This window comes from Arachis stenosperma, chromosome 1, assembly GCF_014773155.1.
Source record: "Arachis stenosperma cultivar V10309 chromosome 1, arast.V10309.gnm1.PFL2, whole genome shotgun sequence".
Classification (NCBI taxonomy): domain Eukaryota; kingdom Viridiplantae; phylum Streptophyta; class Magnoliopsida; order Fabales; family Fabaceae; genus Arachis; species Arachis stenosperma.
The window spans coordinates 122,433,655-122,576,960 of NC_080377.1; the positions used below are offsets into that span (position 1 = coordinate 122,433,655).

At 33.9% G+C, this 143,306-nt stretch overlaps 16 protein-coding genes, 1 long non-coding RNA gene and 2 other non-coding genes across 28 annotated transcripts; 12 read left to right on the top strand and 7 right to left on the bottom strand.

Moving 5' to 3' along the window:
* Window positions 1-4,052: 4,052 nt before the first annotated feature.
* On the bottom strand, window positions 4,053-4,886 carry LOC130943842 (leucine-rich repeat extensin-like protein 6). The gene has a single exon (XM_057871885.1). It carries the CDS (start codon window positions 4,784-4,786, stop codon window positions 4,289-4,291), a length of 498 nt encoding a protein of 165 aa, XP_057727868.1. The 5' UTR covers window positions 4,787-4,886; the 3' UTR covers window positions 4,053-4,288.
* A 2,975-nt stretch (window positions 4,887-7,861) lies between these two features.
* Window positions 7,862-8,399, bottom strand: LOC130969782 (uncharacterized). The gene is made up of 3 exons (XR_009081919.1): window positions 8,367-8,399; window positions 8,164-8,232; window positions 7,862-8,083 (listed from the first exon to the last, which is right to left on the bottom strand). It is a non-coding gene; the product is annotated as an uncharacterized LOC130969782 (long non-coding RNA).
* LOC130969719 (ADP,ATP carrier protein ER-ANT1-like) lies at window positions 8,315-15,963 on the top strand. 10 transcript variants are annotated; one of them, XM_057895586.1, is made up of 7 exons: window positions 8,315-8,706; window positions 8,781-9,076; window positions 9,214-9,609; window positions 10,808-11,718; window positions 13,758-14,043; window positions 14,753-15,124; window positions 15,463-15,963. In XM_057895586.1, exons 5-7 carry the CDS (start codon window positions 13,780-13,782, stop codon window positions 15,736-15,738), a joined length of 912 nt encoding a protein of 303 aa, XP_057751569.1. In that variant the 5' UTR covers window positions 8,315-8,706; window positions 8,781-9,076; window positions 9,214-9,609; window positions 10,808-11,718; window positions 13,758-13,779; the 3' UTR covers window positions 15,739-15,963. The 10 variants fall into 10 exon arrangements, with proteins under 10 accessions (XP_057751569.1, XP_057751608.1, XP_057751634.1 ...); XM_057895625.1 differs by having other exon boundaries at window positions 13,763-14,043; XM_057895651.1 differs by lacking the exon at window positions 10,808-11,718 and adding an exon at window positions 15,308-15,361 and having other exon boundaries at window positions 13,763-14,043; window positions 15,463-15,701.
* A 176-nt stretch (window positions 15,964-16,139) lies between these two features.
* On the top strand, window positions 16,140-17,011 carry LOC130969774 (uncharacterized). The gene is given in 1 exon segment (XM_057895662.1): window positions 16,140-17,011. A coding segment is annotated over 1 exon segment (318 nt). The 5' UTR covers window positions 16,140-16,259; the 3' UTR covers window positions 16,578-17,011.
* A 7,411-nt stretch (window positions 17,012-24,422) lies between these two features.
* Window positions 24,423-25,591, top strand: LOC130933282 (uncharacterized). Its single transcript, XM_057862861.1, has 7 exons — window positions 24,423-24,552; window positions 24,753-24,830; window positions 24,918-24,983; window positions 25,063-25,131; window positions 25,207-25,281; window positions 25,355-25,408; window positions 25,552-25,591. Exons 2-7 carry the CDS (start codon window positions 24,754-24,756, stop codon window positions 25,589-25,591), a joined length of 381 nt encoding a protein of 126 aa, XP_057718844.1. The 5' UTR covers window positions 24,423-24,552; window position 24,753.
* A 3,727-nt stretch (window positions 25,592-29,318) lies between these two features.
* Window positions 29,319-31,766, top strand: LOC130945849 (COBRA-like protein 7). Its single transcript, XM_057874548.1, has 2 exons — window positions 29,319-29,915; window positions 30,079-31,766. Exons 1-2 carry the CDS (start codon window positions 29,381-29,383, stop codon window positions 31,494-31,496), a joined length of 1,953 nt encoding a protein of 650 aa, XP_057730531.1. The 5' UTR covers window positions 29,319-29,380; the 3' UTR covers window positions 31,497-31,766.
* A 645-nt stretch (window positions 31,767-32,411) lies between these two features.
* On the bottom strand, window positions 32,412-36,794 carry LOC130969831 (two-component response regulator ARR1-like). Its single transcript, XM_057895729.1, has 6 exons — window positions 36,268-36,794; window positions 35,661-35,813; window positions 35,183-35,563; window positions 34,572-34,648; window positions 33,241-34,422; window positions 32,412-33,138 (listed from the first exon to the last, which is right to left on the bottom strand). The coding sequence occupies exons 1-6, from the start codon at window positions 36,440-36,442 to the stop codon at window positions 33,067-33,069; spliced, it is 2,040 nt and encodes a 679-aa protein (XP_057751712.1). The 5' UTR covers window positions 36,443-36,794; the 3' UTR covers window positions 32,412-33,066.
* Window positions 36,795-61,730: 24,936 nt separating this feature from the next.
* TRNAT-AGU (transfer RNA threonine (anticodon AGU)) lies at window positions 61,731-61,804 on the bottom strand. Its single transcript has one exon. It is a non-coding gene; the product is annotated as a tRNA-Thr (tRNA).
* Window positions 61,805-61,973: 169 nt separating this feature from the next.
* Window positions 61,974-63,744, top strand: LOC130977012 (protein DEHYDRATION-INDUCED 19-like). Its single transcript, XM_057902041.1, has 5 exons — window positions 61,974-62,116; window positions 62,205-62,359; window positions 62,906-62,983; window positions 63,201-63,442; window positions 63,571-63,744. The coding sequence occupies exons 1-5, from the start codon at window positions 62,056-62,058 to the stop codon at window positions 63,689-63,691; spliced, it is 657 nt and encodes a 218-aa protein (XP_057758024.1). The 5' UTR covers window positions 61,974-62,055; the 3' UTR covers window positions 63,692-63,744.
* A 357-nt stretch (window positions 63,745-64,101) lies between these two features.
* Window positions 64,102-68,070, bottom strand: LOC130976939 (uncharacterized). The gene is made up of 6 exons (XM_057901934.1): window positions 67,658-68,070; window positions 67,046-67,257; window positions 65,204-65,483; window positions 65,036-65,121; window positions 64,841-64,932; window positions 64,102-64,753 (listed from the first exon to the last, which is right to left on the bottom strand). Exons 1-6 carry the CDS (start codon window positions 67,961-67,963, stop codon window positions 64,509-64,511), a joined length of 1,221 nt encoding a protein of 406 aa, XP_057757917.1. The 5' UTR covers window positions 67,964-68,070; the 3' UTR covers window positions 64,102-64,508.
* A 6,132-nt stretch (window positions 68,071-74,202) lies between these two features.
* Window positions 74,203-74,945, top strand: LOC130948760 (pathogenesis-related protein 2-like). The gene is made up of 2 exons (XM_057877649.1): window positions 74,203-74,439; window positions 74,510-74,945. Exons 1-2 carry the CDS (start codon window positions 74,262-74,264, stop codon window positions 74,803-74,805), a joined length of 474 nt encoding a protein of 157 aa, XP_057733632.1. The 5' UTR covers window positions 74,203-74,261; the 3' UTR covers window positions 74,806-74,945.
* A 21,089-nt stretch (window positions 74,946-96,034) lies between these two features.
* On the top strand, window positions 96,035-96,142 carry LOC130954889 (small nucleolar RNA R71). Its single transcript, XR_009076471.1, has one exon. It is a non-coding gene; the product is annotated as a small nucleolar RNA R71 (small nucleolar RNA).
* Window positions 96,143-101,766: 5,624 nt separating this feature from the next.
* Window positions 101,767-102,553, top strand: LOC130935916 (pathogenesis-related protein 2-like). The gene is made up of 2 exons (XM_057865846.1): window positions 101,767-102,024; window positions 102,099-102,553. Exons 1-2 carry the CDS (start codon window positions 101,847-101,849, stop codon window positions 102,392-102,394), a joined length of 474 nt encoding a protein of 157 aa, XP_057721829.1. The 5' UTR covers window positions 101,767-101,846; the 3' UTR covers window positions 102,395-102,553.
* Window positions 102,554-111,508: 8,955 nt separating this feature from the next.
* Window positions 111,509-112,357, top strand: LOC130940751 (pathogenesis-related protein 2-like). The gene is made up of 2 exons (XM_057868984.1): window positions 111,509-111,769; window positions 111,849-112,357. The coding sequence occupies exons 1-2, from the start codon at window positions 111,592-111,594 to the stop codon at window positions 112,142-112,144; spliced, it is 474 nt and encodes a 157-aa protein (XP_057724967.1). The 5' UTR covers window positions 111,509-111,591; the 3' UTR covers window positions 112,145-112,357.
* A 6,257-nt stretch (window positions 112,358-118,614) lies between these two features.
* On the top strand, window positions 118,615-119,877 carry LOC130969839 (pathogenesis-related protein 2-like). Its single transcript, XM_057895739.1, has 2 exons — window positions 118,615-118,892; window positions 119,282-119,877. The coding sequence occupies exons 1-2, from the start codon at window positions 118,715-118,717 to the stop codon at window positions 119,575-119,577; spliced, it is 474 nt and encodes a 157-aa protein (XP_057751722.1). The 5' UTR covers window positions 118,615-118,714; the 3' UTR covers window positions 119,578-119,877.
* A 3,905-nt stretch (window positions 119,878-123,782) lies between these two features.
* On the top strand, window positions 123,783-124,948 carry LOC130969855 (pathogenesis-related protein STH-2-like). Its single transcript, XM_057895761.1, has 2 exons — window positions 123,783-124,075; window positions 124,415-124,948. The coding sequence occupies exons 1-2, from the start codon at window positions 123,892-123,894 to the stop codon at window positions 124,711-124,713; spliced, it is 483 nt and encodes a 160-aa protein (XP_057751744.1). The 5' UTR covers window positions 123,783-123,891; the 3' UTR covers window positions 124,714-124,948.
* Window positions 124,949-125,468: 520 nt separating this feature from the next.
* LOC130933300 (heavy metal-associated isoprenylated plant protein 9-like) lies at window positions 125,469-126,116 on the top strand. Its single transcript, XM_057862883.1, has one exon. The coding sequence runs from the start codon at window positions 125,469-125,471 to the stop codon at window positions 126,114-126,116; it is 648 nt and encodes a 215-aa protein (XP_057718866.1).
* Window positions 126,117-126,502: 386 nt separating this feature from the next.
* Window positions 126,503-131,769, bottom strand: LOC130969850 (uncharacterized). The gene is made up of 13 exons (XM_057895750.1): window positions 131,583-131,769; window positions 130,935-131,078; window positions 130,726-130,841; window positions 130,363-130,517; window positions 129,787-129,875; window positions 129,078-129,624; window positions 128,664-128,822; window positions 128,368-128,525; window positions 128,119-128,198; window positions 127,857-127,968; window positions 127,454-127,528; window positions 127,210-127,368; window positions 126,503-126,886 (listed from the first exon to the last, which is right to left on the bottom strand). Exons 1-12 carry the CDS (start codon window positions 131,670-131,672, stop codon window positions 127,228-127,230), a joined length of 1,866 nt encoding a protein of 621 aa, XP_057751733.1. The 5' UTR covers window positions 131,673-131,769; the 3' UTR covers window positions 126,503-126,886; window positions 127,210-127,227.
* A 1,110-nt stretch (window positions 131,770-132,879) lies between these two features.
* Window positions 132,880-135,518, bottom strand: LOC130936252 (probable polygalacturonase). Its single transcript, XM_057866302.1, has 6 exons — window positions 135,249-135,518; window positions 134,468-134,785; window positions 134,255-134,375; window positions 133,991-134,165; window positions 133,810-133,880; window positions 132,880-133,727 (listed from the first exon to the last, which is right to left on the bottom strand). Exons 1-6 carry the CDS (start codon window positions 135,252-135,254, stop codon window positions 133,039-133,041), a joined length of 1,380 nt encoding a protein of 459 aa, XP_057722285.1. The 5' UTR covers window positions 135,255-135,518; the 3' UTR covers window positions 132,880-133,038.
* Between the last annotated feature and the right edge of the window lie 7,788 nt (window positions 135,519-143,306).

Genomic DNA, 143,306 nt, shown 5'->3' on the forward strand with positions numbered 1-143,306 from the left:
TGCATATACTAGTTTCAGACTTCATTTTTACAGTATATTATTGTCAAAAGTATTAAGTCCACAGTATTCCTGTATACTATGTACGGCTGATAAGTATGTTTTGAAGGAAGTGGATAAGGCTTCTGAGCTGATCCAAATAGAAATACGTTTTCAATTTTTTTATTTTTTGTCAAGGACCTTTTCAATTTTCAATTTTGTGTAATGTTGGCCAATATGGGCCATAGGTGGCCATTAAATACCCAATTCTGTTGGGCCTCAGCTAACCTGTAACTGATACTCAATTTTTTTATAACTCACTCTTGAAATGGAGAAGAATGCCGCCCCATAGATGTAAGTTCACCAATTAATGTAGTTTCCAATCTATTTATTATTTATAGGTTGAAGTAGGAGTGTGCATGGCCCAGCCCGAAGACCCGGTCCAGCCCCAAACACTTTAGGGGCTATTTTGGTGTGATTTCACTAGGTCTAGGGCCAGGTAAGGGTCTCAAAAATAGACCCGGTCATTATTTTGGGTCGGGTCCGGCCATGGCTCAGATCATCCGAACTCGGTTCGGTGGCCCGGTCATCATACACAATTAATATTTTGTGTTATTAGTGATGAATGATGGTTATTCTTATGTGGACTTTAAGTATTGTAAACCTTAATATTTTATGTTATTAGTTATTATAAGAATATAAGTTAATATTTTATGTTTAAAATGCTTAAGATTTTAGACTAATGCATAATATTGTTTTATTTGTATTGATTCAAATATTTGGTGTTATTAGACAATATTAGTATTGATTATGGTTATGCTTTAATTTTAGAGAAGAGTTGATTCTTGTTATATTTTTTAAGTAAATTTTACCATGTAAAATAATGGTTAGAGTCTTGGGAATTTGGATATTTTCACATGCTAGCTTATAAGAAGGCATCAAGGTAATGTAATATTAACGGCCCGATTTTTACCCGGTATATTTGTGGCCCGAAGGTGTATAGATTTCATCGGGTCTAGGGACGGGTTCGGGTCTAATAAATAGGCCCTGTATATATTTCGGGTCGGATTTGGGTCACATCAAATCCAGTTTCACCCGATCTATGCACACCCCTAGGTTGAAGGTGAACAAAGACACAGCTTTCTAAAGGGATTCAAGCATGGTAGAGGTAGCAGCTATAGTCAGAGACTTGCAAAGAAAAGACATCATTGGGACAACAGCAACATTCAGGACAACATCAGCATTAGCAGCAGAAGCTCAAGCATACAGAGAGACACTCATACTCATTAAAAATCTACAAATTACCAATTGCATAATTGAAACATATTGCTTACCTCTGGTTCAAGCAATTAAGGCAAAAATGCCTATAGCGGAAGCAGATACAATCATCCAAGACATTCTCCAACTGCTGGATGAGGCTCCGGATGTGGGAGCTACCTAGACTCCAAGAGAAGGCAACAAATTAGCTCACCAACTGGCGGCGATGGCAGCGAGGAATCAACTACGGAGACAGTGGACAATTAATCCACCTATTCAAGTCATGAATACAATCAGAACAGAAGTGGGATTCACAATACTTCAACATAATCAGGGTATACAGAATCAAGTCAATGATGTTTCAGTTTCAACCAGCCATCAATGATTTCAAATAGAATAGGAGTTACTTGGGAGGGTGGAAATTGAAACCTGAGACAGGCAAGAAATTGAAGGGGAGGAGCGATTTCGACCCACAACAATGCACCAACCTACCAATGATACCCACAAAGAAATAATTGACATAGAAAATAGGGGCCGAGGTGGGGGCGTCGAGGGACTTACTGCTTTGTGGAAGGTGCGGAGGCAGAGAAGTGGCAGGGACCATCACAATACATAAACACTGGGAGCTTCAGGGCAGACCCAATTGCAGACTAAGGAAAGCGGAGTGGTTCGCAGTCTGGCGTATGGTGGGAGGAAGCGGGTTGCAGGTATAGGAGTTGACCTTGATAGCAATGAGTATGATTCGCATTTTTCGATAGGTGCATCTTCAGCGCGGTGCAGCGGTGGCCGAATTCTAAAGGAAAACCTTCAGTTTCGGGTGGTCAGCGGCTTCGAGGAAGGTGGCTCTCGGCTTCAGGTCCATGCACCAAGCCTCAGGCATTTTAAAGGAAGCTCTGGTAACAATGGGAGATCCCTGAGAGAATGAGGACGAAAAAGATAAGACTAAGTTCCAGTAGGGTTAGGCTTCTAGTGGGTTGGGTTGCGGGGCGAATAGGTTCTGTTTGTTTGGCCGGGTCAGTTTTCTGGCCCAAGGCCACGTCCAAATAAAAAAATCTATTTATTATTTAAGTTGGCTTTGGTTCGGATCGTTTTTTCTGAATCGGTCACATCCAAAAAAAAAGAAAAAAAATTGAAAATTCACAGTGATGTAAAGTTAATAGTTTAAGGTTCAAATTTTGTCTTATGTATGTAATAATTTATTGACAGCAAATCATTAACTGAAATTTTGATCTGTCATAAACTGATAGCAGAAAGACAAAAAAAATTAATAATTAAAAATTATTAAATAATAATTTAATTAAATATGTTAAATTATTTAACAATTTTTAACTATTAATTTTATATGAAGTTATTTTATAGAAAGATTTTTAAAAATGAATTCTCTCCAATTTTTTCAACACTTAAAAAAATACGTGAAATCAAAATTAAATATAAAAAAAAATAATAAAGGATAAAAAATTATAATTGACACAATCCAGTTTTTTTTGTTTATGAGAGATGATCCACTCTCATAACTTGATCTCCACCAACAAATATATTTTGGAGCAAAATAAAAAGAAGTAAAGAGAAGAGAAAAGGACAACCCGACAAGTGTTGGATTATAAATCTTGAAATGTCAAAGGAAAAAAAAGAACTCGAAATCCAATGAAACTATATATTAAAATTCACGAAACATTTTAACTGCAAGTGTCTTAATGTAGTTTGATTCAATTTATTTATTGAAGATCACATATACAGCGTGAGCTTGTGAGTAACATTTATGTTTGGTCTCCGTTGATGAATTACAAGTTCGAGGACAATAATGTCCATGCATGAGATGGGAAGAGTGAACACCTATTCTATATAAGGGACCACCGACCAAGCTTTAGCTTATTTGGAAGTAGTGTCAATAAGAAATTTGGATCGCAAGGCAGGGTTGGGGACCCATGTTCTGCGTCACAATTTATATGTATACCTTGTATGCCTTCCAGCTAATTAATTCCTACCAACGTTTATCCACAATTTTTTTTTATTTCTTTCTTATAATCAAACAAGAAGTAGAAGAGTGCAACGTTTTTTCTGAATAATTTAAATAATAAATTAAAAAAAAAGTTAATTTTAATTTTAAATTAATTAAATTTATTTATATTTAATAAATCTAAAATATAATTTATTATTCACGTTATTCATAATCTCTGTTAGTAGACTTGATAATCAAAAGTAGGAATTTTTGTGATGGTGATCATATTACCCTTACCGTGCAATAATTAAGAGCCAATAAACAACTGTTGAATGCTTCATCTTTTTTTTTTGTGAAGGCAAAAACGAAGATAGTACAGCAAGTGCAAGCGTGACTGCACAGTGGAGAAACGAGAAACGGTTGGAATTTGGAAGGAAGCAATATTAAAAGTGCAATACGAATAATGTTCATGATGTGTAGAATGTTATTTTGCATATGGATAGTTATTATTTGAAGAGAAAGGAGTTGGTGAAGCTACTTATGCACGCATTTACTCAAAGTCTGCATCTTCAAAGGTATTGACTCAAAAATAGCAAAATATAATTGGAACGTTAAGGAATAGTATAGTAGGGTCTATTATGTGCGCCTACTTAAAACGGTTTAACGGTTCAAGTGTTCAACATCCACCTTATTTCAGAGTAGCATGCATAAGGCATATCGTTATAGAATCATAGAGAATAGGTTGCGCAATGCCCATTTAGCAGAATTGGAATCAAATCGCTATCCTCTTGTCTGATTTATTATCATTAATTACTTGAGACTAGAGACATCAAAGACATGTGATACATACTATTACTAATTCACTAAGTCATAGATAATATAATTGTGAACAAATTGCAGCTCAATCATATTGTACATACTACATACATAATATTGCAATTAGAAAGAAAGAAGCATGATTACAGCGAGGAGCATCTGATGATGTCATGGGTTCAGAGAAGGGCAAATTGGGAATTTCAGCTGCTTCCAACTTGCAATTTTCAACTCCGATCCCTCATTTTTATGCCAACTTTCATAAGCCTGCAAATATCTGCATTATTATTTCCACCATTTTTATCAGAGCAATAACATCACCGCACCCGCCAATACCGACCACGATCCCCTCCGAGGTGCCGCCGTAGAAGTTGACGCCGGCGGAGGGTTGTAGTAGTAGAAAGGAAAATACGGTACAATTGGATTCGGCGGCGGGGGCATCGGGTAGTTTCTGTTGCTGGGCGGAGGATAGTAGTAGATTCCGCCGCCTCCGCCTCCGCCTCCACCTCCAGAAGACGCCGGAGGAGGCGGTGATGAGTACACATACTGAGCAGGTGGCGGAGGAGAGTAGTAGTAATAAGTACCGGCGGAGGAAGGAGGGGGAGGGCAGTTGTTGGTGGAGGCAGGTGGCGGCGGCGAGGGTGGAGGCGGTGAATGAGGTTGGTTGCATGGGTTGTTGCAGGTGGAGCACTGCATACACTGGATCTGCTCGCGAGACGTAGCTTTTAGGTGTTGATCTGACATTGCGACACGCAAGAGAAGTGCGTTAAGGAGGAACACTGCCACTAGACTCCACCTCATTGCTGAAGAAGAAGAAGGAGAAGAAGAAGAGAAAGAGACAAGTAAAGTGGAGTGGAGTAGTACTAATAAGAAGAAAAAGCCTAAAAGTGTGGCTACTCAATTCAAATACTGTTTCTTCTAATGTGCTGGACCTCCCCCTTATCTTTTAAGCTAACACATCACATCCTTTTTTTTTTGTTTTTAATTAAGGTGACTGTTAACACAGTATTCAATTAAATTATTTAATATACATAGTATAGGTTAATATTTTGAGATGAACAATATGTAATTTTTTATTAATGATGCAACCCTTTGCTCCATACTTTGGTTATGTAAACTTGCTTGTTCCCCTTAGTACTTAAAATGTAGAATGCGTAATGGCATTGACATAAGGAAGAGAGTAGAGAGACGCGTGGTCCACGTGGTTCTTTTGCCGTTGGATGACCTTCACTAAACTCTAATCATGTGTCGTATAGTGTAAAATACATTTTCATTTTGAATTTCCTGTAACTTGACAAAATAACCTCTCTTTAATTTGTTTCAAGTTAACCAACAACAAAAACTTGCTGCTGCTCCCATCTGTCAAAATAATTCCACTTGCTATGAGATCTTCCATTCGATACAATGAAATATACAATACTCAGTGGCCGATATTAAAATCATCACACTATTGGAAATCCTTGTGTGACAAACAGTCAAACGATAAGAAACTATTAATAATAATTAATAAGCAAAGCCACTGAACTACCTTTTACGGTTCTAATCAAAATATATAAACAGGGCATGCACGCATACTGCTTAAACAGCTATCAAATCATCTTCAGTTCTTTCAGATTTGGGATATTAATCACTCGAGTTCAACGGACACCATATTTGGGTTTGGACAACCTAGAACAGAAGACGGTTTTAGAATAAAGAAGGGGAAAGCAAGACAGAGATAATGATGGTAGAATTTCACAGGAAAATGGTACCATCATTCAGACAGTGAAGATAGGCTCGAGAGAAAAGTTAGTGAGAGAAGACAGAAAATAAAAGGTGGTTGCAATAATAGTTCAAGGTCAATTAGGGCCATAGCATAAACGTAACGTTTTTTTTTTTGCATGCTTAGCTAGAAGGCCCAGATAAAGCCACTCAACTACTTCCCATCATTTTGGGCCTCAATCTATTCCATTCCCGTAAAAAAAAAGAATGGTGTTTGTAGCCCATGAATCCATGATAACGTAGGCGCTGCCTTAGGTCACACTTCCATAATTGGAATTCGATTCAAGACGTTCGTGCCCAGTGAAATGATACTTTTGGAAGTGATATAATCATATAAAGACGTGCCCGCATCATAAGCCGCGGATTTTTAATCTATGTATGACATGGTTTTCTTGGGTTGTCTACTTCTCTTGGTGGAGTTGGCATAATCATACATTCATACCATTTGATCATTTGTATTATGACAAGAGTGAACATAATAAAATGGCCATGGATTTCTTACTCCTACTTTTTTGTAGGAGTATAATAAACCATCATTAAAAAATATAAAATATACCTTTTTTTTTTAAATAACTAATTAGATTTTGATCCTTTAAATTTTTTATGTTTTAACTTTTTTTTTTCTTTTTAATTTCAGATTAGAAGTATTCAGAGAAGAGAAGCATGTCTGTTAAGTTTTTCATCCAATTTCAATTTCTGCCATTCTTTCATCCTCTTCTTCTGCTAATCTAGTTCACATATCCTCGCCGCCGCAACACGCCTCCGCCGCCGCCGTAACCTGCTGCCGCCGCCGCGCAAGACACTTCCGTTGCCGCCACGCAAGACTCTGCCTCAATGCTTGGAGGTTAGTTAATCATTATGCATTTTCAATTCATCATTTCGTATGCTTTTTTCTTTGTTCTTTCAACTGTTACTTCTTCAATCTCTTTGACCCCCTCTCTGACTTTGACATCCACACACACACACTTTCTATGTTATAAATGGTTAACACATGTTGTGGTTGTTGTTGGTGGTGGTAATGGTGGTGTTTCTCATGTCAACTCTCTCTACTTGCTACTATATTTATTAGTTTTCGGTGTTTTTATTGGCTTATTCATATGGTAGTTGTAACCTCGGCAGAGTAACACGGAACAAAAATCATGTTTCATTCGGCGAGTGTTCAACAAGAACATGGTCTTGTCCATGATTTTATATCCCATATTGATCGATTTGTCTTTGCTTCCAGGTTCTTCTCCTTTGGCTCTGATAATTATACTTTAGCTTTATCAAATTACTTGCACTTCAATGTCACAAAGCAAAGTGTGTGTTCTGCTTCTTCTCTTAGCTTGAAACTTGGAGACAGAGGGAATTCGAATTTGAATTTCAGGAGGTCTTTTAATGATTTCAACACAGCTATTAGGTTCCACACTCAGAAATTGCCAATTGAATTTGATTCTCCCAACCTTGATTCTGGGGATAACAGTGATGATATTGCTATACTACTCAGTACTATACTACTCAGTAGTTAAGAGGAATGTTATTACCATGAAAATGAAACAAAATTGAGTGTAAAGGCCAATCAAATCTGAACTTTGCTAGTTGAGGTTTGTACTATTGTTATGGCTTGATGCTAGTTTATGGCGAATCATTTCATGGTTCTTTTGCCTTCAGGTAGTGATTGCCAAGAAGAGTTCACACAGCTAGTAAAGAGTCGAAATTCATCCCAAAAGGACATCGGGTGGAGTGAGGGGCTCATTCGGTAGTGGTAGTGATTGCTAATTCATAGTAGGGTAAATCGAATTAGGGACTTTGCTTTGCATTCTCTTTGGTGTATCATTGAATTGACTCTGAGCTGGACCAAAATCCATGTCATTGACACCCATTTTTAAGATAATATTTGCGGCATTACACTTTTTTGGTGGATCCAAAATGTTCTAGAAGTTTAATTCTGTTGTCCATTGAATAGAATCATGTATATTGCATTATCTGGTTTGCATATATTGGGAGCTGCAGCATTCTTTGGCTATAGCTAGTCTGTCGGTTTGTGGCAGTCAAAGCCTCTATTTGCAGTTCTTTGTTATCCAATTCTCTTATGCTATAGTTACATTAGGTTAACCTTTAACCTTTAGTCACCTCCTTCACAATCAACAAACACCGTTTTGCACAATGGATTGCCATCCTTTGTGTTAACACTTTCCTCATTCCCTTGTGTTTCAGACCTTTTGGCTCAGCCTAGTGTGCTCCGTGCATCACCCGAAATTGTTATAATGTGAAGCATTTGCTTTTTTATTGAAAAAAATCAGGGCGAAATTCCAGTTGCCCTCCCTACATGAACTAATGAAAAAAATCAGCAAAAAGCTATCATGTCAAAGTTAGTTTAGTCATTAACTTCCAAACAATTTCATTGAAAATTAAAAATAAAACAGAAAGTACTCTACCAGCCCATGAATGCTTTGTTGAGTTCCAAAAAACCCATCATGGCTAGGAGCCATAGAATTCAAGGGACCCTACAAGGATATAGATGTCAACTTATAATTGTATATTCCAATCTATTTAAATAATTGTATATTCCAAGGGTTACCAGATGAATTCAGTTACCAAATGCCAAAGCTAATCAATCGGTGGGCAAAGCAGCTCTTACCTTCGACTCACAAGCACGGCGGATGACGAGCACGACGAGGGACGGCGGGCAGAGCGCTACTGAACATAGTAATCACGATGACGGGTCGAGGCACCACCACTACGCGACTACGACGAAGAATGGCGATTGGCCAATGGGGAGATGACCTTGACCACGACGAACAGTCACAGATCTCGAGTGCCACTGACAGCCACAGTGACAAGACTAGAGGCGGCGGTTGCGTTGGAGGAAGCTCGAGTTTGCTTTCACGAGAGGAGAATAGTGACTTGAAGACTCGACCTGCATCTGTTTCAACCATTTCTTTTTTGGAACGACCAATGGGTCGCACTATTGTACAGATGTAAGCTCATACAGATTTACAGATATTCCATTTCCGTGCATTTGCTGTTGACGCGTGTTGTCTTCCTTTTGCAGAATGGAGCAGGTTGTCAGCAAGTTGCAGGCGCTCATGGAATGGTCGGCCGAGCCGAGTTGGTAGCGTGAATTGGCACGGGATCTCATTGTGCTGGGTTCCGTAGGCGCCTGCTTCACAAGTTGGGCCTTATTAGATAGGATTTTTATGGTGTGGAGCCTGGAGGAACGCACGATAATTGTTATTTTCTGAGACAGAAATAGAAAAAGAGAGAGAAAGGAGAAGGATATTCGATTTCCAACTTGTCCATCTCCGTTTGTCACACAACAACCGCACTTTCTTTTGTTCCGCCCGAACTGTAATTCGTTCTTCTTCTTTTTCTTTTTCTCTCTTCCTTTTCTCTAAATTTTGAACTTATTGATTCTACAATCGAACTTTTCCTTTACAAATTACCCAATTTGCCACCCGTTGTTCTAATCGATCGCTTTGTATCAGACGTTGCCAAGCATACTTGGGGATTAAAGGGCTCCACTTTCCCAATTGGCTCGTTCAGTCACTCTTCTATCACTCTCACTCTCTCAATGTTCTGACCTCTGCCGTCCGCCATTCGCTGCCGGTCGTCTGCATCTCCTTCGTCTGCTCGGCTACGCGCATAGCCGCACGTCGCTCTCTACTTTCTGCTCTGCTTCTCCGTACTCTCACAGTCTCGCTCTCTGTTCTGCTTTGATGCACGTCGAGTCTCTGCCACCGTTCGTCGTGTCCTCTACCGTCGTTCGTTCGCGCACAGCCGGACACGTCTGGACATCCCTGCACGACTGCGCCGCTTCTCTGCCTGCACGACTATGTCGCTTCTCTACCTGCATGATTGCGCCGCTTCTCTGCTCAATTCAGGTATGTTTTATAAGAAAAATTTTATTGTTGTTACTTGAGTTTGTTACTGACTTACTGCATTCTTTAGTTGTTAGTTGTTACTGACTTCAATTTTTTAGTTGAATGTCTAAATTCTGATCATTGTTAATTCATTTTTCATAATTGTAATCTGTAAAGGGAAAATGGTTGAATTTATTTTAGTTTTGTTGGAGAATGATGTTGATTTATGTCATTGAAAGCTATTGCAGTTGCAAATTTAGTAAATTACAGTGTTATTGTGCGTGTTAACAAGGTTCTGAAAACCGGACTGGACTGGCCGGTTCGATCGGGTTAACCGGGAACCGGTCATCTGGCTGGTCCGATTGACTCCAAAAACCGTTTGGCAAAAAAATCGGTTAAAAAATTGGTCAAACCGACGGTTAACCGGCTGAACCGGACAGGTTTTCTAAAGCCCCAGTTCTCCCCCTTCAGCATCAAAACACTGTCGTTTTGATGAAGGAAAAATGAAAAAAAATAAAACCCACCCCCCAAACAGCGTAACACCCTGCCCCTCTCTCTTCTCTCTTACTCTCACACCAAAACGAATCCGTAATTTCACCTAACTACGCTACCGTCATCCCCCAGCCACCGCCACTCTTCTCTTCATCACCGTCTCTGTGCTTGTCGTGAAGCCCCACCAGCAACCGTCATCCCAGCCCGCCTTTGTGATCGTCGTCGTCGACAGTGACAGAGGGTTCCATCATCATCGCCGTCCTCGATCCTCTTCTCCTCTACATCACGCGAACGGTTACTCAATCCTCTTCAAGCGCGTCCTCTCCTCCGTTAATCTCTGCTCGGAGACTCGCCTGGAATCTCTGCTCGGGGCCTCACCGTCGCAAACTGATCCTCTTTTGAGCTCACTGTTACCGCCGTTCCTCCCTCTGTGTCTCTAGTAAGCCGCTGCTTCTTCAGTTTCGATTTTTAAGATTCTGGCTTCTGACTTGATTTTTTTACTAGATTCTGAGTTGGGATTGTGTTCTGAGTTAGGTTGTTGCTTAATGTGATTCTGAATTTAGTTTGGATTGTTTCACTTAGTTTTTCTGTTTCTGGATTTTTTTTGATTTGGAGGTTGAGTTGTCTGTATTCTGAGTTTTTGTTGTTGAAAAGCATTGATTTTGTTGAACCTAGTTAGGATTTGGTTAGTTATAAGAGGCTTGTTGCATTCTAATGGCGATTTCAGGTAGCTGCCAAGTGTCGAGATTTAGGAGCACGCAGTGGTCTTCCATATCGTGTTGATGACCTACGCATGGTTCCTTCCTGCAGTAGATTTTCTTAGAGTTATGCTTTTTTCCACAATCAGAGATTTCATCAATATGTTTTTTAATTGAATTGTATATTAGCAACCCAAAAAGGATAATTGAATTGTATATTAAGTAAGGTTCTGAAAATGGGATCGGACCGACCGATTCGATCGGATTAACTGGGAACCGGTCATCTAACTAGTCCGGCTGATCTCTAAAACTGTTCTACAAAAAACCGGTTAAAAACCGACGGCTGAACCGGTGGTTAACCGGCAAACCGGCCGGATTTTTCCAAGTACCGGTTCACTGATCCAACAATCAAAACGGCGCCGTTTTGATTACAGAGGAAAAAACAAAAATCCAATGCTGAGTTATCCCCTTTCTTTCTCTTAACAAACACACCCCTCACCAGATTCTCCTAAACGGCGAAACCCTATCAGAGCCACCATCACCATCTCCCCTTTCATTCTGCTCTTCTCCTCGCGTCGCCAGAAGCTAAGGTCGGTTTGGGGCTGTTGTTGGCATCGCCGTTTTCTGTCCGAGCTCTCTTTGTCGCTGCTTCTTTGCTCTTCACCGTTGGTCGTCGCCGCTTCTCCACTACTCGCCGTGGGTCGTCACTGCTTCTCCCCTCCTTGCCGTGCGTCGTTTCTGCTTCTCACCTCCTCGTCGTTTTTGTCTGTGGCCCCTTCTAGTCTCCCCGCCAGTCTTGTCGTTGCTACCTCTCTGCTCCGCACCGTGTCTCACCGTCGTTGCTTCTCTGTTTCACGTTACCAAAATTCCCAATTTGAATTTCTCTGTCTCGTTGTCTCTATGCTGTCTTTTCCTCTCCTTCGCTGGCAATCCAGATAACGTAAAACCTCCCCTTTATCCTCTTCAATAATGTTCGATTTGTTGTAATTGTATTACATTGTTTTCTTCTTTATTTTGTTCTGAATATACATAAAATATATTATTGATGATTCTGCTGAGTTTTGAGATATTCATTTCTGAAGTTTTATTTGATTTCAGTCAGTTGATGTTGAATTAATTCTGCTGAGATTGAGTTATAAATTTATTTATTTTTAAGTTTAATTTATTAATTATGCTGAGATTATATTTCTTGAGATTGATATTGAATTAATTCTACTGAATTGAGTTATAAATCCAATCTGTTTTACTTGTTATTTTGGTAAATTGTTATTTTGTTGTCATTGATTCAAAAGAGAAACATTGCTACAATTCTGCATTGGATTTACCATATGGCTTTAAAATAAGGGTTGGATGAAGTTCAGCCAAGGAGATAGTTTACTCATAGGAAAAAAGAATGAAGTTAAGAAGTAAAGAACAACAAGATTACCTAATTTATGAAAATGGAAAATTCAGGAATGGAAACCTAATTTATAAAGGTTATTCATGCTTTTATATTGTGTTTTTTTGTTTAGTTAACGTAATTGTTCAGCTTTTGTGTATTCTGAGCTTCTTACTGTGCTGTAGAATTGCTTCTTCTTGTTCAAATTGAAAACTATACTGATTTCTTTTTCTCCCTGCACCATACTAAAATTTTGGGCCTCAAATTTAGGTAGCCTATAATGGATGATTATCTTCTGTTATATCTGGAACTGATATTGTTTGACCAAGCTTAGAAGTTGCTAATGTATTATATATACATGAAGATTGAGAAACTTAGATGAAAGAACCAAGCTTCCACCAATTTTAATTCATACAATGCTTTAATTGCTCTGCACCTTATCTCGCAATATATGCCACTTTGAATTTTTAATAATTTTATGTTATATTTAACTAAACCGGTTCAACCACAGTTCGACCTCGGTTGAATTATTGAACCATTAAACCAGTTACTTGACCGGTTCATTGACCGGTCCGGTTCTTGCAACCTTGATATTAAGAGAATTGACGTTGAATAATTAGCCTCGACTTGACAATGTTGCCTACAAGATCTTTAATTTCTAGCGGTTTGAGTGGAAATTCTTTGTCTCGTTTAGTTGTTTTAAAGTCATCAATAAATTTAGTGAAAATTAAGCCATTTAATTTTCAATTTAACTCGATCAGAATACTATCAATGAATTTTTCATCTTCAATTTTATTATATCTTAAATTTTTATATACTAATGGATATTTTATAGTAATATGTATTACTCTCTAATGGTCATAATCATAATAATATATTCTTTGAAGAACAATATTTAAAATTGTGAAATTGTGAACCTTTAATACTAAATTATGAATAATTTATTATGTAAAATTGTAAAAATTTGAATTTTATTAAGTTAGAAATGATTGAATTTATATATTTAAAGTTTTATATATAGGTTTTTTATTAATTTTATTTAATATTTAATTAAACCAGTTGAACTCCGGTTGAACCCCGGTTGAACCTTTGAACCAGTGAATCAGTCACTCTACCGGTCCATTGACCGGTCCGGTTCTCGTAACCTTGGTTCTAAAGTACTTGTTATAATTGTAGTACTATTTTAATTTATTATGTGTTTTGAGGTTGAAATTGTTAATTTTGAATGCGTATATTTGAGTAAATATATATATTATATATGATATATACATATTTTTTTAAAAAAAATTGTAATAGGTAAACTCTTACAAGTCTATGAGTCGAGTCTAGGTCAGTTTCACGAGTTTATTTAGACTCGCGAGTTTGACAATCTTGAGTGCAAGATATTAAAGGCTTCATTCCACTTTGGTGTGCTTGATGAATGCAACTTCCATGTTATTGGTAATCCTAAATTTTTCAACCATTTTGCTTTCCATTCTACTTGCTCATTCTTCTCTCGTGAAATTCATCCTGTTTTTGCTCTAGGAATGTATGTAATAGTTTAATGCTTTGAGATTTTATCTTTCTTGTTATTCTGTTTTTATTTTCTTTACACCTTTCAGATCAGACAGAAGAGGGGGAAAAATGGTGAAATCATCACAATATGAAAGATTTTCAAAGGATTTTGTAATGGGAGGGGTAGCAGCAATCATATCGAAGAGTGCCGCGGCACCAATCGAGAGAGTGAAGCTTCTATTGCAAAACCAAGCTGAAATGATTAAAAGAGGGCAACTCAAGAAACCATACATGGGTGTGTGTGATGGATTTAAGAGGGTGTTTGCAGAAGAGGGTGTCATTGCCTTTTGGAGAGGTAACCAGGCCAATGTCATCCGATACTTCCCTACACAGGTGAGTTATTCACTTCATTGACATCTTGATTGGTATTAGACAACTCTAGACCCTTCTCAAGTTTGTGAAGTAAATAGGTCATGGCTCATTGTAATCTTTTACAGTTTTTATTGCTTTTCCATGTATCTCTTAGTAATATAGATAAAATAAGGAAGTGGAAATAGAAAACATAGCATGGATCTGGCATGTGCTGCATTTGTATCCATCCTGTATTGAGTTCGGTCTGCACAAGCATCTCGCATTAATGCAGGGACCGGGAAAGGGCCACATCCAAAGGGTGTAATGTACGCAGTTTAACATGATAATTACATTAGTAGCTGTTTCCACGCTTGAACCCGTGACCTTAAGATCACACGGAGACAACTCTATCATTGCTCTAAGAGGAAATATGTTATTCTATTGCATTTTGGTGGGATGATGCAAATATGTGTTGTAATAGCCAATCTCATTTTTCTGAAATGTGTCCAGTTTGTTTGCAATTAACATTGGAAGCCTTCTATCTTCTATGTGCTTTTATTGTCAATGCATGTCTAATAGCATCAGCAAGGTATTGGCACTAAAATAAAATAATGGTCAATACATATGGAAGACTATTTGTTTTTACTGTTGTATATTCCCATCAAAAATGTGATTGTGTATCAACTTTCAAATAATGGTTTTCTGTGTTTGTTTGAAATAATGTTTGAGCAAACAGTTGATTGGTCTATAGGCTTTCAATTTTGCATTCAAAGGTTACTTCAAAAGCATTTTTGGGCAATCCAAAGAGAGAGATGGGTACATTAAGTGGTTTGCTGGAAATGTGGCTTCAGGAAGTGCCGCGGGAGCAACTACTTCACTGCTTCTTTATCATTTAGATTATGCACGAACCCGATTGGGCACTGATGCATTGGAGTGCCGTGCTACCGGTCAGCGCCAGTTTAAGGGGCTAGTTGATGTGTACCGTAAAACCTTGTTAAGTGATGGAGTTGTTGGCTTGTACAGGGGATTTGGGGTGTCAATAGTGGGAATCACAATGTACCGAGGGATGTACTTCGGGATCTATGACACCGTGAAGCCTATCATTTTAGTTGGGCCTTTCGAGGTAAGAAGTACTTATATTTTTGAAGGAGGGCTCAATGTTTCACAATGAATAGGAAAAGTTGTAGTTGGTACTTGATGCTTTAACTGAAAATTCTTATGGTATCTTGACAAGTAGTCTGTTTAGTCTGTTTCAGTTTCACAATAATATGTGGGCCCAACGTTGAAGTGACCCTTGATTATGCAGGTTTCCATGATCAAACCCTTGAGTTTGAGTATTCATCTTCAGGACATTTAGCAAGTCAGATAACAGTATTTCAGATGACTAGTCACTTAGCACTAGTTCAGTTCTTTGATGATCCTTCTTTCTAATCTGAGCCTTTCTCATTTATTTCTCCACAGGGAAATTTTTTTGCTAGTTTCTTCTTAGGTTGGAGCATTACAACATCAGCAGGGGTTTGTGCATATCCGTTCGACACACTGCGTCGGAGAATGATGCTAACATCTGGACAACCAAACAAGTATTATAACGCAAGGCATGCATTTCGTGAGATTGTTCGTCAAGAGGGTTTTTTAGCTCTATTCCGAGGTGTTACCGCAAATATGCTTCTTGGTGTCGCAGGAGCTGGGGTGCTTGCTGGATATGATCAGCTCAACTGCTTCTCATCTAGGCACTAGTATGCAGGTTCTGAGGGAGAGATACAATTTGAACCTAGAAAACCTATCTACCATTTAGCTTGACTTCAAAGTGCAATTCATTTATATTCTTGGCTGTGAATATTGTACATGGTCAGACATCCATTATTTTGTTACCACAATTCATTTACTTTTTATAGGAGATAAAATGATAGAAGATAAATATTAGCATATTGTTTATTCTGATATACGTACTCAATTTCTAAACCATAACCGTTGTGTATCGGATAGTATTTCAAGATTTTGACCGATGAGCTTATGAAATAAAATGAAGAGAATAAACCAAAGCGAGGCTGCCATTGATCAGGAAGTAAAAACTGTTATGATTTGGAAGATAAACAGCAACAAGTGGAATTGTACTACTGGAGCAAATAATTGAAGAATCTAAAGAGCTTAAAATTATTGATTAATGGTGCTTGGTGGTACATGTTCAGCTTTCATCTTCTTGGTCATCTTCAGGGGAGGCATCTTGGTACTGCTGATACTCTGCAACAAGATCGTTCATGTTGCTCTCTGCTTCGGTGAACTCCATCTCATCCATTCCTTCTCCAGTGTAGCAGTGCAAGAAGGCCTTTCTTCTGAACATGACAGGAAACTGCTCGCTCACTCTCCTGAACATCTCTTGTATGGAAGTTGAATTGCCAACAAAAGTGGAAGCCATGGGAAGGCCTTTGGGCGCAATATCACAGGCGCTCGATTTGACATTGTTGGGGATCCACTCCACAAAATATAAGGAGTTTTTGTTCTACACATTCAATATCTGTTCATCCACTTTCTTTGTGTTCATTTTCCCTCTGAATACTGCTGATGCTGTTAAGTAACGGCTATGACGTGGATGGGGATCCACTCCACAAAATATGAGGACTTTCTGTTCTGCACATTCAGTATCTGTTCATCCACTTCCTTTGTGTTCATTTTTCTTCTGAATACTGCTGACGCTGTTAAGTAACGGCTATGGCATGGATCAGCTGCACACATCATGTTCTTGGCATCCCACATCTGTTGTGTGAGTTCTGGGACAGAAAGCACGCGGTAGTTCTGTGACCCTCGAGATGTGAGGGGAGCAAAACCCACCATAAAGAAATGAAGGCGTGGAAATGGGATCAAGTTGACAGCTAGCTTCCTGAGGTCTGAGTTGAGCTGACCTGGGAATCTTAAGCAGCAAGTAACTCCACTCATTGTTGGAGATCTGAATCATTTCCTAGGTCAGCGAATGAGATTTGCAGCAGAGGAAGAGGAGGAGAGAATGGCAGGAATTGAAATTGGATGAAAAACCTAGCAGACATGCTTTCCTTCTCTGAATGCTTCTAATCTGAAAAAAAAGTTAAAAAATGAAAAATTTAAGAAATCAAAATCTAATTAATAATTTTTTCAAAAAAAATAAAGTATATTTTGTAATTATTTTAACGATGGTTAATTATACTCCTACAAAAAAGTAGGAGTAAAGAATTCATGGCCTTTTATGTATATATATGTTATGAAACGTTTGAGGCACAAAAGTTAAAGAAATAATTAAAACATTGTTGTGATAAGAATGAGTATGTGGATGCCATTTATTATGGGCGGCTCATGTTCTCAATGATGAATGCATTAAAGAAATTTGAAAATGTAAATCTTCCTTCCCCTATAAATAGAGAAGCAACTGAGGGACAATTACACACATCAATAAACAATTCTCTCTCTCTTTATGTTGCAATACTCCTTTCTCTCTCTTTATATTTCTTTATTTATATTTGTTACCTCTTATTTATTTATTTATTTAGTTATTTTATAACACGTTATCAGCACGAAGCTCTAACGAAATTTTAGGAAGACTTCAGGTAACAAATTTCTATTATGTCGAAACTCTTTCATCTTGAATATAATGCTTTTGATATATTTGGAAATAATTATTTATCATGGATATAGATGCTGAAATCCATCTTGATTCAATGGATCTTGGAGATACCATTGAGACTGAAAATAATACATCCCAGAAGGATAAAGCCAAAGCCATGATTTTTCTTCGTCATCATCTTGATGTATGATTGAAAAATAAATATTCCACATTAAAAGATCTTGGAGATCTGTGGAAAGACCTTGAAGAAAGGTACAATCATCAAAAGACGGTGATACCTTCTCAAGCCCGATATGTTAGAGAAAATTTTCTCGACCTTCTATGTCTCGAATGTGCTCATGCAACAGCAGTATCGAGAAAAAGAATTTAAAAATATTCTGAGTTAATTTCTTGCTTTCTTGTTGCTGAACGCAACAATGAGTTACTCTTAAAGAATCATGAAGCGCGCCCAGTTGGTGCCACCCCATTTCCTGAAGTAAATGCGGCAAATCATTACCCAAGAAGAGGTAAATGACAAGGTTTTAGTAGCAAGAAAAATTATGGAAGGAAAAGAAATTATGTTCACAAAGGATCTCACTAGAAGTGGGATAAAGAAAGAAATAATGGGCAAAGTAAATCAATTGAAGATAAATGCTTCCGTTGTGGTGGAAAGAGCCATTGGTCACGTACCTGTCGTACCCCAAGGCACCTAGTTGATCTTTATCAGGCATCCTTGAAAAAGGATGACAAAGGAAAGGAAACAAATTTTGTTTCAAATTATGAAAATTTCACCATTCATTATGATGTATCTACTTTCTTTAAGGATTCTGAAAGAAATATTGGCTATTTGATCAATGATGGAATAGTTTGATATGTGTATGTGTTTGTTAAGTATTCATGTGAATAATTTTACTGTGCATGTACTTCTACTCATTTTATTATTATTATCATTTGTCTTTGAAGAAAAATGGCAAGAACATATCATGAAGATATTTGCCTTGTGGATAGTGCAAATTTGCACACTATTCTTAAAAGTGATATATATTTTACCCATCTTGTGCCAAAAGAAGAATATGTTAATACTATTATTGGCTCAGGCAATGTAATAGAAGGCTCCGGAAGAGCTATAATTTTGTTTCCTGGAGGAACAAAATTTATAATAAATAATGCACTATTATCTACCAAGTTTCTGAGGAACTTGATGAGCTTTAAAGATATTCACCGAAATGGATATCATATTGAGACTATGAATGAGAAAAATCATGAGTATTTATGTATCACAACTCATTATTTAAATAAAAAAGTTATAATAGAAAAGTTACTCTCACTCTCATCTGGGTTATATCATACCAAGATTAGTGCAATTGAATCACATACCATTGTAAACCAGAAGTTTACTAGCCCAAATGAATTCATAACTTGGCACGACCAATTAGGTCATCCTGGAACAACCATGATATGGAGAATTATTGAAAACTCCAATGGACATTCACTAAAGAACCAGAAGATTCTTAAAACTAGTGAATTTTGTTGTGCTGCATGTTCTCGAGGAAAATTAATTTTAAGGCCATCACCAGTAAAGATTGGATTTGAGTCCTCTGAATTCCTAGAAAGGATTCAAGGTGATATATGTGGACCTATTCATCCACCATGTGGATCTTTTAGATATTTTATGATCCTAATAGACGCGTATTCAAGATGGTCACATGTGTGCTTATTGTCTTCTCGCAACCTGGCGTTTGCGAGATTACTGGCTCAAATTATTCAATTAAAAGCACAATTTCTAGAAAATCCAATCAAAGCGATTCGTCTTGATAATGCTGGTGAATTTACTTCCCAAACTTTTGATGCTTATTGTATGGCTAATGGAATAAGTGTTGAACATACAGTAGCTTATGTTCACACACAAAATGGGTTAGCAGAATCACTTATTAAACGCCTCTAATTAATTGCTAGACCCTTACTTATGAGAACAAATCTCCCAACCTCGATTTGGAGGCATGTTACTTTACATGCCGCAACACTTATTCGTTTGAGGCCAACGAGTTACTATCAGTTCTCTCCTATGCAATTAGCTTTTGGCCAGCAGCCAAATGTTTCCCATTTAAGAATATTTGGGTGTGCGATATATGTTCCCATCGCACTACCTAATCGCACCAAAATAGGACCCCAAAGAAAATTGGGGATATATGTTGGATATGATTCTCCCGCTATAGTGAGGTATCTTGAGATACAAACTGGAGATGTATTTAAATCCCGATTTGCGGATTGTCATTTTGATGAATCAAAATTTCTAACATTAGAGGGAGAGAATAAGCTTCCTAAAAAGGAACTTAATTGGAACGCATCATCGTTGATGCATTTAGATCCTCGATCAGGGTAATGTGAACTAGAAGTTCAAAAGATTATACATTTGCAAAGAATAGCAAATGAATTGCCTAATGCAATTTTCGATACAAAGAGGATAATCAAATCTTATATACCAGCGAAAAATGCCCCAATTCGAATTGATGTCCCAGTAGGATAAGTAGCCACTGAAGCAAATTCACGTCAGAAGCGTGGCAGGGCCAAAAATGCCCCAATTCGAATTGATGTCCCAGTAGAACAAATAGCCACTGAAGCAAATACACACCAGAAGCGTGGCAAGCCTGTCGGTTCCAAAGATAAAAATCTTCGAAAGAGAAAAGAGGTAAATACTATTCCTATTGAAAAAGACATAGTAGAGACACCTGCAGTTGTCCAAAATTCTGATATAATTTTAACGCTAGAAGACATTCAGGTACCTGAAAATTGTGAAAATGATGAGATCTCGATAAATTATGTCTTTATAGGAGAGAAATGGAATTGAAATAAGTCAATGAAAATTTGCATATAATGTGGCATTAAATATCATGCATGAAAGTAAGGATCTTGAGACAAGATCAGTCGAAGAATGTCGACAAAAAAATGATTGGCCAAAATGGGAAGAAGCCATGAAGGCTGAATTAGACTCACTTGCAAAACGTGAAATCTTTGGACCTGTAGTCCGTACACCAGAAGATGTAAAACCTGTTGGATGCAAGTGGGTATTTGTGAGAAAACGAAATGAGAAAAATGAAATTGTGCGCTATAAAGCCTGACTTGTGGCACAAGGTTTTTCACAAAAGCCCGGTATAAATTATGAATAAACGTATTCCCATGTAGTGGATGCGATAACATTGCGTTATTTGGTCAGTTTATCTGCATATCATAAACTGCATATGCATTTAATGGATGTGGTAACAGGCTATTTGTACGGCTCATTAGATCGGGATATCTATATGAAAGTCTCTGAAGGACTAAAGATATCTAAACCATCCAGTGAATATTCGCAAGGGTTATACTCAGTTAAATTGCAAAGATCTTTATATGATCTAAAACAATCTGGACGAATGTGGTATAATCGTCTTACCTAGTATCTGGCCAAAAAATAGATTCAAGAATGATGATATTTGTCCATGTGTTTTCACAAAGAAATCTGCATCTGGATTCATTATAATTGCTGTGTACGTTGATAATTTAAATAGCATTGGGACTCCTGAAGAGATTCTAACAATTATAAAAACTCTAAAAGAAGAGTTTGAGATGAAAGATCTTGGAAGAACTAAATTTTGTCTCGGCCTGCAGATCGAGCATGTAAAAAATGAGATCTTTATTCATCAAACAACATACACAGATAAAATCTTGAAGAGATTTTATATGGATAAGTCACATCCATTAAGTACCGTAAGATCTTTGGATGTGGATATCCTTGGTCCTGAAGTACCATATCTTAGTGCTATTGGAGCGCTAATGCATCTTGCTAATAATACATATATCACTCGCGGTGAATTTACTAGCAAAATATAGTTTCTCTCCAACCAGAAGACATTAGAGTGGAATCAAACAGATCTTTCGATATTTTCATGGAACGGTTGATATGAGATTGTTTTATCCCTATTGATCCAAGTCACAATTAGTTGGCTATGCAGATACTGGATATTTGTCTAATCCACATAAAGGGAGATCTCAAACCGGATACCTGTTCACATATGGTGGTACAGCTATATCATGGAGGTCCACAAAATAGACAATTGCAGCAACATTATCTAATTATGCTGAAGTACTAGCGATACATGAAGTTAGTCGCGAATGTTTTTGGCTGAGGAGTTTGATCCAATATATTCTGTCATCATGTGTGGATTGGTTGATCAGAAGATAGCTCCAACTGTCCTGTTTGAAGATAATAAAGCATGCATTGCTCAACTTAAAGGTGGATACATCAAAGATCCGTTCAAATGATAATCTAGTAGATTTATTTACAAAGTCACTCCCAAAATCTTCATTTGAAAAATTGGTACATCATATTGAGATGTGTCGATTTCGAGATGTTAAATGATGTCGACAAGAGGGGGAGACTGTACTCTTTTTTCCTTGGTCAGGTTTTTTTCTATTGGGTTTTTCTTGACAAGGTTTTTAATGATGCAGTTCCCGTCACAAAAGATTTTGTACTCTTTTTCCTTCACTAAAGTTTTTTCCCATTGGATTTTTTTGGTAAGGTTTTAACGAGACATAATTCTAAATGACATCCAAGGAGAGTGTTGTGATAAGAATGAGTATGTGGATACTATTTATTATGGGCGGCTCACGTTCTCAAGGATAAATGCATTAAATAAATTTGAGAATGTAAATCTTCCTTCGCTTATAAATAAAGAAGCAACTGAGGGACAATTACACACATCAATAAACAATTCTCTCTCTTTATATTGCAATACTCCTTTCTCTCTCTTTATATTTCTTTATTTATATTTGTTACCTCTTATTTATTTATTTAGTTATTTTATAACAAAAATTTGTTTTGACTCATTAAATTTTTTTCATAACAAAGTTCTTTTAAATTAGACGAAGGTTTTTCTTCTAAAAGAAAAATGATTTTACTTTCTCATAAGCTTAATTAAATATTAACGTTTACGGGCCTGCTACACATACAAGCATACAAGCAACCAAGTTGGCCCAGCCCAAACACAAAACACGCGCACGAAAGAGAGATAAGATGCCGCGTCCAAATCACGCGCTCAGCATTCGAACGGTTACGTATGGGAGACTCTTCCACTTCTTCCACTTCTTCCATTTCTCAAGGCACTTTCAAATCAACGAAACCCTCTCATTTTCGAGCGAAGATCAACTTTCAAAATATAGAAATCGTAGTTCGAAAACTGCATCAAAACACCATCAACCTCTCTGTGAAGAAGAATCTGAAGAAAAAACAAACCAAGAATACTCAACGTAAGTGCATTAAAATACTGTATATTTTACTTTTCTTCTACGTCGTTCTGATAGGGTTTACTGTTACTGTTGCTTCTTTGTTATACGTCGTTCTTCTGAGTTATACGTCGTTCTTCTTAGTTCTACGTCGTTCTAAGTTCTCCTGCTATTTTTGTTGATTTTTGGGGGTTTATTCCGTAGATTCGGGGGTGTAAACTGCTTAACCTTGTAATGTGGCTTTATATTGAAGCATGGCTGAGTGATATCTGTCTGATATCTATATGGATGTATCTGAATAATATCTATGGGTGTATGTCACTGTAATCAATGGGTGTATCTTGTTTGAGATCTTTGGGTGTATCTCACTGTTATGAATGGGTGTATCTCACTGTTATGAATGGGTGTATCTTGCGAATATCTGGCTGTCTTGACTCATATATATGGGTGTATCTTACTGTTATCAATGGGTGTATCTTAGTTGTTATCAATGGGTGTATCTGAGTCATATATATATGGGTGTATATTACTGATGTCTTTGGGTGTATTTTTAGTTTCAGAGAAAATGGCAGCAAGAAACCAAACCAAAGACCTCAAATGTGCCACACATCTCCTGAATGATAAGTTCAGAAACATGACTGAGGAGAAGAAGGCCATTGTCAGGGATCTTGGATTCGGTGGGTTGATGCACATCCCACCACTGAGGGTGGATCACCAACTCTTGAGAGAGTTGGCAAAAAACTTCAAACTTGGGGAGAACAAACTGAGGACAGGATATGGTTCTTTCCATATAACCCCAAAAAAAATAGGTGATGCGCTTGGCATCAATGCAACAGGTAATTAGCTCAAAATTATAGATGTATATTAAGTTGTTGCTTGGGTGTATATTAACCTGATGCTTGGGTGTATCTGAACTGACTTGGTTGCTTTGTTGTTTTCCTTTTTGTAGGAGATCTATTTCCTGAGAAAGTTGACTACAAGAAACTTTCTGAATCTGACAAAATAATTTATAAAAGATTCCAGGGTAAGACCCTCAAAAGTCTTACCGATGAAATGATGGAAATCGGCGTTGGCAACGAAGAGGAACGCCTGATGTTCAAGAGGATATTCATCCTCTACATACAGATGGCGTTCCTTTTGCCAACGACGATAAACAAAATATCGCCGGTGCACCTGGTCCCGATTTTTGAGATGGAGGGCATAGAGGAGAGAAACTGGGGGGGGCATGTCTTGACCTTCATGATCAGGGGCATAACAGACTACCAGGAGAAGAAGAAGAAGGCAATCAATGGCTGCCTCTTCGCCCTGATGATAATCTACTTTCACCTTTCAAAAAACAAACGCAACAACAGGGGTGAAAGACCACCAAAGCCATGGATTGCCAACTGGACTAAGGAGCAGTTGGTGAAAAGAATGAATGAAGAGAGAGGAAACTTTGGTGAGTAATCATAATAAGTTAGTGTACTTTATTTACCCTAATGGTGCTAACTAAAATATCTCATGTTTCAGGGGATTCTGAATTTGGCAGAGACAAAAGAAAAAATGAGAAAAAAAAAAACAAAAAGAACAGGAAATAAAAAAAAAACAAAAAAAAGGAAGGCGAGCTCAACATCGTCTTCGGAGACAGAAACTACCGAGAGTGACACTTCTACCTCTGAGTCTGAGGCTCAAGAAGACTCGGAGGATTCGGGAATTAAACACCCCGGCAAAAAGGGGAAAAAGTAAGTACCATACTTGGGTGTAATTTCTTTATAGGGTTTGGGTGTATTTTGTTTGTCCACGTTGGGTGTATGTAGCTTATTAAGAAGGGTGTGTTTCTTTTGCTGCGTTGGGTGTATATTGTATACTCAGTTGGGTGTGTCTCATGAATTCAATTGGGTGTATTTTTAGTATGTTCTAAATGATGATTGTTTGCCTGCAGAATGGACTCAAGAAAAAGAAAGCAGAGGGAAGAGGAGTCGGATTCTGATTCAGAATCTGAATCTGAACCAAGTGACGAGTAATGTCCTGAAATTATTACTCCTTTCTTTTGGCTTCGTTATAAAGATTTCGTGTATTAACTGAAGCGTCTGTTATTGACTTATAGGAGCGAAGAATCATTGCCTGCGGAGAAGGAGAAGAAAAAGAAAGAAACAAAAACAACTCCAAAAGAGTAAGCACTTCTTTGGATAAAATTCTGTGATAAAATTAATTTTTTATTTCTGATTGGTACTGTTTTTTTTTCCACCCAGAACACCACAAAAAAAGAAAAAAGTAGTTGTGGAGGATTCACCTCCTGAAGAAGATCAATACTTTGACGGGTACAGTACCTCGTAAGCTATACTATGGTCTATCATCGTAATTATTTTTGTTAACGTCTTATTTTATGAATGTAGTGAGACATATGAAATATCGAGTGACGAACTCGATGAATGGCTAGGGGAAAACGTTCGTAAATCTGCTGCAGAGGGGTATGTCTTGCTGTGCTGTGTATTTGAGATTTTGGTGTCTTTTGTTTGCTAATAATTGTATCTTGTTTCGCAGGGACAACCAGCCTGACCTGGGATCGACAGAAGATCGCTATGTGTCCTCTGAAACGTAAGAAGCTTTATTATTTAATAAAATCTTGTTATGTATTCTGTGAAACAATATGGGTGTATTCTGTGCATCAAGTTGGGTGTATCTTGTTCACTAAGTTGGATGTATATTTGTTTTGAATAACATGTATATTTGTTTTACAGCTTTTGTTCTATATGTATCTATATATGTGTCTATATGTAAATTGTCTATTAACAAAAATACACCCAAAGGTAACAGGGATTTTACACCCATACTCTTTATAACTATACACCCAAAGAGTTATCCCCTGCTGCTGGTACCCTGAACTGATAATTTATAACTTGTCCCTGGTATTGGCTGCTACTTGAATGCGCCGCTGATGCAGCATCAAACAGGTTTATCTGAATATAACACTCACGCATTAGCTAAACAATTAACTAGAAAAATAAACTCAATCGCCACAGATTTAAAGAACATTACATTTACCTCGCTTAAAACTTTCGTCTTCTTCTTCTTTGTGGCATTTGCAATCTGTTTCTCCAGCTTTGAACCTAGCCTGTTTTTTGGACGTCCTCTTGTTCGAATCCTTGGCGGGCTTTGAAGCTCGTTAACGGATTCCAAGTTGGCGTCTTCGTGGGATAAAGAAGATGTCCCCTTCCTTTTGGCTTTTAATGCTTCCATCTCGGCCATGACGTTATCATACGCACGGTGCAGAATTGCAGTCAGCTCCTCCGATTCGGAGGCAAATTCGCAAATATTTTGCGAACGGAAAACAAGTTGGTCGAACCTCTTGCTTCTTGGCTCAATTAGTGGCTCGTCGTGGCTGCTCTTGATGTGTGTGTGTCGCCTCTTTACCTTCTTGCTCCATCGTTCCAGTATGTACCTAGGGGACACTTGGCTTACTTGTTCGAAGCTTAACACGCTTAGTGCGTGACGGCACAGTATCCCTCTCGACTCGAATAATAAACATTGGCATTTTACCTCGGCTGCAACTGAGTCGTAGGTAACCGCGAACTTGTCGAATATTGAGCTGGAAACTTGTTCTCCGACTTCGTATACTGAATAGCCTAGAGCAGAATTCTTTAATCTGGTGATGCAATTCGCCTTTCCTCTGAATTGGGCTTGGACTTCCCTAAACTTTGCTTGGGTGTACGCATCTTGAAACTGAGTTTCGATGGGGGATTTGGTTGCACATGGTATAACCGTATGAAAATCTGCAGCATCTGATTCTCTCTCTGCTTGCTCCCTGCTTCCGAGGCAATTATCGTACTGTTTGACGAACTGAATGAGCGAGCTGTTACGGGTGATGTACTTGTTAAAAAATGAATGCATGCTCTCGCTCCTTTGTGTGCTTCTCATCCCTGCCCAGAAGTGGTGGTCCAGATAGATAGGAACCCATATGTGACGGTCTTCGTACAGATCTGCATAATACACCCAAATACACACAGTAAAATACACCCGAGATACAGTACAATTTACACCTCTGCTGCAGAATTTAAAAACACATTACCTGAGAGCCACTTGTTGTCCGCAAGACCAAAATTCACCAGAAAATCGTTCCAATTCCTATCGAATGAGTCTTTGCTGTGAGAGTTCCAAACAACATGGCTCATTTGTTGTTCGATATCGGCGTGTGCCTTGTAGCCGTTTAATTTGCTTGGAATCTTCTTCATGATGTGCCAAATACACCAGCGGTGAACTGTTGTTGGCATACAGGCCTCTAGAGCCCTTTTCATTGATGCGCACTGATCGGTGAGAAACCCTTTCGGAGCGTTTCCTCCCATGCAACGAAGCCAGCATTGAAATAACCATTTGAATGATTCAATTTCTTCATTCTTCATCAAAGAGCATCCGAGAAGTGTTGACTGGCCGTGGTGATTCACCCCGACAAAAGAACCACAAACCAAATTATACCTGAAACGAATTGCCATGGTCCAGAATGCAAAATCATTAGGTACACCCCAACAAATGCTTATAATACACCCAATGACACATCCAATATACACCTCTGCTGCGGATTATTAAAAATAAATTAATTTAGCATCATAAAAAGGGACAGTTTGTTACCTGTTTGTATTGTAGGTGGTGTCGAATGAAATGACGTCTCCGAAATACTCACAGGCCGCTCTGCTTCTTGCGTCGGCCCAAAAGGCCAGCTTAATCGATTGATCCTCCTCGAGTTGGAGCTCGAAAAAGAAATTCGGATTCTTCTCTTTCATCCTTAACAAATATTTTCCGAATTCCTTTGCATCTTCTTGTTCGGAAACATTCCGCACTTCCCTGGTAATGTAATTCCTCACGTCCTTTTCGATGAAATTTAACTCGCGGTGACCCCCGGCAGCCGCAACAAATGATTGGTAGGTTTTGCTTGGTCTGATACCGGCCTCGTCGTTATTCTCTATCGTACGACGAATGGACATGCTTAGTTCCCTGTGCTGTTTGAGCATCTCTGCTTTGCTTGGACAGCAGGGGTGTGAATGATCCAGCACAACCTTTGAAATGATCCAAGCACCGACATCCTTCAATGTGTGTATATAAATTCTTGCAGGACAGTTTAAACCGGCTGTCGGATTGGTCTTCTCGGTTGGAGATATTTTAGATTTCCATTTTCCCTCTCTGCTACATGTAATCAGTTGATTCTTAATCTCGTTTCCCTTCCTATTTGTGCACCGAACTCTTGTAGAGAAACCTGCAGCCTTGGCGTAGTTCCTGTAAAATTTTCCGGCATCTTCAAGGGTCGTAAAGGTCATTCCGACCTTCGGAACAAGCTCGTCATCAACAACAGAGAGAGGCTGCACAATAAACCGTGTCAGAACTGTGAATACACCCATAGAGATGATACAAAATACACCCAATCATGTCTTATATGATACACCCGAACCGAAACAACTCAACTACAGAATGACCTTTAAAGCCATAAACTGTCAATACACAGACTGCAGAATACACCATGTCAAAAACTAAAAACACACACAATCATGTCTGATATAATACACCTGAACCACAACAACTCAATTAAAAATAACAAAAAACAAGTAAAGTGTATATACACCCACACTTATAGCTAAAATACACCCAAATCAGAAATTGATCTACACCCGAGCGTCTGCTATAAATTCCAGATAATTAAACAATGTTCAGCAATTTTTAAACTACACAATGCTATACAAATTACTGTAAATCAAACCTCAGGAACTTCGTTAGATTCAAATTCATAATCCACATCGCCTGGATTCAGCGCAGAATCTGAGCTTGAAGGATCCATTTTCTTCAAAACGAGTTCGAACTTTGATTTCAGAAAACAACAAATCAAGAGAGAAAACGAAGCTCGAGTTGCAGAGAGAGAAAAAGAGAACGTAAACGAAGAACATACCAGTGAGAAAAGAAGAGGAAAAGATCGATGGAGAAGAATGAGGAAAACGCGCGAGAAGAAGAACAACCAAATCTCAAAATAACGAAAACGAAGAAGGAAACAAATATTTTAAATTTGAAAGTTAGATATACGCGGCATATTATATAGCGCGTGTAATCAACGTACTGGAGGAGCGAGTATCTTAAATTTATGATTTAATAAACTTGTAAAGCATACAAGCCCTAATGGCTTGTATGCAGAGCTTTTCCGTAACGCTTAATAGATTTTTAAAAATTGCGAGCCACGGCATTAGAACGCCAACGCCCTGTCATTTGAATTATAAAAATGAAACATGGAATAACCCAAAAGGCATACTTTGATTAAAAATTAGAAATTCATAACATGATGTGATTATCAATTATATCAAGTGTAGTCCATGTACCGTGTACATTTCATTACACATATAACACAGCTGTAGGACCCTTCCCTTTCCTTTCTCTTTCTCCTACGCGTTTATTAAGTAGTTCCTTTTTTCCCCTCCCTCTCTTTTTCTCAAAATAATAATAATAATAATAAAACGTTTGCTTATATTTAAATAGAGCAAGCTTAAGTGGTGTCTCTTTCTGGTTTCAAATTTCGAATTGGTAAGGAAAAAAGCAATGGCATCGCACTACTTCCTTAGCTGCTTTATCAGCAGCGTCGCCGTTCTATCCATCATATTGATTCAAACGACGCCGTTTTCTGCGGCCCAGTCAGCATCCTGTAACGGCATACTCGTCTCCTACGCCTACACCGGCGGGACGCGCCTCCCGCCCAATGTCTCCGATGCGGCCAAGCAACCGTACCGGTTCGAGTCCACGCTCACTGTTCTCAACAACGGCCTCGACGACCTCAAGTCATGGAAGGTCTTCGTCAAGTTCCAGCACAATGAGTTCCTCGTCTCTGCCTCCGGCGCCGTCCTCGCCGATGGCACCACTCTCCCCGCCGCTGTCGGTAACGGCACCATCTTCGCTGGATATCCTATGACTGACCTCAAGACTGCGGTGGAAACCGCCGGCGACTTGACGCAGATGCAGGTCCAGATCGATCTCGTTGGCACTGTTTTTGGAGTGGCGCCGCCCACTGTTCCTCTTCCTTCCTCCATCAATCTCGCCAACGATGGATTCATCTGTAAGAAGAAGCCAACTGGTCAAGGTAACACTTCTCGTTTTCGCGTGATTTAATTCTTCTAAACTGAGATTGTGATTTGGATTTGGATTTGTGTTTAGGTTAGGTGTTTGATCTTAGAATTTAAGTTAGGGGAATGTGGTTTGACTAGTGTTGACATTGAGAAAGAAAATAATGTTGGTTTTTTCAGGAAAGAATGTAAGTAACGTGTGTTGCACAAAGGATCCGAAGTTCAAAACGAACATAACCATAGATGATGAGTTCCTTCCCCGTCAAGATGGTGATCTATCAATCATGTATGATGTGATTAGAACTTATGATTCCAATTATTGGGCTGAGGTTACCATTGCAAACCATAACCCTCTCGGTCGTCTTGACAATTGGAAATTGAGCTGGGATTGGATGAATGATGAGTTCATATACTCAATGAAAGGGGCTTATCCTTATGTTGTGGATGCTTCTGATTGTGTCTTTGGTAAGCAAGGGACATTCTACAAGGAGCTTGACTTTGCCAATGTCTTGAATTGTGAGAGAAGGCCAACCATCATTGATCTTCCTCCCACCAAGTTCAACGATACGGATCTTGGTAAGATCCCTTTTTGCTGCAGGAATGGTACTATATTGCCGCCCTCGATGGACCCCAGCAAATCCGTTTCGAAATTTCAGATGCAGGTTTTCAAGATGCCGCCCGCTCTCAATCGCTCTCAGCTTTCCCCGCCACAGAACTGGAAGATAAATGGCACCCTCAACCCAACTTACAAGTGTGGCCCTCCCGTGAGAGTGAGTCCTAGTGAAAATCCGGATCCATCGGGCTTGCCGTCGAACAAGACAGTGATGGCAAGTTGGCAGGTTGTGTGCAACATAACGAAGCCCAAGGGAGCAACCAGCAAATGCTGTGTCTCATTTTCAGCATATTACAATGATTCGGTTATACCTTGCAAAACATGTGCCTGTGGATGCCCCAGTAACACTGCAAGAACATGTAGTACTACTGCACAGGCTATGTTCCTTCCACCAGAGGCACTTCTTGTTCCTTTTGATAACCGAACTGCGAAAGCTGTTGCTTGGGCTGATCTGAAGCATCTACCGGTTCCGAAACCAATGCCATGTAGTGACAACTGTGGTGTAAGCATCAACTGGCATGTATACACAGACTACACTAAAGGGTGGAGTGCAAGAGTCACTCTTTTTAACTGGGGTGACACTAATTTCGCAGATTGGTTTGCTGCAGTGCAAATGGATAAAGCAGCTGCAGGTTTTGAGAAAATGTATTCATTCAATGCAACCACCCTAGACGGTGTAAACAATAATACCATATTGATGCAAGGTTTGCCAGGACTGAACTACCTTGTCGCGGAAGCAGATGGTGCCAACCCTCTTAACGATCCTAGGGTGCCTGGTAAACAACAATCAGTAATCTCATTCACCAAGAAAACTACCCCGGGAATTGATGTTGCTCATAGAGATGGGTTTCCCACTAAAGTGTTCTTCAATGGCGAGGAATGTTCACTTCCTTCGGTGTATCCAATGAGTAGTGGATTCAGGGAGGTCTTGTCCTGGAAAAGTTCTATCGTTCTGTCTCTGTTGCTGGTTATCTTGATGCGGTAACAGTGGTCATGTTTTGACTGTGAATCTTGCTTGCGTCGGTTTCTGAGGCAGTTTTACATTCATATGTTGATATCATCACAGAGATTCAGTGAGAGACGTTAGTTCTGTTGTAACATTCAAGCTGTATGACTGATTTGGATGCTGTGCTTTGCCAATTGTTCAATTGTATGATTCTTTAGAGAATGTTATGGTATAGAAAATGTAGATTTATTGTATTAGATGACAGAAATATATTTCTTTTGTTTTTTTTTTATTCTAAGATCATCTTCATATATATTGCATTCGTTTTTCCTGATCATATATGACATTGAATCATTGATTGGAATCGCTTATTAGTGTGTCTAGTCTCTACACCCAAAATCCAAATGGAGGTCAACTGACAATTACTTTGATGCTCTTCGAAAATTAGAGAATAAATTTAATTATATACATATTTAAGACATGAAATAATTTTTTTGCATATTTTATTTTAATATAGAGTATCATGTTCGAATTAAAATCTATGTAATTAGTTTATGTATCATTTTTAGTGATGTATTGAATTGAATAAATATCTAGTTATTTATCTGTTAAAAATATGCACAACAAAAATTACATAATAATAAAGTATCTCTAATTTCGAAAGAATATGAAACAATTACCAAAGTATATTTATCCGTGCAGAATAAAAATATACACATGACCCTAAAAAAATTGGCGAGATCAAGAGTTAATTAGCTTGACCAAACTTGAATGTAGTTAAACCTATAATCTGACTTGCGAGTAAAATGAAATTATACATTAAAACAATATATTAGTACTATATGTGAATTACCACATTAACCTCAAGATAGCAAAGAAATGTTTTGATAACAAAAATGTTATGGCTTCTTGCAGAATAACAAATGAAACCGCTTAAAGAAATGGCACCAGAGAGCCCCATAATCACTGATCAATTAGTTAATCACTGCCTATTAATCAAGTCACTATTGTTATTGTACAGGCCACAGGGAATGCAAAACATAATATGACAAATATAAAAGCACAAACAAAAGTATCTAAGTACAAGAACAACCAGAAAAGAATAGCAAGACCCAATGTCTTGAGCAACCAAATGGAAATATTTACATGCCTAAGGTAAGTCATTTGCTTACTTTGACCAACATACACTAGAAGAGAAAATGAAGAAGGAACAAAAGAAAAATAATGTTCACAATTGTTATTAGTGTTAGAAATGCTCCTACGAGTCTGCAGATGTATCAAAACCTTGCTTCTGCAATCCTCCCTAACCCAACATACCTTCATCAACACCCTAAAGTTAGAAGCTTACTAGGAATTTTGTTATTCAAAGCAGTCAAAAATTGTCCATGCCCTTTGCATATATGCAGTTGAGGCATCTTTATCGCGTCTTTAACAGATTTCGTGTCGAGACTAAACCACTGTCGTTCGCTATTTCCAGAAGTCTGAATATCTGTTTGTTGAACAATTTACACTCAGTTCCAAACTAGCTGATTGCAGAATGATAAAGCATATGTAACAGCAACTATTTACACTGGCAACTGCAAGTGGAAGGAACTATACAAGGTCTGTTCTAGACCGGAACGTTATCCAGGGAATACCCGTCGAAGTCAAAATCATTCTCAGCTGGTCCAATGCCTTCTTGCTGCCAGAACCATACAGATGTGATTTCTATAAAGTAAAAAGCTATAACAAGCATATAAGAATTTAGTGAATTAGCGAACACGGAAAGGATCAAAGGACCAACCTGTTTGAGAAGTGCACTCATGAGATCCTCCTGCCCATAATGCTCAGGATAGAAGTTAGTTTGGGAGCTTGCATCAGGGATTCTTTCGGTCTTAACCCTTATTGAGTTGTCAGTGACGAGTGTATTGAGGTGTTGATTTTGGAGAGTGCCTTGCTCCATGCTTTCACTCGCAGAGAATATAGGCTTTACAATCATGGTATTGGCATCTCTGCTTTGTCCCGTCTGTTGGTTAGAAGAAAAGCTCTGCTGCACTAAAACTGAAGGCGAGACATCAATGTTACCATGTAAAGGATTTGCATGCTGAGAGGCAGCATTATACGTAAGGCTTGGATTCGATACCTCCCAATCATGTGGCTTTTGCAGTTCACTAAAAATGTCATAATTTGGAACAAACCCGCCTGCCCGTTTAATTCCAGAAGTAACTTCTTCTTGAAACGAGCCTTTTGTTGTGATACTGGATATACCAGGAGTGCTTCCAAGTGGGAAACTGCTGATGGGCATTTCAGTGGTTTGATTAATGGGAAAATTCATCATTGAAGAGCTTTGTGAAATAGGATTGTAGCCAGGTGCTCTAGTACTACCCGCAATCCCATTCCTGCCCATAAGAGCATTAGAAGTTCCATTTGATGCACTAGGCTGCCCCAAACATGATGGGAGTCTGGGAAGGTGAGGACCAGTATTTTCACTTAGCATGTGTCCTCTGGGTTGGGATTGTGCCATCTGCATTAACAAGGGATTGCTCTGTGTAGAAGCATTGACTCGGACAGTCATGTTGCCAAGGGGTTGGGATGATTGGTGCAAACTGGCAAGCTGCTTTGGTTCCATATTTGTTGGGATTCCGTGAAGTAAGTTCACTGGTTTACTATTACTCAAATGTTGTTGTTGTTGTTGTTGCCCTTCAGTGAATCTTAACCTTGGATTTTCAAAACTAAAAAGGTTTCTTTGATCCATGATGGGCATGGGTAAGCCCCCCTTCGGAGCTGACCTACCAAGTCCGGCTGCTTGAAGTGTGGCTAGACTTTGTGCTGGAAGTTGGCCAGCAGCTGCAAGAGTTTGAAGATCAATTCCGTTAATCGAAGAAATTGTCCCAAATGTTGCATCTTGAGGATTCATGAAGGAACTGTTCATGTTATTCTGATGCTGAGAAACCCCACTCAACCTTCGGAGGTACAAACGATATTTCTGCAATGAACAAGGGAAAAATGTGTTAGCTCCTTCAGGTAATCATCTAATAGCAAAGGTGACCACAACAACCGGGAGAAGTAGGGATACAAAATTTTACTCTTGAATCTATTCATCCCAAAAGTACACATTGCATGACAATATAATACCTGAAGGTGGCTGGCTACATTTTCTCTGGTGAGTCCAGGAACATTCATCAATTCAAGAATCTTTTTGGGTACAGCCTCTGTATAAACATCAAATTTGAAAACATAAGAGGAGGTCATACATTTTAAGAAACGTCTAATTAATCAGCTAGGGTTCGAGAACACTGTAATTCTTCCCAACTAAGATACAACAGCCAAACTTGATCCTATTAAGTGTGGTTGGCTACTATATAGCTTAGTCAATGCTATGATGTCCTATCATAAACTATATCTAATGATAAACTATTAAAAACTAAATATTTCTTAATTGTTTCGCTTATTATTTTTCTTAATTATTAGTCAACCATCTATCTGATCTACTCTCCTTAGAGACAAACTACCAATTTAGTGAGATACAACTAGATTAAGTGATTTTCATGAGCAACAATCTGCAACCCGTATGTGTTATCGACACGGTGAAATTGTAGTTTTGAGGATTTCACAGCTCATGTATGCAATTAAACGAATACATGCATACCCTTTGGATGATGCATCCAAAGTGCTGTTATGCATTGTTATGCTGAATTAGGCATAGGTGTGCATGGAAAGGGAAAAGGGAAAATTTTTTCACATACTATCAATTCCCAGTTGATCTACAGCAGCTACAAACTGTTGATGCAGCTCAACAGACCAAACAACTCTTGGCTTCTTTAAAGTTGAAGTGTCATCTCTTTCCTCTGCTTCCTCTTCCTCATCCCTCCTCTTCTTCGAGTTTCTCCAGTTGCTTTCATTTGCCGACGACGAGTAATCCGCGTCATCCGATGCCTTCTGATGTCGGTCTCCTTCTTCGGCACTACCCGACTGCTCAGTATCTCTCCATTCATTCTTTCTCTTGCGAACAACATGCTGCCATATGTTCTTCAAAGCCTCTATGCGAACCGGTTTAATTAAGTAATCGCAGGCACCATGTGTTACACCCTTCATAACAACGTTTTTACCATCATCTGCAGACATCACTGTAACAAGTAACAAGCATAGCACAAAACCATGTCAGTCTCAAACACATCAATGCAGTGCACATACGGATCTAAGCTGATGAATAAGAACACTTACTGATAACAGGGAGGTCCATTTCCAAGCCAATGTGTTCTAACAGTTTAAATCCATCCATGTCTGGCATATGCACATCACTGATAACAATGTCAAACCCATTTTTATTCTTTCGAAGAAGTGTGAGCGCTTTCTCTGCTGTATTGCATTTGGTAACTGAAATGGATACAACAAAATTCCTCAAAATTTAGAATTCAGCTGAGTAATCACATAAGACAAAATAGCACACAAATCGAACACCCAACTTGCTGCAAAGGCTCTTACTTCTTGGAATAAAGTCAATACAACAAATCTGGCTTCTGAAACACAAGAGCAAGAAAACTAGAGAAGCACCACATGAAGTAAAAGGGAACCAAACTTGAAGAGAAGTATACATACAAGAATCCAAGAAACATTCATAAAAGGATTGCAATAACAAATTTTGCGATCACCAAATAACTATCTACATGCATGTAATATAGTTGGGGGAAAAAAGGGACAAGCTTTTCTTTTTCCTTCCTTAGTTTTTGGTTCAAGGAATTGAACCTACAAATCGGAAAATCGAAATTGAAGAGAGAGAGAGAGAGAGAGAGAGAGAGAGAGAGAGAGAGAGGTGATTGAGTTGTAGTACCTTCGTAAAGACAAGTTCGGAGCATCTTCTCGAGAATCATGAGACACGTGGGATCATCGTCCACAACAAGGACCCGCAGACCCGCCGGAAACTGGTCGGAGACGACGTCGGCGGATTTCACAGCAGCACCTGAAGTAACCGTCGACATGGATCCCCTTCCGTTGCTGAGATTCATGGTTAAGTTGAGTTCAGAGATCCAAACAGCCACAGCGACACAACAAACTCAGACAAAAACATGAAACAAAAACAGAACAGCGGTTTCTGTTTTCTGAGGTTTCACATAATTGAAATTGAGAAGTCTGTGAAACAAACAAAGAAGTAGTTGTTGGGAGCCGAGTTCAATTATTCAACGAGAAGCAACTGAAATGAAAGGAGAACGCAGGAATCGGAGAAGAAGAAATTAAAAAACAAAAAGGGGAAATGGAATTTTCGGACACAAATTTATTTATATAAACATGTTTTGTGCCTTAATAACCTCCAGCTTATGTTATGTCCTTCTAAAATCCTCCTCCTGTTTCTTTTCTGGTTTCTTCTTATTTTTCACATCTTCCATTTATGAAATTTTAATTTAATTTTTATTAATCTTACATTTAGTATTAATTATTATGAATTATGAAAAATAAATAATAACGATATTCCAAGTTATGTGTCATTCCTGAGAGAGTGGATCCAGCTCATTCATTGCAGGAACTTGCCCCTCCTCCTCTTAAATTAAATCTACTCTTCCGACACATTTTTAACAACTCATGCTTTGGAATTTTACTGCCTATGCTCACAACTTTAATTAATTCTCTTTCTCTTTTTCTTTTTTGATGATTTTTTTATTAGGGATTTTTTTTTGGTTTTTCTATTATCCTCTTGTTGTAATCATTTATTAAATTTGCTTTTGTAGCTGTTAGCACTTAGCACCCAATAATTTCACGTATGTTAGTGCCTTTCAAAAAAGTAGTAGGTTCAATCACAAACAAAATGGTTTATCTTTAAAATATATATTGAATATTATCAATTATTTTTTTATAATGTATTTTTCGTATATTTATTTAAAGATGAAATTTTTCTAATAATAATAACAACTTTAACATATAATTTAATAGATATATTTTATTAGGTGAAAACTCAGGTGAAGTCGACTTCAGGTAAAGTTTATATCTGAGAATCGTTAGATAAAAATTTAGTCAAATCAATTAAATTATTTAACAACTCTCAAATATCAACTTCACCTAAAGTCAATTGCACATGAGTTTTCACCATTTTATTAATTGAATGCAGGCATGTTGGGTATTTTATGTCAAAGTTAATTACTGTGTGGTACTATGTAGAGCATGTCAACAAGTTGTCGTGTTCTCTCATCAGATATAAATGCTGTTTAAATTCGTGTATGGGACAACATTAATATAAAAGATTAAATGCTTTTATAGACGTTTATTCGTGCTTTAAAATGGATCTCTCTAATTAAGCAACGAACTTACTAATTATTAATATTAATTAATAAGCTAAGAATTTTAATTATTTTCCTAAAAAAAGTTTAACTTAAAAAACATGTTAAAATTATTAATAAAAAATAATTTATAGAAATAAAAAGTTTAAATTTTTAAATACAGTTGTTATATATTTATTAAATTAAAGTATTTACAAATTTATACTAACAGTCTTAATATGTGTCCTAATTGTTAACCAAAAAAAGCGAGGATTTTGATTCTCCTAATTAGAAAAGTAAGAAGACATTAGTACCCCAAAAAAGAAAAACCGCCACTAAAAAGAGAAAAGGTAAGAAATACATAATCCATTATTAATAGTCGAATATTTAATTGGCACACAAAACCATAAGCTTTATACTAGTATTATATTCCAATTCCTTAATCATCAATTAACATTCCAAATTAACACTTCCAATGCAACTTTACTTCCTCGTACCTTTTTTTTTTTCTTCCTTTTATAATTGTTTCCCACATTTTCATTTTGTAGTGCATTTACATGAAACAGACGGATAGAATATTAAACCAAGCCTTATCCTCCATGGTGGGTCTCTTTTTTCTTCTATACACATCAAAGCCTAATAATAAAGATTCATGGGAAGCTCAAAATAATGATTTGTTTGTTGTTTGGGTTTGGGTCAATGTCCACTTCACATTCATACATGTAAACCAATCCCAAAGTGATGCAAGCCAGTTCATTGATTTGACCCTTAATTTTAATCACTTAATTGTATGGAATAATGCACACTTGTGGTGAACGTAACAGCACAGGCACTATGAAAATTGAATTTGAAAACTTTATTTAGTTCCTTGAAGAACAATGAGTTAAAAATAGTGATTGTGTGTCCAAATTCACAAAGGCATAGTTGTATATACCATATACTATATAGTAAATAAAGTAATGTTGTTGGCATGACAACCACCACTAATTAACTCTATTGTGGTGGTGCCTTTAATTTGGTTTCCACTTTGATGCAGTGAGAGTGGCCATTCCAATTTTTGCAACTACTAGTTTACTATTTATTTCATTCAGAAATTAAAGCAACCTGCTACTTGGAAACTAGAAAACAATAAATTAAACAAACCCTTCGGATATTTTTTCAAACAACCTAAGGATAATGCAATAGGTTACATTATTATATACCTAAGTTTTAATTTGATCCTTAAAAGTTAATTATTTTTATTTAGTCTTAAATTTTACAAATATAACTCATATTAGTTCTTAAAATAATTTTTGACACACAGATCACAATGTTAACGTAAACAATCAGATGTTACATTATATTTTATAAAACGATATCATTTTGATTTTGACACTCAAATAATTTAAAAATATCATAGGTGGTGTTCATTAAAATTTTTTCTCTCAAATCAAGTAATAGAAAATCGTTTTTTATTTATTTAAACGTTAAAAATAAGACTGCATCATTTTACTGATTCTAACATAGTATGTTATTATCCATGTCAATACTTCATTAACATTTATATGTCAAAAATCATTTCAAAAAATAATGTGAATTACGTTTGTAAAATTTGAAGACTAAATAAAAACAATTGTCGTGTAGAAATCAAATTAAGTATTAACACGTTTGGACCATTAAAATTAAGTAGTTATTTAAATAATAATAACAAAATTTTATATTAAAAATGAGAATAATAATATTAATATATGGAAGGTAAGAGGAGTGGAAACTGCAAACTAAAGTGGGTATTAGGTTCAAGAACTTTTTTGAGTGTGAAGGCTGCAACATACAATATGGGTGTGAGGTGAAGAAGAAAGCTCTCCTTTTGAAGCGACTTCAGTTCAATGCAACCAACTTGAATCCCTAAAAACTCCTCAATCCTCTCTCTCTCTTTTTTGTTGTTGCGTTTCTCAGTGTACATATATTATTCCGACTCACTCCTTTGCTTTTTCAATTTTCTTTATTAAACAATAAAAATCACTAATTTTAACTCTTAGTTTTTTCAATGAATTAAAATTTTTTAGTTCATTATTGAATAGTGTTTTTTGTCTTTTAGTAGTATTTATTATTTAGTATCTGTCTACTCACATGGGTTTCGCTAAGGATATCTATTAAAGTTATTAGAAATTGAAATTTTATATATTTTATATTTTTTAGTTAAGGGTCTATTTATATATGTACTCTGTTTTGGGAAACAAACCCTCCCTCGACACGTGTCACATGACGCCACTTCCATAGGATAAGGTCTCCATACTATGTATTGTTTTCAGTTTTCACATTACTCTTTTTTTTTTTTTTCCTTTTCTTACTACCACGGCATTGTCGTCTCTTTTTATCATGTTGTTTTCTTTGGGGTAAGATTTTATCATGATAATCAGTTTGATGCTGGCCTGGGACATAGCCTAAATAAACATCATTTAATTTGAAGGTAGCAAATAATTATAAAAAGAATAATGTATTAACGAGATGAAGAAAAACTTACTTAGGAGTAAAATTAAAGCTAATTATGAGAATTCCTTAAGGTAAGCAACCCTATAATATTTGAATAATTGGGAAAATTTATAATACATAGTGCAAGAAAAGCAGTGAAAGCACGGCAAAAAAGGTAGAAATCTGCAAAACGTATATTCGCTTTGGAACCTTTTTTTTCTTACGATGAATAAACAAGACCTCACAAATAAGTAACGCTTTTCATCACTGTAAAAAAGTTTGACATATATGTTAGAATAATATTAATTAATTAATTAGGAGCAAAACACACATTGTGGTACACTCATTCCCCACACTGAGCACTATATATTACAATACATACCCTCTTCACTTGTCTCATCTTAGCTCTTAGCTTTCACTTTGGCTTCTCCCAACAGATTTAAATCTTTAAAGTTTCATGATTCAATATATTATCGTTAATTGTTTATGGTTTGTTCCTCCTGGTTTTAAGCTTTTTATGAGTTGGAGAATGGCGAAACACACATGATATATGCTTTTAAGGGAAATGGAATATTTTTGAGTGAGACTGGGAGTGGGTGATAAAGATTAAACAATACATGCGAGCGCAATTAAAATATTTATTGTTTTTACAGGTTTTTAAATTGATAAAAATTCTAGTTAACTTCATGTAAAGTTGATAGCTGATAGTCGTTAAATAATTTGATAAATTTGACTAAATTATCATCTAATGACTCTTAGTTATCAACTTTATATGAAATTATCTGCATCTAAATTTTTATCTTCTAAATTATAATAATTGTCAGATTAAGTGTGGTTCTAGACCAATAAACTTACATCATGTGGCAATTCGTGAAAGTTGGAGAAAAATCCAACTAACTTTTGCTAATTTTTTTGTATTTTTTTTGTCAAATAATAATTAAAAGATGTTTGAAAATTAGTCATTTTTAGTATTTTTTATTATTTTTTATCAATACAGATATTAAATTATTTTAAATATATATTTTATTAATTTATATATAAAATTTAAAAAATATTAGTATAAATTGTATTGATTTTTATGTATAAATTTTAATAAATATAATTACAAATTATATATTTTTTATGTATAAAATTTTTATAAATATAAATATAAATTATTGTTGATTAAATATTAATTAAAAATTATAATATTTATTGATCATATAATAATAATAATAATAATAATAATAATAATAATAATAAGAGAATTAGAAAAGAAAATACTTAAAGATAAACTCTTCTAGTAAAAAAAATAGAATGGTAGTTAGTTATTAGTTAAAATATAAAAAATTTATTAGTTCCATAATATTTTTCTTGTAAAAATAGTTGTTAAGAGTATTAATATAATAAGCTTGTATTAATATAATCATGAGTCCCATGTCCAGCAACACTTCACTTTTTCTTGTTTTATAATTTTTACAACTAACTTTTCTTATTTGCTTAAAGTTGGAATGGGTCTTCAGAAAGCGGACATCTCTCTGATCTCCGTTCCATTCTCCTCTCCATTTTTGTCATAAATTTTGAGAAATGATTTTTGAAATTTGATCTCCGATTTAATTTAGCTTTTAAAGTTTCAATTAACTTTAATCGTATTCTAAAATTTTGACTCAAGCCTCAATTTGCTCTTTATATTTTTTTTCGTCACTAGAAAACTGACTTGATAATTTTAAATAACATTTAGTAATATAACAATTAGATGACGTGACCAAATTTTTCTAAGCATCAAGTTAACTCCTCATAATATGAAAATAAAACCTAACTCAGTCCCAATTTTTTCAAATTGTAATAGTTTCTCCAAAAATTGAAAAAAATGTTAAAAAACAGCAACAAAAAAAAGAGAATAAAAAAAAAAGATTTTTTACAATTGATTGCCAAAGTAGAACAAAAAACTTAAAATGTTCACATAATCAATTATATAACTAACAGTCACAAATATCTGAATACATATATAATTGTTCTTAGGCCAAAATGACGTGACATGGTTTCAAAATTTTGAACCACCCGCTGATTAGATATAACACCACAATGCTCAAAATGTACTTAAAACTTGAATATGATCATCTGAGACACCTCCAAACCATAATACTAATGTCAATGTCTAAGAAAAATCAAGTAGTTCAGTTCATGATTATCACTTAATTTCATATGTATAATAAAACACTCATGGTGGTCATTAATGCAGACGATGTTCAGCACAGAAAATATATGTAATTGTACAGTTATACTATTAGAGAAACATAAAAGAATAAGATTGTCCTTTTAAATTGATAAAAGAGAAATACAATTGTTCTAACAACGGTTGCTCCAATAAATAAATATATGTAATTTCAATCATAAAATACTAGACATATATTAAAGAGTTTTGTCTATAACAGATTTCATAGTGAGGCAGAAATTTTATTCTTGTACTTGAAGTAAAAAGAACGAAAAAAATAAAGAAAAATAAAGAAAAGATAAACAAGGCAATTATTCATGTTTGATCTCTAAATAAATGCATGGAGTATAAACATTAGATAAAAATCTTAGAATGGCTCAATATTTAATTTGTGTCCGTCTACAGTAACACTTGAGTGTTATTAGTCTTTACTAAAATTGTTGTGAAATACTTTATTTTTACAAGAAATTAGCCAGTCTGAAAGAAAATCTCATGTCCTAAACTGTTCAAGCTGTGATGTTGATGGTTTAATGAACAGAAGAGATTAAGAGATGGAGAAAAATAAGTTATTTTCATTGTTGAAGAGAATGAAAAATCTCCCTTAAAAACTATTTGTTGAGTTATTACAACTTATATACTATGTACTCTTTATGTACTCTCACTAAAAAATTACAATGGTAAGCCTATTATTGATAAAAAAAAAATTAGGTGACACCCTCCCGCAAGCTAGAATTGTGTAAATCTAACAATCCTAGCTTGAAAATATTATCAAGAAAAAGACCCGGTGGCAGAGCTTTGGTAAGAAAATTAGCAAGTTGATATTTGAAACATGGATGAGGCTTTTCACAAACAATGTGGTAGTCCACTTCAATGTGTTTGGTTCTTTCATGAAAGATGGAATTATTGGCAATGTGAATGGCTGACTGGTTGTCACAGAATAGAGTAATAGACTTTTGAAGCGGCAAACCAATGAAATCCATTAAGAAAGATAACCAACTAGCTTCACAAGTGGCAACAGCAAGAGACCTATATTCAACTTCTGCAGAGGATTTGGCAACTGTTCTTCCAGCTAACGAGAGAGTTCCCAAGCATGAATTAATAACCGGAAATAGAACGACGAGTATCGGCACAGGTAGCCCAGTCAGCATCGGCAAATCTGGTGAGAAGTAAATTAGAAGTAGAGGAGAAGAATAGACCAGTTGCAGGTCTACCCTTTAAATATCGGAGTACGCAAAAAGTAGTCTGTAGGTGAGAAGTGGTTGCACAGTCCAAAAACTGGTTCAAACATCCCACGACATAAGAGATATTGGGTCTAGTGTTTGTGAGGTAAAGGAGTTGACCGATGAGCTGTCTGTAAGTAGTGTTTTCCGTTAAAATGGTACCGAATTCCTTCGAGAGTTTCTGACTATAATCAAAAGGTGTGGAGAGAGGTTTGCAATCTAGGTAACCAAACTCCTTGAGAAGGTCCATGACGTACTTCCGCTGATAAATGTGAATTCAAGAGTTAGAACGTGCTACTTCCATTCCCAAGAAGTACTTGAGATCACCAAGATCCTTTATTTTGAATTTGTCATCCAAAATTTGCTTGATGGTATTGATTTTGCCAATGTCATTCGCGGTTAAAACCAAGTCATCAATATATACTAGAATGGCAGTAAAGCTTTCGGATTGTTTCTTGATGAAGAGTGAATGATCATCAAAAAACTGTTTATAACTAGCATCCACAAGAGTCTGAGTGAGCTTAATGTTCTATTGCCTGCTTGCTTGCTTAAGCCCATATAGAAACTTTTGCAATTTACAAACCAAATCTAGTTGTGACACAGTCAAACTGGGTGGTATCTTCATATAAACTTCTTTGTCCAAATTTCCGTGAAGGAATGTAGTATTGACATCCAGTTGTTTCAAATGCCATTATTTTGTCGTTGCTAATACTAACATTACTCGTAGAATAGTCATTTTGACAACTGGACTAAAAGTATCACCATAATCTACTCCTTGCACTTGAGTGAATCCTTTTGCAACTAGCATCGCTTTATGCCTCTCTATGGTGGCACCGAGATTGAATTTTACCCGAAAAAATCTATTTACAACCCACAGCCTTCTTACCTTTTGGGAGTTTAGTGAGACACCAAGTTCTGTTCTAATCTAGAGTTGTCAATTCATCTTGTATTGTCTTTCTCCAACATTCATGTGCAGCCGCTTCCTCATAAGTGCTAGGTTCTGGATTTGAGGTGATGGTTAGAGAAAGTGACTTATATTTTGAGGTTAGTTTATCATATGACAAGTATTGTGAGATAGGATATAAAGAGTTAGAGTTAGCAAAGTTGTTAGAGTGAGATGTGAGAGTTATCATACAATAATAGTCCTTCAAATAAGCAGGTGGTTTCTTGACTCTTTCAGATTTTCTAGTGATGCAGTCATGTGTAATGTCGTAGTTTTGTGATGCAGGTGCATTGTTGGTGTGTGGTGTGGTAATGGGTGCAATGGTGTGTGAAGAAATTGGTGAGTGCATTGAACTTGAGAAATGTTCATTTGAATCTATGAGTGTGGTAGGTGTGGGTGATTGCAAATGATATGTGAATGGTGTATCATATTGAAAAAGATGAATGCATTGTGGAGTACGAGTGGATACCACATGAATGTCAGTGCTAGTGGAATGTAAAAATGGAAAATGAGTTTCATAGAAAGTTACATTTTTAAATATGAAAATTTTCTTTGTTTTCAAATCAATAAGTCAAAAACCCTTTGTTCCTAATTTAAAACTGAGAAAAGCTATTTTCCTAGCTCTTGGGTATAATTTTGTTCTTGAATTTGTTAATGTGGAGGCATATGCAAGAGAACCAAATACTCTTAAATATGAAAGGTCAGGTAAATTACCATACAAAAGCTTATAAGGACTAGCATTATCTAGTTTAGTGCTGGACAGCCTATTAATTAGGTGAATAGCGTGAACAACTGTGTATTGCCAAAAACAATGTGAAATTTCTTATTGAAATAACAGTGCTCTAGCAACACCTAAAATGTGCTGGTGTTTTCGCTCTACAATCCTGTTTTGCTATGGTGTTTCTACACACGAGATTTGGTGTAAAATGCTAGATGATGCAAAAAAAGATGTTAGAGTGAATTCTGGCCCATTGTCAGTCCTTATACACTTAATTTGTTTTTCAAATTATACTTTAACAAAATTCACAAAATTAATAACCAATTATGATGTCTCAAATTTAGTTTTTCTAAAAAAAAAATCCAAGTGAATATGCTCTTGCCATCCACCACAGTCAAAAAATACCTACGTCCTTCATTGGAAGGGATAGAAATAGGACTCCAGATATCCATATGAACTAAGTCAAAATAGTCTTTAATTTTAGTGGTACTAAGATCAAAAGATAATTTCTTTTGTTTTACAAAATGACATGAGTCACAGGAAAGTTTTGAAGCAATACAATCTATAAAAGGATAAAACTTCTTCAGTAAAATCAATTTATACATGGGTATGTGTCCAAATCTAAGATGCCAAATGTTGTTGTACTCACTGTGTGAAGATGTTGTGGGATGAGTAGTAGTCGTCGTTGCCGCCAATGAAGCTTGCTTTGTTGGAGGAGGGGAAAAGTGAGATAATTCTGGTTTTCTACTCATTGTATATATCTCTTCTATACACTCAGCAATGCCAATCATCTTTGATGTGGATCGATCTTGTATCTCACAACACTTATCATTGATTAATAGTTGACAATGTAAGTTTGAGGTTAATTTTGACACAGTGGTCAGTTTAAAATCAAAAGAAAGAATGTATAAAATATTTTTGAGAAATTTTTTTTAGAAAATGTGATTGTGCCAATGATGGTGCTAATAGTTTTTGTTCCATTTGGCAATATCACATTGATTGGAGCAATATTTTGAAAGCTTGCAAAATCTTTTAAGTCAAAAGTCACATGATCTGTTGCACTGGAGTCAATGACCCATAATGCAGATTTTGGAGTGATAATACTCATAATTCTCGCATTAAAATATAATGCAATGGTTTTACCTGTAGTGGAGGTCTAAATGGAATTAGTCAAAATTTGATTTGCATTATGAGGTTGTTGTTGCACACTTTTGTCTTTGATCAACTCTAACAAGGCAAATCGTTGCTTTGGAGTGAACCCAAATCTTGATATTCCAATATTTTTTTAAGACAATTGGGTTGGGATTACTTGTCACTGAGTATATCATCATACCCCTCAGTGATCATGTGATTGATTGATGGTGGTGTTATATTACTGTCATTGATAGAAATGGGAGGAGTACCTTTACTTCTTATAGCACACATCTTCTGTGTGGCCTTGTTTGTTACAATGCGAGCATGCCAAAGTAACTCCACGACTTCTACTACCTAGATTTTTTCCAGGGAGAAGAAAATAGGAGGTTGATTGATATTGAATCGGACTTGTGGTATTTTTCAAAATTTGAGATTGAAGATTTGTGAGTTAATGGAGGATATTGGCATTGCTCTGGTTGTTAAAATCACCACTCAAGGATTTGTTTATATTTTGAGAAATCAATGAATCACAGAAGTAATAAGGATTCAGATATTCTTCCTTCCAACTCGTTGATCGGAACAACTATGTTCACCAAGAAAAAATCTTGCGAAATAACCTCTCATCAAACTCTATTGAATGAGTTTGAAAGAAGAGGTAAGAACGAGGGAAAGAAAATGTCGAAAGAAAAATTAGGAAAAGAAAGAAAATGGCAAAATTAGCAACAATTTTGCAACTTTTTTAATTTGATTTACAGTTTTGTTGCTTTTCGCCCTCACCGCACTAGGAAGAAAATCTCATGTCCTATGCTGTTCAAGCTGTGATGTTGATGATAAACCAAAAGGGATTAAGAGAGGGAGAAAAAATAAGTTACTCACATTGTTGAAGAGAATGAAAAATCCCCCTTGAAAAATATTTGTTGAGTTATTACACCTTATATACTATGTACTCTTTATATAGTCTCACTAAAAAAATTGCAATGGTAAGTCTATTATTGATAAAAAAATAATCTAGGTAACATAGTCAACAACTAAATTAAAATGGGATATGAAGGAGTTAGATTGTCATTTTAAAATGGAATATGAAAAATCAATGACTGCTCAAACCCATAAAGAATTGAAAGATTCAGTTGATCACAATCACGTACATGCAAAAAAATTAAACCCTAATATACAAGAACTCTATCATCATCAACAACCATAATCAACCACATTTCTCCAAAGTTTCACAAATGAAGTAGAGCAAAAAAAATGAAAAACAACCCACAACCAACATTTTGCAAAAAACAGAGCATGGTATGTTAGAGTAATGATTTTGTTACTAACCTATTTTTGAAGAGATGGTGACTCCCAGGTAATTAGTCTTTACAATGGGAGGCAAAACAAGTAAGAGAAGCTTCAAACCTCAGTTACAGCGACACCCATAGTTCTTCTCTGACGGAAACGTATACGAGGGGAGGAGGAAAAAGAAGAAGGGTCAATTGGGGTTTCACTTTTGAAGTGGTTATTGTTTGGATTTTCATTTAACCCCTTTCTCATGTCACACGACGTCGTTTCTAAATATTTTCGGTGCCAAGAGTTAAACGACGTCGTTTTGAGAGTGCCAGGTGTCATTTAAAATTGACAGGTCAGTTTTCTGGTAACGAAAAACGACGTAAGAGCCAAATTGAGACACGAATCAAAATTTCAAGATACAATTAGAGTCAATTGAAACCTTAAGGGCTAATTAAGTCAAGGGTCAAATTTCAGGAGTTATTTTGAATATTAATTCCATAAATCTCTATTTATCTTTTTTTATGAAAAAGGTAGATATTCGTTAATATCTATCAATAATTATATATTATTAAATTTTAAATTAAAAAAAAACAATACAATCAAAATAAATTTTTATATAATTCAATTAAATATATTAAATTAAATATAATTTAAACACAAATTTAACATAATTACATACACATAAAATTTTAATATATAAATTAAAATTATTTACATAACTTATATACAAAAATATTTAAATAAATTTTTTTCGTAAGAATTTTGCAAATTTTCATAAAATGAATACCTCAATTTTCGTTTCCATCTTCATTTATTGATGGAGACAGGTCCATCTCCATAAAAATTTTACAAATTCCTATATATTAACCTCTTCGCCAAGAATAATCTTACGAATTTCTGCAAATAAAAATTTTTTTGCCATCCTGTAGTGCCATGGTTTTTTTAATGCCACCATCATTATTTATTTTTATTTTTAATGAGATGGATATATTCATATATATACTTATCATTATTTTTTTTTACGGTATCTTGCAAGTAGTTGACAAATCAAAGATAAAATTATGATCTAAACGCAATTTAAGAAGATTAATAAATTGTTACATATATAAAGCAGAATTTAAGTTCGACAATTGACTCATTGTAATAATTTTTTTGCTTCACATTTTAAAAGAAAATTATGTGAAAAAAATTTATATTATTAAATATTAATACGATGATAAAAAAATATTGTATTATATAAATTTAAAACAAACAATAATACAAATAGCTAATTATCTAAAATTAAGTATAATTTCTCAAATATAATTAAAATTATTAGTATTTAGTAATTTTTTATAATATATATAATTTATTTACTTTTTATTGTTTTATTTAATTTATTTTTTATATTACATATAATAATTGTTTTCGTTGAAAAAGCTTCTATTATAAATATTATAGAGTGTTAATTTTGTAATTAAATATTAAAAAAATATTTAAATATTTGTTTAATTGAAAAAGAGATATTATCTATCTATATTATAACGAGACGGTGCTTATTTGATTTGAATTTTTAGTTTTTTCACAAGTTTTTTTTCTTTTGTCTCTCTCACATAATTTTACTGAAAATTTAAAATTGATTCATTTGAGTTATATTTTTTATAGATTTTTAAATTAATAATAAGCTACAAATTAAAAAATACAAAATGCTTGATAAGACATTAGTAATATTAATAATAAACGTATTATGCAATATTATCAAAATATTGAAATGAAAAAAAAATTAAATTAATATATTTTTAATGTATTAATTATATTTATTTTTTTTAAAATTTGACTAACTAACATACTCTAAGGTTTAGATATCTAAATATATTGTTGGTTATTATTATTATTTTTGTATATTACTTAGGGTGTGTTTGGTTTGCGTTTTTGTTTTCTATTTTTTTGATTTTATGAAGAAAAAAGTAAAAATAATAAAATTCTATTTTTTGTTTTCATCTCCTGTTTTTAATTTTTCCTTCACAAAATTCAAAATATAAAGAACACTGAAAATAAAAACAGAAAATGAAAACGCAAATCAAATACACCCTTAACTTTTGGTTCTACTATAATTTTTTTCTAAATCTGTTACTACTTCTCGATACTTATTCGAATGGATGAGCAAATTGACTATTTAACTAAATTGGTTATATACAATCATCATTATATTGTTAATTGAAAAGTGTTAAGTTAATGAGAAACTATAGAAGAACAACGCATATAGTAAACAATACGAACAACGGATTAAAAAGGAAGGTAAAATTAATTTAAAATATAAAAACCCATTTAAAAAAGTACTACCCCAACTAACCCTAATTTTACTTAGAAAACCTTTTCCTTCTCTCCCTAGCTGCACTTTCCATTTCTCACTAGCTAGCCATCGCCCAGCATCCTCTGTCGCGTCGCACGGATTTCCCCTTGCGCCGCCCCCACCGCCGTCGCGCCATCATAGCCCCAGCATCCTCCGTTGCGCCACACGGATTCCTACTTGCGCCGTCCCCACCCCCGATGCACAATCGCAACTTCTTCCCCCGTGTGTTGCAGCAACCATCGACCATGTAAGCGTAGCCACTGTTCGTCCTCTTCTCCCCTGCATCGTGCCGCGCATTTCGAACGAAGACGTGCCCACCCCTTGCGCCATCACAGCTTCCTCCTCCGCGCACCGCAGCAACCACTGACCATGCAAGCGAAGCCGTCGTAGCCCTCCTCTTCCCTGCGTCGCACCGCGCATTCTGAACGAAGACACCGCCGGTCCACTTTTGCATTCCACAATCGTCACCGGAGGCAGCCATCACCCGCGGTGCTTGTCTTTTCGAGAGTACCGCTGTCTTACAAAACCCTCGCAGTCATAGCCATATTTGATTTACGATCATGTTCTTCTGCAGTCGATGTTGTGTCTTTTCCTGGATCGCTGCCTTGCTATTCACGACCCCAGGACGCATTGAATTGTTGTTCATTTTACTAGGTATGCATATGGTTATTTTCATTCTAAAGTGGATGTTTATTTAATTTGGATTGTATTTAAGTAGATACAATGAAATTTGTTGGATGTTCATTATACTAGGTATATAAAAGACCAATGTTATAGCTAAAATAAACATCCACTTTTCGAATGAATGAACCATCCGCATACATAGTCAAGTGAACATCCGCATTAGTTGATAATAAACATCTAACAAATTGACCAAAATTTCTACCGTGCATCATGTTTAAATAGCTTAACTAAAACCCAACTTTAATTCAAGAAAAAATAAACTAAATATAATCCAATTTTTTTCCATAACTCCCAAACCACATAACAAAAGAAACCTATGGATCATGTGCATGCAGAATCCAGCAACTCAAGCAAAAGACCAATGTTATAACTAAAATAAACATCCACTTTTTGAATGAATGAACCATCCACATATATAGTGAAATAAACATTCGCTTTAGTTGATAATAAACATCTAACAAATTAACCAAAATTCTACCCTGCACCATGTTTAAATAGCTTAACTCAAACCAATTTCAATTCAAGAAAAATTAAACTAAATTTAATCCATTTTTTCTCCATAACTCCCAAACCACATAATAAAAGAAACCTACGAATTTAATTAGGTTGATTCAAGTACAACTAAAATAAGTTTTAACTAATTATTTAATTAACTCACAAACCACATAGTAAATCAAGCAAAAGACCAATTACATAACCAAAACAATCATCCATTTATTGAAAGAAACGAACCATCCGTATCATAGTAAGCTAACATCCGTCTTATTTCTAGCAAGTAAAGTAATCTAGCATAAGTCATATAAAGTGGTTTAAAAGATGAATAAGCATCCATTAGTTCAACAAATTTAAGTAACATCTCATTCGAATATGCGTACATACTACGTGAATGCTAGACTAAATAAACCAAAATTAGAAACATATAGTAATGAAAATAAAATAAAAACTAAGCAAATCAGTAACATTCACAAGTTTTTTTTCAGCTGAGTCCAATTATTCAAATATATAAATGGTCTATAGGAAGAAGAAAAATAAATTAATTCAACCCAAATCACAAAATATCTATTTCGATAAACTGTAACTATTACCTGAAGCCTAATACATTGCATTAACATCTATTTAAAAAATAAAATCCTAACTATCAACTAACCTTTTTGTAGTCAACTAATGTTGTTGAAGAACCTGCGCGTTACTGTGTCAACGATGTTGTTGCAATTGGCAGTGACGGCAGTATACCAACGCCTTTGAGTTGTGGCTTGCTTGGTGGTATTGCTGTTGTTCGATCTGTGACACCCGTGGAAGGCGGCAGTTCAACTTGGATAAGAGTGTGACAATGTGTGCAGGAGCATGTAAAAGAGGGAGAAGAAGTTCAGTAGCGATAAAGGTGTCTGGTAAGGGAGGGAACGACGTTGGTGAGGGTAGCTGGTGATGGAAGCAGCGATGGCACTGAGGTTGGATGATGAGGGAGGAAGCGATACCAATGAGGGTGGCTGGTGAGGAAAATAGCGACGGCGCTGAGAGGGTTTGGGAGAGAATTGGTGCGGGCAGTTACTAGGGTTAAAGTGAATGGTTAAAATTTTTGAAGTGAGAATAGAGTTTTTTACTGATTAATTGAGGACTGAGTGTTTTTTTAAGCTTTGGTGGGTTGGTATTATAGTTATAAAAAACGGATCGGATCGGCCGGTTCAACCGAAAAATTGATGAACCAGATCCTATACCAATTTGGCCCGATAGTTAGACCGTGTAAGAAAGGGAACCGATACAAATCGATTAGACCTGAAATGAACCGTTAAAAACCAGTCAAATTCGATCAAGACCAATCCGACCGAACCGATGCAAATTTGTTCAAATTTCAAAATATTGGAGGGTGAGAACAAAAATACTATCACAATCGCTGGGCTGTTATATTCGTTATTCATTTATATGCAAATTATATATATATATATATATATATATATATATATATATATATATATATCCTTTATTGAATAATTTATTTTTATTTTAGTTATAAATTCGATCTTTTTAATTATATTTTTATTTAACAATAATTATAAACTCACTTATTCTTTTCTTTCATAATTATATAATATATATTAATATTATTTTTTAATAAATACTTGTAGTATATAATAATATAATAGATATAAACTAATTAATAAATTATTAAAATTTAAAAATAATAGTTATTTTAATACAAAAATAAAATAAAAATATTTATAATAAAATAAGAATAACAAAATACTTATTGTTCCTGTTTCATATTATTTTAAAATAATTTAATATTCTTAAAATGTTAGTGAAAACATGTATTTTAAATTTTTAGTTATTTTTTATTTATATAGGATCGGGTTAAACGGTTTAACCAATGACTCATCAGTTGAACCAATAATCTAATAATTCGGTAATCTGATCGGTTTGATCACCAATTCAATTTTGACAACTATAATTAATATTATAGTCTATTATTCATATCGTTTATAATCTCTATTATCTACTTTGCAGAATTAAATATTAGTTAATTATTTGGATCTTGAAATGAGAAGAACGATAATTAAGGAATTGAAATGAAAGAAGAGCTTGTTGGGGGACCGTACCGGTTCCGAAAAATGAAGTCTGTTCTCTGTATGGCAGCATGCATATATAATTGAAGTTAAAAGAAATTCAAACCTAATTTGACTAATTGCCATACCTATTAGCTATTACAACCACGAGCCATATGCATGCATGCTATGTCCAGCATATATATGATCGCATATAATGTCAAACATCATCTCATGGACCTCCACACACAAATTAATTCTTACTATATATAACTATATATACACATATACACATTGGAAATTTGGCATATATATGATGAGCTGTCTTGCATTTATATTTATAAACTGATTAATCTATAATTAAGTCGTGGGTTTTAGCTGTTGGAATCAGTATTTTTTAATAAATTTTTTAAAAGAATAAATATAGAAAATTAGTTTTTTTATTAGTCTAGTTAACTTTTTGTTATAACATTATTTTTTAACTCTCTTTTTTTTGGAAGATTTAGGATTAGTATCTAAACTTTAAAATATAAAATTTAAAATAAAAAATTAATTTACAAAAAAAAACTACAATTTGAACTATTTTTAAAAATCATAGGTGTGGTTAGATAGCAATATATAGGGCTGGAAGTGAGCGAGCTGAGCCGAGCTAGACCAAGCTCAAGCTCGGTTCACTAAAATTGAGCTTGGCTCACGGCTCGATTCATTAACAATCGAGCCTATTTCTTAAGCTCAAGCTCGGCTCACCAAAAGCTCACGAGCTGGCTCAAATAATAGAAACATAAATACATAATCTATAATTTTATATCAATAAATTATAACTTATATATTTTAAACAAATATTTGAAAAGAACAATTTTATATATTATTTATCTATCAATAAATATAAATTTTTTATTTATGTCCTACATCAAAATTATATGTAATAAATAAATATAAAATTTTAAATAATTAATATCATTAATATATATAATTATATATTACTATTTCATATGTATATATATAATATTAAAAGTATATACTAGATGCATATAGGATATGTGTATTAACTATATATATATATATATATATATATATATATATATATATATATAATCGAGTCAGCTCACAAGCTAATGAGCTGACCTTATCCAAGTTCAAGTTCGGCTCATTTAATTTATGAGCTTAATTTCAAGTTCAAATTTGGCTCACCAGCTCACAAGCTTAGCTTATCGAGCTATTAACGAGTCGAACTCGAACTGATTCATAAGCTGGCTTGACTCACTTCCGGCCCTAGCAATATAGTTGCATTTGGTGTGGGGTAATAAGTACATGTAGTTATTGGAAGGGCAAAACCGACCCATTAATATATGGGGAGAGTTTTACGCATTTGTCCAACGTAACAGCGATAAGGTGACTACGTCAGTGGATAAGGTTACTGCAAAATAAAAGGACCACTTGGAATTCAAGAAATTGGAACTACTTGCATTTCTCTGTGTTATCCTAGGAGAAACTTTTAAATAAGTAATTTTTAATATTTTTTATTATTATTTAATCTGTATAAATATTAAATTATTTTTAATAAATAATTTTTATTAATTTATGTATATAAATTTTAAAAAATATTATGTGTAAATTATATTTATTTATATATATAAATTTTAAAAAATAAATATAAATATAAATTATATATTTTTTATATAAAATTTTTGTAAATATAAATATAAATTATTATTAATTAAATATTAATTAAAAAAATAATATTTATTGATCATATATCAGTCATCTTACTATAATATTATTGCAATCAATCTAACCCTGAGTTCTTGAAATACTAATAATAAATATTAATTACTAATTCTAATAATAAATACCAAATCTATCCATGTAAGATAAAAATGTAGTAATTAGTAAAGTTGATGATGAGTTTATTTGCAATGTTATAAACCCAAACTATTATTTGTTGACTGAAAGATAGGGTTTAAGTTTAACTGTCGGACCGTATAAGTGGATCCCATATAATAATAATAATTTTTTTAACTTTGTCCAACAAATATTATATTATGATTACAATATGTATTTCGTATGATTGTATATGAAATAATTAGTTCAGTTCCCAGTTGCATCATTCATTCATTTAGTCCCTTTCTTTTTTCTTTTTTTTTTTCTCAAAAGAAAAATTAATAAATTTGCATGCTGAATGATCCAGTTATCTTACAACTAAGGAATGAGATTGAGACCCCACGCTCTTCGTACTGTACATGCCCTTCCTCAGAATGCACATTTGCACTTTTGAGTTTTGAGTTTATCCACCATGGAGCTAGAAAACATACTTATAAAACAAGAGCTTGATTTTTATGTTTTTTTTTTTATTTTGATATTTAGAAATCTTATTACCATAAAATATTGTTACCCAAATAAAGTTTATTAATAAAATTTCACAACAATTAATAAAGACTTGTATTTGTCGAACGTAACCAAAATGAAAATAACTACCCTTAGATTGTATTTGGAAAGAAAATAAAGATTGAAAAACTAAAATTAAAAAAATGGAGACTGAGGTAGAGTTTAAATTAAATTTTTATATCGTGTTTGGTATAAAATATATTAGACTGAATTATGTATTATGTTTAATTTAAGATAATTATAAAAAATAAATAATAAATTTAAAATTTAAAAAATTAAATAAAAATATTTTTAAAAAATATTATTAAAATTTTAATTTTTTATATTTTTATTTTTTACAATATTAAAAAAATTAAAATTTTAATTTTAGCCTCTAAATTTCAAACACAATAACAAATTTAAATTTCTAATTTCAGTCTCAGTATCCGAAAAGAAACGCTATCATATACAATGTGATCTCTAGGTAGCGTTTGGTGGAGAGACAGAGACGGAAAGACTGATACTGAGAGACAGAGACTAAGAGACAAGGATTGAAATAAATCTCAGTATTCTGTTTGGTGTAAAATGGGAGACAGTAATTGAAACAAGAATGAAACTCTAATTTAATTTGCACAAAAAGTAAAATTAGAATTAATTAATTGAAATGAAAGTATTTTAGGTATAAAATGTTATTAAAGTTTCAGTCTCTATCTCTAAAAATTTCAGTCCCCTGTGTCCCTACTTTTTGGAGGTACTGAAATACTGAAATTTTAGAGACAGAGACAGAAATTTTAGTATCAGTCTCTAAACTAACAAATACGATACTGAGTCTCAGTCTCTCAATCTCTGTCTCAGTACCTCAAAACAAACACTACCTAAATGAGATTGGCCCGGTGCATGTAATTGGTGGAGGTGACGTGTTGAGGGATATGTTGGGCCCGGAATCCAAAGTGACACGTAATCATTTTATGGGCCTAGGCTCGACTAGTCCAACATTTTGAAGCCCAGCTAGGCCGACGCGCAAGAGTTGGGACCCAGAGTAACGTACGTGCGGTCTAGTAGACGTCCTTTTCCAGGCAATGCAGCATAGCACCGCCCCTACTAACTCTACTTTCATCCAACACAACATACCACTTGTCCTCTTCTCTATCTTCCTCTTAATAATGTTTCCATATTTAATAATGGATGGATTGGAATAAATTTTCTTTAATTTAATTTGTTTCGTTTTATTTAATTTAATCTAATGATATCTCAATTGTTCGGATTTTGTTATTGTTCTTGAGGTGGATTTCCACAGGCTAAAATAAGGCAGATAGTTCCAGAAAATTATTGATGAATTTTTAGTTTAGCAAGATATATATACAATGTATTATGTATGTTATGCCAAATGTTCTGGTTTTATATATTTACGAGTAAAATGATAAATAAAATTTTAAAAACAAATATTTTTAACAAATTAATTTTTAAGAAAATATTAATAATTTTTTTATAAAAATAAATATAAATATATTATCTCTAAAATAATTTTTATATAAAATAAAAAAATTTAATTAATTTAAATTAATTTATCTATATTCTTGTCATAAAAAATTTGTTAATTTTTTTTAGAAATTAATTTGTCCAAATCATACATTTTTAGGAGGTTATTCTGTTATTTATCATTTTATTCTATATTTATATATGACAGGTTGCTTTCGTAAGTAATCATAGCTTAGAAATCGTGAAGATCAGATTGGTGTCCGAAGCCTGATGCTATGCAATAATTGAACATGTAATACAGTGGAATTAATTTATTCACATATTCATACCGGGCATATATATTAATATAATACAATACCCTTAATGTGAAAATTTTTCTCTCTCCGTGTTCCCACTAAATTAATTTGCATTCAATTATCCGTCACAATAAGTTGTGCATGCACATACATATTGGAAGTTAGATATTATACATAGATATTTAATAACAAAAAATATTAGTAAAAAATTATTAAAATTTAGTATTTTTTATTTTATTTAATATATTCTACTATAAGTAAACGTTAAACAAAATAAGTTTAGACGGATTAATTTAGATGATTATTTTTGTTTTTTTAATATCACTACAAGAATTTAATAGATTAGCGACAAATTTTTGCGAGCAAAATCTTTTGTCATTAATTCATTACTAACTAACGAGAAATTAGCGATGCACTAACGACAAACTTAATGAACAGTCACAAAATATCCGGACTTGACTAATTAACGAGAGATTTACGAATAAATTTGTTTCTCGCAAATTGAGTTCTGTAACTAAAATAAGAGCGTGAAAATTTTTTTATTAATTTGTCACAAAATAATTAGCGAATGACAATGTGTTAGCAAATCAATCACTTGAGGGTTCAATCGAATAAAAGTAAAGTAGCGAGAGATATTATTGTCACTATTCCATCACAAGTGTTTGATATATAATTAGCGAAAAACAATTTACACACTAGTTCGTCGCTAAATAAACTTTGTGGAAAAAAGCTAATAAGTGAGGAACAATGTTACTAGCTAATCCGTCACAAAGACTTGACATGAATTTTGCGATTGATAATTTCCTAGCTAATTTGTCACCAAAGTTTTTATTTTCAGTGAACAATTAGTTTCTCGCTAATTTGTCGCATAATATTGTGAAATTCAAAAATAGGGTAGCGACAGAAAACAGTCGTCGCTAACTCGTCGTAATGGATAAATCATTCAGTTATGGAAGTGTTCCTTGCTAATTAGTTGCTAAAGTGAAAATACGGATACTTAGCGACTAGGACCTAAGTACCGAAAAATTTGCGACCGTTTAACAACTGACACACTTCTTTCGCTGATTTCAAGTCGTTGATTAGCGGGTGAAATACATTTGTCGCTAAGTTGTCGCAAGTTTAATTTAGCGAGAGACTTGGCAACTGCAATCTTGTTGCAAAGCAAAAGCTATATCCTACCTATTTTGTAGCAAATTACTCGCTAATCTCGTTGGAAATATATCGCAGAATTATAACAAATCCAAAACTAACTAAGAAAATGTTAGAAGTAACTGGTCGCAATTGAGTCACTAATCAAAAGCTTATTTAGTGAGGAAGTGACTGCTTAACAACTGATAGACTTTCCTCAGTTATTTTATGTTGCTACTAATTTGTGAGGAAAAATGTTAGTCCTTATTATGTCCTTATTTCATGTTGCTACTAATTGTTAACTTCTATATAAATTCATAGAAAATTCATGAAAAATTTGAAGCAAATTTGTCAAGTACGATAACATAATTTGTCACAAACAAATTAAGCTGCGTGACTTTCGGGCCAAACAAATATTTTTTTAAATAAGCTAGTATATATATATATATATATATATATATATATATATATATATTTTATTTTGTGGACCTGACTTAAAATCTGACCAACTCCTAAAAAAAATATACACACTCCAAAAAATAACCCATTCAACAATACTTTTTTTAAGATACATTTAAAAAAACGTAGCCTATTCATAAAATAAGCTACACTTTTTTTGTTATCCTTTTATAAGAGAATAAAAAACACAATCATGCCATAATATTATTGAATATAATAATAATATTTTGATAGTAATCCTCTTTTTAATATGTATATGTAGGCACACACTTTAATTCTCTTCTATAATTTAGAGATTATTTTATAAAAATAATGATATATATAAATTTTTAGAAGTCAGTAGAATTTATTATTTTTAAATAATATTTTTGTTTCGGAATTTACCTAAAACTAGATTATTGGACTTAAATGAAAGGTTCAAAGTTAAAAGAGGGTGGTCTCCGAGCTATTACTGTTTAGGGGACCTCTGTCCGAGTTGTGTGTATCTGTAAAGGAATGAGGGGTGGTACCTGCAAAGACATTCTGATGTCTAAGTTAGCAAGAAATTAAGTAGGTTTAGAAGATATTGGAACTTAGTTTTACTTGAGTTTGTTAGTGTATTTATAGGTGATGAACCAATAACTACCGTTGGAGTAGTTCCACTTCTGATGGCGGATAATCGTCCCTTTATTTTAGGGTTGTTGAGATATCTCTTCCAGAAGTGGGTGAGAGATTTGAGGATGCGGTTATTTACTTGAATCTGTTAACACGTATCGAATCCGACCTCTTCAGGAGGTCAGGTGAATCAGTGAGGTCCAATTCTTTAGATTGGATCTTGCATTGAGTGAGGATATGAACAATTTTTAATTATTAATTTAATTTTTTAATTTAATAACTTAATTATATATTTATATTTTTAAATATTATTAACTAATTATTAGACAAAAATAATAATTTTTGCTAACTCTCTATTGGTCATGTGTGTGTATGGAGACGGGTCAAAAGAGTTGAAGTGGGAGGTTAACTAATTAAGAAAAGAGGAAAGGTCTCGTTGACAAGAAAGGAGATGGTTTCCTTCGTCATTATTCATGAGTTGACATGTGTGATGCCAACGTTTCATTTGTACGAATCAAACACACAATAATAATGATTCTGTGAGGGGGTGCTTGCTCTTAAAATTCACAATACAAAGCTAACAAGGTAAACATGCATGTGGTGGTGGTCCTTTGAATTATTTGAACCCCCCCAGTCCCTAAATTAAATAAACCCCTATGTAAGTATTCTTCTCTTTTTTAATTAGCAAATAAGAATAGTCATGACTAAATGGTTCTTCAACACCAAAAACGTGACGCCTATCTATACAACTATGAGTCGTCTAATAAGGCAAACATATTAGTCCACCGACAAAGTTGCATCTTCAATTCTTCATAAAAGCCAAGGTTGTCCACTTTACTAAGCTTGGTTTTTCTTTGTTACAGGCATAATTATTCATTGTTTATTTCTATTTCTATCTGTTTAAATTTTTTATAGAAGTAGTATTATTTCATGTAACTCATTATTGTTATCTTTCACACGGTCTAAAGCATATCTATAAATTAATCAAGAAGAACATTCAATTCAGCAGCAATTATGCGCCCCGGGGGGATTGGTTTCGCATTTTGCTGTATATAAAAAAAAATAATTATAATATATTTATGTATAAATATATATTATTTAATTTATTTTATTTAGATGACTAGTTTAATAATTGATATTTTTATTTTTTTTCAAAAAGATTAATGTGTAGCAGTATTGAGCTCATACACAAAGCAGGACTCTAATCCACTACACTTACTTAAACGGGTTAGTGAGCTAATCACTAGATCAACTAGTTTTATATAATTTAATTTGATATACATAAATCAAGATCATGAATCCGCAACATTTTTTTTCCCATAAAGTGAAGAAGTAGCTTGCAGTGTGTTAGCGCTTTTCGTACAACACGTATTGATGATCCAGTGCACGTGGTGCAAACCATAACAATCGCCTGACATGTTTGTTATTCATCCTTGCTTACCTTCTTGAGCTACCATTATCTTTTGGATTTGAAGATAACGAAAGAAAATGAAAATGGGTTTATGCTGTAATTGTTGCTCACTTTTGTCTTTGAAATTTATTCTCTGACGTTTGTTATATTAATGTCCACATTTGCTTTTCCCTCATCATGATTAGAATAACATATCCTTTTAGCTAACGAATATTACATCATCCCTCTATATGTGTCAATCCAGGAGGAACAATCATAGGGTTCAATTCTATCCATGGTTCTGAAAACCGGACCGGACCGGCCGGTTCAACCGGAAAAACCGGGAACCGGTCAGTTAACCGATCCGGGTAAGCTAAAAAACTGGCCAGCAAAAAATCGGTAAAAAACCGGTCGAACCGGCCGGTTAACCAGTAAACCAGTCGAACTGACCGGTTTTTTAACGGTTTTTTATTAAATTAATATATTTAAAATTATTTTTAGGTTTTTTAATAATTTTATTTAATATTTAATTAAATCGGTTGAATTCCGGTTGAACCCCGGTCGAACCATTAAACCATTAAACCAATAACCTCACCGGTTCATTGACCGGTCCGGTTCTCGCAACCTTGATTCTATCCTCTCATCGTAATATGATTGATGGAAAGTCCAAAAACGAAAAGGAACAAAGCAAGCCAAAATAATTGGACGAAGTCTTGCAAAGGGTAAATCGGTAAATGTAAAAGGTCACATGCAATATCTCAATAGCTTTCTTCCTTTTTTTTTTTTTAGGACCCCACAAGGGGTATTGGGCTGGGTCCTATCAGAGGCCCACTAGAAAGTTAAAAAACTGCTCTCGTTGAGAGTCGAACTCAAGACCTCCCGCTTACTAAACGGGTGCTCTAACCAACTGAGCTACGAGAGCTTGTTGGTAAGCATAACATTTAAATTATAACTATTCAAAATATGTTCCTGGGAAAATTGGCGGGTCTCTCCTGAAGCTGAACGGTGAGAGCCTGAGAGGCAGTTAGTTATGAATTCTCAAGTGTGATTCGGAAATGTGAGAGACACGTGGCGTTCTGCATTCTCTTCTCTTCGCCGAGTCTTCGTTGAGGTAGTTAGGGTTTTACTTACCAGTGTGTCTGAACACTGAACTGAACTCAATAGAATTCAAGAATGGAACCCGATCCTTCCTCTTTAGCTTCTTTCAGCAGCACTGATATTCAATCTCTTGCCGGTTCTCTCTTCTTTTTCTTAGCTCTTTTTCCTTCTTTTGTTTTCGTCGTTTCTTCATTGTATCAGTCAATGATCGCATTGTGTTGCAGATCTGCTCGCAGATCTGGTCCTCGGTGAGCAATCGGTGGATGATGATTTGAGGCCGAAGCAGGAGTTTATGTGCCCTTTCTGCGGCGAAATTCACGACGCCGATTCACTTAGCTACCACATTCATGATCAGCATCCCCGGCATCTCACCAATGGGGTATTCACTTCTTTCTCTTCTCTTCTCTTTTCTTTCTTTCTTTCTTTCTTTCTTTCAGTTCTAATTCCGATGTCCTTTGCCGTTATTATTGTTATTTTTGTAATCATAATAATTTCTTGTACGTGTGCAGCTCCTTTTCAATTTGTTGTTTCTTGCTTTAATAATGATCATGGTGTTATTCTGAAACTTTGATGTTCCTTCCAGTTCATTAGCGTTTTTTACCTTCTTCTTTTATGAATTGCTATGGCGGTCTTTTAATTACGAATGGTGTGGAAGTGTGGAACTGTAGCATTTGTAGGTAGGAGTTTTGACTGTGATAATCAAAACGGAAATGAATTGTTTATAACTCTTAATTTTTTAGATTACATTAATCAACTTATTTTTTAAAAAGTTTCCATATGAAATAATTATGTCATCGGTCCATGCAAATTGAATTCGTTTTTAATCATGTTTATCCACTTAAGTTGGGATCATTATTATTGTCTAGGTAATTTAGGGTAGTCACATTCATGTTCCTCGTTGAAATTTCACAGCTTATGTTTTCAGGACTGTCCAATTTGTGAAGAATCGTTAGGGATGGAACTTGTCGGTCATATTGCTAGAGAACATGGAGATCTTCTGAAAATATCCTTTAGAAGCTGGGATTCTTTCCATTTTTTGGTTATTTTTAGTTTTCACCTTCTGCTGAATTGGATCCACGCTTATTTAATTGCACCAGCCACATTAATCCGGGGATATATTTTCATATGGTATATCTCATTCCAACTACTATTCTTTTTCTTGCTAGATGTGATGGATAATTGGTGTGGTTTTTACAAGTTTCTCCTTGACCAGAAATTACGTGCAGCGCAAAAGAAGGTTCAGGACTGGAGGCTCGAATCCTACATTGAGAAACGAACTGGATAAAGAAATATGGAACCACCTATTAAGAGATTTTTCATGCATAGCTCCCTCTGAGCTTGATCCTTTGCTCTCATCATTTATTTCCACCCCAGTTTTAGCTGACGAACAATTCAGTGCACAAGTACAACCTCCATTGGAAGCTATTGAAATGCAAAGTTTAGAAGGCGATTTCTTGGAAAGGTAGGAATGTCGGTATTTTATGTTTGATCAAAGAGTTTTCGTGCTTGGAATCTCAGGTTGATATGATCATGTTTAGTCTTGCTGTCAAGATCGTCCTTCACAGCTGTTTCTTTCCTTATGCTGTTCAGAGAACCTGAACCGTTGCAACCATTGGACAAGGATCAAGCCGAGAAAGATCCAAGGTTTGAGTTCGTTCAGAGGTTACTGATGTCTGCTATTCTTGATAATAACTTACCAATGAAATTGTAGCTAGTTCTGACGTTATTGAGGGAGGGGGTTTATGCTCATTGATAGAGTGAATATGTGGCAGAACGATTGAATGTGTCCATAATGTAACTAGACTTATCTACAATTGTTCATATAAATGCAATTAATAGTATTTTGATTGTCACCTGTGTTGCTTCCTCTTGGCCAATTGCCATTGTGAATGAAATATCCGCAAACAAGCATGGATCCTTGGAGAAAGCAAGTACTTGGAATCTTAGATGAGTGACAATTTCAAGTCCCAACCCAAATAGTTGCCAATTTGCCATTTTACAAAACATTACTTTATACGTCGCCCACCTTTTAAATTGGCAGTTAACCTTCTATCCAACATTAAACAACAAACATTAGGAAGCAGCAGCTTGTTAGTGTAACATCTGATCTTAACACAAGGATTTGTATACTGGGAATCAACATGTATCGCATATGCTAGACAACAATAAGTGAAATAAGTTCTTTTACATAGACTTTGGCTCTTTTCCCCATGATCTAGATAAGCCACATAAAAGAAGAAAACCTTGGTTAAAAAGACTTGACATCCTGTGAAGAACAGAACTATAAAAGTAGACCATCCTCAAATGAAGAACGTATAAATTTCAATGCCTACTCTTTTCCTGAAATACTTACAGAGGCAGAAACCCTTCTGTACTATTTTAGGAAAATACAAGTGATCCTAAAGTTTATGTATAGCCTTCCGGAAAAATAACTGTTCAATTAATGGACAACACAGTATATTAGGCAGGAGCTGGGCAGCTTCTGTTTTTGAAATAAAAAACAAGGTAAGAAAAAATTATATCTTTGCTCATCTCAAATATGTACAACGGGTAATAAAGTAATTATAATCAGGATGTTCAATACGCAATCGCCTGAGCCAGTTTTCGGCAGATTGCATCAGAGAATTGGCTTTCTGACATTCGGAAACCCCCTCAGGATCCCAGACAGAAACTTTGAACTTGTGAAAAGCAAGCCCAAAGATTGGCAGGGATAACTTTGATGATATGTCCCTACCTCTTGAATAATGGATATGAAGCCCATCAGTATTTGGACCTGATTCAAAGGTTAAGCAGGTAAGATTGATGTCCCTTCACATACATTTTGCACATATAAAAGCTTAACAAAGATAGCAAGGCATACTCTGCAAAGCCGTCGACAGGGAATGGTAGGTCAGGAAGCAGGCACTCAGGCTCTGTAGCGTTGGACCAGTAGGTATTCTATATATTGGATACCTTCATAACAGAAACAGAAAATATTCCTTTCAAAATTAACAATTATAACATGAATCATCCACCCACAACAATTTGAAAACCAATAAGTATAGAAAAAACATACCAAGCCAGTGAAACCCAACTAGCAGGTGAGAGATCACAGCTCCAGTATGTCTTCAACTCTGGAAAGTGACGTGCAAGATCAGAAATCTGAGTCAAACAATATGAGGATTTGTTAGACTTAAAAAGAAAAAGTCCCAATGTGGTATTTTACCAAAGGAAAATGTCTTGCCTTGTCTGCTAATGGAGCACGATTATAAGGTGTCTCACGCTCGAAGTATTCAAATATTTTCTGACCAGGTGGGTTGCAGCTCTGAGTCTCATCACTAGATGAACTCACAAAAGGCATACTTCCTGACACCCTTTCCAGACCATGAATGTTGGCATCTGATATGTTAAGATGATTCCTAATGCTAGGGATGCTATTTGTTCCTCGTTCATGACAATAACCACTGCTACTATCACTGCTTGTCTCTCTTGCTGATTCAGAATCACTTTCTTGACTAGGCTTCCTGAAATAAAATGAAATTGAGAAGAACACTATGTTATTGACACATTAAACAAGTGGTTAGCTAATCAACTTCAGTTGAAATGGTAAACTGGCCTCCTGTAAAAGGACCAGGTTCTAGGCTACATTCATTTCAAAATAAGACTGAGAAATGGAAAAAGGTAAAATAACTAGGTGGTCTCCTATATCTGAACTCCTAGTAAATGGGTGACTATATCTTTTTTATCATAACAGATATAAGATAAATATGTATCATACTCAATGTCATCTAGAACTTGCAGGAAAAAATATGAATAGTCCTCCTAGTAGGCAACAAGAAGTCTATAAGCAACAAATGCACAATTGACAGTATTTAATAGAACTTAAGGTGGGTAGCAGACAGAGGGAACACGCGAAATGTTCCACTTGATTCAGCTAATATGTGTAACATGAGGTAAGTAAATCAAGTTTAGCTGTGATGGTGTATTGGTGTGACCCTAAAACAACTAGCTCAAGATAATTTAGTAGCATCATATGACAAAGGAGGGCAGATCATGGTAGCCACTTTATTATTGTGGTCAGCTAATGTTTCTCATACAGATGTTTCATCCATATCAGTTTTCAGACTTTCAGCAAGGCTAAGGAATTTGAGTTCTTTAGCTAGTTAGTCCATCATCATGCTTGCACCAAACTGTTATCATTCATCATGCAGTTACTGAGAGAAAGTTATCAATATTCAATACCATGTCAGTAGCCAAGACAAGATCAATGATAGCTAACTACACCTAAGCATGATTGGATAAAAAATGAGTGCACTATAGAGAGAGAGACTTGGGAATAGCACCTAGCATTGAGAAGATGTTAAAATCTTGCCTTATATGGTTTCAACATAAATGGAGAAGACCTGTAGAGGCCCTCCTAGTAAGAAAGAGTGTTAAAATAATAGTTCAACATATAGCTTAATAGTTAGAACTATAGGGAGACCTAGAAAAACCATACATAAAACTATTAACATTTAGATCGAATACCAAGATGTTGTTTGATTATTGTAACTAACCCCACTTGGTGGGACAAGACTTAGTTGCTCTTATTGTATTGTCATCCCCACACATGCAGTGATCAGCTGGAGCATATTAAGAATAGATAAACTAGAGCAAAACTAATATGGAAGGGGTATCATGTATCACGGGGGCATAATCTCTGAACTCTGTCATTCTTCAATCCGTAGAGAAAAAAGAAAATTTGGTCTTGGCCTCTTCAGCACCAGCAACAGTCATGCATTAATCAACATAACTTTATAAAGCTAAGTACTATCACACTCAATTATTGTAAGTTCTACTCAGAGGAGGCTAAGCATCAAGCTACTAAAGAGAATCTTAGTGTGATTGCTGTTTCGATACATAATCCTAATTTTTATGTCTTCCCTTGTAAGAGAGGATTACAAGTACAACCCTCCAATGAATAATAACAAATTGAAAAAGAGCAAAAATTAGGAAAATTGCATCAGAATATATTAAATAATCAGAAATTGGCCAGTCGTTTGAGTTTCTACAGTTAGAACTAGCTTGTTTGCAGTGGCACACTGACCTTAACCGTGAAGGTGGTTTTGATGGGTCAATGTAGAGCTGAATGGCAGACAAGGAAACATTGTAATACTGCGTCACGGATTCACTCCCATTCAACATCAGAGGTACACCCGCCCCATATGCACTCCATTCCTTAAAAGATTCCCACAAGTCCCCAAGCACAAAGTATGGATGTAACTCTGCCTCCGTTGGCTTCCACTTCTTAGAGCTTGTCTGTTGATTCCCAAAAGAAAAAGAAAGTTTCCACCCAAATAAGCCAAATTGCCCTTTGAAACAAACCCAAACAACTGAAGCTATCTTGAATAGCAAGGGCATTCTAATTATATATACGCCACCTTCTTTGCAATAGCTCAATTTAAGGAAAATCTCAAAGCAAGGCATAAATTATAAAAACATTGGTAGCATTCATCTATAAACGAAGCATTGATTAACTCAAGATCCCTTTTTTTTCTTAAACAAAAAAATTCACTAGTAGGGTCCATTGCTCCTACTTCCCTACAAATAGAGAAAATTCACCTCATCGGTCATGCGAAAAGCAAAGAGTGATATGAATATCAAAAAAAAAAAAAAAAAATCGTTGCAGGATGAAGAAAAGGATTGAATTGATGAGAACCTTGGGGAGATATTGGGCGGGAACAAGGGGAGTGGTGTACTCCAAGAAGCGATCCAAATTGGAGATGTCAGATGTAGCACGCGAAGAAATCGAGCAATCGGAGGAGGAGCCGGGCCTGTTCTCCGACGAGGTTCTGGAAAGCGAAGACCTCTGCGGCGGGTCGTGGTGGTGGTACTGGTGGTTGGGGTGGTGCTGCTTCTCCCTGTGTTTGCGGAGGGGCGGGGGGCTGTAAAATCGATTATCTCCGAGATGACGATTCCGGGTGCGGTTTCCGCCGGATATAGCGGCGCCACCAGTGGCCGACATTGAGTTTAAGAAATAGGAGGCGTAAAACGACGACGTGTTTGGGGATGTTAGGTTAAGAGAGTGTGAGTGAAAGTAACTAAGTGGAGAGGGGAGAAGAGTTGAGGGTTTAACCTATTTTATGCTATTCCCTATGTCTCACGCAATAGTCAAAACGCTTGTTTCTTATTTTATCGCGCGTGTTTAAATTATTATACTGAGACCGGTAGTTTTAGTTTACGCAATGCTACATGCCACGTCACGTAATCCGTAAATCACTACACTTTCCTGTATTCCTACTCCCTAGATTTACACCCCCATGTGGAAATTAATACCAATTCCGTATTCAGAAAATCTAACATTAATATCTGAAAAATATTAAAAAATATTAATTCGGTATATTTAGTCAATTTAGATATAATATTTTATTTAGGAGAGAACGCGGATCGAATTGGATATGGCTAAAATTTCGATCCAATCTGCATTAAAATTATCGAATCAAATTGGATCTAATATCTGCAGCTTTTTTGTTTGAATCCGATCTGCGGATTGAATCGGATATCGAATATATCTCTAAAACACAAAAATATTTTTGAAAATTTATTTTTATTAAAAATATCAATAAAATTTATTTTTCTATTCTTTTAAATATGTTTATTATTAAAATAATATTAAACATACTTTTTTAAATAATAAATTAAAATAATATAACATATATGATAATTATTAGTTCAAATAAAACATAAAAAGAATATTTACTTATTTATTTTCTTATTTTTGCGGATTGGATATACGGATATCTACACAAAATCCACAATCTGATCTTATTAGTATGCGGATTGGATCCATATCCGGAACTTTCGGATCAGATTCGGATAAACACCGCTGATATGCGGATCGGATCCGATCCATGAACACCCCTAACTCATCTATCAAACATAATATTATGTCTTAATATTCTATACTTATAAACAAACGTAGTCATACAGTTTGAAAGAATATTATGGCTATCATTGACGAAGTAAGTACACAACATATGTTTCATATTCACTAGCAAACTCAAATACAATAGTCAAATATTGAGTTGTATGTAGAGTTTGAACATATAGACGAGGATGGAATTCAACATGACCTAGACATAAAAGATGATAAAACTGAAGTGACAAAGGAACAGTGATAACGAAAAAGACTTTAAATCTAACTACGGAGCCTGTGGCGAGAATGAGGATGGTGATGGGAGAGGCGAGGCAGTTATGAAAAACATAGTAATTTTACCCGCAGTCAGTCCTTTGATGTTTCACCTTTTATGTGTAGTTTGGATCTTGACGCCATGTATGCACTGGAATTATCCAAATATGTGAATATAGGTACATGAGGAGTGAGTAATATATTTTTCTCTATAGGTGTTGTTGTTCCTAAAGATGGGGAGTTCATGATCGAAATGGAATACAGTTCCAGATAATCGATCGTTGCGGCAATTAGGAATTACACTATCTTTAGAGGAGTCGATTACATTGTGTATGAGTTTCAGTCACATATATTGTATGCAAAATGCAAAACATATGGTCGTAGGTGTGATTGGCTTATTCAATATTGTTTGATACGGAAGAAAAATTGTTGGGAGATACGGAGATACAACAGGAGGCACACATGCACCATAGAAACTATTCACAGGACCACTCCAAATTAAACTCAGATTCAGACACGATTGCAAAGACTATAAGGCCATTGGTTGAAACCGCCCCATTCCTGGAAGTGAAATCTATAATTACGGAAGTTCAGTTCAAGTTCAATTACAATATCAATTACAGGAAGGCTTGGTTGGAAAAGTAGAAATCGATCAAAAAACTCTTCGATGGTTGAAAAGATTTTTACCAAGCTTTGTTATTGTGATGCACGGTAATGGTTCATAAGATGTCTGGTTCAGTTGTCTAAATAGAAACACGACTCTTATATAACGAGAGTGAAGAGTTGGAAGGTGTCTGGACACTTCACCGAATATTCTAGAGTTTCAATCTATATATTAGAGCGTTCCGACATTGCAAACCTCTAATTCAAGTTGACGGCACATGTCTTTACGAAAATATAAAGGTATCCTTTTGGTTGCAGTTACACAATATGTAAACTAAAATATTGTGTCAATTGCTTTTATTATCATGGAAGGAGAGACTGCAGATGTGTAATACTTTTTCTTCAGTAATTTATGAAGGCATATTGTTAGGAATAATGGTGTGGAAATAATATCTGATTGCTATGAATCAATAAAGACAGCAATCTAGCAATATTGATTGGAAATCTTCCTATTCTTTCTTTATTTCTCACTTCAACGAGTGAAGCAAGGTTCGTTTATGCTGAATTTAAAGGCCAAATCATTATTGCATCACCTATTTCTGAACACACGTTTGTCTCCTGCATGCAGGTAAGCACAACCCGCATGTTAAAAAAGATGTTAAAAGGAGTCTGAAAAGGTGCACATAATCTCTAAAAAATGTAACTAAAATCTCTAACGAAAGAAAGCATTACGTCTCTTACGTGTTGAGTAATAGTTGACACGTAATTACGTCTATATATTGTATCAGAACAACTCTAAACGTCCACAATACTATAAATCACCTTAAATATCAATATGGTGCAAATACACTACTTATTTTTTTATATAAAAAATAATTTCTGTCCTAATTCTAGATAACATCAATACTTAAAAAAAATTATTTTAAGTGTATACAATTTCAAATTGTATAACAAATAAATTATTAAAAATACTTACTCATAATATACATGTATAATATTTTTTTTATAAAAGATAATATGTTACTAAAGTTTCTAATGATATTAGATACTTTAAAAATTATTTTCACAATACTAATAAGATAAAAAATAGAAATGTTTATCAGTGTATGTAAAAAATATTTTATGCAAAATATTTTGTAAATAATAAATAAATAAATTGTCTCTACTTATATAGAATGTATATTTATTCAAATTCATAAAAATAACTCATCCAACATCAAAAAATTTAATATGTGTAATAATAATGCATAACGTTTTAATTTATGTATTAATAGTACATGAATAAAACAAGTTATATATTCGTTTACCAACAAAAAAACTATAAATTATTCCTTGCGAGTATTTAGGAGGGGAAATGTGAATCGAACATAAAAATTTTATACACACACAAGATATACAAAAAAAGTAGAAAATTGTGGTATCAACCATGAATAATAAATTAAACTAAACTTATTATAATTTATAAGTATAAATATATTTGTTTTCAAAGAGGTTTACCCAAGCTGATAAAAGATTTTGGACCTGATGGAAGGGTAGTCCGAAACTCTTGGGCCAGGTCAGGTATACTCATATTTGGGCTTATTATGGACCCTCTTCAACTCTGGTTTCTTTAAAGAGGCGTCGTAGTAAAAGAGTGGACTTGTGTGGTTTTGGGCTACTGATTTTTGAACCCAACTAGAAGGAACAATATCATAAAAGGTTACGGGGTTCAGATCCAAGACGAATTAGTCTTCGGCTTATCGAGTTGGAGATATCGTAGACAAAAAAAAAGTTATGTGCACATTTTTATGATATAAAAATAATAAAAATAAAAACCTGAATAAAAGAGGGATAGATATAGATAACCTATAACGTTATTGAAAAGTTATTATTCAATACTATTCAATTGGGTTAGATTAAATCAATTTTAAAAAATTGATCTAGGATCCAATCCATTTTTTTGTGGTTTTCACCTTTTGTTAAGATCCAGTATAAATTAAAATTTTACAGTTCTAACCGAAATAAATGATCAGTTTTAAATGAGGATAGATAGAACTCCTGTTAAAGAAATGGGGTTTTGGGGTGGGGTTGTGTAATTTAAAATTTGTGTTCTAGAAGGGCGTCTATAAACTTTTGTGCCCAGTGCATTATTAAATTTCTTTGGACCATTAAATAGTAAACATTACACACTTTCGTTGAACGATTTATGGATAATCTTATAACTTTCCTGAAATTCCGTTCGTCCTAATCGCAATGTTTGACAAACTCTTAAAGAAGAAGTGGAAGATGTAGAAGAAATCTAAGAGAATTTTACATAAAATATTTAATTATGTGTTATCATTATAGCAAAAAGTTTATATATAATTTATAACTTTAAGAATTTTATTGCATGATGATAATAAAATTAGACACTCTCCTTATATATATATATATATATATATATAAGTTAGTAGTTTAGAAACCATTGAAATTACTATAAATTAAGATCCAAACTTGTTACGTTTTGTCATTTTGTCAATTATTGTGTTATATTTTATGAATTGAAAGGATGACATACATATTTATTTTATAAAAGTGGATCTTATTTAATCTTGTCATCATACCCTTTTTTTAATGTAGAAACTAGTGAGGTTTAATTTGCTTTAAACAATGAAAAATGGCATGTAATATTCTAGTTTCTAGAAAAAAAAAATGGATTAATTAATGGTCAAATAGTCAATTATATTTCATGCGTTAATTTATTAATTATAAAAAAATTACTTATCTAAAATTCATCCCTTAAAAGATACACGAGTAAAACAAATTAGTAGTTTCATTAGTTAGACTATAATATTTTACTAATTTGATTCATTAGATACTTTGGGATCAATTTAAAACGTTTAATATTAAAAAAAATTAAGTATTATTTTTTTCCCAATATTTGGGATAAATTTTAAAGTTTTTCCTAATATTTTAATGGTTCTATTTAAGTTCTTAACGTTTCAAAATTGACTCAATGTTGTCCTGCCGTTAGGGATCCGTTAACAAAATTGACGGCAGGACAAAATTGAGATAATTTTGAAACGTTAAGGATTTAAATAGGATGAAAATGTTGGGGACAAAAATAATACATAAAAATAAATTTTATTTTTATTTTTCAATAATATCAATTTTTTACTGTACATAGTATTCAATTATTTTTTAATCACATCTAAACAAATTATAGTTAATCACATTACTTTCATTCTAAATAAATTAATTTTTTTTATAATTTTACTCATAAATTACAATTAATCACGTTACTTTAAGCATAAAATTATAAAAAAACTAATTTATTTAGAATGAAAGTATAAAATTATAAAAAAAAGAATTATAAGTAATGTAATTAAGTAATAAAAGTAAAATTATATTACTTTAAGTGTAAAATTATAAAAAAATAAATTTATTTAGAATAAAAATAATGTGATTAAGGGTAATTTACTTAGATGTGATTAAAAAATAATTAAATACTATATACAGTAAAAAATAAATATTATTAAAATTTATTTTTATGTATCATTTTTTTTCCTCAACGTTTTTATCCTATTAAAGTCCTTAACGTTTCAAAATCGTTTCAATTTTGTCCCACCGTCAATTCTATTAACAGATTTCTAACAATAGGATAACATTGAGTCAATTTAAAATATTAAAAACTTAAATAGAACGATTAAAATATTAGGGACAATATTATAAAAGCGACATTTTATTCTTTTAAAAATTAAATTGGTGCGCTCATGATCTTGAATGAAATTATTATAATCTAATTAAATTGATACACTCGTGATCTTGAATGACCAATATTTTAGTTAATAAACAGTTTTTTTTATAACATAAAAAATATATTTGTAAAAATAGAAAATATACTTGATTAATTTTTTTTTTACTTTTTTTATATTAACTATAAAAATATTATTTACACAATAAAATTAACTGTTAAAATTAACAATCTTATATTTACATATAAATATATACAATTTAATTTATTTTTAATATATATTCTATCGTAATAAGTAATTTTAACCGCTTATTTTAGTGTATAGTTAATTATATCAATCCTGCTATGTTACCAACAACATTTCTACCAACATCTGCCAATTCTTATTTATAAGAATATTTAATGAAAATATATTTATAAATGTGTCTAATAAAAATGTCTTTTTTATAATTATATTTAATAAAAATATTTTTATAAATATATTTTTACATGTGTCTCTTTATATATATTTAAAATATAATAATTAATAATTATTAATAATAAATTGACAGATAATATATTAACACCTATACTTTTTCTAATTATATATAGTTGAATATAAAGTATGATTAATGAAAATCAAAGACGACCCAACATGGCGGTCGTAGCAATGATGAGTCAGCACCTTCACATGCACACCATCCCCTCCTCATTCCCCATCATCACCCCGTTACCATTATATGCCTATAAATAGAAGCCACTCTTCTGCTCATCAACCACACACTACAAATCTACTTCTCATTCCTTTCATTCCTTCCCTTAGCTTCTTAATTCACAAGCATGGCCGTCTTCACATTCGAGGATGAAATCACCTCCACCGTCCCCCCTGCCAAGCTTTACAATGCTATGAAGGATGCCGACTCCCTCACCCCTAAGATTATTGATGACGTCAAGAGTGTTGAAATCGTCGAGGGAAACGGTGGTCCTGGAACCATCAAGAAACTCACCATTGTCGAGGGTCAGTAAACATACTATATATGTGATAGTTATGTGTTGTGAATTGTAATAATAATAATATATATATGCAGGTGGGGAAACCAAGTTTATCTTGCACAAGGTGGAGGCAATAGATGAGGCTAACTATGCATACAACTACAGCGTGGTTGGAGGAGTGGCTCTGCCTCCCACGGCGGAGAAGATAACATTTGAGACAAAGCTGGTTGAAGGACCCAACGGAGGATCCATTGGGAAGCTTACTCTCAAGTACCACTCCAAAGGAGATGCAAAGCCAGCTGAGGAAGAGTTGAAGAAGGGTAAGGCCAAGGGTGAAGGTCTCTTCAGGGCTATTGAGGGTTACGTCTTGGCCAACCCTACTCTCTATTGATTACAACAACATCATCAATTCTGTGTCGTTCAATGTTGCATGTTTCTTATACCAACCAAATTTGTGTGCTTGGTTTCTAATAAAATTTGAGTCTTTGTATCCCACTTCATCAATATAAAAAGTTAATACGGTTTTTTGAATTTCTTTGTTAATTCTTTTCAATTATTTTTCTTCTTTTTATTTATTTTCGCCCTCCGTACTATATACGATTGTCCATTATTGGTTGACGGAGTCGTATATGAATTCAACCACGTTACCGATAGATCTCATTAAGACACTTTGACAAGTTTGTTGAACCCTAAGCATGATCGAGAAAACTCAAAAATAGTGATAGAGAGACAGAAACAAAAATAATAAGATTAAAAGACAGAGATTAAGAGACAGAAATTGAAATAAATTTCAGTATTCTGTTTGGTGCAAAGTAGGAGACAGAAATTAAAACAAGAATGACATTCTAATTTAATTTATACAAAGAGTAAAATTAAAATTAATTAATTGAAATGAGAATATTTTAGATATAAAATGTTATTAAAGTTTTAATCTTAATTTTTAAAAATTTTAATCTCCTGTGTCCCTACTTTTTGAAGGTACTGAAATATTGAAATTTTAGAGACAGAGACAGAAATTTTGGTACCAGTCTCTGAACCAACAAATATGATACTGAGTCTCAGTCTCTCAATCTCTGTTTCAGTACCTCAAAACAAACGCTACCAAAGAGTTCCCTCGTTTGCAGAGAAATGCATATAAATTATGAATAATGCTAGGAACCAAGAAGGGGTTAGCAACTCCTGCCAATCCTTATTGGGTTGGACTCCAAAGTCCACCACAAAAAGAAAAAAAAATCATTCCCCCACCACCCCATTTACCCTAATTATATTTTATTTGCCCCAATTTACCCTAATAGCATTACCATTGTCGTTCCTCATCTCTCTATCTCTGTCCCGTCGCTCAAACTCCAGCAAACAAAAGCGCATCGTAGACCTCTTTCTCACGCCGTCAACATTGTCCTCAACAACACCGCTACGCGTCATCATCTTCGCCTCCCAAATAGACGACGTCACCACCACATTCAAGGATGCTGTCGTGGTCAATAGCGCTTCTCATCCCTTCCATTCGCTGGTTCAGACTCGGGTCAACCTCGCCGGCGCAGACTCGCCTTTTTTCTAAGCTCGCGACGTTGTGAACACCCACCTCCAAGCTGTGGCTTCTTTGCGCCACTACCGTGCTTCTCGCAGGCAACGCTGTCGTTGGTCTCGAACCCTCCCCTGCGTTGCGCGTTTCGGACGTTAACAACCACGAGAAGGATCTCTGGTAGTCTCTCGCGGCCTCGCGCCTAACCACGGCCTCCATCAGTCTCGCGGCCTCGCGCCTAACCATGTCCTCCATCAGTCCTAAGTCAGGCCCTCTAACACCTCTTCTTGCCGTTTCTTTTGACTTTTTGCTTGAATTTTTCAACTGCTTGAACTGGGTTTTCGGATGTTCCTTTACTGAGAAAATGGATATTTCTTCGCATAGGGTTTCACATGTTTCTTCCTATGTTAATATTTTTTCTAGAACCGCTCATCGATGACTATCTGTTAGTTAACTAGTGTTTTCTTCTAAGCTCTCTGGATATTCCTTCGACAGTGTTTGGAATGTTTCTTTCAATATTTGTTAGATAAATTGTTTGTGACTTGTGTTAGTAAACTAAGAACAACTTATTCAATGAAATCAATGAATGAATGGAACAGATTAAATTTCAGGACTATGGCTATCTTTTTTAGTTTTGACATTGGGTGCTTCAAAAAGTAATTACAAAATTTTTTTATTATACTTTCAAATAACATCAATTTCGTCACAGAAATATCAAATCAATTGAAAAAAATAACATTCACTTAGTTTACAAAAAAAAATTCACATAAGACTAACTAAATACAACCCATTTCAAGAAAAAAAAAAACGAAATCATTAATGAGATGGAACACTCAAGATGTGAAAGGAGATGACATGGTAACAGAGCCGTAAATCACATTTTTTATGCACAGTAAATACTAAATCTTAATTTTTTAAAATAATTATTAATGACAATTATTCAAATTATAATTTACTAAAATAAATTAAAATTAATATAATTAATTTAGTTGTTTAAGTTGGCTGATTAAAAAGTTAATTCTCTATACTTTTCCATAATTTATTTGATATTATTGAGCTTATATTACATATGGTTCTTGTGCGACTTGAACAGAAATGATCCTAGCCTTTTTTCTTTTTTCTTTTTCCCTAAAGAAAGAGATTTTTATTCATAATGGAATAAAAATACAAAAGCCTAAGTGTTGGGTCAGAAGACAAAGAAATTGGAGGTCTTCCAACTAAAACACTCAACAGAGCAAGAAACATGATTTAATTAACAATAATGTTAGGGAAGCAACTCTATATAAGTCAAGAATCAGCCAACTGATAAACTAGAGGCACCGGTAACTTTAACCGGATGTTGCTACTGATAGGCACACGGATGTTTCTTTTTTTTGTAAATTGGATGGTTTTGGATATGATTTCTATGTTTCATATGTTACGCATTAATAAAACATAATTAATTATATGGAACCAACTAATTAATGATCAAAGCATCTGTTCCGTGATTCTCTTCTATCACTAGCGTATCTTCCCTCATGTTTTAAACGTGGTCAATAATAATTTAAATTATAAATTAATAAAACTAATTATAATTAATTATGTTGTTCCATTCTTGGTTGATTATTAGTTGGTTCCATATACTTTTCCTTTAATTAAACAAACTGTAACTTTGAACATGATTCATAGCCTCTCCATCCCTTTCCTCTCTTCCAACTTCCATCATTATTAAGCAAGTTGCTACTGTTGTACAAAAGACATAAAAAAACCAATAAAGATCCAATCCAGAAGGGAGTTTATAAACACTGACACTCACATTTACACCATCACAAATCACCAATAGCAATCTTCAAATTTTTTACCAGAACACAATCGTATATCAAATAGCGCACGCCAGAAGCAAGGAACCTGCAAACAAGAGGTAACATTAGGAAATGGCAAAATTTGGCATGGACTGTATAGAAGGGAAAGTTATCAACCTCAACAAACCAGGAGAGCAAGGATTTAGAGCAGATTGTGTCAACATTGTGGGAAAAGTTATTTCGGACAAGGAAATCAGCTTCAGAGCTTGCAAGAATGCACTGATGGGAATGTGGGGCAACCCTCAAGGAGTATCAGTTACTGAGATAGAGTTAAAGAAGATGCTGTTCAGCTTCAAAGATAGGAGGAAAGGGTTACAGATACTCCAAAACAGTCCATGGAATGTAAGAGGTAACTTGATTAACTTCAGACTGTGGACTGAGGGTGAATCAGTTTTCGAAGTTGATCATGATATAATGGAGTTTTGGATACAAGTTCATGGCTTGCCACTGGATTATATCCATAAAGAAGCAGCTATTCAAATTGGGAACATGCTGGGAGTACTTGCTGAAGCAGAAGATCCAAAGGTGGAAGGAGTTCTGCGGAGATATTTTTTGAGGATCAGAGTGGGGATCAATATAACTAAGCAACTCCCAACGGGTTTTTGGTTAGCTAGAGAATCATTACCACATCTGTGGGTTCATTTCAGATACGAGAGACTGCCGGACTGTTATTGCTTTAACTGTGGTATCATTGGGCATGAAAAGAAAAGTTGCACAAATCCAACAGCAATGGCTTCTTGGGATCCGACAAAGCCACGTTATTCAACAGGACTGGGAGTTCATCAGGGCCGATCTAATGCATCCATGGCTGTTGGTAGCTCAAAACAAGAAGGATGGAAGGAGAAGGAGGTTGAGGAGGAAGCGCGTGGATGGCAGAACAGGGAGAAAGAGAGTGAAGGAAAATAAGACACTGAGGAGAGTATGATCAGAGCTGAACAGGTTTTGCAGCAGGAATTCAGAAAAGTAGATTTCTTGGAAAACCAATCTGGGAGAGTGCTTGGGGAGGAGCAGGTACAAGTACAGCAAAATATCCCAGATTTTCAGGAAAGGAATGATAATACAAGAAGATTAGGGACAACCTATCCAATTAATGCTGCAGAGAGGGAAAGGAGAGAGATTGTAGACAAAGGCCAAGTGGAGAGGCAAGCCCAAGTTGAAGAGATTAGAGAAAAGTGTCAGGAGAATAGAATATTTGGGCTGAATATAGTGGAGAAGCCCATTAAAAAAACAAATGATGTTCAAAAAGGAAAAGAGTGTGAAAAAGCCCTCTTAAACTTTTAAGGGCTGAACCAGCTGAAAACAATTTTAGGAGGGTTGGGCTGACGGTACAAGCATCTTCAGAGGAGGTAAACAGTTATACGGTGCAGGAAAAAGAGAAAGGCAGAATAGAGAATAGAAAGGAGGTCACCATAAGAGAAGAGTTGAGGAGGTTCTCAGCAGCATATAGGAAAAACATATTAGGAAGGAGTATATTATTCAAAGGGAAGGAACAACATGGCAACGCTGAAGACTATCAGAATCAAGGAGGAGGAAAATGGGAATATAGAGAGAAAATTAAAAACCCAACTTTTGGTAAGGAGGAAAAGGAGGTGGGAAAATCAAATAATGAAGAAGGGGTAGAGTACTTTGTGGAATTAGCTGCTGATGAGGATGAAGAAAATGAAGTTATAAAAGAGGGTTTCGGAGAAACAATAGGATGGGAACTCCAACTTGCACGCAAAATAGAAACTGAGTTGAGTTTGAAAAGGAAGAGGGAAGATAAAGGAATTCTTATGATATCTAATGCTGAGTGGAATGAAGACAGGATAAAAGAGGAAGCTCAAGACTTTAAGAGATCAAGAGTGGCAGATGGTGAAGACTCTGTGGGGGCCAATGCTTTAAGCTTAATTGCAATGGAAGGGATTCAGAAAGTGAATGAAGAGGACCAGGAAAAGAAGACCAACAAGGTGGGAGGCAATGGAGCAAGAAAAGAGAAGGAAGAGAACTTGGTTATGATGACAGCAGAATGGGAACCAGGTAACTGTATCATGGCTGAGGAGGCGGGCCTATACATGCCCCAACCTCAGCCATGATCATACTTAGCTGGAATTGTCATGGAGTGGCGGCATCCTCGACAATTTCTGAACTTTTGAATTTATGTAAACAGAAAAAGCCGTCAATTATTTTTTTGATGAAAACTAGAGCTAAGGATATTAAGATAAAAAGAATTAGAAGAAGGTTACATTTTGATAAATACTTTTGTGTAGAACCTCGGGGCTTGTCCGGTGGTCTATGTATTTTGTGGAAAGATAATGTGAATATTAATGTTTACTCTTGGTGTGATAATTATATTAAAACTAAAATTAGTGATAGCAAATGCAATGGTTGGAGTTGTAACTTTTTGTATGGTAATCCTATTTTTAGGAATAGAAAGGGGCTGTGGAAAATGCTAACTGAGAGTAATATTAATCCAGAGGAACCACAAGCCTATTTAGGTGATTTCAATGATATTCTTACACAAGAAGAAAAGATTGGGCTGCACCCTAAACCTAAGAATCAGGTGGAAGAGTTTAAAAACTTTGTTAATACTAACTGTTTAATGGACCTAGATCTAAAGGGAAATAAATTCACATGGTTTAGTAATCCTAGAGGTGGCTTTATAACTAGGGAAAGATTAGATAGAGTGTTGGTCAATTGGAGATGGAGGGAAATGTTTCAACATGCCACTTTAGAAGCCCTACCAGTTATTAGCTCAGACCACTGCCCTTTAGTTCTTAATCTTAATCCGGTTAAAAAAGTAAACAAGTGTTTTAGATATGAAGCATTTTGGGACGACCACGAGGAATGTAAAGAAGTTATTCAAAAAGGATGGAATAGGATAAGTGCTCAAAGATATAACTGGAATAGTTTTTCTCAAAAGATTAAACATTGTAAAGAGGATTTAAAAAGATGGAGTAGAAAGACCTTTGCAAGGGCTGATTTAGAAATAGCCAAGTTAAAGGAGAGGCTAATAGGGTTACAAAATTCTGAGTTCACAGAAGATCAGCAACATAGTATTGCACAGATTATGGATAAGATTAGTAAACTGTGGATGCAAGAAGAGAAATATTGGGGCGCAAGATCTAGACTTAAATGGCTTAAATGGGGTGACAAAAACACATCTTTCTTTCACGCCACAACTATTCAAAGAAGAGATAGGAATAGAATTGATAGGATTAAGAATGAAGAAGGGCAATGGGTTCAAGGAGAAACTGAGATACTGAGTTTAGCAGAGGATTACTTTCGAAGATTATTCAAAGCCTCCGATAAGGTGAACATGAAAGAGTGCATCAAGAAAATTCCTAAAAGAGTAACAGATGAGATGAATAAATGCCTTATAGAAGATATAAGTGATGAGGAGATTAAGAAAGCTGTTTTCAGTATGGGTGGTATGAAAGCACCAGGTCCGGATGGCCTTAATGGTAGGTTTTATCAAAAGCATTGGGATATTATTAAGAGGGATGTGTGTGAAGTGGTGAGGAATTTTTTGTTGATGGAGTCATGCCAGATGATATTAGTGAAACCACCCTTGTTTTAATACCTAAAATTAAGAATCCTGAAAACCTAAATCACCTTAGACCTATTAGCTATTGCAACTTTATTTATAAAATTATATCCAGGATTTTAGTGTTAAGATTGAGAGGTTTTTTAGGGAATATTGTATCTCCGATACAAAGTGCCTTTGTAGGGGAAAGACTTATTCAGGATAATATTATTATAGTACAAGAGGCTTTTCATAAAATAGATAGGAAAGGAAAAAATGCTGTCGATATGCTTGCCATTAAACTAGATATGAATAAGGCTTATGATAGACTTGAATGGAGCTTTTTGGAAGAGGTGCTCAAAGCTTTTGGTTTTGATATGAAATGGATTAAGTTGGTAATGAGTTGTGTGAGGAGTGCAAACTATAGAATTAAAATTAATGGAAATTTATCAAAAAAGATAGTTCCACAAAGAGGTTTAAGACAGGGAGATCCTTTATCTCCCTATCTGTTTATTATTGCTGCAGAAGTATTTACTATTTTGATGAATGAGGCCCAGAACAAGAATATTATCTCAGGAATAAAATTAGCTTCTAATGATCCTTCATTAACGCATTTACTTTTTGCAGATAATTGTATTGTTTTTGCAGAGGCTAACGAAGAGGAGGTATATCAGATTATTCAAATCCTTAATCTTTATACGGAAGCCTCGGGCCAGAAGATTAACCTTCAGAAGTCGGGAATTTCTTTTGGCAAAGCTATCCCAATCCAGACAAGGGTAAATATAGAAGAAATTTTGGGAATTTCAGCTTGGGATAATCCGGGTAAATACCTTGGCTTACCAGCAAAATGGGGAAGGTCTAAAAACTAAGCTTTAGCATGGATAGAGGAGAGAATAGATAACAAAATTGAGGACTGGAAAGAAAATCTTTTAAATCAGGCAGGGAAAGAGGTGCTAATTAAGGCAGTAATACAGGCAATACCGTCATTTGCTATGAGCGTAGTAAAGTTTCCAAAGAATTTCAGTAATCGACTGAGTGCAAAAATCGCTAGTTTTTGGTGGTCAAAACAAGGAAAAGGAAGGGGTATACACTGGAAAAGTTGGGAAAAAATAACGGCAGGGAAACTAGATGGAGGATTAGGCTTTAAGGACTTGGAGATATATAATTTAGCTTATTTGGCTAAGCAAGCTTGGAGAATTATAAATAATCCAGATGCAATTTGGGTAAAAATTCTCAAAGCTCTTTATTATCTGAATGGCAATTTTTGGGAAGCTAAGAGGAGTAAGGAGGCTTCATGGATTTGGAACAGTATTTTGGAAGGAAGATACTTTTTGAGAAGGAAAGGTTGCTGGAGCATTGGTGATGGATCAGAGGTGAACGTATGGGCCGAGAATTGGATAGAATGTAGTGGGAGTTTAGAACTCCCAATTGGAGGAAGGAACATAAAGGTAAAGGAACTCCTGACAGAGGGAGAGTGTTGGAATGTGAGGAAAATTCAGAACATCTTTCCAAATCAGGTTGGCGAAAGAATCATAAAGACACCAATAAGCCTAATAAATAAGAAAGATAGTCTGATATGGCCATATAAGAAAAATGGAGAATATACGGTGAAAACGGGGTATCATCTAGCAAGGGCAGAGAAGATAAATCAAGCTCGAAATCAGGCATCATCAAGTACGGACCTGAAGGAGTTATGGAAGACAATTTGGGGAATGCATATCCCCCAAAAATTGAAAATGTTCCTTTGAAAGGCTTGTCATAATATATTGGCTGTGAATTATAATCTATTTACAAGGAAAATTGTAAAAAAGCCTACCTGCAACATTTGCCAAGAGGCAGAGGAGACAGTGGAACATGCACTATTACTATGCCCATGGACTAGAGCAGTGTGGTTTGGATTCCAGATTCAATGTTCATCCACCCTTAATAATGTCACATCTTTCGCAAAGTGGTTACTAGCAATAGTCAATAGATTAAAGGCTGATGATAGGTGTGGAACACAGAGTAGGATTAACAGCTTGGCTTTCATAAGTTGGTCTATTTGGAAAGCTAGGAACTCTTTTATATTTCAGCATAAACAGCTCAGCCCAAAAACAACAATTATTATGGCGACCAACAAAGAAGCAGAATTCAGACAATCAACAGAGCAGAAAGAAAAAGTAAAAGAAGTTGTAAATAACAGACACAGGAAACAAATTACCTGGAGACCACCGCCAGACGGTTGGATGAAGATTAACATTGATGCATCGGCAGCATTGATAAGAAACTGTGAAGGTAAGGTTCTATCTGGATCTGCAATGAACTTCAAAACAATATCTCCATTAGCTGCTGAAGCTCATGCCATGAGGGACGCCATGATTATTTCTAAAAATCTGCAATTAGGGAGATGTTTAATTGAGACAGATAGTTTAGTACTAGTCCAAACAATTAAATCAAGAAGCAAGCTTTGGGAGATTGATGCAGTGTTAAATGATATATTCGAACTGATAAACAATCAGCCAGAAGTTGGTCTAACCTGGACTCCAAGGGAGGGTAATGAGCTGGCGCATAAAGTGGCAGAAATGGCTTCTTCGAGAGCGTTAGAGCGACAATGGTGTGTGAGGCCTCCAAAGGAGTTAGCAAGAATCATCAAAAGAGATGAAAGGGAAGCTGCAAGTGTCAAAAGAAAGATTTCACAGGCTCAACGCAATGCCCAAATGGAATTCAGAGTTTTGGAGGAGAACAAAGATTGATGAATGGATAGTAAGAAGACCGCTGGTGAAGCATGGCTGCGGCTTTGTTTGCTTTTCCTCCTTCCTCTGTGGCTGACCTTCGTGCGGAGGAGACGCCGTCAGAGAGACCTATTCGGACTGGACCCAATTGCACCCTTGTTTGATCCAAATCAAAATTAATGGAAGAAGGAGCTTGGAATATGTTCGTTGCAACAAGGAGAGATAACAACAACAAAGAAAGCTTCTTCCTGCAAGCTGTATTGGCGTTGAAGTGGAGAGAAATTAGTTAGGATCTTGGGCGGGTAGGTTGGGGTTTGGGTAGGGTTCTTTTTGGGCTTAGCCCAAAGAAAAAAAAAAAGCATTTCGGAACAAATAGTAAATACTATTTTCCTTCTCAACATTTATGTTTTATCGTAATTTTATTTTTAATGATTGATTTCAATTTTATCCTGAATCAAAATTTCATTGATATGTAAATTGTTGCCACGCGTTAGTAATACATCTATTTCTCTATATATATATATATATATATATATATATATATATATATATATAATTTTATAATCAAAATAGGTTAGATGTTACTTTTTCATTACAATTAGATTCAAATATATTTTTTTTAAATTAAAGATTTTTTTTTCTTTATTAGTTTTATAACCAAAATGTGCCACATCTCTCGTTATAATTGAAATTAAATCTTTTTCTCTAAAATTAAAGAATTCTTTCCCTCTCCTTATTAATTTTACAACCAAAATATGGCACATGTCACTTCCTCATTGTAATTGAAATAAAATATTTCTCTCCAAAATTAAAGAGTTATCTCCTCCATATTCCTTTCTCTATTTCTCTCATTTCTTCAAATACTCTATCTATTTTATATGTCATTATCAATATCAATAATTAATTACTAATTTGACAAACAAAATATGCAACATGACATTCTTTAATTGTATTAAAATTAAAATTAAAATATTAAAATTGAATTAAAATATACATATATTATATATCATATATTACTATCTAATTTAATAATCAAATGTGTCACATGACACTCTCTTATTAAAATTGAGAGAAAATATTTTTTTTTAAATTAATAAATTTCCTTCCTAAATTCTCTCATCTACCTTTCTCTATTTTTCTATTTCTCTCTACCATTGTTACTCTATATATAATTTATATTTTATATATATTAATAATTTGACAAATCAAAATATGTCTTCCGATATTTTTTTACAATTAAAATAAAATTTTTTCTTCTAAAATTAACAAACTCTCACTGTCACTCTCATTTTTCATTTTTTATCTTTCTCTCTCTTTTCTCTCATTCTCTATTTTTTCTATCTTTCTGTTCTACAGAAAGAAAAATTAACAAAATAATGTAATTTAAATAAAAATTATTATTATTATTATTATTATTATTATTATTATTATTATTATATAATTTTTTAATTTTTTATTAGTTTTAAATTTTTACCGTTTATCTTTTTAATCTATATTTTTATTTTTCTTCTTTTAAATATTTATTACATATAATTTGGAGAGAATACTAATATTGTAATTAAAAGTTAGAATCAAGATTCAATTGTTTTAAAAAAATTAATTTTGAGTTAATTTTATAACTATCAGTATAATTTTTTATGCTAATATCTAATTATATTTTATATACATAGAGAAAAATATTATTTTTAAAATAGCAAGTATAAAAATTAATTATTTCTATTTGTGTAACAGACTTAACACCTAATTAAATGTAAAAGTATATATGTTAAATTATTTTAAATTTTATATAATGAATATTAAAATTAATTATTAATAAAAAATTAGAATTTTTCATATAAAAATAATAACTAAAAATCTTATTTGTTGATTTTTTATCTACATATACATTGGTCTCTTAGCCAGAAATTTTTGTCAACCTACAATTTTTTTTGTAAAAATAGTTTAATTTTATAAATTTTTTGTGTCATGCATAATCTATAGACCATAATTGTAAAAAATTTATATTTTTGTAATATTAGTACTACGGATAAAAATACCAGTTAATATATAATTGCCATATTAGCATTTTCACTAACGACATTAATTATTAAAGATATATTTGAAATGCTAGAAAAAAATTAAAATAAATTAAACGTTAAAAATATTTTTAATAATTTTTTAATTTTTTTTTAAAATATACTTTATCCTTAAACTTATTATAGATAAAAAAATATAATATATCCAGGCATAAAAATCATGAGAAATAATATTCGCTTTTGTGTAAATATTTTTACTTTCTTATAAAATAAAAAAATCTTTTATCTTCTCTACTTCATATTAATAATTTCTAATACTACGAATAAAAAATATATGAAAGAAGTATATACATAAAAATAGTATATATAATATTCTTCGAAAGTAATTATTCAATACTATTCATTTGGATAATAAACAATTTTAAATATTTAATGATCTAAAGATCCAATTCAATTTTGTGGTTTTGACCTTTTTGTTAAGATCCAATATAATTTAGAATTTTGCAATTCTAGTTGAATTAAATAACCAGGTTGAATTAGAGGATAGTACTCTATCTCTTAAACTTAAAGAATATGTTTTGGAGATATGGGCGTGTTTAATTTAAAATTCTGGCTCTAGAAGGGCGTCTATAAACTTTTGTGCCCGCAATACGCTGTATTATTAAATTTCTCTGGATAGTAAACAGTACACATTCGTTGAACGACTTATGGATAATCTTATATTATTTATAATTTCTCTGAATTTCCATTCGTCCAAATCGTAATATTTGACAAACTCAAAAAAGAAGTGCGTAGAAAAGATCTAAAAGAGAATTTTACACAAAATATTTAATTATGGTTTATCATTGTAACGAAAAAATTTATTTAATAATTTATAAATTAAATTTATAATTTTAAGAATTTTATTGTACGATGATAATAAAATTAGACACTTTCCTTATATATATAAGCAATTAACTTTAAAACTAGAACATATATTATACAAAAAGCTAACGAAACCACCACTACTAATTATTGGTGATACGTGACGTATACCTTGGATACCACGTAGCATATCGTATACTTCGGCTCTAAACAAAGTCAAATAGATAACAACCCACAAAATTCAGATAAGTTGTGAAAGCTCAGAAACACAACTGATTCTAATGTTATCATCATAGGTAACCTCGGCAAAAGTTGAGAATCCCGAAATATATATGCTCCAACCGAACAACCTAAGATGCCTATATAAACAAATGAGCAACCTCAGAGCAAGTCAGGTTACATAACTCACTCTGATTTATTATCCTCATTTTCTCATAACTCATATTCTTACTTGAGTGTCAGAGTGTTTTTTGCAGGTGCTCCCGCCGCGGTGTTTCATCTCAGCCGATGTATAGCTCTTCTGCCTGAACTCGGTCAACAGCCGAAGAAGTTACTATACCTCGGCTACATGCGCACAGAACATTTGGTGCCCACTGTGGGGCCCTGAATTAACATAACCCCACTATTTTCTCTACCCAGTTCTGCGTTCTTTTCTTTTGCAGGATTCCCGATCTTTCAACATGGCCGATAATGAAGTTCATCAACCCACACAAGCCGAACTTCTAGCACAGATTGCTGAACTCCAAGCAGAAGTTCGAAGAATAGCCGAGCTGTCCGCCCATAATAATGCCGGAAAGAACAAGAAAGGAAACTCCAAAAGCTCGGCCTTGGGTAACACAGACCCTCTAAGCATCACCCCGCCAAAGGAGAAGCTGACATTCGACAATCCCTTCTCTGAAGAGATCACCAATTTTCAAATACCAAAGAACTTTGTGTTACCCACATCCCTCGAGCCATACAAGGGGATTGGTGACCCCATGCTCATATTAAGAAATTCCAGTCTATGATATTTTTTAACGGCGCTAATAATGAGCCCATACTTTGCCGAGCTTTTCCCACTTATCTTGATAGTGCTGCTTTACTCTAGTTCTCAAAATTGTCTGCAGGTACAATCTCTTTCTTTGAAGAACTGGCGAGATCTTTTATCGACTATTTCGCCGCATTAAGGATATATGTTCACGGATCAAACTACCTCGGCACAGTCAAACAAGGACAACACGAAAGTCTAAAAGACTACATGACCCGATTTGCCGAAGTCACTATGGAGATTTCAGACTTAGACCCCGCAGTCCACTTACATGCACTCAAGACCGGCCTCCGACCTGAAAAATTCTGAGAAACAATTGCAATAACCAAACCAAAGTAACTTGAGGAGTTCAGAGAAAGGGCCACGGGCCAAATGGAAATAGAAGAGCTTAGACAAGCTCGACAAATCAATAAACCAACTCAATCAAAAGAAGATAACCAGGAGAATCTTTGTGGATCAACAAATTGATCGGCAGGTAGGGGTGGAAAAAGGTCAAGCGGCCTGCCAGGGGCCTGCAGCCTGGCCTGTGTTTGGCCTGACCTGTTATAAAATAAGTACAGGCCCAGACTCTTTTAAAAATTTTTAATATATTAATAGGTCAGGCCCAGGCTTACTAATTAGCCTTATAGGCCTGTCAGGCCTGCCTGGGCCTGTTAAAATATAATTAAATATATAAATAATTATTTATTATTAATAAAATTATGAGATATTTTAAATTTATTATATTTTATTATAAATATTTTTGTATATTTTAAATATGTTAAAAGTTTAAAATTTTTTATAAATATTAAATATATGACATATTACATATAACTATTTTTATTAAAAATAATTTTTTAAATAATATTTTTATTTTTGTAAAAAAAATTATCAGGCCTTTTAACAGGCTTCAGGACAGGCCAGGCTGAATAACAGGCCAGACCTAGTACTTTATAAAGTGCCTATAACAGGCTGCAGGCCAGGTTTAGGCCAATCAACTGTATGACAGGCCAGGCCTGTTAAGAGCAAAGCTTGGCTTGGCCTGGCCTGTTTCCACCCCTATCGACAGGGGACTTATACCCTTCAAGCACTACTAGGCAAAGAACTATGGCTCGAAGATGTACTCTTTTTTCCACTTACACGACTTTTTCCTACACCGGATTTTGCTTGGAGAGCTTTTTAATGAGGCACTTTCATCCTATACCTTTTATATTAAGAGAGTAATTCTCAATAAAGAGCATATTATTTTTAACTTCATCATTCTTTATTTTTATTTATGCCTTTAGTTCACCTATTGTTTACACTCTACACATATTATGTCAAACTAATATTAAAGTCGGCATACAAAAACAAACCGACAGTTATAAGTCGGAACCAATCTAACAAATTGGTAACCATAAGTCAGAATCAATACAACAAGCCAATACCTATAAGTTGGAATCAATCCAAACAAATTGACACCTATAAGTCGAAATCACTCCAAACAAATTGATAATTATAAGTTTGAATCAATCAAAGCAAACCGACACCTATAAGTCGGTGCCATTTCAACAAACAATCACCTATAGGTCGGCATTAGTCCAACAAACAATCATCTATAAGCTTGTTCAAAAATATATTGAAATAAGCAACCTATTTTTTCATGACAAACTTGTCCAATTTTATTTTCAAGATTATCAGGTTGATCTTGGGGGCTAATCCTCATATCTCTGAACCGCATCTCTTCTATATCCTGTTGAGTTATACCTCAAAAGCTCAACTTGCTTCTCTTAAAAATAAATAGGTCAAGCTTGGGGGCTATGATATGGTCACTATAACTCGGCGAATACAAGCTATAATTCCGAGATTAGGTCTGATCTATCATTATAAGTCGGCTACGTAAACTATAGCTCGGCCACTTACAAATTCAAAACAGAGCAGTTCGTGATCCATCCGTATAAGTTGGCCGCATGTGCTACAATCCGGCCACGTGCAGCAAATTGAAAAAGAGAACGGTTACTTGTTGATAACCCTAAAAAGACCTTTTCAAAAAAATCACCAAATGATTCCATGCGAGATTTTCGGACCGTATCCAAACCTCATATCTCGAAATGAGGAGAACATATCACAATCAAGTCATATACAAATCTTATATAAACAGAACCAAGTAAACATAGCAGGATAAGTCCCAACCTCCTCCGGTGTTCCTCGACGGCTGAAGTATAGCTCGGCATCTGTGCTCTGAGGACAGAAAACTCCATACACACGGAAGAAGGAGTTATACCTTGGCAATAGAAAGAGTTATACCTTGGCTGAGCCACGTTTTCACGTTAATCATTTCATCCAGCGCGGGAAGTGAAGCGCCCATTAAATGCATAATTTTCTCTCTCCTGAAAACCAAGGCTAGTTCGGGGGAAGAAACATCTCCAACAACATACTCATAAGCCGAGGTATACAGACATATTAAAAGCTCGCCTTTGTTTTCTTACATGCACAAGGCAAGCTTGGGGGCTATGATACGTGACGTATACATCGGCTACCACGTAGCATACCGTATACTTCGGCTCTAAACAAAGTCAAATAGATAACAACTGGTGGACGAAATTGTGATCACTACAACTTCGCACAACTAACCAGCAAGTGCACTGGGTCGTCCAAGTAATAAACCTTACGCGAGTAAGGGTCGATCCCACGGAGATTGTTGGTATGAAGCAAGCTATGGTCACCTTGTAAATCTTAGTCAGGCAGACTCAAATGGGTATAGATGATGAATAAAACATAAAGATAAAGATAGAGATACTTATGTATATCATTGGTGAGAGCTTCAGATAAGCGTATGAAGATGCTGTCCCTTCCGTCTCTCTGCTTTCCTACTGTCTTCATCCAATCCTTCTTACTCCTTTCCATGGCAAGCTTATGCAAGGGTTTCACCGTTGTCAGTGGCTACCTCCCATCCTCTCATTGGAAATGTTCAACGCACCCTGTCACGGCACGGCTATCCATCTGTCGGTTCTCAATCAGGCCGGAATAGAATCCAGTGATTCTTTTGCGTCTGTCACTAACGCCCCGCCTTCAGGAGTTTGAAGCACGTCACAGTCATTCAATCATTGAATCCTACTCAGAATACCACAGACAAGGTTAGACCTTCCGAATTCTCTTGAATGCCGCCATCAGTTCTTGCCTATACCACGAAGACTCTGATCTCACGAAATGGCTGGCTCGTTTGTCAGGCGAGCACTCGGTTGTCAGGCGATCAACCATGCATCGTGTATCAGGAATCCAAGAGATATTCACCCAATCTAAGGTAGAACGGAGGTGGTTGTCAGTCACACGTTCATAGGTGAGAATGATGATGAGTGTCACGGATCATCACATTCATCAAGTTGAAGAACAAGTGATATCTTGGACAAAGAACAAGCGGAATTGAATAGAAGAACAATAGTAATTGCATTAATACTCGAGGTACAGCAGAGCTCCACACCTTAATCTATGGTGTGTAGAAACTCCACCGTTGAAAATACATAAGAACAAGGTCTAGGCATGGCCGAATGGCCAGCCTCCCAAAGTGATCAAAAGATCTAAAGAACAAAGGATTCCAAAGATCAGAAGATGAAAATACAATAGTAAAAGGTCCTATATATAGAAAACTAGTAGCCTAGGGTGTACAAAGATGAGTAAATGACATAAAAATCCACTTCCGGGCCCACTTGGTGTGTGCTTGGGCTGAGCAATGAAGCATTTTCGTGTAGAGACTCTTCTTGGAGTTAAACGCCAGCTTTTATGCCAGTTTGGGCGTTTAACTCCCATTTAGGTGCCAGTTCCGGCGTTTAACGCTGGGAAATCTGAGGCTGATTTGCAACGCCGGTTTGGGCCATCAAATCTCGGGCAAAGTATGGACTATTATACATTGCTGGAAAGCCCAGGATGTCTACTTTCCAATGCCGTTGAGAGCGCGCCAATTGGGCCTCTGTAGCTCCAGAAAATCCACTTCGAGTGCAGGGAGGTCAGAATCCAACAGCATCTGCAGCCCTTTTCAGCCTCTGAATCAGATTTTTGCTCAGATCCCTCAATTTCAGCCAGAAAATACCTGAAATCACAGAAAAACACACAAACCCATAGTAAAGTCCAGAAAAGTGAATTTTAACTAAAAACTAATAAAAATATATTAAAAACTCAACTCAAACTACTAAAAACATACTAAAAACAATGCCGAAAAGCGTACAAATTATCCGCTCATCACAACACCAAACTTAAATTGTTGCTTGTCCCCAAGCAACTAAAAATCAAATAAGATAAAAAGAAGAGAATATGCAATGAACTCCAAAAACATCTATGAAGATCAGTATTAATTAGATGAGCGGGGCTTTTAGCTTTTTGCCTCTGAATAGTTTTGGCATCTCACTCTATCCTTTGAAATTCAGAATGATTGGCTTCTTTAGGAACTCAGAATCCAGATAGTGTTATTGATTCTCCTAGTTAAGTATGATGATTCTTGAACACAGCTACTTATTGAGTCTTGGCCGTGGCCCAAAGCACTCTGTCTTCCAGTATTACCACCGGATACATACATGCCACAGACACATAATTGGGTGAACCTTTTCAGATTGTGACTAAGCTTTGCTAAAGTCCCCAATTAGAGGTGTCCAGGGTTCTTAAGCACACTCTTTTTGCCTTGGATCACAACTTTATTTCTTTCTTTTTCTTTCTTTTTCTTTTTCTCCCCTTTTTTTTTCGTTTTCCTTTTTTTTTGTATTCACTGCTTTTTCTTGCTTCAAGAATCATTTTTATGATTTTTCAGATCCTCAGTAACATGTCTCCTTTTTCATCATTCTTTCAAGAGCCAACATTCATGAACCACAAATTCAAAAGACATATGCACTGTTTAAGCATACATTCAGAAAATAAAAGTGTTGCCACCACATCAAAATAATCAATCTGTTATAAAATTCAAAATTCATGCAATTCTTCTCTTTTTCAATTAAGAACATTGTTTATTTAAGAAAGGTGATGGATTCATAGGACATTCATAACTTTAAGGCATAGACACTAAGACACTAATGATCATAAGACACAAACATGGACAAACATAAAGCATAAATTTTCGAAAAACAAGAAAATAAAGAACAAGGAGATTAAAGAACGGGTCCACCTTAGTGATGGCGGCTTGTTCTTCCTCTTGAAGGCCTTATGGAGTGCTTGAGCTCCTCAATGTCTCTTCTTTGTCTTTGTTGCTCCTCTCTCATGATTCTTTGATCTTCTTTAATTTCATGGAGGAGGATGGAATGTTCTTGGTGCTCCACCCTTAGTTGTCCCATGTTGGAACTCAATTCTCCTAGGGAGGTGTTAATTTGCTCCCAATAGTCTTGTGGAGGAAAGTGCATCCCTTGAGGCATCTCAGGGATCTCATGATGAGAGGGGTCTCTTGTTTGCTCCATCCTTTTCTTAGTGATGGGCTTGAGGTCATGCCTTCTCAGTTGAACTGGCTTTCCTCTTGAATCTCTCTTCCATTGAGCGCCCTCTTCACAAATGTCTGTGAGGACTTGGTCCAACCTTTGATCAAAGTTGACCCTTTTTGAGTTTGAAAGGGACCTCATGGATCACCTTCTTCATGGCCACAACTTCATAGAAGTGGTCTTGATGCACCCTTGAGATAAATCTCTCCATCTCCCATGACTCGGAGGTGGAAGCTTTTGCCTTCCCTTTCCTCTTTCTAGAGGTTTCTCCGGCCTTGGATGCCATAAATGGTTATGGAAAAACAAAAAGCAATGCTTTTACCACACCAAACTTAAAAGGTTTGCTCGTCCTCGAGCAAAGGAAGAAAGAAGAGAGTAGAAGAAGAAGAAATGGGGGAGAGGGAGATGGCTTTGTGGTTCGGCCAAAAAGGGGGAAGAAGTAGTGTTTAGGGTGTGTGAAAATGAAGGGGTGAAGAGAAAGATGGGATTTGATAGGTGAAAGGTTTTTGGGGAAGGGGTATTGAGGTGATTGGTGAATGGGTGAAGAAGAAGAGAGAGTGGGTGGGTTGGTGGGGATCCTGTGGGGTCCACAGATCCTGTGGTGTCAAGGAAAAGTCATCCCTGCACCAAATGGCATGCAAAAACGCGTTTTGAGCCAATTCTGGCGTTAAACGCCGGGCTGGTGCCCATTTCTGGCGTTTAACACCAGGTTCTTGCCCTTTCCTGGCGTTTAACGCCAGTCTGGTGCCCCTTTCTGGCGTTAAACGCCCAGAATGGTGCCAGACTGGGCGTTAAACGCCCACCTGCTAGCCTTACTGGCGTTTAAACGCCAGTAGGTTCTTCCTCCAGGGTGTGCTGTTTTTCTTCCTGTTTTTCATTCTGTTTTTGCTTTTTCAATTGATTTTGTGACTTCTTATGATCATCAACTTACAGAAAACATAAAATAACAAAGAAAAATAGATAAAATATAACATTGGGTTGCCTCCCAACAAGCGCTTCTTTAATGTCAGTAGCTTGACAGAGGGCTCTCATGGAGCCTCACAAATGCTCAGAGCAATGTTGGAACCTCCCAACACCAAACTTAGAGTTTGAATGTGGGGGTTCAACACCAAACTTAGAGTTTGGTTGTGGCCTCCCAACACCAAACTTAGAGTTTGACTGTGGGGGCTCTGTTTGACTCTGTTTTGAGAGAAGCTCTTCATGCTTCCTCTCCATGGTGACAGAGGGATATCCTTGAGCCTTAAACACAAAGGATTCCTCATTCACTTGAATGATCAGTTCACCTCTATCAACATCAATCATAGCCTTTGCTGTGGCTAGGAAGGGTCTGCCAAGGATGATGGATTCATCCATGCACTTCCCAGTCTCTAGGACTATGAAATCAGTAGGGATGTAATGGTCTTCAACTTTTACCAGAACATTCTCTACAAGTCCATAGGCTTGTTTCTTTGAATTGTCTGCCATCTCTAGTGAGATTCTTGCAGCTTGTACCTCAGAGATCCCTAGCTTCTCCATTACAGAGAGAGGCATGAGGTTTACACTTGACCCTAGGTCACACAGAGCCTTCTTGAAGGTCATGGTGCCTATGGTACAAGGTATTGAAAACTTCCCAGGATCTTGTCTCTTTTGAGGTAATTTCTGCCTAGACAAGTCATCCAGTTCTTTGGTGAGCAAAGGAGGTTCATTCTCCCAAGTCTCATTACCAAATAACTTGTCATTTAGCTTCATGATTGCTCCAAGGTATTTAGCAACTTGCTCTTCACTGACATACTCATCCTCTTCAGAGGAAGAATACTCATCAGAGCTCATGAATGGCAGAAGTAAGTCCAATGGGATCTCTATGGTCTCAATGTGAGCCTCAGATTCCCATGGTTCTTCATTAGGGAACTCATTGGAGGCCAGTGGACGTCCATTGAGGTCTTCCTCAGTGGCGTTCACTGCCTCTCCTTCCTCTCCAAATTCGGCCATGTTGATGGCCTTGCATTCTCCTTTTGGATTTTCTTCTGTATTGCTTGGAAGAGTACTAGGAGGGAGTTCAGTAATTTTCCTGCTCAGCTGTCCCACTTGTGCCTCCAAATTTCTAATGGAGGACCTTGTTTCAGTCATGAAACTTTGAGTGGTTTTGATTAGATCAGAGACCATGGTTGCTAAGTCAGAGTGGTTCTGCTTAGAATTCTCTGTCTGTTGCTGAGAAGATGATGGAAAAGGCTTGCCATTGCTAAACCTGTTTCTTCCACCATTATTGTTGTTGAAACCTTGTTGAGGTCTCTGTTGATCCTTCCATGAGAAATTTGGATGATTTTTCCATGAAGAATTATAGGTGTTTCCATAGGGTTCTCCCATGTAATTCACCTCTTCCATTGAAGGGTTCTCAGGATCATCAGCTTCTTCTTCATATGAAGCATCCTTAGTACTGCCTGGTGCAGCTTGCATTCCAGACAGACTTTGAGAAATCAAATTGACTTGCTGAGTCAATATCTTATTCTGAGCCAGTATGGCATTCAGAGCATCAATCTCAAGAACTCATTTCTTCTGACTTGTCCCATTGTTCACAGGATTCCTTTCAGAAGTATATATGAATTGGTTATTTGCAACCATTTCAACGAGCTCTTGAGCTTCTGTAGGCGTCTTCTTCAGATGAAGAGATCCTCCAGCAGAGCTATCCAAAGACATCTTGGACAGTTCAGAGAGACCATCATAGAAAATACATATGATGCTCCATTCAGAAAGCATGTCAGAAGGACATTTTCTGATTAATTTTTTGTATCTTTCCCAAGCTTCATAGAGGGATTCACCTTCCTTCTGTCTGAAGGTTTGGACTTCCACTCTAAGCTTACTCAATTTTTGAGGTGGAAAGAACTTTGCCAAGAAGGCATTGACTAGCTTTTCCCAAGAGTTCAGGCTTTCTTTAGGTTGTGAATCCAACCATGTCCTAGCTCTGTCTCTTACAGCAAAAGGGAATAGCATAAGTCTGTAGACCTCAGGGTCAACCCCATTGGTCTTGACAGTGTCACAGATTTGCAAGAATTCAGCTAAGAACTGATGAGGATCTTCCAATGGAAGTCCATGGAACTTGCAATTCTGTTGCATTAGAGAAACTAATTGAGGCTTAAGCGCAAAGTTGTTTGCTCCAATGGCAGGGATAGAGATGCTTTTCCCATAGAAGTCGGGAGTAGGTGCAGTAAAGTCATCCAGCACCTTCCTTGCATTGTTGGCATTGTTGGCATTGTTGTTGTTTTCGGCTGCCATGGTTTCTTCTTCTTTGAAGATTTCTGTTAGGTTCTCTACAGAGAGTTGTGCCTTAGCTTCTCTTAGCTTTCGCTTCAAGGTCCTTTTGGGTTCAGGGTCAGCTTCAACAAGAATGCATTTATCTTTGTTCCTGCTCATATGAAAGAGAAGAGAACAAGAAAATATGGAATCCTCTATGTCACAGTATAGAGATTCCTTGAGGTGTCAGAGGAAAGGAAAATTAGAAGGAAGAGGTAGAAGAATTCGAACTTAGTCAGATAGAGTTCGAATTGTGCATTGAGGAGGAGTGGTACTCCATAAATAGAAGGATGTAAGAAGAGGGGAAGAAATTTCGAAAACTAAATTAAAAAGATTTTAAAAACATTTTGAAAAACTTTAATTGATTTTCGAAAATCAAGAGTGGGAAAGAAATCAAGTAAATTTTGAAAAAGATTTTGAAATTAGAAATCAAAAAGATATTATTAAAAACTGTTTTGAAAAAGATGTGATTAAAAAGATATGATTGAGAAGTCATGGTTTTAAAAAGATATGATTGAAAAGATATGATTTGAAAAACAATTTAAAAAGATTTGATTTTAAAATTAATGACTTGGCTAACAAGAAAAGATATGATTCAAACATTAAACCTTTCTCAACAGAAAAGGCAACATATTTAAAATGTTCAATCAAATCATTAATTGTTAGTAAGTATCTTTGAAAAAGGAAAGAAATTGATTTTGAAAACATTTGATTGAAAAGATATGATTTGAAAAAAATTTGATTTTGAAAAACTTTGAAAACTTAAAAAAAAATTGATTTTGAAAACAAAATCCTCCCCCTTGTGCCATCCTGGCGTTAAACGCCCAGAATGGTGCACATTCTGGCGTTTAACGCCCAATGCACTACCTTTTTGGGCGTTAAACGCCCAACCAGGCACCCTGGCTGGCGTTTAAACGCCAGTCTGTCCTTCTTCACTGGGCGTTTTGAACGCCCAGCTTTTTCTGTGTAATTCCTCTGCTGCATGTTCTGAATCTTCAGTTCCCTGTACTATTGACTTGAAAATAGAACCAAGATCAAATAAACAATGCATGCAAGACACCAAACTTAAATTTAGACACTAGACTCAAACAAGAAACATAAAATATTTTTGGTTTTTATGATTTTGAAATTTTTTTGGATTTTTCGAAAATTATATGGAAATAGAAAATAAAGGTTTCAGAATTCTCAATTTGGATTCCTGGAATCATTGCAATGCTAGTCTAAGACTCCGGTCCAGAAATTAGACATGGCTTCACAGCCAGCCAAGCTTCCAAAGAAAGCTTCGGTCCAAAACACTAGACATGGCCAATGGCCAGCCAAGCCTTAGCAGATCATTGCTCCAATAGCAAGATTGATAGAAATCAACAAGCTCTTGTGATGATAGGTTGAAACCTTGGTCCAATAAGATTAGACATGGCTTCTCAGCCAGCCAGACTTCAACAGATCATCATGAAGCACTAGAATTTATTCTTAAGAACTCTGAAGAAAAATACCTAATCTAAGCAACAAGATGAACCGTCAGTTGTCCATACACGAAACAATCCCCGGCAACGGCGCCAAAAACTTGGTGCGCGAAATTGTGATCACTACAACTTCGCACAACTAACCAGCAAGTGCACTGGGTCGTCCAAGTAATAAACCTTACGCGAGTAAGGGTCGATCCCACGGAGATTGTTGGTATGAAGCAAGCTATGGTCACCTTGTAAATCTTAGTCAGGCAGACTCAAATGGGTATAGATGATGAATAAAACATAAAGATAAAGATAGAGATACTTATGTATATCATTGGTGAGAGCTTCAGATAAGCGTATGAAGATGCTGTCCCTTCCGTCTCTCTGCTTTCCTACTGTCTTCATCCAATCCTTCTTACTCCTTTCCATGGCAAGCTTATGCAAGGGTTTCACCGTTGTCAGTGGCTACCTCCCATCCTCTCATTGGAAATGTTCAACGCACCCTGTCACGGCACGGCTATCCATCTGTCGGTTCTCAATCAAGCCGGAATAGAATCCAGTGATTCTTTTGCGTCTGTCACTAACGCCCCGCCTTCAGGAGTTTGAAGCACGTCACAGTCATTCAATCATTGAATCCTACTCAGAATACCACAGACAAGGTTAGACCTTCCGGATTCTCTTGAATGCCGCCATCAGTTCTTGCCTATACCACGAAGACTCTGATCTCACGGAATGGCTGGCTCGTTTGTCAGGCGAGCACTCGGTTGTCAGGCGATCAACCATGCATCGTGTATCAGGAATCCAAGAGATATTCACCCAATCTAAGGTAGAACGGAGGTGGTTGTCAGTCACACGTTCATAGGTGAGAATGATGATGAGTGTCACGGATCATCACATTCATCAAGTTGAAGAACAAGTGATATCTTGGACAAAGAACAAGCGGAATTGAATAGAAGAACAATAGTAATTGCATTAATACTCGAGGTACAGCAGAGCTCCACACCTTAATCTATGGTGTGTAGAAACTCCACCGTTGAAAATACATAAGAACAAGGTCTAGGCATGGCCGAATGGCCAGCCTCCCAAAGTGATCAAAAGATCTAAAGAACAAAGGATTCCAAAGATCAGAAGATGAAAATACAATAGTAAAAGGTCCTATATATAGAAAACAAGTAGCCTATGATGTACAGAGATGAGTAAATGACATAAAAATCCACTTCCGGGCCCACTTGGTGTGTGCTTGGGCTGAGCAATGAAGTATTTTCGTGTAGAGACTCTTCTTGGAGTTAAACGCCAGCTTTTATGCCAGTTTGGGCGTTTAACTCCCATTTAGGTGCCAGTTCCGGCGTTTAACGCTGGGAAATCTGAGGCTGATTTGCAACGCCGGTTTGGGCCATCAAATCTCGGGCAAAGTATGGACTATTATACATTGATGGAAAGCCCAGGATGTCTACTTTCCAATGCCGTTGAGAGCGCGCCAATTGGGCTTCTGTAGCTCCAGAAAATCCACTTCGAGTGCAGGGAGGTCAGAATCCAACAGCATCTGCAGCCCTTTTCAGCCTCTGAATCAGATTTTTGCTCAGATCCCTCAATTTCAGCCAGAAAATACCTGAAATCACAGAAAAACACACAAACCCATAGTAAAGTCCAGAAAAGTGAATTTTAACTAAAAACTAATAAAAATATATTAAAAACTCAACTCAAACTACTAAAAACATACTAAAAACAATGCCGAAAAGCGTACAAATTATCCGCTCATCAACAACCCACAAAATCCGAATAAGTTGTGAAAGCTCGGAAACACAACTGACTCCAATGTTATCATCATAGATAACCTCGGCAAGAATTGAGAATACCGAAATATGCTCCAACCGAACAATCTAAGATGCCTATATAAACAAATGAGCAACTTCGGAGCAAGTCAGGTTACATAACTCACTCTGATTTATTATCCTCATTTTTTCATAACTCATATTCTTACTTAAGCGTCGGAGTGCTTTTTGTAAGTGCTCCCACCGCGGTATTCCAGCTCAACTAACGTATAGCTCTTCCGCCTGAACTCGATCGACAACCGAAGAAGTTACTATACCTGGGCTACATGCTCACAGAACAATTGGTTTTGAAACCATTGAGATTACTATAAATTAAGATCCAAACCTATTATGTTTTGTTATTTTGTCAATTGTTGTGTTTATATTAAAATGAATTGAAAGGATGACCTATTTATTTTATAAAAATAAAGTGTATCATATATTTAAGCTTGTCTTTATATATATACTAATATGTTTAAGTGTACACTAAAATTAATTATTTATATAAAATATATATTAAAAATAAGTTAAATTATATATATATTTATATATAAATATATAATAATTAATTTTAGTATATGAATAATATTTTACATATATATTCATTTCTTTAAGTAGAAAGTAGTGAGGTTTAATTTGATCTAAACAATAAAAAATGAGGATGTAATACTAATGAAATAAAATATGAATTAATGGTCAAAATCTTTACCAAAAGATTATCCGTTAATTTGATTTTGAAAAGATTATATGTCTCAAATTTGTGTCCTACATAATATTTATAACAAATTAAATTGCTGTGTTAGTTAGATAATAGAATTATAGAATTTAACTTATTTGGTTCATTAAATTTTTTCTGAAAAATCAACATGCTAAACCGTGTGAATCCTTACTGATTTAATCAGTTTTCCGGTTAGCAATCGATTTATCTATTTTTTTTTAAAGATAGAAAGAGTCGAACTCGTAAATTTTAAGTGAGTATAAAAAAATTATGTCATTTGAATTATAGTTTATTCTCATCAATTTATCTAATTTTTCAGCAATAATTTAATGCAAATATATTTTTTATAGAGCTGAATTGGTCAAAAGACTCCTTTTGGTTTCATTCTTAAAAGCATGATTTTTGGGACCAATTTAAAATATAAGTTATGCTACGTATATATTAAAGTACAAAATATATGTTGAAATATAAATATATATTAAAAATAAATTAAATCACATATGTATTTATATATAAATACATTGGTAACTGATTTTAGTGGTTATTTTTATTAAATAGCTGATTTTGTATACAAATAGTATTTTTATTAAAATATTTAATCTTTTAAAAATCAAAATCACGCACATACGAGATCTTTTACTAACGGTTTTAACAAATAACCAATAAAATATATGTTTCTTCTTAAAGAGAAATAAGTTTTTCAATTCAAAATGTATATATGTTTAAGTGATTAACAGTTTTTTAGTTAATAATCTTATTTTCATTTTTTATTTTTCATTTATAAAAAAAGAAAATATACTTGATTAAATAATTTTCTACTTTATTTTCTTTATGTCAGCTATATGTCGTTGTATATAACGTTAACGTATGATTAATGAGGACTAATACGCAATATAAAAAAAATGTTAGATATTTAGTAGAATTTATTATTTTTTATCAATAATTAGTCAATAATATTTAAAAATATAGACTAAAATGATATGATTAAATTGCTAAATTAAAGATATTAAAACAATTATTAAAAATACTAAAAGAATAATAAATTTTGATAACCATTTAATTTTTTTTCCTTAGAAAAATAAAGAAATGGAGGAAACAACAAAGGCTGTTGTGTGGTATGTTGACATTGTGGTTTGTTGGGCACACAAGAGCAGAGAAGAGATGACACCACCACATCCCACAGGGCAGTGCCTATAAATACAACCCACTACTCCTCTCTTCTTCATCAACCACACACTCATTCTTAATTACTTTACATTTTCTTCTTTATCATCGACATATATTCAACAAGCATGGCCGTCTTCACATTCGAGGATGAAATCACCTCCACCGTGCCCCCTGCTAAGCTTTACAATGCTATGAAAGATGCCGACTCCCTCACCCCTAAGATTATTGATGACGTCAAGAGTGTTGAAATCGTCGAGGGAAACGGTGGTCCCGGAACCATCAAGAAACTCACCATTGTCGAGGGTCAGTAAACATAATACTATATATATATATATATATATATATATATATATATATATATATATATATATATGCAGATGGAGAAACCAAGTTTATCTTGCACAAGGTGGAGGCAATAGATGAGGCTAACTATGCATACAACTACAGCGTTGTTGGAGGAGTGGCTCTGCCTCCCACGGCGGAGAAGATAACATTTGAGACAAAGCTGGTTGAAGGACCCAACGGAGGATCCATTGGGAAGCTGAGTGTGAAGTTCCACTCCAAAGGAGATGCAAAGCCAGATGAGGAAGCCATGAAGAAGGGGAAGGCCAAGGGTGAAGCTCTCTTCAAGGCCATTGAGGGTTACGTTTTGGCCAACCCTGCTCTCTATTGATTACAAAAACCAAATTTGTGTGCTTCATTTCTAATAAGCGTGCCCCCTTAATTTTTTTTTTTACTTTCCTTCCTGTGTGGCACCGCATAGTAAAATTTGAGTCTTTGTAATTTGTATCCCACTTCATCAATATAAAAAGAAAATACTTTTTTTTTTTAATTTATTTGTTAATGCTACTTAGCCAATTTTTTCTTTTCAATTCTTTTTCTTCTTTTTATTTATTTTCGCCCTCCGTACTATATATGACTGTCCATTATTGGTTGACGGAGTCATATATGAATTCAACCACGTTACCGATAGATCTCATTAAGACACTTTGACAAGCCTGTTGAACCTAAGCATAGATTGAGAAAACTCTTAAGAGTTCCCTCGTTTGCAGAGGAATGAATAGAATTTATTTGATATTAATTGAGCTTATATCACATATGCTTCTTGTGCGAATTGAAAAGAAATGATCCTAGCCTTTTTTCTTTTTTTCTCCCCCTAAAGAAAGAGATTTTTATTCATAATGGAATAAAAATACAAAAGCCTAAGTGTTGGGTCAGAACACAGAGAAATTGGAGGTCTTCCAACTTCCATCATTATTAAGCAAGCTGCTACGCTGTTGTCGTGTTGTTCATCTTCTTCATCTTCTGTCATTCCATCCTCTTGTCCTGTGACTGCTACTTGCTATTGTTATTAGCCTTCACCAAAAAAAAAAAAAAAAGAATTAGGCCATAATTTAATTTGACATTCTCATTATTTATTAGAGCAAATTTATAAAAGTTGTGTATAAAATAAATATTAGCCACAGAAATAGAATATTTTAAGTTGGTTTTCTAAATTTCTTACTATATTTTTTCCCACCATAATTAATTACGTGAGTATAAATAATAATATTGAAGATCATCTACATTAAGAAAGGATTTCTGTATGTTTTGATAAGTCGAAAAATTAAATTGTTAGGATCAAATCTTCCCAATACACACAATGGATCCAAGATGACCAAAACCTAATTTTTTTGTTATTGACTTTTATGAACTCAGTTTTCAAACCAAAATGATTAGATGTGCCTATAGCTATTAAATTTGGCATAATATTGAGTCTTATTTTGAGGAGTCAACGGTCAAGCAATTGAAGGCACAACTCTAGAATATCAAGATACACAATCTTACCGCATCAGAGTATATTTCTAAAATCAAAACGATTGCAGATTCTTTTGCAGCTTTGAAAAAGCCTCTCAAATAAAAAAAACAGGTTAAATCTATTCTTAAAGGACTTAATGAGAATTATCAAATGCTTATGACTACTGTCAATTTAAAACTAGAAATGTTTAGTTTTTGTGAGCTTGAAACTATGCTGCTAACTCATAATGAAATGCTTGATAAGTATTGAAAGCCAGAAAATTTGGTGATGCAAGCGAACCTCACACAAATTTCCTTTCCATCCATTCCAAATTTCAATTATGGAACTAGAGGAAGACGACTAGACGAGGAAGAGGAAGACATACAAACCAGAGGGGGAAGGTCCTTCTATACTTCTCCCAGACCTCAGTGTCAAATATTGGCTGTGTTGGTCACATTGCTTGGCACTGCTTCCATCGATTTAACCAAGAACTTCCACTCCCTTCTCAGTCTCAGTCATTCAGGCCACACACGTATGGTTTTCACTCTACATCCCCCTCTTCATCACAAAACACTTTCACAGCTTCCACTCCTCTAACACTAGTTCCATCTTTTCATAATCCACAAGCCTTTCTTGTTGCACCATCCACCATATCTGATCCAGCATGGTATCCAGATATAGGAGCTTCGCATCATGTGACTCCAAATCAATCTAATTTTCTTTCTTGCTCAGAGTATAATGGCCCTGATCAGGTTTAAGTTGGCAATGGTTCAAGTAGCTCTATATCTCATATTGGTAGTTTATTTTTGCATTCTTTGGATTCTAAACAATGGTTTCCATTACAACAGCTCATACACATACCACACATCACTAAAAACTTAATAAGTGTATCCAAATTTACTCAAGTTAATTTTGTTTATTTTGAATTTCATGCAACTTATTGTGTTGTTCGTTGTTAGTTCATCAAGAGAGTTCTTCTACAAGGTTTTAAAAGAGGAGGTCTTTATCAGTTTGTGAATGTTTCTATGCTTCAATCTTCATAAGTCATTAATACTCCTTATGTTTTTCTATTTTCTATTCTAATTTTGGTCTATGGCACAAATGCTTAGGTCATTCTGTCACCAAAACAGTTCAATTAGTTCTCAATCAATGTAATATAGCTTATAATAATTTTAGTTTTGATTTAGTTTCTAAGATCTGTAAAAATTGTGCTAAAACTAAAATGCATAAACTGCCTTTTTCTGATTCTAATACATCTTACGATGCACCTTTATAACTTGTTTATAGCGATGTTTGGGGCCCTTCTCCTGTTGTCTCTCATCTTAGTTATTGATACTATGTGACTTTTATAGATGCATTTAGTAGGTATACTTGTATTTTTTTGCTTGTTAATAAATCCCAGGTGTTATATGTTTTTAAACAATATAAAAATCTCATGAAAAATCTTACTAATTGTAAAATTAAAAAACTCCAATATAATAATTGAGGTGAATACAAATATCTTATTTTTGCTAATTTCATTGCATAAGAAGGCATTTGATATCATTTTTCATATCCTTATGTTCTTGAGCAAAATTGTTGTGCAGAGAGGAAGCATAGACATCTCATTGAAATGAGTTTGTCTATGCTATCCACTGTGTCTATGCCTTTAATTTATTGGGATGAAGCTGTTATTACCTCAATATATTTAATTAATAGATTACCTACTTCTATTTTGGCAAATAAATCACCATATGAAATTTTATTACATTAGAAACCAGATTATAATTTTTAAATTTTTTTTTACTATTCTTGTTATCCATTGCTGCGACCTTATTCTAGTACTTGAATCTAGATTCCACAAATGTTTTATTTTTAGGCTATGCCACAACTTATACAGGCTACAAATGTCTTGATTCTACTGGTAAGATTTATGTATCTAGGCATGTAAAGTTTAGTAAATATGAGTTTCCATATCTTGAATTATTTCACAAATCTTTTTCTGAGAACTCTTCACAGGTTCCTAACAGTAATGATCAGATTTAAGCATTATTTATCCTTCAATAGTTCCTGTTTCATTATTACCAAATAATAATAATGCTACTACTTCTATTGATAATTGTGCTGTTAGTTTTGCTTTTCAAAATGACATTGTCACTGCCAATCATAATTTCAATGCTTTTTGTACTAACAATCATCAAGATTTTAATACTAACCTTAACAATCAACATTCTAATTCTTCTCCCTTAGTTAGAGTTAAGCCCCACTTTGGTCCCTGAGATTGGCGAGTTACACTGATTTAGTCCTCGAAATTTTAATTGCACTAAATTAGTCCTCTAGATTAGAAAAAATGCACCACGTTAGTCTTTCCCCCTTTTTTTGTCACCGAAGCACTGATGCCGTCAGTGATGTAGCCAATTCTTGCCACCCTGGATACAGTAACAGTTAGATGATATGGCATAAAATTTGATTAGCTCCAATTTGGTCATTGTCCTTTTTTATATCTTAAATTGCTTCCCTTACTTCTTTTTCCTATTTTTTTTCTATTTTTTCATCTCCTTACTCGTTGTGCACCCTTCTGATTTTAAGATCACGATTGCAAATGGAAGCCAGAGCTCCATACGGTCCAATTAAAGAATCTCATAATAAGTCAAGTCAAATTAAAGAATCTCATAATATTCATCATATGGCTACCAGGTCTAAAATTGGACATTCTAAACCAAAGATCTATACTGCTACTGTTAACAGTACTTCTCATGCAGATTATATACCAAAAACTTTCGAGGTTGCTTTAGTATTTCACATTGACATAGAACTATGATTGAAGAGTATAATGCTCTTATGAGAATAAAAACTTGAGATTTAGTTTCCAAACCACTGAATGCCAAAATTATTGGCTGCAGATGGGTTTACACTATTAAAAGGCTACCTGATGGGTCTATTCAAAAGTATAAAGTTAGATTAGTTGCTCAAAAATTTCATCAGCAAGAAGGATTTGATTTTGAACAAGTTTTTAGTCCAGTTATTTCACCTACTACCGTTAGACTAGTTTTAAGTATAGCTCTATCTAAAAATTGGGTTATTAGACAATTTGATTTCAATAACACTTTTTTAAATAAGGATTTACAGCATATTATTTACATGTCTCAATCTATTAGTTTTGAACAACATAGTGATACTCATGTTTGTATGTTGAACAAGTCCCTTTATGACTTAAAGCAAGCCCCAAAGAAATGGTTTCTGAAGTTAAGTAATACCTTGAATCAGTTTGGTTTTAAAAGTGCTAATTCTGATACCTCTTCATTTATTCGAAGAACTATAGATTCTTTAATTTGATTTATATCTTGTGTTATGTCGATGATATAATTGTAACTAAAAAGAATTCTACTCATGTAAATTCTATGATTAGGCAACTTAATCAGATTTTTTCTCTTTGAAGAATTTAGGAACTTTGAGTTATTTCTTGGGTGTTGAAGTCCAACATACAAGTAATGGAGTCTTATATTTGTCTCAAACGAAATATATAACAGATTTATTGTCTAAAGTAGGCATGAGAGAGGCTTCTCCTATGCCAACTCCAATAGTTTCTTCTTTGCAGTTTTTGTCTTCAGGTGCTGAAACTTTTGAAGATCCAAAATTGTTTAGAACTGTGATTGGTTCCTTGCAATATCTTACCATCACTCGACTAGATCTCTCATTTGTAGTTAACAAAATCAGTCAATTCATGCATGCTCCTCTTTTTCCTCACTGAAAAGTTACAAAGAGGATCCTCAGATACTTGCAAGGAACGAAGGAACTTGGCTTGGCCTTTCATAAATGCGCTGACATAAGGCTTTATGCGTTTTCAAACTCATATTGGGCTGCTGACATTGATAATAAAAGGTCAGTATATGAATTTTGTGTCTATTTTGGGACTAATTTAGTGTCTTGGTCATGTAGGAAGCAGTTTACTATAAGCAAAAGTTCTATAGAGGAAGAATTCAGGAGCTTGGCGTCTTGTGAAGCTGAATTGGTCTGGCTACAAAATATTCTTCATGAACTAGATGTCTCTCAGCTGACTCCTCCTACGATTTAATGTGATAACTTGAACATCGTTCTCCTTATGCATAATCCAATTCTCCATGATAAGACGAATCATTTTCAACTTAAAGTTTAGCTCATTAGAGATAAGTTGAGGAACAACTCTCTACATATTGTGCACATTTCAAGTGCTGAGTAGATTACACATATCCTTACCAAGCTTATATCTGTTATTTCCTGTGAGAAATTGAGGATCAAACTGCGAGTTGCTCTTCGACCATATTCGAGTTTGAGGAAGTGTAAAAGAGAGAAAAGATAAAGATTCTAAATCTTTATTCATAACAGAATTATAGAAGTAGTTAGTTTGGTTTTATTTTGTGGTATATTCTGTTTTGAGTGAGTTTTGGTGTAAGGCAGTTATACTTATTTTTGTCTTGTTTATATATAGAAGCTATTGCTGTAACTTTAGAAGTGTGAGTATATTCGTTCTCTCTTTATTTTTTTCTTAATTTTAGCTTCTACCTTCTATTTTTCTCTTCTCAATCTTTTCTTTCTTTCTTTCTTTGGTGTTCTGTTCTCTCTTGTTCAAAATTCACAATTCTAAAATGAAAAAGTACGAGGAACCAATGGAATAGTTGTACAACAATAGAGGTTTATAGAGTATTAGAGATATAACCATTAGTGTTACATTTTCCCATCAACTGAAATTTTTAGGATGAGTGTTATCATGACATGGTATTAGAACGTTAGATCCGAAAGGTCAAGAGTTCGATCCTTTATAAACCCCAAAATCAGTTTAAGCTTTTGGAAAGATGTTTATTATCCCTAATACTCAAATAGTTATTCTAAATAGTATAGGAGATGTTCATTTTGTAACTCAATAACTCATTATACACATTATATAAATAGTCTATTATTATCTCCCTAACGAGACTCTTCTAAAACTTTTTAAAATTTCATTATAAAGTGATCACTTACATTTGTATCACTATAAATACTTCACTAACTCAAATAATTAAAGTGCAGTTTTAACACACACTACTCCATTAAAATACCTATTATTTTTGTCATCAGAAATTCTTGTAGGTACTACAGGGCGAAGTCTTTTCTAGAGCTTGTATCTCTTTCACAACAAACTCAATCTTTGCAAATAGTTTAGTCAAATATTTCGGAACAAATAGTAAATACTATTTTTGTTATAGTAAATATTATTTTTGTTCTCAACATTTATGTTTTATCTTAATTTCATTTTTAATGGTTGATTTTAATTTTAGCCCGAATTAAAACTTTAATATATTTTAATTATACTTATTAATTAGATAACATATGACATGACAATCATCTGCTGATATATCATTAAAACGTGGATTGTTGTCATACGTTAGTAACACATACATCAATATATAATTACCACATTAGTATTTTCACTAACGATGTTAATCCTTAAGGATATATTTGAAATGCTAGAAAAAATAAAATTAATTAAATATTAAAAATATTTTTAATTTTTTTTAAATTAAAAAATACATATTTTATCCTTAAATTTATTATAGATTAAAATATAATATATCCATAAAAGTCATGTGAAATAATATTTGCTTTTGTGTAAATATTTTTACTTTCTTATAATATAAAAAAATCTTTTATCTTCTCTACTTTATATTAATAATTGCTAATACTACGAATAAAAAATATATGAAATAAGCATATACATAAAAATAATATATATAATATTCTTCGAAAGTAATTATTCAATACTATTCATTTGGATTATATTAAATCAATTTTAAATAGTTGATGATCTAAGATCCAATTCAATTTTGTGGTTTTGACCTTTTGTTAAGATCCAATATAATTTAGAATTTTGTAATTCTAGTTGAATTAAGTAATCAGGTAGAATTAGAGGATAGTACTCGTGTTAAACTTAAAGAATAGGTTTTAGATATGGGGGTGTTTAATTTAAAATTTTGGGTCTAGAAGGGCGTCTAAAAACTTTTGTGCCCGCAATACACTGCATTATTAAATTTCTTTGAACCATTTAATACTAATAGTCTAATAGTAAACAGTACACTTTCGTTGAACGACTTATGGATAATCTTATAACTTTTCTGAATTTCCATTCGTCCAAATCGCAATGTTTGACAAACTCAAAAAAGAAGTCGTGGATGTAGAAAAGATTATCTAAATGAGAATTTTACACAATATTTAATTATGGTTTTTCATTGTAACGAAAAAATTTATTTAATAATTTATAAATTAAATTTATAATTTTAAGAATTTTATTTGTATATGATGATAATAAAATTAGACACTCTCCTATATATATATATATATATATATATATATATATATATATATATATATATATATATATATATATAAGCAATTAAATTTAAAACTAGAGCATATATTATACAAAAAACAAGCTAACAAAACCACTACTAGTTATTGGTTTTGAAACCATTGAAATTACTAAAAGTTAAGATCCAAACTTATTATTTTTTTGTTATTTTGTCAATTGTTGTGTTTATATTAAAATTAATTGAAAGGATGACCTATTTATTTTATAAAAGTGGATCATATATTTAAACTCGTCTCCGTATATTAATTATGTTAGGTATACATTAAAATCAATTATTTGTATAGATACATATTAAAATATATATTAAAAATAAATTAAATTATATATATATATATATATATTAATTAATTTTAATAATTAATTTTAGTGTATAATTAATATTTTTTTACATATATATTCATTTTTCTATGTAGAAAGTAATGAGGTTTAATTTGCTTTAAACAATGAAAAATGAGGATGTAATACTAATGAAATAAAATATGAATTAATGATCAAAATGTTTACTAAAAAATTATCCGTTAATTTCGTTTTTGAAAGATTATATGTCTCAAATTTATGCCCTACAAAATATATATACAAAATTAAATCGTTCCTTCTGTTAGTTAAATAATAGTATTTAATTAATTTGATTCATTAATTTTTTTTCTAAAAAATTAACTTGTTAAACCGTGTGAATCGTTACTAATTTAATCGGCTTACTGGTTAGCAATCGATTTAACTAAAAAAAAGTATAGGGAGTCAATGGAATATTTGTATAATGTGTATAATTAAGGTTTAGAGATGTTCGATTCAGTATTAGAGATATAATTATTAGTGTTACTTTTTCCTATCAGTTTAAACTTTTGGAATGAGGTTATTCTGAATAATATGAATGATATTCATTTTGTAATTTATATAGCTCATTGTATAAATATTTTATTGGCTCCTTAGCAAGACTCATTAACTAATTTTCCAACAATAATTTAATACAAATATATTTTTTATAGAGCTGAATTGGTCAAATGACTCATTTTGGTTTCTTTTTAAAGTCATGACTTTTTGAGACCAACTTAAAATATTTAATCTTTTAAAAACCAAAATCACGCACATACGAGATCTTTTACTAACGATTTTAACAAATAACCAATAAAACATATGTTTCTTCTTAAAGAGAAATAAGTTTTTCAATTCAAAATGTATATATGTTTAAGTGGTTAACGGTTTCATTTTTATTTTTTATTATAAAAAAGAAAATATACTTGATTAAATAGTTTTCTATTTTACTTTCTTTATGTTAACTATATGCCGTTTGAATATAACGTATGATTAATTGAGAAGTGACGCAATAGATAAAAAATATTAGATGATTAGTAGAATTTATTATCTTTTATTAATAATTAGCCAATAATATTTAAAAGTATAAATTAAAAATATATTATTAAATTATTAAATTAAAAATATTAAAATAATAATTAAAAATACTATAAAAAATAATAAATTCTGATAACGATTTAATTTTTTTTTTCTTAGAAAAATAAAAAAAATGGAGAAAACAACAAGCCCTGTGGCATGTTCACATTATTATGGTTTGTTCTTTGTTGGGCACACAAGAGCAGAGAAGAGATGACACCACCACATCCCACAGGGCAGTGCCTATAAATACAACCCACTACTCTCTCTTCTTCATCAACCACACACTCATTCTTAATTACTTTACATTTTCTTCTTCATTATCAACATATTTATAACAATCATGGCCGTCTTCACTTTTGAGGATGAAATCACCTCCACCGTGCCCCCTGCCAAGCTTTACAATGCTTTGAAGGATGCCGACTCCATCACCCCTAAGATTATTGATGACGTCAAGAGTGTTGAAATCGTTGAGGGAAACGGTGGTCCTGGAACCATCAAGAAACTCACCATTGTCGAGGGTCAGTAAACATACTATATATATATATGAGATAATTATGGGTTGTGAATTGTAATAATAATAATGATATATATATGCAGGTGGGGAATCCAAGTTTATCTTGCACAAGGTGGAGGCAATAGATGAGGCCAACTATGCATACAACTACAGCGTTGTTGGAGGAGTGGCTCTGCCTTCCACGGCGGAGAAGATAACATTTGAGACAAAGCTGGTTGAAGGACCCAACGGAGGATCCATTGGGAAGCTGACTCTCAAGTACCACTCCAAAGGAGATGCAAAGCCAGATGAGGAAGAGTTGAAGAAGGGTAAGGCCAAGGGTGAAGGTCTCTTCAGGGCTATTGAGGGTTACGTCTTGGCCAACCCTGCTCTCTATTGATTACAACAACATCATCAATAATTCTGTGTCGTTCAATGTTGCATGTTTCTTGTGCCAACCAAATTTGTGTGCTTGATTTCTAATAAGCATGCCCTCTTTATTATTATTATTTTTTTTTTTACTTTCCTTCCTGTGTGGCATCGCATAGTAAAATTTGAGTCTTTGTATCCCACTTCATCAATATAAAAAGTTAGTACGTTTTTTTTTTTTGAATTTCTTTGTTAATGTTACTTAGCGAATTTTTTCTTTTCAATTCTTTTTCTTGTTTTTATTTATTTTCGCCCTTCGATCAGTATTAGACGATTGTCCGTTGGATGAAGGAGTTGTTAGGCTAATTTTTTAATATAATGATTTAGTTCTTGTGAATCACTTAAATGTTAGGTTATTTGGTGTTTAACAAATTTATTGGAACGTTTGTGACACGACCAATTTGCAAGGGGGCATATTGTAAGAAAAAGTAAGTTTTCATTTATAAAAATACAATTTGCTAGGGATGTATTGTCAATCCGTAAAAAAAATATTTTTCTATTCATAAAAGTATAATTTATGGAAACATATTATCATTTTTTTTTTATCAAAGATAAAAAATTCGAACCTGCAATCTCTTAAATGAGTATGGGAAGACTATGTCATTTGAGTTATTACTCATTGGCGGAAACATATTATCAATTCGCGGTAGCGTATTGTTAATTTTTAACTTTTTATTAAATACTATTTTTTCAATATGTGTTTGTTTCAGGCACTTTTGTATAGTGTAATTTATCCAAAATATGGATAAATAGTTAAATTCGTTATTAAAAAATTATTGATTTTTTAAATTAGTTTTCAAAAAAAAATTTTAATTAAATTTATCTTTCAAAAATTTTAAATTAATTACGTCCTATTAATATTTTCTTTGTTAATAATGATAAAATATTCTTATTTTTAGAAAAAGAATGAGCATTATGTAAGAAAAGAACATACATAAGGGGAAAAAAAGTTAATTAATTTGAATGAATGTTTAGTATTCTTATAAAAGAATGATTAAATAAAAACAAAATGATTTTAAGAATATAGTATGTTTCTTGTATGGCATGATCTTAATGTAGCTTGACTTCAAATGATCGCCTTTCGGTCTTCAATGAGTTATACTTTGGTTGCTAAAGAATAAGAAAGGGGAATGAATACCTGCAGAAAACATTGACATTTAAGTTAATATGGGATTTATAAACTATTTTTAAGAGCAGTAATGATAGAAAGATAAAAAAAAAATAAAAAAATTAGAACTTACTTTATTTTAGTTATTTTTTTTCTTATTAAACATTTTCGTTTTAAGAAAGTAATATTATATGATTGTCTTATCTTTTTTTTTCAGGCTTATCTTTTTATAAGTGTGGTGTGTTACTAACTGTTATCGGTTATCATTATGTTAATAATTATAGTTATAAAAATCGAATCGAATCGGTCAGTTTGACTAGATTAATTAGGAATTGGACATCTGACCGATTCAATTGGTGTTAAAAACCACCTGATAAAGAATTAACTAAGAACTGATCGAATTGGCAATTAACTGATGAACTATTAGAAACGACCAATTTTTTTAAGATTTCTGGTTTGGTGGATGCCCCTTAAAATGGCGTCGTTTTTCTTTAAAAAAATTAGAATTGAGATACAACCTCTCTCTCTCTCTCTCTCTTGAAAGTCATTGTCGAACTCTTCTCCTCCGGTAGAAAGTATCATCGTTGTCAAAAGGAACAGACCGTAGGTGCCGTCATTGCTTGTGGAAGGTCTGCTTAGCCCTCTTCTCGTCGCCATCGCACAGTCTGAGTTGCGCACGTGGCGTCGCCAGTCGTGAAGGGGTACCATCCTCGTTGTCTCTCTCTCTCTCTCTCTCCCTCCCCCTCTCTCTCTCTCTCCCTCCCTCCCTCCGAGCTCAGTTTCCATTCTTTCATCATCGTCACTTTCTATTCCTCCATCGATGTCATTTTTCTTCTTCCCTCGTTGCTGGTAAACGCTGCAACTTTAATTTAATTGCGAGTTGTTGAATTGTCTAAGTTACTTCAATTGACCGATTTTTTAAGTTGCTGATTTTTTTAAATAATGGTTGAATTGAATGATTCTGTTGAATATTTGCTTATTTTGAGTTGCTTATTTTTTGAAATAATGGTTGAATTGAATGATTTTGTTGATTGTTGAGTTAATTTTGTTGAGGGTCATTTTTTTGTTGTATGTTGAATAAGGAACAATCATAAAATGATCAACAGCCACAAAAAAATGTTGTTCAAAAATCCCAATCAGATTCTTCTGGAGGATTGGAACACTTTCAGTAGTGCCTTTGATAATAATTTGTGATGTGTCTTGATTAGTTGAAAATTTGTTTGTTAATATTTTTTTGGGTAATATAACATTATATTGTTTGTTATTTATGTGGGTTTTGATTTTTTTTAGTTATAAATTTTTATGTTTGAAGTTGTTTGTGAACTTTTAATTATGTGAAATTGTGAAATTGTAAATTTTATTAGTTTAGAAATTATTGAATTTAAATATTTAAAATTATATATTAAATTTTTAATATTTTTATTTTATATTTAATTAAACTAGTTAAATTCCAATTGAATTTCGATTAGATCACTGAAACCATTAAACCAGTAATTTTATTGATTCATTGACCGATTCGATTCTCGCAACCTTGCTAATTAATAATAAGAAACAAAGATGTTAGAAACGGTTCACGCGATATCAATATTAATTGTTGATTTGTAATGTTCGGGGTCGAGTTATAGCGTATACACGATCCATAACAGGTGTATCATAATATTTAGGGTTAAGTACGATTTTGGTTCTTAAGGTAGGGGCTGAAAATTTATTTCGTCTCCGGCCTTTTTTTTTTGCTATAAAATGATCCTAAAGATTTAACTAAGTTTTAAAATCGTCATTCGAACGAAAATATCTTTCCCCATTCTTCCCCAAAACCAACCAAAAATAGAACTAAAGCCCAAGTTGAACCAGAACCCACCACCATTATCATCATGATCATTATCATCATCATTAGAACTTCTCCAAAATCAACCAAAATCAACCAGAAGCAAAACAGAAGCCCAACCTGAACCAAAATCCTCCACCACCACCACCATTATCATCATGGTCATCATTATCATCATCAGAAGAAGAACAATGGATAATGGAATTATAAGAAGAAATATAAGAAAAAGAACAACAACAACAATGATAATGAAATCATAAAAAGAACAACAAAACTCTGAACCCACCACCACCACTACCACCCAAAACTCAGAAAATGAGAACAATCAAAACTCAAAACCATCAACAAAACTCAAAACTAAAATTCTTCCTTTTTTATTAACAAAACTCATATGCAATTACAATAATAAAAAATTCCCAAATTCATCTTCAATTACAAGAACCAAAAATTCATAAATATAATTACCAAAACAAATGATAAGACAAGGTGCGATGGCAAAAAAGAGGTGCGGCGAGACGAGGTACAACGGCGAAGAAGAGGTACGGCGAGACGAGAACAAGGGCGAAGAGGAGGAGCAGAAATGGCTCACGGCTCGCGGCGCGCAACGTCCACCCTCACGGTAAAATCCAGCGACAAAGACTAAACAACGAAGAGCAGGAGCAGCGACGACGATGGCCCTTTCCCTTCCCCTTTCCTTCCCTCCCCTTCCCTTCCCTTCCCCATGAACCAAAACCCAACCCCCATTCTAGCTAATACCCTCCCCCTTTTTTCTTAACTTGTGCTTCTTTTCTTTTTTTTTTTTTTAGTTAAGGTTATTTTTAAAATAAAAATAAAAAATTTGGTAAAAAAGACGATTTAAAAAATAAGTTTAACTTTTAGAACTATTTTATAGTAAAAGAAAGATCGAAAACAAAATAAATTTTTAACTCCTATTTTAGAGTCCAAAATCGTACTTAACCCTAATATTTATTTAAAACTTAATTTACTATATATAACAATAACAATATATCCTTAACCATGGTTAAGATATATTTTTTAGTGGCGGTTAAATTTAACTTCAAAAGTAATTAGCCCACCATATTGATATAGCAATATTTAAATATGATATATATAGAACATGATCCAGTCATTATATATAACTCGGTTAAATCCAAAGTACAACTCGGATAAAATGATCACATCAATACTATAAGTCGGAAACAGGTGAAAAGTTAATCGCCTTCATTATGATCATTCATTTCTAGATCAATAACAGAATATTTCAGGAGGAACGTTCTTAATTAATTAAATTTTGTTATACCTCATAAGAAGATATTCATCATCTTATTACTGATTTGAATAGTGAAATATTTTTTGAGAATCATTTAGATAAAGACGTTTAAAATATTTTTTTTAAAGATATTTTTTAGTAACTAAAATTTAATACATATAATCAATTAAATTATATTATTTTTGTCAAAATTAGGCCAAACAAATTAATTTAATCGAAAAAATAGTGAATCAAATCTTGAATTAGTCTAAATTAATATTATTTTTTATAAAAAATAACTACAATACCCTTATTATAAAAAATGACTAAAATACTCTTATTATATATATTAATTTTGAGAATTCTAAATTCTAGTCCTTTACTTCACTACTAATATAGGGTTAGGATTTAGAATTTTCAAAATTAATATATATATATATATATATATATATATATATATATATATAATAGAAATATTTTAGTCATTTTCTATAATAAGGATATTATAGTCATTTTCTATCAAAAATAATATTAATTTAGACCGGTTCAAGATTTGATTCACTATTTTTTTGTTTAAATTAATTTGTCTAACCTAATTTTGACAAAAATAATACGATTTAATCAATTATATGTGTTAAATTTTAATTAATAAAAATATCTTTTAAAAAAAGACGTTTTAGACGTGTTTATTTGAGTGGGTCTATATTTTTTTACAGATACCCAACTTGTGTTTTCTAGAAGTTGAAGCATACTTCATACCCAGAAAAAAAAAAAGGAATAAGCCTAACTTCTTTGAAGTCAAAAGATACCTTAGTAGGATCATCAACACAAGAATATAACAAATATTAAATTTGCTCCAAAAACACCTAAGAATTAAGAAACTCTCATATATAAGTACTATAGTATATGAGGCTATGAGCAACGACAAAAGTTGGTAGCATACCATAGAATATAATTTGTTACATCTCATTTACAAGAAGAGAAATTACTTTTGTAATATCTTTTTCTATTTATATATTAAAAATTATCTACCAAATAATTAGTTATATGTATAAATTATATGCTGAAATAAAAAAATATATTAAAAATATTTAAACAATATATATATATATATATATATATATATATATATATATATTAATTTAATAACTTATTTTTAATATAATATAATAGTTTTCTTTTAAATACCTTAAGTGTATGTTTTTTTTTTCTTTTATTAAAGTCAAATTTATAATATTTTTTTTTGTCTTCTTCCTTCCTAGAGATAGGCACGCTTTATACTTTAAAGAAAAAACAAAAGAGTGTAGTATACGATGCATAGGAAGAAAATGATATACAAAATATGAAAAATTGGGTGTTCTAGAAGGGCGTCTAGAAATTTTCATCCACTTTAAATTCCACTACATGCATTTTGTTTCTGGTTGTGTGTTAAATATACTTGAGTAGTAATTTATTGCATCAAATATGCGTAAACATTGAATACGACTGATAACTGAGGAGAACGCCTTATTTGAAACTTGAAAGTGATGTGTTCAATTTAATGTTAACTTTGTTGAATTTGATTGCTTCCAATTGCAATATTTGACAATTTAAAGCTTGAATTAGTCTCCACCAATAATATTCTTCCACCCGAATATAATATCTAACTTCGAAAATGGGATAAAATAATGCTTGATATTAAATTACTTCTAATGATAATATATAGTGTCTAAAAAAATATTATAAAAATTAATTTTTTTAGTCAACTATCAATCAACATTTTTTTATTAATAACAATTCAAATCTTAATCCTTATTTATATTTTCTTTTATTGTTGAGTAATTGTTAGTTAAGAAAAATTAGTTTTTAATATATGTGTCTGCTTAGCTATTTTATATATATAAAATTCACAGTTGGTATAAGGTGACATGCACTGACCGATGAGTAGAATAGTATTTAGAATAAAATTAAAGATATGTTTGGTTAATATTTTTATTTTTTATTTTTAAATTATTTTAGGTAAAAATAATAACTATTTTCTGTTTCTAATTTTTTTTTAAAGATTTTAAAAACAAAAATATTAAAAATAAAAATAAAACTTAACAAACTCTAAAAAAAATAAAAAATTAACATTAAAAATACCCAACAATAAATTAACAACAAAAATACTATTTAATATTTATTAACAATAAGTGAGCAGTGAGCACCTTCATAATTCGCATACACACCATTCCATCTGCAATTCCCTTGACCCCATTATATGCCTATAAATAGAAGCCACTCCTCTGCTCATCAACCACACACTTCAAACCTAAGCTCACTTATTACTATCTACTTCTCATTCCTTTCATTCCTTCCCTTAGCTTCTTAATTCACAGTCATGGCGGTCTTCACTTTCGAGGATGAAATCACCTCCACCGTGCCCCCTGCTAAGCTTTACAATGCTTTGAAGGATGCCGACTCCCTCACCCCTAAGATTATTGATGACGTCAAGAGTGTTGAAATCGTTGAGGGAAACGGTGGTCCCGGAACCATCAAGAAACTCACCATTGTCGAGGGTTAGTAACTATTCAATTTAGTCGTGATCAATTTTTTTTGCTGGTTAAATACTGAACAAATTTTAATAAGAGTACTAGTTTCGTAGATTTATTAGTTATTATAACAGATATTAATATAAAAATCAAAATTTAGATAAAATTATATTAAATTTTTTAACTTTGATAAATATAAATTAATTTTAAAAAGTTTCTTTTAAATGCTTTTAAAAATATTTTTAATTTTTAAAAGCTAAATACAAACATACTAATTTTTTTATTTATTAAATACAAAATAAAATTGTTATAATTTTCTAAAAGTACAAGCATCTCTTCAAAAAATTTTACTAGATAAAATCCGTAGATGAAATAATTATGGGTTGTGAATTGTAATAATAATGATGAATATGCAGGTGGGGAAACCAAGTTTATCTTGCACAAGGTGGAGGCAATAGATGAGGCTAACTATGCATACAACTACAGCGTAGTTGGAGGAGTGGCTCTGCCTCCCACGGCGGAGAAGATAACATTTGAGACAAAGCTGGTTGAAGGACCCAACGGAGGATCCATTGGGAAGCTTACTCTCAAGTATCACTCGAAAGGAGATGCAAAGCCAGATGAGGAAGAGTTGAAGAAGGGTAAGGCCAAGGGTGAAGGTCTCTTCAGGGCTATTGAGGGTTACGTCTTGGCCAACCCTTCTCAATATTAGAACATACACTTTGCTCAATCTTCATACACAAGTTTTTCTTAGTATTATTTCTATACAGTTTTCTTTGTGTGAAAATAATAGTTGAATAATTTCACATGTTTGACTAAACAATATATCATTTTCACACGAAGAAGACTAGTTGGGAATTTTCATTTTCTTTTGGGCATATGTTTGTGTGGTGTGGCCTTGTGCTTCAAATAATTGGTTTTCTACTCTGTAATAAGTGTTGTCTTCTGCTGCAGCTTTGTCTTTGTGTGAGCTTCATATCAATAAAATTTAATACAAAAGAAATTTGAATAATTATTGTTTTGCTCTTGAGTCTTACTCATTTCAAGTTTGAGATCAGTTCTAAGAGGAGAGCAGTTAACCTCTAATAACAATCTCATCTCATATAATCAACTAACCTAATTCAACAATTTCATAGTTTGTTTTCTTAATTTGGTTGATATATCTTAATTGACCTCAGCTGAATAAAGCTCTTGCTTTTGCGTTGCATCTATTATTCAAAAGATGTGAGACATATTTTGACCAAACTAAAGTCACGCTTAAAAAAAAAAAAGTTATGTTAGGTAACTAATAATTTGTTTGAACAATATGAACAATCACCAATTAAATCAAAACACATTATATTTTTAAATTATATACCTAAATCTTAATATTAGAATAATCATTCATACATCTAGTGAAATAAACATTCGATATATCCATTATTCATATTGTTTAATATTTTTATTATCTACCTAACTTTTCAAAAAAAAAAAATCTCTTAACTGATAACTAAGGGTAAAAGATCCATAAATAAGTAATTTAGCTCTCAAATTTATCGAAATTCAAGGTTTCTATAGATACAAAAATACGTAAACGCAATTTATATATAGATTAAATTATTTTGTATCTTAACGACACATTTAAATAGTATTATAATAGTTTTTTAAAAAATTTAAAAATTATTGATAATTTAAAAAAAAAGCATAAAATATATTCTTGTATTTTGACGATCATATTTTTTTTGGGTGACTGAGGATCATATATATATATACTCTTCATTTAATATTGATGGTGTTTTCATCCATCTGCCCCACACGGTTTGAGTCTTTGAGACCATTGGTTATGAATCAGACTAATGGCATAGAAGAATTTGTATTAAATAGGATCAGCTGCGTAACGCATTGGGCAATATATTTGGTGATTGTTATGATATTTAAAAATAATATCTAATTTATTAAAAATAATTAAAAATTAATATTTAATTTAAAAATATAAAAATAAATATTTTTTAAATATTTAAAATTGATTATATTAAATTATTTTTTTTACCTGAGTACTTTAACTAAGGTATCTGCATATTATTATAATCTTTGTCAAATAAACTAAGTTGCCCCAATTTGGGTGCAATTTTACAGCATAGAGATTGAGGATATAGCATTTCAAGTTCTTTCAGGCTTTTATCTTTTTCATAAACAGTTATCTTAATCTTTTTTAATCTAATGGCAATTTCTCTTTCTATGTTTTCCTGTCTCTTTATACTCTTTCTCAGCAGTTTTAATTTGGGCCTCAATCCTAGCTCGCTAGAATCAGCATCAGATTTCTTCTGCAAATGTGAGTTGCGATGGCCTCGTTTTTTCAATTTATCAGCACCAGATTTGTGTACACGTCTTCTTGATCCTTTGTGCATGCCTCTCGAAATCACTCTGAACGTAGCAATAAAAGTCGGTGTGTAACAAATTCTAGCAAGTCTTTGAGGTGGCTTATTGGACAAGGTATCATTTTTTTTATTCATACTTTTCCTAGGATTTGTTCACATTTCAAACTTCTCTCAAACTCTTTCCATTTACCCTCAAATATTTGGTTGAGTTCCATTGCAACTTTATAAACTTCATCACCACGGGCATAGTATATCATGAAATTATAGAAGGTCAATCATCAGCCACAAAATTCTCCATGAAAGGATAGCTATTTGACTCAAGTTTGCATTTAATTGTGCCTAAATTCATGGGATGTGAAATGATATCAGAATAATCAGGGATTTGGAATAAAATAGGATCCACTAGCTGATTGAAAAGCCATCCATGTTTGTGAGAGGACAAAATATTGAGAATGGTAGAACATTGGCGAGATGCTTTCAAATCCATGGTCCTTCTCATTTTTTGCTTCTTTCCCTTTCGGGCACTCTGTACCCTCTGCTCCTCTCCTGAGGGATGCAACTGCTTAATGTCACTCATTTTCATGAATTTGTTCATAATGTGCTTCTGTTACACGTTTTTTTTCTTCTTCTTTAATAAAATCGTGAAAGAATAGAAAAAGAAAAAAAATGAAAAAATTTTATTGATTGTTGATCGATTGAAATTATAAAATTATAAAGGTAAAATTAAATATATATAGAGCATTCACCTATAAAAAATAAAAATAAATAAAGATAAGATAATAATAAAGACTAAAATTATAATTGAATTTTTATATTTTATTGGATTGAACTTATAAACCGTGAGATTTTTTTATTGTTATCATGGATTAATATAAAAGAGTGGTTTAATAGATTATAAAAAATAAATTAAATACTAAATAATATCCGTGATTAAATTGACCAATATATTTTAGGTATTTAACACTTGACATTTTATAGTCCAAAGATCCTATCTAAATTGTATTACCATAAAAGGACTTAGATGAGAGGAAATTTAACCTCTCTCTCTTTTTTTTTTCAAATAAAAAAAAAATAAAAGCTCCATTATTGCATTACTTAAAATCAAGATATTAAATATAACTATACAATTCTAAATTTTAAAACATACCAAAATTAATTTTCAGTATAAAATATATATTAAAATAAATAAATAATATACACATATAATTTAACATTAGATTCTGAAATTAGGATAAGAATATATTGATTTGGGTATTTAATTTTTAACTTCGAGGATGATTAAATTGATTTAAAATATCATATCATTAATTGGGTAATGTTAGGGGGTCAAAAAAATAGCCAGAACTTACCTTATTTAACATTCATTAATTGTCGTAATAATTAATGAATACTAAATAACACAAATTATGGTTGTTTTTTGCTGATTTTCTTTGGTTACCAAATATTTCTGTCATTAATTTAAGAGTGAATTATATCATTTAATTTCAATAGTCACTTTAATATTATGTTCATCGAAAATATACGCCAACTAGGTAATGAACATGTTTATCAAATTTTAAAATTATTTAAAAAAATTTGTCGTGAACATTTTTAAATTTTTTTGTTAGTACTTAAATATTTTATATACCAAGAAATGATGATTTAACTACTAACGAAAAAATATTGTAAAGCTTGGTCTCGTGGCATTTATGCATGTCTTGCTAGAAGTGTATCAAAGTTTAAATAATTTTAGCTATGATTAAGAAGTGGTTAAATGAAATTCATTGAGAGAAAAAGTATATGTCAGTTAGGGTGTATGACAAAAAAAAACTAAGGTTAATTAAGTACCTGACCTTTATACCTGCTTCAAGTTTGTCATATATAACCTCAGGTTTCACAGTCACAGTAGAGGTAGGTAAGGATAAAAAATGTTTGTCGAATAAAAAAAAACGGAACAATGAAGTTTGAATTCAATTTGTTTATGTATGAATGCAACTCATGCGAGCCTCCAAGGTAGCCAGTAGCCACATGATCATATTCTACCAATAGTCATCCTTGTCTGGGACCATTAGTGTCAATAATATGCTTATTATTTCTAAATGTAACTATTTATCTAGAGATATTTTCATATAAAAATAACATAGGTAAATCGTTAGATAATTTAATATTTTTGATGTAACACGTATTCACATCTTAATTATTATCTTTACATAAAATATTTTCATTTAAGTAATCATCATTTTTTAAATATACAAAAATTGTTTGTAAACAACTTATTTTCACAATTATATGTAATAGTTATATCAAAACCAGGAAATATGTGTGTTTTGAGTTTGTTAGGTAAGAAGAATTATAATACGCTTCTTTCTTTATTTTGTGTAGTTGTCGGTTATAATTTTCCAAAATTTAATTATTTATAATTATATATCCTTTTTTAATAAATAATAATTTAAAAATGTATATATATACCCAGCAGCCTTTAGCATTGGAAGTCATCAAATAAGAAAAGTCACATTTATCATTGCTAAATTCCAAAATAAAATGTTTATTTAATCAGAGGACTCATTTCTATGAAACTTCATTCATTTATTGGGGACCTATAAAACACCAAAGCTTGTCCCTGAGGTTCTACATCATTTCATAATCATAACTCGGATTCTCTGTGATTTCTACATCCTACAAAATTTACCATGGGAGTCACAACCTTTAAGCAGGAGTATTCATCTTCTGTTGCACCATCACGTATGTTCCAGGCTTTGATCATAGACTCCAGAACTTTGATTCCAAAGCTGTTGCCACAGTTTGTAAAAGAAGTCAACCTCATCCAAGGAAACGGGGAAGCTGGTAGCATTGAACAAGTTAACTTCAGTGAAGGTAATTAAGCAATCAAACATAGACAATCTGAATTTTAAAGGACAAGTAGCATTTTTCATAATCAGTGAAATTAATAATTTATGTTGTGTAATGATTGCAATTGGCAAACACTGTTGCTAGTTCTAAGGAATTAGAGTTTAATTTTAATGCAAAACATTTTTATAATCGTTCAATTACATCAATTTTCACCGTTATCAATATGAAAGTAGTTATTTTACTGACGTAATTGAATGTACGTGTAAAATTGTTTTATATTTACTCTAACTTAGTGGTAAACACTTGATCCAACACTGTTTTTATATATATGCTGAATATGTTCTTATGATTGTTGTTATGCAGCTGGTCCATTCAAATATCTGAAACACAGGATTGATGAGCTTGACAAGGACAACTTGGTTTGCAAATACACTCTGATCGAAGGCGATCCGTTAGGCGACAAGCTCGAGTCTGTTGCTTATGAGGTGAGATTTGAGGCCACTGATGATGGAGGTTGCCTCTGTAAAATGAGTAGCAATTACAACACCATCGGTGAGTATCAAGTGACAGAGGAAGAGGTGAAGGAAGGAAGAGAAAGCACAATTGGAATTTACAAAGTTGTGGAGTCTTACCTGAAGGAGAATCCAAATGTCTATGCTTAATTGCTATTATTGTTATTATTATTCAATTATTGTTACATGTGTCATAGATTTGATATACAAAGTTATTCAAATTATTTTTTACATTTGATAGTGTGCATCCACAGCCACAATTAGAATGGTTGCAAAGATTTGAACTACTCAATAAGGCATTAGCATGTATTGCCATAAAGGGTTGCGGTTTTGCAGAATATTTGTACTTTGGTTTTGGTAGTAACAGAATTGAGGATTTGAATCACATTCTTAATCATACTTTGATGCTGTTATTTCTGCCCAATCTTAAGGTAAATAATAAGCTTGTATATTCCTTATGATAAAGTTCAGTCGCTATATATTTGTGTATAAATATATATATTGTTTTACACATTTTCAAGGTATATTTTGTATGTCAATATATATTTTATACAAGTGACTGATTTGATAGCTGATTTTTCGTGTACATGTAGCATAATTGTTGAAGCTTAACCTCTAATCAATCATATTGATAATGTTTAAAAAAGAAGTTAATATAAAAGGATTAATAAAAATTAGAGTGACAAAGCATATTTTTACCCCTGAGAAAAACAATTCCTTGCATTTCTGACATTCCTAGTCTTTTACATATTCCTTGCCCGTGTGCAAGGCGTGTCCAAATAGAGATTCCATTCACATATTCTTTATCCATAATCCACTTCCTTAAACCAGAAAACATCTCTTTGATTTCTCCAACTTCAGAGATCCATGGCAAGCAATCTTTGCAAGAGTGGCTAATCCATAAAATGCAGAAAACTCGCGTCACGCAGATACAGGTCCGAGTGGACTGTAATGGATGTGTGCAGAAGATCAAGAAAGCTCTTAAAGGCATTCTTGGTATACATGATCTTCATATCGATTTCAATCAGCAAAAGCTAACAATCACTGGGTGGGCAGAACCAGAAACTATTGTCAATGCAATTAAGAAGACAAGGAAGAAAGCTATCATCTGCGCTGATATCGAACTGTCCCTTCCTCCATCTCAACCAACAGAGTCAAAGCCGAAAGCTAATCATGCAACAGTCGACAATGCAACACAACTGCCACCAGAAGCCTCTCCACCACCGCCTGAGGCAACACCACCATGGCCACCCACATCTACAGAGAACAATTCAAGCCAGCAGTGGGAGAGATACCCAGGAAGGAAAGATGTAAGAGAGGTTCATGGGATTCACCACCATCTGCCAAACTACCTTAACAGAGTAAATTCTAGTCCAGTGCTTGTGACAGAGAGTTATAATTCTTACATGCTTTCACATTATGTCAGTGAATATGAATATGTCATGCCACCACCAGTGCACACACATTACAATCTTATAGAAAATTACGGTGGAAACGGTATCATCACATCCATGTTCAGCGATGATAATCCGAATGCATGTTGTATAGTCTAGTTTCTTGTCATTGCTCTCTAAAGTCTTGATGAGCAAGTTTTCATGGTAGAAGATAATTGAAAGGAAATTGAATAAGGGAAGAAGTAATGAAATAGCTTAGGGGTGAAAGGAATCAGAACAACAATTATTATATTCTTAGCTTCTCAGGTCCTACATAAGTTATTCTGGATTCCTTTCGTGAAAAAGGTTTTCTTGTTCTTTTATTTTAAAGAAAAAGGCACTGTAGATTGAAACTGGAACAAGCCCTATTTCCCGAAATCCTTATAACACTGTTTACAATCTCTGTTTGAGTCTATGCAGATCATCAGATTGCAGAACACCATGTCAGTGGATAAACAAATGCATGTTTATACCATATTAAATAATTAAATCACCACAAATGCAAATGAAAGAAGAATCCATGAATAAAAATAGAATGTACGCACGCCAACTGCCATGAGATGAATTTAAATTATACAAATTTTATAGCAGTAGAATATGGGTATGCAAAAAATGTATGAAGAATACAAAGATATTACTCTCGAGGACAAAAATCCTATAAGATAGGAATTTCCTTGGCTATCTTGTATTTTAACTTCTCAGTGAAAATGTCAGTACATAATGGAGACGGTATCATTTTTAACAAATCTAGATGCTAACAAAATTTCTTTCTCCAAGAAAGCAACTATCTATATGGCCACAAGTCGTGCATGGAAAAGTTGGCTCGGGTCCAGCCAGCATGTTATGCCTTTAAACCTCTTTCCGCTGCAGAGAGGCAGGTAACTCCTAATCTGTAAAGTAGAACAGAAATAATTAATTATATAATCCAGTCACTGAGCATACAAAATATCATATAAAAGCTACTACAATCTACTATCTAGTACATCATGAGACTCGAATTTTCTAGGATGAAACACATGTAAAATAGGGAATTAAAAAAAGCGATCAAATAAATATTTTGGCACTTTATGAAGCATAGTCCTAGGGAACAATCTAGTGCTGCAAAGGCGTAGCGTATACCAAATTTATACATTATGTCCTAACCAAATTGCATTTATCCATTTATCCAATTTTTGTAAGAATCAATGAATAACCCGGGAGAACTTTTAATTACCTCTCATTAAAAGAAAGACTAGCTTTCATCATCACTGCTTATTTCAGAGTCATCATCTCCTTCATCATGAAAATATTCATCCTCTTCATCCTCGTCTCCACTTTCATCCATTTGGAGATCATGTACTGGATGACTTACGGTCTGAGATGCCTTGTCAATCTGAAAGAAAGCCTGAATTAGGCTACTGCGCACAAATAACATTCCCCAGAAAGCCAAATTAATTATAAGCAAATGTCAACCAAACCTGTGACGTCATTAGTTGCAGGCGACCTGATAATTGTAATAAAGACTGAAACGTAGGCCCTCTAGAATTGGTAATCTGAAAAGTGGCAGACGTCAATTCAATTTTCCTAACAGTATGTTTGTCACAATCAAGCTAAATTACTTAATCTGAACATGAACCACTGGAAAATCAGAATGCCTAGAAGAAGCAAAGTTGAAAAAAATAGTTACACAGCAATATTGAGCATATTCCTGCTGTGATTTTAGATCATACAAAAAGTTGCGGAAGAAACATGCCGCAAGAACTAAATTAGAAGTAGTATAAGTGTAGTTGAATTTTATAGTATCTCATAAATAATGTTTGACAAATGAAGTCGAGACCGTGGAGACAAAGCATGTAAATGAAAAACTTCAAACCACAATACCTTATACAAGGAATCAAGCATACATGTTGCAAATTCTTCAGCAGTGAAATTGTGACCATGATTTACTAATATGTTATATATCCAGGGAAGAACATACTTTCCACTAGATGACCTGTTGAGTACAGATTTACAAACGTTAATATTACTGAATGAATCAGTATAGCCATGTACAGAAAAGGAAATATTTGCTTGAAGATATCACAAATCAACTTATAAGTGTGTTTACTGCCCAGACAACTAAAGACGGAGCAATAAAACAGACCTTGACTGCCAAGCAGCCAGTAACGGTTCAAGTAGCTTGACTGCTTCACTTGGCTCCATTGACAAAACAGTTGCTCTAATCTGATGGAGAGTGGATCTCAAATTCAGTCACATAAACACATACATACAATTTAAAAAGAAAACAGAAAAACAAGAATTCTTGACAATAAAATAAAAAAAAATCATAAAAATTGAATCGATGAAACTAAAGAATAATACCAAAAGACAATCATGCCAATTCACAGCTAACCTTTTTCGTTGGAGTAGCAGCTTCAAGATTAATACCCTTCAATAATGGATAGTATTTTTCAAGGTTTGATGAACACTCTTTTTCACTTTTAAGTATCCCTAGTGATCTCAGCTGGTCCTCCATACAAACTGCATTGATCTCATCTTGGATCATTTCATCTACACCATGTGATAAAGTTAACAGAATAACAGATTAGAATAAGCAGAAGAAGTAGCTTCCCTTCCTTTGTTATCTACTTAATAATTCGATGCATTATATGGGTATATTTCATCAAGATGAAAGACTGACACAAGTACCTTGTTTCTTGATAGAATCAGCTTTATTAATTCTAAAAAAAACATCTGTTGCATTTCTGTCTGAAGAGTCTTGGAATGCTCTCTCTTTCTCAGAAGAATAAAAAACCTTAGGAATCGGAAGCAAGGCATCTTCTGCATTAGCACGGTCTAGTGCAGTTACTGTCAAAACATTGCACCAGCAGTTAGAGACATACACCAAGATCAAGAAGAGTACTACGGCATAATGATAAAGCTCAATAACAAGAGTATGAGCACCAAAACCAAGCAGAAAGTTAAACCCTAAAATATATATACATAGAAAAATTCTTGGTTTCTCTTAATAACTCATTGGGACAATAAATCCTTGACAAAAAAAAATATCAAATAAGAAAATGCTTATGAGAAAGAGTAGCTCAAAGGCACAGAAAATCTCACCTCTTCGTTCATCTGACCGCCTCTTAGATTTAACAAGAGATTGACTCATTGGAAGAAGAATACCATCATGGGAGACATTCAACTGTACATCTGTACCAGAATGCACTAGAAGTTTTTGAAATGATGGTTTTACAAGCAACCCAGAAACAAGAAAAACATGCCCAGATGCAGGCTTCTGTATGCCTTGTAACTTTGCAGCATATATTGTTGGCAATGCACCCTTGTATTTTCTTGAGAATATATCTTCCGAAGATAATGATATTTTTGTGGGTTTGGCATTACGTAGTTCTTCAATACTATTTCCAAACCAGAAATAACAAACACCAACTTCTGAGATGGCCAAAACACATATGCCATTCTCATCATGTTCCCCGCTATCAATGCACCTGCTATCAAGAAAGACAGCAGGATGGTCCATTGCAAGAACACAACTAACCGACTGCTTTCTGGCGCCATCTATCCTCCACAGAGCAACATATCTTTCACCAACGGCAGATGAAAGGATATACTTGCCATCTTCAGTGAAGACCAAGCATCTAACAGATCCCTATTAATTAAGTAATAAATTATAGTTATACAAATAACAAAATCGCAAAAAAAGATGATAGGGGAAAAATGCATTCCTGTCTTTAGGACACGTATCAACCCACCTATATATATATATATTATTATTATTACTTGAACAAAGATAAAATTATGTGAAACTCACAGGATGACCAGAGAACTTTTGAATCTTTTTGTGATTAGAACTGTTAAAGATCTTCAATTGTGATGCTGCAGTAGCTAAAGTCTTCCCATCTGATGGAAGTAAAGAATCCAAGTAACAAAATCAGATGTTTTTTTTTTTAAAAAAAATAAAATAATAATAATACTTGGAAATTGCAAAGTCATCTTAGCTAATTCACTGAACACCTGACTGACTGCAGCTCATGCAATGGTGTTAATACTTTAGAATCACTCATTCAGACATATGAAGCTAAAATGCAACGAATCATAATACATAAAGAAATTAACTCATAACTTGAATGGATGGCCTCGAATTATTAAAATTTGAATCAATGAATCATACATAAAGAAATTTGTGCTTTCTATTTGGAATGTTTTACTGGCAATCAAAATGGGACAAAGCTCAAAGAGTTCCTAGGAAACTCATTCAGGTTATACAACTTGTCAAGTGTAGAGCTCAACTTCAGATTAACCAGCTAGCATCCAAACACCGATGCATTGACTGCATTCCTACCACAAAAGTCAAAATATTTCTGCAAAATCTATGAAGGAGACATACCTGAAGAAATAGTCATACAGGATACAGCCTTTGTAGAAGCTTTAAATTTCTCCAACAGGTTTCCTGAGACGGAATCAATTCTACATATCATCCCATCTGTCCCTGCAGTATAGATACATGATCCATTTGCTGACGATGAAATGGCTCTCACACCTCTGCAAATAGAGTTGAGTGAGCAAGAAACACAGAAAAAAGCATTAATAATTCTTTCCTAATAATATGGATTTAAACCACCACAGCCACTGAAATAACATTAATCTTAGAGTCAATAGTTACAATTATTATGAAGTTACAGGATACAACAACTGCAGAGAATCGATTCCTCATAAGTTATAGTTAATTACAAAAGAACTCATATCATACCCTGGATGACAGTTGCTAATTCTCCAATTCAATTGACCAGCAGACACATCAAATGCTAAAACATCACCACCACCAGTCCCAAGCACTAACAATGAGGATGCATGCTTTCTTTTTTTCTGCAACATGTCACAGTACCATTGAGAATATTATTGCATAAAGAAATAAAAGAAAGATAAAAGGAAAGAAGTACATCCAATAAAACAATCTACCTTTCTTTCCAACGACAACCACTTCATGCACGTATAGTCTATTGAGAGATGTCCATTCGTGGATCTATCATATATACTTCTTGTGTCATTTGATGTCATATCTGCAAACTCAGTCTGTACCTGACCCTTCAATGTATCCCATATCTATACAATGAAATTGAAGATACGTCTTAGAAAAACAAAATTAACCAACAAATAAATTTATTTTAATGAATAAATATGCTTCTTCAATCACTGCAAAATATCCACACTCATACATAAAAGCACACTATTTATCTAACAGCATGACTGAATCTGAATAAACCTTCCTATAACCTATATTTTGACAACAAAAACCATATTCACCATAAGGCAAGTGAACAGAACGCTAAAGAAGTGATCGCAACTAGATTCAACTCTTGCTCCATCATCACAATTCACGAGTCAAGAAGTCAAAAAAGCTAACTGAAAACTCAGCTATATAGTTAATGGAATGTTTTGTTAGCTAAGCACGAAACCATAGCCGCCAAAAGAGAAACGTTAGCATGCAACATTAGCAAAACAAAGTTGATTTCATGGTTGAATAAACTGAAAAAAGGAAGCAACGGTGTGACCTATGACTAGAAGCTGAATGAAAAAAAGCATAAGGAAGATGAAAAGAATGGAAACCTTAACGCGGCCATCGCCGGTGCTGATGGCGAAGTAGTCCAAAGAAGGACTAAAAGCTGTGAGAATGTCTCTGATGTCCGTTGAAGCCATAACCAAAGAGTTGAAGCTCCCAAAAACCCAGGGAAGAAGGAACACGAAAGCAGAGAGAAGAGAATGAAGGAGGAGCAGAGCGAGCTGTGCCGAAACCCAAAACTGAAACCGAAACTCAAACAAACTAGGTCGGGTTGGCTAAACTGGATCTTCAGGTTATGGGCCACTCTTTTATTATTGGGCTTTAAAGCCTTACTCTAAGGCCCAATCTGTGATCCAAGATGATGGGTTTTCAAGTCCAAAGGGAAAGATTACATGGTTTTCTCCATTCTCCCTAAGTATCTATTAGTTGGCCAATGAGCCTTGGCTCTAATGGCATATCTCCTCCTTCCCACCTCAAAGGTCTAGGATTCAAATCCTAGATAATATAATTGAAAAAAAAAATGATAAAATATGTGAGGAGTGTGTGAATATATTGTGTATCTAGGATTGGAAGTTGTCCAATTCATTGGGGTATCTAGGATTGGAGTTATCTAATCCACCGACAAAAAAAACAAAGTATCTATTAGTTGTTTTTTTTTTAATTAAACTTATGTGCTTTGAAGATTTTAAAAAGTGTTTTTTACTTTCTAGAATAGTCTCATGTTCTACTTCAATATTAATATTTGAGAGAAAATATGAGAATCCAAAACCATCACAGTTACCAAAATAAATTATAAAAATAAAATAAAATTACAGCATTTTGAATTTTTTTTTTATTATTTTGGTATTCTGAACCTATGTTTTTATTACAAGATCACCAAAGAGAAAGCTAAGATTAGTATATTACTGAGTTTATTTCTTAAATAGTTTTTTTTTAATGATGTCAATAAAAAAGAATATTTTTCCGGTAAATGATAGGGACTAAACACCTACTAGCAGGGGGAAAAAGGTTAAAGAATGTCACAAAAATCATTTTATTTTATTTGATTATGACTTTTTTATTTTATTTTTAGTGTTTTATTTCGGATAAGGTACAAGTTCCTTGTGTTTTATTTATAAGTACTCAACAACTATGATTCGAAAGTTATATAATAAATTAATAATCACTCATAACCTTGTTTTAATATATGATGCTCGGAGTTAACTTTCTTTCGCAGTGTAATCACAAATGGACTAGAAATCTAGAATAAACTGTAATATAATATAACAAGAAAACTATCAAATGAAGTTATATAAACTACCAAAATTTCATTACACTATGAATCAAAGAAATTAAACTGTACAAATAATATGTTGGTTGTTTCATTTTTTTTTCTCTCAGATGTTGTCTTATTGAGAAGATTTAAGGATAAAAAATAGAAGAAAAAGAAAGAACCAAATAACCCCACCGTCTTATTGGAAAGAATGTGTCTTGGCACTCTTTCGTTTTTTTTTTTCATGGACATCAAGCAGAAGAATATGAAGCTTGTGTTGTTGCCTTTGCTCTATTGCTTAGCATGGAGGAACATGCTGTGTAAGAAACTGAAGGGGTCTCAAGATCAAGACAAGGTTTTGGGACAACAGATTCAGAGAATCCAGAGACATTTGAGCATTCCCATGTAAAGGGAGACATAGAATTGAGAGAGAAGTTTAGATTTGAAAGGCATATGTTAGTAAAAGGAGATTCTTCTAGTCCAGAAAAGGTTCCAGCAATAGTGATGTTTGTCCCAGTCATGTTCTTCAATATAATTTGATCCAAGTGTGGGAGAGCATTAGGATCAAACTTGTCATCAGGATGAGATCCACAGTGGCCTGTGGCCGCGATTGCTCGGTATATGTTCTCCATTTCTATGTCTGATATAACTATCTCCTTCATGTAACCACCTCTTCCCCTGGTGGTTCTGAACACAATGCCGGTTTTTGAGTTGTAGAGATGAACATGCTCCACTAGGACATTCGAAATGCCGCCGGACATGTCGCTGCCAAACGCAAGAGTAGAGCCGGAAGAAGATTGGAGATGCACCCTTCTGATGTGCACATTTTTTGTAGGCCTGCCATAGGCAATGCCATACTCATCCCAGCCACTTTTGAGTGCGATTGCATCAAACCCCATGCTAATTGTACAATCTTCTATACAAACATTATCAGAAGAATCTGAAAAAACAAAAAGAAAAACACATTATACAACAAGTTGATTAAGAAACACATGATTAAGGCATGATAACAAGTTTCAAACCTGGTACTATGCCAACAGTGAAAGGGGATTCTGAAGGAGCTGATATTGAAATATTGTGAATATGTACATTGCTGCATTAAAATACAGCACATTACATTACATTACACCAGATCAGTAACCCATTTTCTTTCAAAATAAGTAACAATGTACTCGATGCTTTAGAAGAAGCATAAAATGTTACCTGCAATAAACTGGGTGGATGCCATATGCAGGGGTATTCAGGAATGTGATATTTGAAACTACCACCGAGTTAGATGCGACTAATTCGATTAGATGAGGTCGACTATAGTTCAGGGAATGAGAAGTAAAGGATCGCCACCAAATCGATCCAACACCATCTATGGTCCCATTGTTGCCTGATTATGTAACACAGAATATGAGAGCTTAAGTGAGAAAAGAAACAGACCAATTAATTGAGAAGAAAACAAAGATCCTAAACAAAAACCTGTAATGACCACATCATTTAACATGTATCCATTTATCAAGCTAAGGTATCTTCCACCGGGAGCTTCGATTCCTCGTCCATAAGAAGGTAAAGGATCAATAACTTCCCAATGAAATGGATCCTAAACAAAGATGAATCATATAGCAACATGTCATCTCTAACAAGTTAGTGAAAATAGAGGAATCAAAGAAGCACAAAAGGGGAAAAAAATACCTGAGATCCAATAATGACAGCACCTCTTTCTAGAAAGAGGGTAAGATGGCTAGTGAGGTTGAAGCTTCCGGTGAGCCATTGTCCAGGCGGCACATAAAGCTGAGCGCCGCCCTTATCGGCGAATGACTTGAGATAGAATATTGCATTCTGGAATGCAATGGTATTCAGTGTCTTTCCATCCCCAACAGCACCAAACTCCAAAATAGACACACTGTGTGGTCTTGGAGCTAGTTCTGGACTATATTCACATTGCTCAGAACCACCATAACCATTAACTCTTACTTCATTGCTCAATGCCAGCAGCAACACCAGTGCCACCTAAAACAGTATATCAATTACAGATTCATTCAATTTCTCCTAGGTTAAGAATTTTCATTTTCTCCAATATGCAATCAACAAAATCAATGAAAATAAGGCAACAATCATAGGGCAATGCATATATATGTCTTTATCCATAACCATATGAATCAAGGAATTGAACAAAGAAGAACATCAAAGAGTGGCTAGTGAAAAATAAAGTTTGCAAATTTATTGGACCAAATTGATTTTGATTGAAGCTAAACCAACCAACTACCATTGGATACACCCAAACAGAATCAAACACATGTATAATCAGATGTTTCATATTGATGTAAAAACAAGAAAGAAATCAAAACATGCATTGACTCTACCTATAACAATCCAAACAAAGATTCAATCTTGAAACGAGGAATAATCCTACACCAATTCTGAATACAAAACAAACAAAACAAAATAAATGAAAGCATAGAAACGTACTTACTAGCATGTTGTGTTGGTCAAAGCGGAGTAAAGAAGACAAAAGGAAGAGACAGTGGCCAAGCACCAACACAAATAACAAATAAGCTTTCAGCGCAGAGAGAGAAGAAGAAGAAGAAGCAGCAACAACACCAGCAGCAGCAGAACAAGAAGCAGAGACAGGACAATTTAGAGCATATTTATTTTTATTTATTTATTATATTATATTATAAGCATTAGTAATGTACCCGCATACATCTATGTAGATATGGTAAGAAATTTTCATGACAGATTATATTTCTTTCTTCCTTGCATGTCTGTGAAAAAAAATATACAAATGAGGAAAAGAAATTGTGACTATACAGAGTAAGAAATCTCCATTGATAAATACATACCAAATTCAGTTAGATGTATACATATATATAAAGTCAAAAACGCAGAATATTATATAAGAACAAAATTTTTATATTTCAATAACATTTGAGTTAAATGTCAAAGTAGTGGTTTGTATTGACTGCATGCATTAAAATAATTTGGGATATATTAATTGTAAAAATTTCTTCTTTTAGACAAATAAAAATATACTATGTTAATTCTTTAATTTTTTTTCTGTTAAGCGACTTGTTATGCCGTTAAAGATTTATATAATTTATTTTATAGGATCTAATGAATATGATTAAAATTTTAAAAATTATTTTAGTATATACAATTAATTTAAGAGACCACTTAAGAATTAAGATGTAATAATTTATTAATAAATAATAAATTTTTAAATAAAACTTCAATCAACAATAAACTAATTTTTTAGTCTGTTGAATTAAAAGATACAAATAAAAAATTAATAAAAAAAACACAAATTAAGAGTTTAAGTTGAAAATTTATTATTTATTATAATAATATAAGGGAAGAAGCGCATGTGGGGTGGGGTGGAGAGTGGACCCACACCAATCATGGGCCAAGATGCTAGCCTGGCGTGCCGTCAATCACCTCATTAACAGTATATATAGGATATATGTCATATCTTCAGAAATTATTTTTAATATGGAAAGAGAGATGGTGTTTTGGTTGAATATTGATATTTGAAGTGTATTACGGTAGTATGGAAATCATTCAACACGCTCCCCCACGTGTTGCAACACGCCCCCCACGTGTTGGCTAAGAAGCTGCCACGTGTCCAACACGCCTCCCATGTGTTGGCCAGAATGCTGCCACGTGTCCACCACGCCCCCCACGTGATGCAACACGCCCCCCACGTGTTGGCTTTCCATCCAAAAAATCCACCCATCTATAATTACACCAAATACTCCCATTTTCAACAAAAACACCAATATTTTTTCCATACAAAAAAAAATTAGCCTCATATCTTATTGTTCTTATCATTATCATACACAAGTTCCTTTCTTTTCTTTTTTTTTTTTTCTTTTCGAAATATGCTAACCTCTAATAATGACTAATTAATTTTGTAAGATATGTGTAATTACTACTCTTTCCTTTTACCTTTTGGTTTTTGAAAGTATTGTCCCTTCTTATTATTAAGAAATGAAACAAATACTTCTTAAATATTCTCTCAAATATGCTCTACCTTAATTAGTAATTTTTGTAAGAATTAAATTTAAAATTTAGAGAAGTTATCAATTTACCTTTTTTAATATATTAAATTATCAATATCTTTATCGATATACACGTCAATTCTTGTCACTCATAAAACATTAATAATTATATCCATAAATATTTAATTTGACTCAATTCAATCAAATAAGGTTATCAATCTAATCCGCTATAGAAAAAATTGAGCGCAAAATGAATTAATTTGCAGGACCGAAAAAAGTGTAGGTTGAGACCCAACACTACTCGACCAACTCGCACTTTATATAAGTTATATTATATAAGAAAATGTGTTAGAAATGAGCATCGAACTAAAATCCTAATCAATATACACATCAGTTCTCATCAGTAAGAGTGGCAGCAACAATCCTATTCGAAGATATATAATCCAACCTAATCCGATTGGATAGAATTGTCATCTGAACTCTAACCCATTTGCAGGAAGTATTAAATGCGAAATTAGTTGATCGGCGAGAGTAAAATAGGGTGTGGACCAAATATATATATATATATTCTTGGACCATTAATTTTTAATATTTTTTTGCTATTATTTAGCCAATACAAACACTTAATTGTCTTTAACAAATAAATTTTATTAATTTATGTATATAAATTTTGAAAAAGTTGGGTACAAATTTTATTGATTTATATATAGGTACAAATTATATTTTTGTTGTGTGCAAAATATTTATAAATATAGTACAAATTATTGCTAGCCAAATGTTGACAAAAAATTATAATATTTAGTTTTTAATCATTAAGCTAATATTTTTAATTAAAAATTTAACACTTTTTTTTATATAAAATCCAAAATCTGTTTATTGATATATCTATGATCTATCTATTATATATTACTAATTTTACAATCAAAATGTATCACATGTCACTCTATCGTTGCAATTGAAATCAAAAATTTTTTTCTCCAAAATTAAAGAGCTCTCACTTCTTCTCTCTTTCTTTCTCTATCTCTCGTATTCATTCATTCATTCTATCTCTCTTATATATCATTATTAATGACTAATTACAAATTTGATAATCAAAATATATAACATGACATTCTCTAATTACATTTAAATTAAATTAAAAATTAAAATTAAAATATTAAAATTAAAATATAGTTATATTATATATTATATTTATATATTATTAACTAATTTAATAACTAAAATATGTCACATGATACTCTCTTATTAAAATTTAGAGAAAATATTTTCCTCCAAAATTAGTAAACATCCATCTTATTTTCTTTTATCTACCTCCCTCATTTTTTTCTATTTCTCTCTATTCTTTCCACTCTATATATAATTTATAATTCATATTTTACATTAGTAATTTGATAAATCAAAATGTGTCGTTAGATATTTTTTATTATAATTAAAATAAAATTTTTTCTTAACTTCCAAAATTAACAAACTTCCTTTCCCATTTTTCTTCTTTATCTTTCTCTCTCTTTTCTCTTATTCACTATTTTTCTCTACCTTTCTAATCTACAAAAAATAAAATAACAACATAATATAATTTAAATAAAAAATATTATTATATGCATATTTTTTTATTAATTTTAAATTTCTACTGCTTATCGTTCTAATATATATTTTCACTTCTTTTCCTTCAAATATTTATTATCTATAATTTAGAGAAAATACTAATATTGTGATTAAAAGTTAGAATCAGAATTCAATTGTTTAAAAAAAATAAATTTGAGTTAATTTTATAATTGTCAATATAAATTTTTTATGCTAATATCTAATTATATTTTTTTATATATAGAAAAAAATATTTTTTTAAATAGTAAGTATACAAATTAATTATTTCTATTTGCACAACAAATTTAATACCTAATCAAATATAAAAGTATACACGTTAAATTTTTTCAAATTTTAGATAATGAATCTTAAAATTAATTATTAATAAAAAATTAAACTCTTTCATATGAAAATAATAATTAAAAATTTTATTATTTAATTTTATTTTTATTTATAGATATCCTAATTTTTTTAGTTCACAAAGATTTTTGTCTCTTATGACTATTTTGTAAATGTAATTTAATACTATAAATTTTTTATGTCATAATCTATAATATCATGACTGATGTAATTTTAAAGGATTTTTATATTCTTGTAATAGTATTACGGATAAAAATACTAGTAAATATTAAATTTTTTTTTTACCAAAGATAGAAGACTCGAACCCGCAACCTCTTAATTGAGTATGGGGAGACTACGCCATTTGAACTATTACTCATTGGCCTAGTAAATATTAAATTACAATCTTAAGATCTCATTAAATTATTGAGTATTATATTTTTTTTTATAACTTGCGAGTAGGATTATATACCTGCGGATTGAGGATAAATAGAATTAGAATTGATATGTTATAAATTCACGGATAAAATAAAATTAAATTTTTATAAAATTTAATTCATAAATAAAATTAAGATTGAGTCTAAATTCTAGACAATTTACTGTCCATCATACTCGTCATTCTATAATTTATCTTTTTATTTTATTTTTCACTTTACAATATAATTACTACCGAAATACAAAAATGAGGACAGTATATAATGCCTAACTCCTCATGCTTCAAAGTTGAAACACTAGTCAATTGCCTTGGGTTTATAAAAGTATTACGTGTGTACAAAAGGTTAATTTAAATGAGTTATTATACATCGTGTATATATATTGTTTTATCTATACAAATATAGGTTAGTGATTATTTTTTAAAAAACTAACAATATAATTTTTTTTGAATGTAATTATCACTGCTAACAAGTATATATAATTTTGTTACATAATTAAATACATAAAGAGAGAAAAATGAACGACAAAAAAAAAATAAATGCAAAAATTTAAAAGCAAAATACGGAAGAAATGACGGCCATATCATCAAAAGAAATAAAGGGAAGAGTGAGGTTGGATATGTACTTAGTGTCAAAAAAAAATTTTTTGAAAAATTTTTTAAAGACTTTAAAGATCTTTTTTAGATATAAAGTTATCAGTGCAAAAAAATTTAAGACTTTTGTATTTGTAGAATCTCTTTTTAGAGATGGTATAACGATGATGGTAGGTAAACAGCTGATACCCAACCTCTGTGTGTTAGCTTCATAAAAAAGGTGAAACTTTGCTTGGCAGGACCTTATAAATATCAAATATGCTTTAGCGATCAAAGTCTTGAACAATAACTACAGTTACACAACTCTTTTGCATAAGTTTCGAACGCCCTAACACATTAAGGATGGCTTTGATCTTCTAGGCGCATGCAGGAATGAAGAAGTGGGTTGAGAACAATTATTAAGGTAGGAGAAATATAAGATGGGCCAAAAGCAAATTTTAAGACCCAAGAAAGGGAACACCCAAGTAAAGGTTCAGATAGGAAAGCAAGGCCCACATGGTATGCTCCTCATGTTAATGGGTCCGCTTTTTTACGATTCAAGGTCGGATCTCGAACTATGTTCTAGTAGCGTGGGTTGCATGTGAAGAATGGAGATACATCTGCGATGCCGTCTTCTCACCAGACCCCAGCGCAACCCGCTGCTCCTCCCTCCGAAAAAGGCCAAGACCACCGTTCTTGCAAAGCTAGCTGACAGAGAAGAATGAAAGCACGGTGGAAATGCTTCCACGAAGGTTGCTTCAACGGCAGTACCACCAGGGATGGAAGTCTTGCCATCGAATGATGCAACATGGGAATGCAAGGATGAGGGGGCCTCCCATGAGAGATCGACGGTAATAACGTGCGAAGGAGGTTGTCCCGTGATTCAAGCCTCATCTTAAGGTTGGTGAACCAATTTTATATTCACTGTTGTTCTGGTATTCTATCTTTATGATAGTTTAAATATAATAGTATGGGAACATTAGGAGTGCATCTAATAAGTTAGTTCAGGTAAATTACAAAGAGCTTGTTAGAAAATTTAACTCTATCTTTTTTATTATGGTTGAAATTTATTGTCATTTTCAACACTTAAAACTGTTATGAAAATACTTGATTATCATTCTATTGGTACAATGGAGGCAACAGGGACATAAAGGGAGTATATGGTTCCTTTCTACAATGTTGGATGTTTGCTACAAATGGGTAGATCTCTTTTGATCAGTGTGTTATGGTGGAGGTTCAGTTAAATAATGTGATTTGAAGGTGTAATGGTATTTATAATAGTCCTCATTTTAATAGCAGAGTTCTTCTATGGGATTATCTTATGACCCGGTCCTCGTCTTTTCGTGGGCCATGGATCATTCTTGGTTATTTTAATGAAGTTATCTTCTCTCATGAATGTAAGGGTTGTCTTTTTTGAGTTGATGCGCAGATCGGTTTGCTGCCTCATTAGGGATAGCAACCTGTTCGATTTAAAGACTATCGAAAGACGATTTTCTTGGTACAGAATGGTGAAAAAATATGTTGAGGTGATAAAAAAGCTTGACCGAATTTGTATTAATAGTGGATAGTTATCTCTATTTTTGGAGGCATATACGAAAATACAAAGTAGGCTTCAGTGAGATTATTGTCCTATCCTAGTTCACTGTTTACTGCTTGCTTTATTTCACAACCTGTTTACTGCTTGCTTTATTAATTTTCTGAATTTACTGTTTAATGCAATTGAGACCCAAACACTCTTTTCTGTTTGTCTAACTAAGCAAATCACTTAACCATTGTTGCTTAATCCATCAATCCTCGTGGGATCGACCCTCACTCACCTGAGGTATTACTTGGTACGACCCGGTGCACTTACCGGTTAGTTTATGGTTATAAATTCCGCAACAGCTACCCATCCAGAGTACAGAGATATTGTGAACCAATCGTGACGGACTGGCTATAAAGAGGTACATGGCAAGCTTTCAGAAGTGCAGAAGAACTCTCTAGAGTTTAATTCTAAAGTGTTAAGCAATATTTTTGTTAGGAAAAGTGAGTTGGAGCGCCAAATTAATTTTCTACAGAAGCGGTTGGAAGTGATGGAAGATTCTTCTTTGCGACAAAAAGAGCAATAGTTGATTGAGGATTACAGTAACACTCTTGTGCAAAAGGAACTTTTATGGTTAAAGAAATCCAAAGAGCAGTAATGGGTAAAATTCAGGGATAAAAAAATCAATTTCTTTCATGTTTAGACTCTGGTACGAAGGAAGTATAACAAAATTCATGGTTTCTTTCTCCAAGATGGGGTATGGAAAACGGATCCGAATATCCTTTGCAGGAAAGCTGAGTCCTCTTTTAAAAGCTTATTCGGACAATCGGAGAATGTGAATTTGGGATGTCTTAATGAAGTGACCATTCCTTCCTGAATGATGACGCTTGTTGTAACTTTACAGTACCAGTTACATTGGAAGAAGTTAAGCTGGCTATTTTTAGTATGAATTTTTTAAGGCACCGAATCCTGATGAGTTTCAAGCAATGTTCTGAAAACCGGTTCGAACCGGCCGGTCGAACCGGTCGAATTGTAAACCGGACGCTAAAGCGGTTCGGTTAACAAAGAAAACCACAGAATTTGATAACCGGTATTGAACCGACGAACCGGCCGGTTACCGGTCGGTCGAACCGAACCGGGACCCAGCCGATTTTTTAACCTGGCTGCGAAACGCCGTCGTTTTGCAATGTGGAAACCCTAATTCCCTTTTCTCCTTCGTCAGTTTCGTCACTTCGTGATTCACTCTAGCCTCCAGCGTCCCACACTCCCACTCCCACAGACCAACACCCACGAGGCCACGACCCACCACGACCCACCGGCCACCACTGTGAGAGACAGAACGCCTGAAGCCCTCAACGCACTCACCTCTGTCGCGCCTTCAGCAGCGTCGCGCCCTCAGCAGCGTCGCGCCCTCAGCAGCGTCGCGCCCTCAGCTCCGTGGCGCCGTTGGGTCCGCCGCGCCGTCAGATACCTTGCGCTGTCAGCACGGTCCCGCCGTCAGCTCCGTCGCGCCCTCAGCCACTTCGCATGTCACCTCCGTCGAGCTCTGCCTCTGAGAGAAAGCAATAGAGAAGCGTTGAAGCGTTAAAGAACTGAAGTCCTCATTTCCAAGTAATTTTTAATTGAGTTATGAACATGATTTTGTGATGAAATCTAATACTCTGTGAACAAAGAATTTTGATGAAACTCTGAGTCTCTGAAACTGTTATGAACTGATATAGTGATATGTGAACTCTGTGAACTGACTGAACTCTGATGAAGTCATGAAACTGTGATGAAATATGAACTGATTCTGTGATGAAATATGAATTGATTTTGTGAATTCTGATTTTGTGAAATCTGATTGTGTGAACTCTGATTTTGTGACATGATTTTGTCATTGTGAACTCTGGTTTTGTATACTCTGATTTTGAGAGATGATTTTGTGAATTCTGAATTTTTTGAACCTGAGATGTTGTTTGTATACTCTGATTTTGGAATTTGGATGTTGTTTGTTCATTTGTTGTGAACTTGAGAGTTGAGATTATTGGGTTGGATTGCTGGTAATATTTAGGTATGAAAGAAAGTATCAACCAAGACCTACCT

Coding starts and splice junctions, on each gene's coding strand:
- LOC130943842 (XM_057871885.1), bottom strand. CDS start 4,786: ATGAGGTGGAGTCTAGTGGCAGTGTTCCTCCTTAACGCACTTCTCTTG.
- LOC130969719 (XM_057895577.1), top strand. CDS start 9,561: ATGTCGCTTCTCTACCTGCATGATTGCGCCGCTTCTCTGCTCAATTCA. Junction 9,610..13,762: donor CGCTTCTCTGCTCAATTCAG/GTATGTTTTATA, acceptor CTTTCAGATCAG/ACAGAAGAGGGGGAAAAATG. Junction 14,044..14,752: donor TCCGATACTTCCCTACACAG/GTGAGTTATTCA, acceptor ATTGGTCTATAG/GCTTTCAATTTTGCATTCAA.
- LOC130933282 (XM_057862861.1), top strand. CDS start 24,754: ATGGACTCAAGAAAAAGAAAGCAGAGGGAAGAGGAGTCGGATTCTGAT. Junction 24,831..24,917: donor GAATCTGAACCAAGTGACGA/GTAATGTCCTGA, acceptor ATTGACTTATAG/GAGCGAAGAATCATTGCCTG. Junction 25,282..25,354: donor CGTAAATCTGCTGCAGAGGG/GTATGTCTTGCT, acceptor CTTGTTTCGCAG/GGACAACCAGCCTGACCTGG.
- LOC130945849 (XM_057874548.1), top strand. CDS start 29,381: ATGGCATCGCACTACTTCCTTAGCTGCTTTATCAGCAGCGTCGCCGTT. Junction 29,916..30,078: donor GAAGAAGCCAACTGGTCAAG/GTAACACTTCTC, acceptor TGGTTTTTTCAG/GAAAGAATGTAAGTAACGTG.
- LOC130969831 (XM_057895729.1), bottom strand. CDS start 36,442: ATGAATCTCAGCAACGGAAGGGGATCCATGTCGACGGTTACTTCAGGT. Junction 34,649..35,182: donor AGATCAACTGGGAATTGATA/GTATGTGAAAAA, acceptor ATGTTTATACAG/AGGCTGTACCCAAAAAGATT. Junction 33,139..33,240: donor TGAGTGCACTTCTCAAACAG/GTTGGTCCTTTG, acceptor TGGTTCTGGCAG/CAAGAAGGCATTGGACCAGC.
- LOC130977012 (XM_057902041.1), top strand. CDS start 62,056: ATGGAACCCGATCCTTCCTCTTTAGCTTCTTTCAGCAGCACTGATATT. Junction 62,984..63,200: donor AACATGGAGATCTTCTGAAA/ATATCCTTTAGA, acceptor ACCAGAAATTAC/GTGCAGCGCAAAAGAAGGTT. Junction 63,443..63,570: donor GAAGGCGATTTCTTGGAAAG/GTAGGAATGTCG, acceptor TATGCTGTTCAG/AGAACCTGAACCGTTGCAAC.
- LOC130976939 (XM_057901934.1), bottom strand. CDS start 67,963: ATGTCGGCCACTGGTGGCGCCGCTATATCCGGCGGAAACCGCACCCGG. Junction 65,122..65,203: donor GTGCTCCATTAGCAGACAAG/GCAAGACATTTT, acceptor TGTTTGACTCAG/ATTTCTGATCTTGCACGTCA. Junction 64,754..64,840: donor CCTGTCGACGGCTTTGCAGA/GTATGCCTTGCT, acceptor CCTTTGAATCAG/GTCCAAATACTGATGGGCTT.
- LOC130948760 (XM_057877649.1), top strand. CDS start 74,262: ATGGCCGTCTTCACATTCGAGGATGAAATCACCTCCACCGTCCCCCCT. Junction 74,440..74,509: donor GAAACTCACCATTGTCGAGG/GTCAGTAAACAT, acceptor ATATATATGCAG/GTGGGGAAACCAAGTTTATC.
- LOC130935916 (XM_057865846.1), top strand. CDS start 101,847: ATGGCCGTCTTCACATTCGAGGATGAAATCACCTCCACCGTGCCCCCT. Junction 102,025..102,098: donor GAAACTCACCATTGTCGAGG/GTCAGTAAACAT, acceptor ATATATATGCAG/ATGGAGAAACCAAGTTTATC.
- LOC130940751 (XM_057868984.1), top strand. CDS start 111,592: ATGGCCGTCTTCACTTTTGAGGATGAAATCACCTCCACCGTGCCCCCT. Junction 111,770..111,848: donor GAAACTCACCATTGTCGAGG/GTCAGTAAACAT, acceptor ATATATATGCAG/GTGGGGAATCCAAGTTTATC.
- LOC130969839 (XM_057895739.1), top strand. CDS start 118,715: ATGGCGGTCTTCACTTTCGAGGATGAAATCACCTCCACCGTGCCCCCT. Junction 118,893..119,281: donor GAAACTCACCATTGTCGAGG/GTTAGTAACTAT, acceptor ATGAATATGCAG/GTGGGGAAACCAAGTTTATC.
- LOC130969855 (XM_057895761.1), top strand. CDS start 123,892: ATGGGAGTCACAACCTTTAAGCAGGAGTATTCATCTTCTGTTGCACCA. Junction 124,076..124,414: donor ACAAGTTAACTTCAGTGAAG/GTAATTAAGCAA, acceptor GTTGTTATGCAG/CTGGTCCATTCAAATATCTG.
- LOC130933300 (XM_057862883.1), top strand. CDS start 125,469: ATGCAGAAAACTCGCGTCACGCAGATACAGGTCCGAGTGGACTGTAAT.
- LOC130969850 (XM_057895750.1), bottom strand. CDS start 131,672: ATGGCTTCAACGGACATCAGAGACATTCTCACAGCTTTTAGTCCTTCT. Junction 130,842..130,934: donor GGTTGTCGTTGGAAAGAAAG/GTAGATTGTTTT, acceptor GACATGTTGCAG/AAAAAAAGAAAGCATGCATC. Junction 127,369..127,453: donor TGCAACTAATGACGTCACAG/GTTTGGTTGACA, acceptor GCTTTCTTTCAG/ATTGACAAGGCATCTCAGAC.
- LOC130936252 (XM_057866302.1), bottom strand. Junction 134,376..134,467: donor CTGTCATTATTGGATCTCAG/GTATTTTTTTCC, acceptor ATCTTTGTTTAG/GATCCATTTCATTGGGAAGT. Junction 133,881..133,990: donor ATCCACCCAGTTTATTGCAG/GTAACATTTTAT, acceptor ATTTTAATGCAG/CAATGTACATATTCACAATA.